Source organism: Onychostruthus taczanowskii, unplaced genomic scaffold (assembly GCF_017590055.1).
Source record: "Onychostruthus taczanowskii isolate IOZ18803 unplaced genomic scaffold, ASM1759005v1 scaffold210, whole genome shotgun sequence".
In the NCBI taxonomy this organism is placed as follows: Eukaryota; Metazoa; Chordata; class Aves; order Passeriformes; family Passeridae; genus Onychostruthus; species Onychostruthus taczanowskii.
Window position 1 is genome coordinate 217,612 of NW_024499352.1, and position 126,643 is coordinate 344,254.

General features: G+C 44.5%; 3 protein-coding genes and 1 long non-coding RNA gene across 8 annotated transcripts; all 4 read right to left on the bottom strand.

Moving 5' to 3' along the window:
* Positions 1-9,875: 9,875 nt before the first annotated feature.
* Positions 9,876-17,909, bottom strand: LOC121335930. Of its 2 annotated transcripts, XR_005952672.1 has the most exons (4): positions 17,804-17,909; positions 17,240-17,303; positions 13,905-14,060; positions 9,876-13,128 (listed from the first exon to the last, which is right to left on the bottom strand). It is a non-coding gene; the product is annotated as an uncharacterized LOC121335930 (long non-coding RNA). The 2 variants fall into 2 exon arrangements; XR_005952671.1 differs by having other exon boundaries at positions 17,240-17,903.
* Positions 17,910-18,454: 545 nt separating this feature from the next.
* MAP1LC3A (microtubule associated protein 1 light chain 3 alpha) lies at positions 18,455-35,941 on the bottom strand. Its single transcript, XM_041404500.1, has 4 exons — positions 35,808-35,941; positions 25,943-25,998; positions 20,185-20,291; positions 18,455-19,660 (listed from the first exon to the last, which is right to left on the bottom strand). Exons 1-4 carry the CDS (start codon positions 35,923-35,925, stop codon positions 19,498-19,500), a joined length of 444 nt encoding a protein of 147 aa, XP_041260434.1. The 5' UTR covers positions 35,926-35,941; the 3' UTR covers positions 18,455-19,497.
* Positions 35,942-41,267: 5,326 nt separating this feature from the next.
* Positions 41,268-47,121, bottom strand: DYNLRB1 (dynein light chain roadblock-type 1). The gene is made up of 4 exons (XM_041404511.1): positions 47,011-47,121; positions 44,305-44,380; positions 42,834-43,001; positions 41,268-41,771 (listed from the first exon to the last, which is right to left on the bottom strand). Exons 1-4 carry the CDS (start codon positions 47,011-47,013, stop codon positions 41,728-41,730), a joined length of 291 nt encoding a protein of 96 aa, XP_041260445.1. The 5' UTR covers positions 47,014-47,121; the 3' UTR covers positions 41,268-41,727.
* A 2,788-nt stretch (positions 47,122-49,909) lies between these two features.
* Positions 49,910-109,500, bottom strand: ITCH (itchy E3 ubiquitin protein ligase). Of its 4 annotated transcripts, none has more exons than XM_041404505.1 (25): positions 109,403-109,500; positions 83,883-83,973; positions 81,347-81,485; positions 79,374-79,498; positions 78,053-78,190; positions 75,920-75,962; positions 73,722-73,891; positions 72,389-72,623; positions 71,118-71,213; positions 69,674-69,848; positions 68,760-68,826; positions 67,192-67,276; positions 65,539-65,667; positions 64,496-64,568; positions 62,228-62,299; positions 61,525-61,613; positions 60,723-60,882; positions 60,307-60,440; positions 57,993-58,133; positions 56,171-56,291; positions 54,714-54,818; positions 54,392-54,488; positions 53,955-54,027; positions 53,161-53,299; positions 49,910-52,321 (listed from the first exon to the last, which is right to left on the bottom strand). In XM_041404505.1, exons 2-24 carry the CDS (start codon positions 83,950-83,952, stop codon positions 53,200-53,202), a joined length of 2,637 nt encoding a protein of 878 aa, XP_041260439.1. In that variant the 5' UTR covers positions 83,953-83,973; positions 109,403-109,500; the 3' UTR covers positions 49,910-52,321; positions 53,161-53,199. The 4 variants fall into 4 exon arrangements, with proteins under 4 accessions (XP_041260439.1, XP_041260440.1, XP_041260437.1 ...); XM_041404506.1 differs by having other exon boundaries at positions 49,910-52,379; XM_041404503.1 differs by having other exon boundaries at positions 49,910-53,299.
* Between the last annotated feature and the right edge of the window lie 17,143 nt (positions 109,501-126,643).

The following is a 126,643-nucleotide window of genomic DNA, read 5'->3' on the forward strand; positions in this document are numbered from 1 at the left end:
AAATGCAGCAAATATTAAACAATATTTCATCTAAATATGTATTTCTAATCAATACCCCTCTAATTCCTAACCCCATGTCTCAAGTGCATTTCCCAGCATGGATATCCACACACTCACAAAATCACAGTTTATTCCAGCTGACATAGAGATGTCAGATCCATCTTGGAATCCTTACTGCAACCCCAACACACTACAAGGATAAGCTAGTGGGGAAGAGAGCTGAAGGAGGACTTTCGGTAACAGTGTGCAGGTCTTTCTCTGGCTCCAATGAAATATTTTCATTGAAAGCCTTGAAGGACTGACACTTAACAGCTCTAGAGAGTTCCCTTAAATGAAGCTCCAGGCCAAAAGCTGGGCTTGGGGAGCTGCTTCTCCTGTGCCAAGGCAAAGGGAGGCAACATGGGCTGGTTGGGATTTGTTGTGCAAAGGAATGGTGCAGGTGAGCAGAGTGATGAACTGAACTGAACAGAGTTTTGTATCAAGGGCTGAATAGCAGCTGCACTGCTGGTGCTCTGAGGATGCTTCTCAAGATGGAGATTTCTGAAGGACAGCTTTTGTGGTGTTTGAAATAAAGGAATCATCTCCTCTCTCAATACCCAGCAGGCTGTTGGAGCAGAAGAGGGGCAGTTGTCAACTGGCTCAGAGACCATCCTGGAATTTCAGCAACTGTTTGGCAGACCAGAACATGAGAAAACACAGAGGCCCAAAGTCAATGCTAAGCCCAGACCAACTCATGAGCAGGTTAAGTGGTGTTATTAATAAGATGTACTGATTGGCTCATGCAAATGAGGAGGAGTTATTAAATATGGTCGGAAGAAGTTCTGTTGAGTTTTACAATTCTTTTGAAATGTACTTTTGTTGTTTCAGTTTCATTTTGAACCCCTTTTCTGTTCTTCCTCCAATCCTCCCCTCCCCCTTTGTGGTTGCAGCCTGGTAACTCTGTCACACAGAGCTGTCAGAACATGTGGGGCAGGGTGTATGCTGGCCCCAGGCAAGAGGCAGCAGGGAGTGGGGAACACTTGCTGCAGGGAGGTTTGGCAGGGCAACACCTCACCAACAGTCAAGATCCCCGAGGGGCTGCACCAACGAAAAAGCACAGAGGACTGGCTGACAGACCTCGGGAGGAGCCAAATCTACTTATAAGGATGAAGCCACAGACCCTAGGAGGAGCCAAGTATACATATAGGGGAAAAGCCACAGATTATGGGAGGTGCCAGGAGGACATCTAAGGACTGCTTATGAATATTAATGTAGCTGATGCAACCTTTGACTGTTTATAAAAGAGGAAGATACCATTTTGTGAGGTGAGGCTCTGGTGAGCAGAGAGTGTTTAACTGTGTTCCCAGTGCTGTGCCCCTTTGTTTTGTAACTTTAATGGGTTCTAATTAAATTTTATTTACACATTCCTACTCAGGGTCTGAGTTGTCTGTAACACCATCTCAGGGCTCCCAATCAGCAGCTCCAGACACAGCTGGATGAAAGTCAGGCAGGTACAGCTTCTCCTCTCCCCCCCACTGACCCATCCTGTCTCTCCAGTGGGGTTCTTTGATGCCACTCAAGAGAAAAAAGGCAGTGCCCAGAGATGGCAGAGGGGAAAAACAACCAGTGGGAGATTTATCCATCCAAGTGCCAGTGAAAGCTTTCTCTTGAGAAAGATGCTGTGGCTGGCAGTGCCATCTGGCTGTGCTGGGGCTGATCCTGTGCACAGCTGGTGCCTTTCAGGTGCTGTGTCTGTGCTAAGGAGCTGTAGCTGGATGCCTCAGCTCGATAGCCCCAAACTCCAGGCCCTGCCAGAGCCTCCAGGCTATTGGCCTCCCTGGAGCAGGGCTGCCTCAGCAGCTGCTCCCGTTCTGTAAATACTGCCAATATGTAAATACTGTAAATATATATCAATAATACCATACATGCAGGAATTTTAATTGTTGGGGCTGGTTCAGCAGAAGAAGAAGAAGAAAAAAAACCCTCAGCTTAAATCCATTGGAAAACCCTTTGTAATTATGGTGAGCAAAAGGCTCACTGCCAAGATCCCCCTGTTCACTTATGTAAATTGTTGCTAGAAAGTTCTGGCTTCTCCTTGTTACTATTGGTTACTTTTTGCTGCAGAAATTATAATATTCCTAATCATCTTCTCCCATTGGATTCTTCCCTCAGATCCCATCTTAACTCCTCCCATACTCAAGTGTATAAATATTTCTGCTTTACTTTGAACCCTGCTTTTTTTCTGGTTTGTTCCTAATAGAGGGCACACTACCGTGTTTGTTGTTTTCACCTGATTAAAGTTCTGTTTCAAAACAGTCAGATCAGAGTAGTCTCTCTCCATAAATTCACCAGAGCCAATTTTTGAGGAAGCCACCGGTCAGACTGTCCAGAAAAGGGCCAGGGGGTTTCATCTGTCACCCAAAGAGGGACCCCTGCTATCCAGGGGACCTGACGGGACTCAGCTCTGTCCTTCAAGAGCTAAGCATAGGCCACAGCCCTTCTCATCGGAGTGCCAGCAGTGAGTCGAAGAAAGAACTTCAACACCCAAGGAGCCAGAAGTAGGCTACCCTGGCAACGACCTTTGGAGGAAGGTAGGAAGAGGGCAACATCTGCCTCTTTTGTTATTTTCCCCTCAGTTACTATTCTAAAATTTGCTTTAAAATGGGAGCACGGATGTCTGTAGTTGAGAGAGACACCTACAAAGCCTTTAAGTTAAAACTGGCAAACCGAGGAAACAAATTTGATAAAAAAGAGCGCCGAGTTTTCATCTGGTGGGTCTTTAAAGATACCCCAAATACCACTGAATCCAAGTTATATTCAGTTGACTATTGGGACTCAATAGGAAGAAAGCTTTATCATTCAGCTTCCAATTGGAATCACTCCGTACAGAAGTTCATTCCTATATTTCAGAAGGTATATGACATGGTAAAATTAGAAGAAAAGGAGAAAAATATGAATTTAAAATTGTTCGGATAGAAGCAAAAATCAAATTAATTCAGACAAGCCTGGGAATGCCAACCCTGCTTTTTTCTTCAAAGTCTATCCACTGACCATCCCAGAGGACAGACATGGGGCTGAGATGGCAAACGCCTGTGCCCGTGGCTGGCCCGGGGAGAAATGATGCTTAGCCAGTGACCCCACTGCCCTGCGTCCATCATCATCAAACCCTCCACCTGAGATCCACAGTGGAAGTGTGCAGGCCATTTTGGACTCTCCCAGCAGTTCCCTCACGTTCCATCCCAGCAGTTCCCTCATGTTCTCCTTGTCCCTCCAGCTGAACTAACATCAAGCGGTCCAACTCTGTCATAATCACCAATGGCCATAACATCACTGACCATCCTTTTAAGCATGTCAGCCATTTTGAAGAGCCAACATGGTGTGTTGGGAGTCTCCACCTTCACCCCCACGCATGCAGACCACCTTACCATGCCTATACAAACCACCCTCCCAAACTTTTTTGATCAAGCCTGTTTAAGTCACTCCTTTTTTCATCAAAATGCCCCATCCCTAATGAGATCATTCAGTTTGACTAAAGATCAAGCACAAATGATTATTAGTTCCTGTCCCGATTGCCAGCTTGAACCAATCCTTCAGTAGAAAGTGGAATTAATCCCAGAGGACTAAACAGTTTACAGATCTGGCAATCTGATGTATCGCATTATCCGTCTTTTGGTCAACTTAAATATATACATGTTTCCATCGACACTTTTTCAGGGGCCATATTTACTACTGTGGACACTGGGGAAAAGGCCCGAGACATTATTAAACACTTTCTACAAGATCTTCATCCCTAGGCATTCCCCAAAGAGTGAAAACAGATAATGGGCACAGGTATATTTCACAGAAAATACAACAGTTTATTAATTTGTGGGGAGTAAAACACACTACAAGTATTCTCCATTCCTCCACAGGTGTATCAGTAATTGAAAGAACACACAGATCTTTAAAAGACCTTTTAGAAAAACAAAAAGGGGGAATGGAGACCCTGTCAATGGTAGAAAGGTTATCTAAGGCCATGTATGTTTTTAACTTTCTCAATAATTTATTTATGGCGCCTTTACCACCTATTTTCAGGCATTTCAGTAATACTACTCAAACTAAATTAAAGGAGAGACCACCAGTATTAATAAAAGATCCAGAGACCTCACAAATCTCTGGTCCCTTTCCACTAATCACATGGGGCAGGGGATACGCTTGTGTGTTCACAGGTGCAGGACCCAGGTGGATCCCCACCAGGAACATCAAACCACACCCACAACCTCTGCTGGAATCTGTAAGAGCATTAGAAGACCAGACTAAAGAAGAGGAGAAAAAACAAGAAAAGGAGGAGTTGTTGACAGAAGATTCTACAAAAACACGATGACCTGGATCTCCTTGCTCATTTGTTGCAACTTCCTCCTTGGTAACACCTGGATGCTCCCACAGCCAAAGAAAAATATATTATATTAGTAAATATTACCAAACAAAGAACAATGTGCCTCTCAGTTGCCAGCCCTAGTAACCCCTTTTCCAGCTGTTTAGTGGGGTTAACTATGGATGTGTGACTGATACCCATGGATATCATTTCTACTCTGCAAATTTTGGGACAAAATACTAAAATTTTAAAACCTAACCCCGTAGATGATTGGGACCACTGAATCAGGAACTACCTCATGCACCAACTGAGCCCCAAGAATAGAACTGTTTGGGTCAGTAAAAATGGATTATTGTATTAAATTTTGGCTTCTAGAATCATGGAAAGATGTTTTGTCAAACAATAAATTATACCAAAACCAAATTTTATGGTGCAATTACAGTGCTTCACCTGTCTGGTCCATATTGTATCCAGCCCAATTCCCACCAGGTATATTTTTTATTTGCAGACATAAGGCTTGGCCAGCAATACCATCAGAGGTTGGGGGTGGTCCATGTATTTTGAGGCACCTTATATGCTAGCACCCAACATCACCATGGCACACAGATTGGCACAAATGGAAAGATCAACTCACTATTTTGAAAAAGACTGTAATGATAAAATCATATGTTGGACTAGAACTACTAAAATTATAATGTCTTCCCTGTTGCTATGGGTGGCCGCTGCAAAAGCCCTAAAACAACTTGATGGAATTGGGTGCTGGCTTAGTAGGCAAACCAATGCTACATCAATCGCCTTCAATGATTATTTACAGACGTCAATGCCATAAGACATGCTACCTTACAAAACAGAGCTGCAATTGATTTTCTTCTTCTGGCATATGGTCATGGCTGTGAGGACTGTGAAGGCTTATGCTGCATGAATTTATCAGATCATAGTGAATCCATCCACCACAGACTAAGTCTTCTAAGGGAGGGAGTTAGAAAATTTCAAATTGAGCAAGTGACTAGATCAGCAACTTATTCAAAGGCTAGAATCTATCATTATGCAATTTCAGTAGTTAAAACTGGACTATTAATTTTATTAATACTTATATTAACAGTAATTATTTCCTCTTGTATATTCAAGTTCATGTTCAAAACTTTAGAAAAAACAGTTTATCTTTCTCTTTTAGGAAAACAAAAAAAAGGGGGATACGTTTGGGTTGGTTCAGCAGCAGAAGAAGAAAACCTCAGCTCAAAGCTTTGGGAAAACCCTTTGTAATCATTGTGAGCAAAAGGCTCACTCCCAAAATCTCCCTGTTCACTTATGTAAATTGTTGCTAGAAAGTTCTGGCTTCTCCTTGTTACTATTGGTTACTTTTTGCTGCAGAAATTGTAATATTCCTAATTGTCCTCTCCCATTGGATTCTTCCCTCAGATCCCATCTTAACTCCTCCCATACTCAAGTGTATAAATATTTCTGCTTTACTTTGAACCCTGCTTTTTTCTGGTTTGTTCCTAATACAGTGCACACTGTCATGGTTGTTGTTTTCACCTGATTAAAGTTCTGTTTCAAACAATTGGATCAGAGTAGTTTCTCTCCATAAAGTCACCAGAGCTGATTCCCGAGGAAGCCACCAGTCAGACCATCCAGGCAAGGGCTGGGGAGTTTCATTTAATAATACTATAAATGCAGTACTTTGCAAATTTTTTTTAGCTGTAAATATATCAATACTTGGTAATAAATTTTCTTTTCTTGGAAAGATAAGACTCGCTTTTCACTGGGCCAATGAAGCTCTTGCCAGGTCTTTTGCCATTTCCTCTCCAGAGGCCAGAGCTGTTCCCTGTAAGAAATGGGAAATTGGGGGTGTATTTAACCAAGGGATACAGAGAGCAGGGATGGTAGATGGCTGAGAGACTGAGCATTTCTTCCTTTGCCTTTTGTGTTTTTTCTCCCCTCTTCCCTTTCCTTTTTCTTTTTCCCTCCAAGGCCCTGGCACTCTGCTGGGATGGCTGCCTTGCCACGCTGCTGCTGCCACAGCTGGCCCCAGGGACAGCTCAGCTGCTCTCCACAGGCTGTCAGTGCCTGGCTCCAGCCCTGCCACAGCCCAAGGCCACGGACATCTGGGGAGGGTGTCCTGGGCAGGGGGAGCTACTCTCCACCCACCCGGCTGCACCGGGGCCGGGCCCATGATCTCTGCCACCTACAAGTCTGTAGCATTGAGAGTCTTGACTGGGCTAAACAGATCCTGAAAATAAAGTAGCTCCAGACTGTTGAGGGCCTGGATTTTTTGTTCCTTCTTTGGGCTGGCATTGCATTTTTCCTTTCTTTCTCTTTTTTTGTTTGAAAATCCCCCTTGAATCAGTAAAGGCCGTGAGCAGTGTGCTGATTTTTCTTGTCTTTTCTTGTCTTGTCTCTTTTTTCTCATCTTTCCTTTTGTTTTCTTTTCTTCAGTCTCTATTTTCTCTTTTATTCTCTTTTTTCCCTTTCCCTTTTTTCCTCTACTTGTGCATACTGGTACGTAGTGGCAGCAGGCTGGTTTTAGGGCTGGAAAGGGGCATGGTTGCTGGGCCATCTTGGTGTGTATGGGTTTATACTGGGCCATACTTGTAGGTATTCCAGCTTTTGAGCTGGAAGGGAGATGGTTACTGATCTATTCTAGTCAATATAGGTTTATATGGGTCCATACTGGTAGATGCAGGGGGATGTTAGGGCTGGAAGGGAGGTGGTTCCCGGTTTATACTGGTGCCTACTGGTGGCTGCAGGGCCAGTATCAAAGGGCCGTTGGCAGGAGCAGTGTCCAAATGCCAACATCCATTGGCCCCCTGGATATAAGGGCTTGGACAGCCAGGATCAACAGCATGAATTTCTGCTGACTTGTTCAGCTAGCCTAGGTTGTGAGGTGCTTTTTCTGATGCCCTTAGTGAGACACTTGAGACTGAAACAAGTTGTCCATATCCTTTGTGAATCTGCTGCTCTCAGGACAGGGAGAAATGGAAAGTTGTCCTTTCCCTTTGCTCACACCCTGTGCTGTGGCTGACAGTGACAAGCTGTGGCTGTAGCCTCTGACTGCTTTGTTCTGTTTGACTGGAGGTGGGAGAGTTGGCATCTCAGCTGGCAGCCTCCCGAGAGTGCCAGGAAAAGACTGTGCAGAGAGCCCAGCAAGATGTGAGGGAGGCCCAGGAAGAGTCCAGGCAGAAGCTCTCGGAGGCTGAGCATGTCCAGAAGATGCTGGAGGAGGCAGAACATCGGAACAAGGAAGTGCAATTGGACAGGAAAGAGACCCAACAGGAAGAAGTGGCACAGCAAAATTCAGAATTGCAGGCTTCCTTGAAGGACCTAGAGTGGAAAAATGCCCTGCAGAGGTTTGATTAAACCTTCTTGGGGGTTTAACTTACTCCTTTTCCTTTCCTGCCTGCCTGGGGCACTCTCCTGCACCTTGCCTGGTCTCTTATGGGCAGAGCCCAGCAGGTGCACAGCCTGGGCTCTGCTCCAGCTCTCAGGCAGCCCTGTTGTTAAGGAAACTTGCCTGTCTGAGCATCCCCGAGGCACTCTGGCTGTCACACTCCACCACCAGACTGTTCCTGATGGGACCAAATCCCCTTTGCAGTGGATGGCTCAGGTGAGCTGAAGAGTGCCCCCATTGACTCCCCACACTCCCCCCACTCTCACACAGTCAGACCGGGTTTCCCACAGCAGAGTCTCACGTGTCTTGTTCCACAAAACAATTTATTTCCAGCGCAGGAACACAGATACAGCTTAAGCCGGTGCCTCCAGGGAGGGACCTTGAACCCCTGGGCTGTTACACCTTCACAGTCCGAGCACAGCAAAGTCTCAGCTCTTCCTCCCCAGGCCTGGCATCTGCCCTGTCTCTGAGTGGCCACTGACCTGGCTGTGCCACAGGTCTTCAGGCTCTTTGTCCTGCCCAGAGTCAGCAGGTCATGGGCTTTTTCCTCGGGCTCCGGCCAGCCAGGCCTCAGCCTGGAGCCCCTGGAGCTGGCAGTGCAGCTGCACCCTGAGCTGCCTGCACCAGGTGTATTCCTCAGCACCTGTGCTTTGCAGCTGCAGAGGAGTTGCACGCAGGGTCTCCTACTCGGCCTCCGGGACTGCACGCTGGAGCTGCCGGCGCTGCCCAAGCGCTGCCCCAGGTGCGGGTGCGTGTGGACGCGCCGTGGGGCTCACGGCCCTCGTGGCTGAGCAGGACATGTGGCACAGGGAAGCTGGGGCACAGCCGATGCTGCTCCTCCCCTGGCCGAGACGGAGAAGAGCTGCAGCTGGAGCGTGTGCCAGAAACGGCTTTGGGAGCAGAGGAACACCGTCCCTGGGCTGCGCCTCTCGCTGTTCCCCAGAGCCCCGTGGTGATCAATCACTGCACCTGCAACAGATTGCTCTGCCTGTCTCTTGCCTTTGTGCAAAAAGCGAGGCTGCCAGGGCTCTGCAGTGTAAAAGCTGCCCCAAGGAACCAGACAGGCTGGAGGAACGGGCACCAGAGACCTCACCAAATCCAGCCAAGAAGGGCTAGGAAGTGAGAGTAGATGAGAATACAAAAATCAGGACAGGGTTTACTGGGAAGGCAGCAGAGAGGTGTGAAGCCGCATCTATCTGCTTGTCCCTTCAGAACAGCCCTGGCCAGCTCCAGCATGGGCTTCAGTGGAGGGGCATTCTCTCCACTCCACGTTAGCAGAGAGGGTGCCTGAACACTCTGAGCCTTCCTTGATGCAGAGATGCTGGACAGCAAGTGGCAGAAGGAGAGAGCTGGACTCCAACTGTGGGTGCAAACCAGGTTTGTTGGACAGCAATAAGTTCAGAGGAACCAGACCGTCAAAGACCCTGGGGCAGAGCTTACAAGGGTTTTTGAAAGGAAGTTGAAATAAAGATGCAGCCTGTCTCCAGCCAATTGAGGCACAGGTGGGAGTGGGGAAAGGGAGAATGACACCACTGGACTGCCAATAGGGGACACTTAGGGAAGGGCTCCGCCACTGAACCAATCACTCGATGCCCTGGAGAGAAGATTCTAGAGGGAAGGGACGGATTGCCAAGTGATGGACAGGGCACTGGGGAGGGACATAAAAGGGGATACAAAGGTTGCTAGGGCAACTGGGGAGGAGGTAAGGTAACAGACAGAAGCTGGGGAGGAGGAGACAACCCAGTCAGAACCATTACACAGAAAGGAGAGGAGAACAGAACATTCCAAACACAGAGTACAACTTAGCGTAACTAAAATGTACAGAAACACAACACAACATTGGTGTCTGGGCTGAAGAGGATCCTGAGGAAAGGGGAGGAGAGGGCTTTCTGGGCTTTCCCTCAGCCCGTGCTTCTCTTCTGTTTCTCAAAACCTGACCAAGGAATCTCATGTTGCCAGGGATGGGCCAAATATCCAGTTCGCTGCAATTTCCCCAGTTGTGGCTGCTTCGCCATGACAGGGAAGAAGGTCTAAAAAGGGAAATGGGGAAAAGCAGCCCCCAGACTGGGCATCTTTGGAGTGGCAATTCCTCCTGTTCCTTCCTGTTGGTGAGGAAGCTTTGCCTGACAGAATGACATGACAGGGAGGGGGGAAGGGGCCTGTGGACAGGAGCTCTTGTTATGGACAAACGAGGCCAGACACTCTTCAGAGGAAAAGGATCTCGTTTATTTAAAAAGAGCTACAGGAGACAGAAGGCCCGGGATAGGCTCAGACCCCCACATGACAAGCCAAAAAAATAACAGTGTGTCTACCCAACAAACACACTGGACTCTCCAGGAAGCAAATTCCTCAAAAGAGCCCCGAAATCAACTGAACTTCCATTTTTATAACTCCCCTTTGGGTCCAGGATTGGTGGGTTTTGGATCCATGTGGTGATTGGCTTGTTTCTGGTGTTCCTATTGGTCTTTACCATCATTCATTTCTGAGCAATCATTTCCGTGGGGCGTCAAATGATTGGTTAGGTCTTTCATCCAATCTCCTTCTGCAGCGCTGGTTTTATTGCGCTGACTCTGTTTCTGGATGTTATTCTGCCCCTTTGGACCATCCCCCGCTGTATCCTGGACCCTTTAGAACTTGGAAAGAACAGTGACTAACCCCCTTAAAACAGTAACTCCCCTTCCCAAGGTTACAATAATCAACTCAACCTTCATTCAATACAAACTGACTCTCACTTACAACACTCTCACAGCTGGGTCACACGGATGGGGTGGCCCACAGGGCTGTCCAAAGAGGCCTCCAGGTGGGCCCCCCTCCCCCAGGTGTGGTGGGCAGTTTCTGTGTGACACAATGTCAGTGCGGTGATGTAACAATGCGGTGATGTGACATCACCATGATGTAACAATGCCCCATCACTGGGAAACCTCTGGAGCTCACGTGGGATCGCAGCACCACGAGAGCACTTGGAAGGAGCTGTGGAGCACTGCTCAGCATCACAGCACCACGAGAGCCCTTGGAAGGAGCTGTGGAGCTCCATCTCACTGCTGGTGTCCTGCCAAAAAGCAGAGGCACTGCTGAGTGCACTGGGAATTACAGGGAGGAGAGCAGTGGGCTGATAGAAACAGCTTAGCCGGTGAGCCTGGGGCTTGGGGGTCTGCTCTAGCGCCTCAGGACCTGTGTTCTCTTGCACCCGCTGTGAAGGATATTGAGCTACTGCCCAAGTGTCTGTGTCGTCAAAGATTGGCCACAGAAGACCACACCTGGGAGAACGAGATGCAGGTGAAATGGATTCTGACCTGCTCCACCTCCCACTCAGAGTCAAGATCCCTGTAAAACCCAGATCCAAGCCTGTCTTCTGCAGGGGAATCCTGGGGGAAAAGGTAGGGGAAAAAGAGAAAGGTAGAAAAGCTCTCCTCTTTTATGTGGTCCGCATCATGCAGAGTTCTTTAGGCCACCTACAGCAGGAACTGTAGCCCTTCAATCAGAAAGGGCTGGGCAGCAGGGGGAAGCTCCAGGCTCCCTGGAACACACAGAAGAACCACTTGCTTGATCTCTTCATTGGTTGCTCGCAGCTTTTCACAAGTACTATGTGGCACCACTTTGCTGCTCTCTCCTGTCTCCTTCATACTCTGGGAAATGTCTTTTGCAGCTCTACCAGCCATTTCCTTATTTCACCTGAACCTGCAATACAACTGCCTGCATGACCCCCACCTTCGGGACTACCACAAGCGCAAGGACATCCTGCAGATGCTGAAGAAACAGGGCTGCATCACCAGTGAAAATAAGGTAGGTTTGGACATCAGGCTAATCAAGAACAGCCCTCTTCAAGCGGGGCTCCCACAGCCCTTGCTGCAGCCGCCTGCTGCTGCCAGAGGACAGGGCCGTGCGCTGGTGTCCCTGGGAGCAGAAGCAGTGCCAACATCCCCCTGGCAAGCCCCAGTCCTGCCCTTCTCAGCCTGCCCCACACTGCCTGTTCAGCCCCAGCTGGGGGGACAGCAGTGGCCCCAACACCAGGGTATGGGGGGAGGGCTTGGAGGCAGCTCCTCTCCCGCTGGGGTCAGGCTGATTTAGGGAAGGCTGACTCATAGCCTGACAGTTTTTGGGGGATTTTGCCCTTGTCTCTCCATAGGTGATTTGCACTGTGAAGGAGTTCAACGAGTACAGGCAGTACCTGACCAGGATCAAGCTGGAGTTAGAGCAGATCTTGAGGCAAGAGGTAGGCAAAGCGTTGTGTTCAGAGGCATGGGACTGTGCAGGGCTGTGCTGCTGGGCCAGGCACTGTGGCAGGGAAAGGACTCCAGGCTGGGAGCTGAGCCAGCGCAGGGCACTGAGCTGGGCACGGGCAGCAGGGCCATGTGCAGGCACACACCGCACTGAGGGAAGCCCTTCTCTCCTGCCCTCGTGGCCTGGCTGAAGCCTGGGCCCACGGGAATCTTCAGCATGCAGGGGCTGAGTGCTTGTCCAGGCACCATGACACACAACCTGGTGTCACCTTTCAGGAAGGGCTTCTGCCGTTTCTGGCCAAATTAAAGGCTGGTCCCAAACTGCTGAGAGCCACTGACACTTCCTGCCAGGCAGAGCGGCAGCTGCAGCCTCAGAAACCTTCTTGCCCACCTCCACAGAAGAGCAAAGAGACCTCCCTGAAATCAGGGAGATTTAGAAGAGGGAAAGTAGCTTTAGACAAGAGCCAAACCTACTCCACAACTGAGCTGGGTCAGGAAGATGCCAGCAGAGCCACTGACTCCCAGAGGAAGCCGGACAACACTGCTGATGGCCTCTTTAAAGCTGTCTTTGAGCAGCTGACCGCAGCAGAAGCCCAGAAGGTCCAAGACATGGTTGAGACTGTTATGTACAAAGTGTTTGCGAGGCTGAAGGTTCCTGAGGACCAGCGTGTCAGCTTTTTAAGGAAAACTGCTCAGAGGATCAGAGGAAGTGTTTTCAGCAGCTCTGTGAGAACAGAGCCTGCAGAGACACCTCTAGACCACCAACAAGAAATAGAACTGGTGGCCAAGGAGCTTCTAGCAATGGTGTTGGAGATCTTGGGGGACCATCTGGAGTCCAAAGCTTCTAAGCCAGGGAGGGCAGCCAGGAGGAAGGAGAAGCCTGTTGACGGAGAAACCACCCAAGCCGACAAATCCAAGGAAGCCAAAGCAGACAGAGCACGTTTACACGCTTGCCTTGACAATCTCACCATCCAAGTTGTTAAGAATGTTCACTGCCTCTTGAAATCCATGAATCAGGTTGGAGGAGACTCCAGCTGTGAGTACACCGAAATCCTGAAGCTTCCCAAGGGTAAGGTCTCCAACAGACAGATGCAGCCAGGATTCCCTGGAGCATCCAGGAAGCAAGTGTGAGACTAAAGTTACCTCAGAAGGGACTGGCTATTCCAAAGGTGTGATGCCTGGGCATCCTGCAATGGTGAAGGGGAGCTTGGTGAGAGAAAGGAATCCAGCAAGCTCAGGCAACACTTTGGTTACAAGGACCACAGCAGAACAGATCATTCAGTCTGCATTAGGGTGGATTTGTAAATGTCTGCCTGTATCTCCCCCTGAAGAGAATTTCCATTGGCTTGTCCCAAACCCAGCCACATCCAAAGGCATAGAGGAGAGCTGTGCTGCTGAGGACACTCTCAACTCCATGGACCCACAGTTTTCCTGACAGCCCATCTCTCTGGAGGGTCCGAAGCCCCCTGCCCAGGCCAGAGCATGGTGCAGATCAGTGCACCTAAAGTTCATCTGAATAGAGCAAAGTGTGTGGCAGGAGAGCTAAAGACCTCCTCAGATGGCAAACCTCACACCCTTGTTCTATTAATAAAGTGTTTACTCCTAAGGCCTTGCTTGTGCTTCCTCCAAACCAGGCCAAACTGCATCTGCTTATCTTCCATGCTGTAACCTGTCCCATCCTCTTCCTTTCTGCATCTTCAGCCACCACTGCAAGCCAATTTTAAATGTGTCTTATGTTGGAAATGAAAGATGTGGCTGGGGGTGTATATTTTATTGCCATGTGTTAGAGTGGGGCAGTTATCTTCTGTTAATTGGGCAGTTTTCTTTATCTCTTCCACAACCAATCCTTCCTCCAGAAAATATCTTCTGTTAATGGGCCATTGAGTCTCACTGCATGACTGATAAAATTACATCATCCCCTTTTGAGATGCTCTGCCCAGAGGGAGGACCCAAGCATTCCTACCTGGATATAATCTGAGGGTTTGGAACACCACAGCCAGCCGTTTCCCACTGGATTCCAGAGGAGCAGCTTTCTTTTCTGTTGGATTCCCAGAAAAAGCAGGCCCATCTGCACCACCACTGGACCTTCAGAGCAAAACTCCATCTTTGTCCAGGATCCCTGTTCCAACAGAACCACACCTGTCACTGCAGGAGGACTGCAGCCACCATTTAATCAGACTACTGCCAACAGGGTGTCAGGATGTATTCTGACTGTCAGGGTGAAAAACACGTTTCACTCTCCTGTGTAAATTTGAAAAGTTTAATAAAGGACAATAGGAGACAAAGACAATAAAGCAAAGAATATGGCCCAGTGTGTCTTGGCACTCAACCAAGAGTACACCTATTTTGGAAACACCTTTTATATATCATTTGTATTGCATCAGCCAGTTACATATTCATAAACAATTGTGCATAGTAAACTTTTCCCAAAATGAGTTTACATATTCCAAGAACTGTTTAGCATGGCTTCTCCTCAGGTCTGCCTTTTTAGTGTGGTAATCACATATCCTCTGAACAGAGAGAGACATAGTTCTCCCCAGGATTTTTCTGGGGAGCTGTGAGAAGCTGTGAGAAAGTTCAGAGAAGAGAATGAGAAACAATTTTTATCTCCATTTGCTACACGTGTTGTTGTGTACATGTGGAATGTGTTATGGAGATTGTTTACCAAAGAGTGGTTTCTTAATTGGACATTGCATGGTGTTTGGATTGATTGACCAATTAGGTTAAAGCTGTATCAGATAGTCTGTAAAGGTTACAAGTTTCTTAATAGTATAGTATAATACAGTATAGCTTAATAAAGCAATTGATCAGCCTTCTGCAGTCATGGAGTCAATGCTAATTATTCCCCGTTCAGGGGACTGTTGCCATGGTATTTTAGAGCATGCGTATTCCTTGGTTGTGGTTTTAGTCCATTCTTATTGTAACCTTCAGTTTTTGGGCCTTAGACCACAGTCTTCAGACAGTGAGCACTGATAGTTGGCACATCTGTAGCACATGTCCTCATCATATGTTCATTGGATGTTATCCCATTCAAGCAGGCATTTTAACACAAGCATACTTATATCAGCTATTTCACTACTATGTCTAAGCTTAATTAACAACAGAAATAAAAACTGTATTTTTTCTGTGAGAAACAACTGCTCACTTTAAAAATTTTAAAGGGTTTATTAAACCTTAACAAAAAATACAACAGAAGGACTAAATAAGGAAAAACAGGCCTGGGAGCCCTGCCCCATGACTGCCTACCTAGTGGCTCATTAATAAAATGGCTGCTCTACTTTTTATAGCTTTGGTGTTGCATCAGGTAACCCTAGCCCCTCCCAAAGTCTGTTGGTTAACTCTTCATCACCATCCATTGGTGGGGAATGTGGGAGCTGGGCTTACCCATCCCGGAGACAAGGGGGCTCAGGTGGCCGTGGCAGCAGGATTGCGTGGGCGGCTGTCACACCAGTCACAGCCTGTGTTAGCAGTCACCAGGTGACATGTTACAGTGTCATGGCTCTGGTTGCAGTGTAACTGTAGGCACACAGTTTGTGGTAATTGGGAACTGCCGAGCTTCATCCCTAATGGACTACAGCTGTGCAGGACGGGTGACCAGTATTGAAGGTAATGGGACATGGAGTGCCGAGGTGCACTGACCAGTCACAAAAGGGTAGAGAGAGCACACAGGTGCAATGTGTGTGAGATGAAGGGTAGAAAAGGTTGTAGTGAGGAATAAAAAAGGGCTGATGCTTGAAGCCTTCTTTGGTATCGGTTGTACCCTCTACAGCAACATGTAGCATAATGTCCTAGGGTGACTTTATGATGCTGAATTGTATCCTCTTTTGTCTGTTTAGCCCAGCAATAAGTTTTGCACCTTTAAAATTAGATCTGAGAGTGAAGGGGGGAGAAGGATAAGCAGTGGAGAATGTCTGAGGTGGCTGTATTCAGGAACATAGAGACAAGAGCTTCAGCTTTTCTTCTCACAGACTGTGTTGTCTGCAGCACGGACAGCAGGAGAGAGCTCTCCTTTGCTTTTTAGTTAGATTTTCTTAGCTGTTTTAGGTATTTAGTTTATTTATTTTAGTTATTTTAATTATTTTTTCTTAGCTGAGGCAGAGAAGTTCCTCAGACTGTGGCTTTTCTTTTTCTTGGAACTGACTGTACCTGTTCTGGACTGAAAACCCAGGAAAAATACCTGGAGCTTACACCTGTGGCCCACCAGGGCCCAGGATGTGGCATTTTCTAGTGCAGGAGGGACTGATAAGAGACTGAGCAAGCCAAGCTATACCCTGTGAAAAGGACTTTCTGAATTTGCCATCTCTTCAGAACAGCAAGAGGTTTTATTAAATTTATTAATTTGTTATGCTTGTGAATACTTTGCTTGTTATATAAACAGTTTTTTCCCAGTTTCTCCAAGGAAATCTTTTACTGAACCAGTAGGGAGAGGGGCCGCTTGAATCTGCTTTCTAGAGGGACCCCTTTGGACGTTTCCTCCCAAATTTACCCTAAACCAGGACACATGCAGAGGCTTGGCTGAGGTAACTGAGTGATGCTGCGAGGCACAGCCCCAGTGCAGTGCAGCTTCACCCCAGGCTCTTGCACAGCATCACTGTGGGTGGCCTCAAGATGAACAGACCAGCATCAGGATGTGCAGCTCTGTGCTGAGACAGATAAGGGACTGAAAGTGCCCTCTGAAACTGTCACGCTCATCCTCAGGTCTTCACCCTCTTCTCTGTCATGAGGCAAATGATCAGCATTGCATTTGTATCTTTCCTTGCTAGTGCTCTGCCCTACCTACCCTTGTCCCAGGCTCTCCTGCATTCCACTGTTCCCAGAGGAAGCTCGGCTTCCTCCTACCCTCGTGGTTCCATCGTTTGGCATCAGTCATACACCTGTCCCACAAAAGCTGCATGGCTCAGCTCTGGGTCAGGCTGGCTGGCTCCATCAGCTTTGGTCAGTCCTTGGAGCCAGTCTGGCACGTGTAACATCCACTGGTCAAGCAATGCCTAGAGCAGCGCCCAGGGGCATTACCCTACAGAAAGCCCAAGCAGTTGGTTGTGTTAAAACACACAGCACTTCCTGAAGGTTGCACATGAAAGGACAGCAGAGTGGGGGAGGATAAGGAAAGGGCCTGCTTTCATCTCCCACATGGAGAGGAGCACACAAGACAGCAGCATCCCCCTTCAGAGACCTTGGAGAACCTGCAGGCGTGAGAAGCCAGGCCATGCAGATCCCGGTTGAATGGATAAACACAGCTGTGTAAGAATGAGCAGGGCTGTTGGGTGCCCCTGAGGAGAGACTCCAGGTCTTACTCACCTTTATTTACAACTCACTGGGAGCTAAGGGCAGAGTGGACCAACAGAGAACAGCAAAGAACTGCCTGGAAAAGAGTAAGAGGAGAGATCCTGGAAGTGGTCAAACCTCAAAGACAATATCACATGGGAAGCAGCCCGGTGCAGCTGAGTGAAGGACTTGGGGCTGCTGGTGGATGAGAAGGTGGACATGTCCTGGCCATGTGTGCTGGCATCCAGAGTCCTCTCCGTGTCCTGGGCTGATCCCCCAGTGTGGGCAGCAGGAGTGGGGGGCGGATTCTGCCCCTCTACCCACCTCAGGGGAGACCCCACCTGCAGAGTGGCCTCCAGCCCTGGGGCCCAGCACAGGACAGATGTGGGGCTGTTGGAGCACATCTGCATCTCCTTTAGCACCTCCCCCTGGGGCCGCTGCTGTTCAGCCCCGTCAGTTGCAGCACCCATCCCGCAGGGAGGTGGATGGGAGAGGACCCTCCCTCAGGGACTGGAGTTTAAATATCATGAGGCTGGTGCAAGGGGCAACATCCACAGCTGCTCCAGCTGCCAGGACCAGCAGGGCAGCTGTTCTCACCTACACTCTGCTGGGAGCTGTGCTCCAGCTGGCTTCCAACATCTTCCTCCAGCGCTCTGTTGGATCTGTCTCTCACACCAGCTCCTTTCCTGGACAGAGGATTCCCTGCAGGTGTAGGACAAGAACAACACAGTGAGCTGCCCTAAGTCAGGCAAGCCCTAAGTTTTTTCAGTGCCTTAACCCTTTTCTGCTGTGCAGTGCAAAGGAAGTAAAGTGAGCTGAGGAGCAAGAAGACACCAGCCAAAGGACCATCAGCTCCTGCCTTTGCCTGGAGAATAAGTCTGATGGAATGCTCATGGTAAGGCACAATTTCCTGCACTGCTCAAAGCTTCCCTTAAAAACAAACTTTACAAATGCCTCCACCTCAAGTTTTTCTTCCCAGATGAGGAAGTTTAATCAAAGAACAAGAGATTCTACACAGGTAGGGCAAGGACAACCATGTTTCCTGTGTCACTAGCCAGTGCTCTGTTCTCTAAACCAATCTTCCCCCTTTGTCCAGCCCCTCAGTCCCAACCAGCTGGTCTTCCACAGCTTGGATTAACCAGCTCAGAAGCCTGGGCAGGTACAAACACACCAGTAAACATGGGGAACACACATCACATTTGATACACCAGAGACATTAACATGGACAAATGAGATGGGAACAGAACATTCCTACAAGACACAACTTGAATTTATGTTTATTTTATATATATATTTATATATATATATATATATATATATACCTTTGTATAGATTAAACTGGGGGGGATTTTATCATATACATTTTTTTGGTATAATACATGAGAAACAGGGACAGGAACATAGCAAATATAAATCAGTACATTCCTTGAGTGAACTCCTTGACACACTGAGACTGAAAAATTGCATGCAATGGGGAGACAGAGAGAAAGAAAATCAATTTTATTAGGAAAAAAAAAAAGCCAAGATAATCTAGGTACAATCGTCAACAGAGGAGCAGCACTATAGATGGCAAACCTGTATAAATTAAAAGAAAATTCCACTCTGACATCTACTATGCTTTAAAGTGCAATGAAGCCTGATTTATTTACCTACAGAATACAGGAAAGTTTCCCCCTCTCCCCATTCCAATCTATCCCTAAAAAAAACACAACCAACCAAACCCAAACAAACAAACCAATAAAACAAATCTAAAGGATATACATTATCCACAGTCCTACAGAGACGCCTACATCTACTCAGTAGCACCAAGAATCTGATATGGGTGTAATTAAAATCAATTAAAACTCGGGAGCAATGGTAACATCTGTTAGCTGCTTCTGCAGACCTCCTGCCCTTTATGAGTGCCTGGGGGAGAGGTGGCTCTCCCTGTGCTGGGGTGACCGTGGCCCAGCGGGTCTGGCAGCAGCAGAGCACACACAGCACAGCAAGAGCAGCGCGGGGACACGGGGACAGGGGGCCAGGCCCCACGTGGGGTCTGCACGGCTGGCTGGGGTTGTCACACACCTGGGCTGGCGCCTGGGGGCAGCGGGACTGACCTACACAGAGGGGAAGGGTTGTGCGAGTCCAACACGCGCCACGAGCCTCTTTGGTGACAGGGTGATGGGGAGGGAGGGAGAGGAAGGGGGTCAGCACAGCCCCCATCTTGTGAGCCTCTGGCTGTGTTGTCTTCCGAGGCCAGGGGCCTCTGTGCCACAGTTCATCTGTCTCCACATGCCAACTCTCAGCAGCCCTCAGAAGCCAAAGGTCTCCTGGGAAGCATAGACCATGTAGAGGAAGCCATCCTCATCCTTCTCCTGCTCATAGATCTCTGAGATGGGGGTGGACACGCTGACCATGCTGTGCTGGTTCACCAGCAGGAAGAACGCCTGGGTGGGATTCAGCTGCAAGCGGCGCCTGTGGGGGAAAGGGCAGGAGAGGCAGGGTCAGCCCAGCTGGGCTGGGTGCCCTGACAGCCAGTTCCTCCTCCCCAGCAATGCTATTCCCTCGGGTCAGGCCTGCACAGCCAGGGCCTCCTCCCACCACTCCGGACATGGTATCCATGAGTCCAGCTGAGCGCCTCCAGGGCCTCCTGAGCCAGGATTCTGCAAAGCCCTCTTTTTCCAAGTGCTACTGGCAAGGGCAAAGCAGAGGGGCCTCTTCCCTCTGAGCAGGAGAATAAAAAGAGGGGATGGGACCCCTTCACTGCTCATGAGTGTCCCCTTGAGGGAGAGACCCCAGCCCTTCACAAGGTGCTAAGAACCTGCCCTCCCCTGCCCCCCACAATAGTTTGTACCACACACAAGGATGCTGCTGCTGCCACATCCCCATCCCTGCCCTCAGCAGCTGCCTCTGCCTCACCCTCACCCCACCACCCTGCAGTGAGTGGCCTGTGGGTGAGCACAGGCTCTCAACATGCCAGCTGAGACCACCCCACTCACCGGATTATTTTGACCAATTCACTCATGTTGACATGGTCTGGTACAAGGAACTTGGTCTTATCCAGCACTGGCAGCTGTTTCTCCCCTTTGTAGCGTTCAATGATGACCTGGGGGGAAAGCCAAGGGTAAGGTTAGTCACGTTCATAGCGCCCCACACACTGGTCCCAAGGTCAGGTACAAATCCAACTAGCATCAGTAGAAAAGCTGAGGTACAGCCTCACTTTGCTTCACCCCCACAGGAAACAAAACAAAAAAAGGACAGGAGCAGTGACCACCAGGCTGGCTGCAGGTGGCTCTTCATCAGTCATCTGTGCTTGAGCCAGGCAATGAACAGTGTCCAAAACAATGAACTAAAGCACCAAGTGCTCTGGCTGGCAGAGAAACAATGGGCACCCCTGGACTGATATAGATTCTTGTCCTCCGGCGTGCAGGACATCTGAACAGGAGTGAAGTATTTTAACAACACTTTCTGACTGACCAAACCCACAGGTTTTGCTGGCTTGAGCTACAGACAGCTCATGATGGAGTTTCCTTCCTGTTCCCTTTCCTTCCTGCTGCCATTCAGCATCCCTCTGCCTGCTCAGGAACAGCTGTGGATATTCCCAAGCAAGCAGTTTTCAGAAGTCCCAGTGAAGCCACCCAGGCATTCCTTCAGAAAGGGGGCGTTTGGATTTCACCAGTCCCACTCCTTATGTTAAGAGGCAGACACACTGACTCTGAGAAGGATCAGAAACCCAGGGCCACTCCAGCTGTCACTGAGCTTCCCAGGCACTCCTGCATGGTGTCACCACACGGATAACCCAGCCCGTCCTCCTCTGCCAGACATCTTGCTTGGAAAAGTTCTTACCATCCCTACATTCTGAAATGGCTGAATGATGATTTCTGATCCATTTTCCTGCTATTACAGTTAATGATTTTCTTCCGTGAAGCTGTTTGCTGACAGCTACAATTGCTGTTCTAAACCAGCCTGGAAATGCACCTTTTGTATTCTGAGAAACAAAGTGGCAGGAAGTTAAAGTATGGAATGTACTTTTAAGAAAAATGAAAATAAGTGAAAAATATACAGCTTAGTATGTTCCCATTGCAGTGATGCTCTCTCACATCTCTCCAGCAACCTGCTGATTTCCCCACAGAGAGACTCCTGGATACTCAACAGCCCATTATCCTCTCCCACCTGAGACTGAACACTATTTTTCACTGTAAGGGAAGGAATTGCCATAATTTTTATTTTCCCAAGTCCTTTCCAAAAACACTCGAGACTGCAAGTGGCTTTTGGCAGCAGAGCGATGGAGCAGCGTGCAGAGAGCAGGATCCCCAGGAGATGGCTCTGTGGAGCCAGAAGGACCAGGGAACCTCTGGGAACTCGGATTTCCCTTCCCTTTGATCCTTCCTTGACACATCAGGCCTCTGGCAGCAGCAACAGTGGAACTCCTGCCAGCCTCCCCCAGACGTGGATCAGACACACGGCTGGAACACTGTGGAGTCACCAGTGAGCTGGGAATGTCTGAGGAGCACCCCAGGCCGTGGGGCTGATCTGACAGGCACTTCCCAGAGGAGCAGGGGGTGAGGTGCCTTGCTGGGGGCTCTGCACCAAAATGGCCTCTGCAGAGCCCACCCTGGAAAAATCACACCCAAGGGGAGCCCAACACCTGGGCAAGCAGCATGCGAACACTAGGTAGCTCTCTTTGGCAAAGGAGAACCTGATTAAAGAACCACTTTCTGCAACAGACTAAATAATGCATTGGGACATCCCCCACCAACATGTTAATGGCCCTTCATCCCTCCAAGGAGGGCACAGGGAGGACAAGATGAGCAGAACCATCCTACTGCTTTTAACTTGAATCTTACAAGGAGATGTGAGTATTTTGGCTCTGGGGAGAGGAGTAGTCTTGAGGGGCTGAGCACTCACAGCAGCCCCATACAAGGATGCTGCTGGGAAACACACAGGCAACAGTGGCCCTTCAGCTTTTTGGTTTGCACGGAGAAGCAGCAACACAGCTGGTGTTTGTACCTTTACCTGCAGAGAGGGCCCTGCACACCTGGATGATGCCTCAGTTTTCACAAGAGCAGGACCAGAGGCCGGCGTCTCTCATTACCAGCCAGGTCCATCCCAAGAAGAACCACTTTTAGATTAATCCAAGAATGGGATACAATGGCTGTGCTGGCTCTTGGAGCAGCAGCTGCCTTGTGCCCTGAGCAGACACAGAGCCTCTCATGTAGAACAACTCCAAGAGTTTCTGTTCCCAGAACATGAGCTGCTATTTGGGTAACCCAGCTATGAGAACAGGTGGCCAGTGGACAAAACGTTCTTGTGTAGCTCTGGAGGGAAAAGCATGATCAAATGCTAAAGTTACATCCCTGCAGCCACAGGGCGGGTGTACACAGCCACCTCCCACTCCATATCCTCTTCCAAGCTGCTGCCTTGAGCCAGGGGCTCCTCAGCATGGGACACCTGCTCTTGCAGAGAGAACCCACCACAGATCTCCGCAGAAATCATGAGTGGGCACAGGTGGGGAGGGGAAACACTCAGGGCGGAGCCTGAAATCCCAGTCCCGCTGCAAAGGGGGCTTGGACAGCGCTTATGAATACAGCCTTTGTTCTGGGGCCAGTCTGGAGAGATGGAAAGGGAGTTTGGTAGGGAATATGGCCAGATGTGGTGGTCAACAGAGGCAAGGAGTGAGGTTGGGAACCAGGAGTGAGGTTGGGAATGTATTCCTAGCAGGCACAGAGGCTCAAATGTGTGTATGTAACACCTCCCTGACATCCATGGCCAGGCACAGAGACACAGACCTCACACGAGCACAGACTGCACCAGCCTCACCCTGTCCCCCTCTGGCAGAGCAGGGTGCAGGTGCTTTGGTCGCAGCAGACACAGGAGCCCCCAGTCAAAAAGGTGCTCTGGGGTTGACCCATCCAGAGTCATGTCAGTGCTGGACACTGGATCTGCAACTCCCCAGAAGAGCCCTCCCAGGAGCCCAGAGATGGCTGTCCCTTCCTCTGAATCCGTAATTTGGGTTTCCATCCACGCCTGTGCCAGGGCTGGGCATTATGTGGGATCTCCCACCTGCCACTGTCTCTCCATGCTCCTCTGGGGGTGCTCAGATGAACCCAGCAGAGCCCTCTCTGCATAGCCCAAATAGCCCCTCAGCCCTCCCTGCCAGCACCAGGGGTGGCCCTGCCTTCAGCCCCCTCTACAGCCCACAGCTCACCACGCCTGCCTGAATTTAGCACTGCAGGGCTTTGGGAAGTGGTTTGCTTTCATTGCTGCCCAGCACAAGCTGCTCCCCAGCAATTTCAGACTCGAGGGTTCAGTCATCTCCAGAAAGGTCCCTGGGGCTGAGAGCAGGCAGGGACAGTGCAGGGGGGACAGCTCCCTGTCCTCTAACAGGACAGAAGATGATTTTGAAAACATGTATTGAGGGTGTGGATGGGGGTCCCAGTGAAAAGGCTGGAAGTTCTCTGCTTGCTCTGACTGCCCAAAGAGGAACTGCCCGGCGAGGAGCAGCTGGGGATTTCTTCCCAACACAGCTGAGCATGAGCAGCCCCTGCTACCAGCACAACCATCTCACCTTCTCAGCAGGTGTGCCTGTGGTCAGCATCTTCTGCCAGAGCAGGCAGCTCAGGGAAATGCAGAGACAGCAAAGGAGCCCCTGGCATGAAGTGGACAGGGGACCTGGCTCCTGCCTGTGTCCTTATTACATGTGCCACGGGGGCAACCTGGGATGTGACATCCCATGAAACAGAAGCCAAGAACTCCACATCAGTCCCTTCCTCAGCTTTCCCTGCAAGTACACTCATGGAAACAGGAGAGACGTGCTCTTCCCTGGGCACACAGCCAGGCCATGCCCTCTGCAAATCCTCCTGGCCCCCTCTCAAGGCAAAAGGGACTCGCCCAAGGACTCTGGCTGGAAACTGGAGATGCAGGAGGGCAGCAGGTGCTGCACAGCTTTGCCGTGGTTTCCGTCAGCAGTAAGGGTGTGACCTTGGATCTCCCTAACTCCCCTGGGCTGGCCACTCAAACCCCTCTTCTGATTCCAAGTGCCTCTCCAGGGAAGCCAGTCACTTGGAAAACACAGCTCCTGTCTTTCACAGATGACCAGGACCTTCCTGCAGCCGATGAGCCTATAGTGCTTGGACCCATGACAGTGCCCACACCACACTCCTGCACGAGGCTCTGGTCGCTGCCCAGCACTGAAACCTGCCCTGGGAGAGAAGAGGGACAGCACCAAGCTGCTCTTGGGGTCTAATAGGAGCCAGGCCTTTAGAGACAGCAGTGACACAAACACAGCTGGACCCCACAAGCCTTCATGACCCTTCTCACCTCCTGATTATTTTTACCCCTCCAGCAAAACTTGCAAAACTTGTGGTGTTGACTCCAACACAAAGAGCACTCCAGCCATGGGAGCTCTCCCACCATGTCTCAGTAATGCCATAGAACTCTGCCTGTGGATGCACAGCTCTGGCTCCTTCTGTCCATTCCCCAAGCAGCACACATTTGTATGCAGGCACCTGATACATGCACATGTGAGCATTTTATGTACAACTTACTCTGAGCCTGGCCTTACTGCCAGAGCCTGAATGCACTGCAATTAGCTCTGCCACAGCTCTGGAGAAATGCAGAGCTAGTCTAAGCCATTAATACCACATTAAAAGCAGAGGTCTATCAAGGTGTTGACGAGCTGGAGGACTGGTACCCAGAGTGCTGTGAGGGGCAGGCCCTGCTCTGCTGAGCTGGAAACACGTGAACATCACATGAACACCACAGTGGTGGTGGGAGGAGAGGAGAAGAAAGAATTCTTCTGGCTAGAAGACACTGTGCTAAAAACTAAACAAGAGTGAGGCAGAAGTGGAGTAAGATGGGCCAACAGCAGTTTGAGACATTCAGTCTTGAAGGCCAAATGCTGATAGCCTACAATTTTAAGACAAGGTTGATGTTCATCCAACACTGAGAGGGAGCTGAACTAGGAATCCTTTTTGGTCACAGATTCTGTGATACAGCAAATAGTAAGAGGAGCAAGCCCCAAGTACATAATTTCATAGAATCATGGAATGGTTTGGGTTGGAAGGGACCTTAAAGGTGAGCAGGGACACCTTCCACTAGACAAGGCTGCTCCAAGCCCTGTCCAACCTGGTCTTGAACACTTCCAGAGATGGGATGTTCCTCCAAGTTCTCCAACTTCTCAGGAAGAGCAGCAAATACTAAGGTAGGAACTCAAAAGCACACTCATAAGCAAAGAGCAACTCAGCATATTAGGTGTGACAGGGCAGGAAGAACTGCAAGTTCATGGTGTCTTACCTGTGCCTGTCAACTACAGATGCTGGGACAGCACAGAATGGGTATGAATGATCCTGAAAGAGACTCCGTGCTTTCAGTGCAGCAAAGATCAGCCCACACATCTTTCTCTGGGCACAGAAATCCTTACCAGGCTATCCAAGAAAAATTAGGTAGCTACTACAGCCAAAACAAAGCCATTTCAGAGTTTTCTGCTACTGCACTCACTTGGAAATACATTTGAGATTAAATCAGTCCCCTCCCTCCAGGGCAGCATGGAGCTTTAGAGCCAGACTGTCCTTTGCACTGCAGAGAACACGTCTGCTATTGAGCAGCTGGCACACACAAGGCACTGGAGGCTCATGGGGACCATCCTGTGTTGATTCCAGGTAGCAAAGTTTTGCAAACTCTATGGAGGCCACCCCGGAGCACAGAGGGGTCCTGAGAACAAAGCCTGACACAGAAGAGTGAGAACAATTCACTTACTGGGATTTTGTTTGGATGCTGCTCTCGGATCTGCTGCACTTCTTTACAACGATCCGCTGCAGAGAAAGAAGTAAAGAAATCAAGTTAGAAACACCTGTGTGTGGTAGGGCAGGCAGAACTGGGGTACCCATCCTTCAAGCCACAGCCTGACCCAGAGAGAGGGACATTTCCCAAGGAATGCACATTGTGCTCACCATGCCTTTTCTGAGCATGGTCTGCCAGATGTCACCTCCAGTGACCAGCCCTTCACGGCTTCCTACTGCCCCAGCCACCCCCCAGGATGGGACACGCCACTCTGCCTGGTGAAACTGGGCAGCACACCTGGAAATCAGGACAGCGAAGGAGACCATAAAGCTAACAAAATTAACTTTATTCCACCCTAAGCACATGCAGCTCCTGGCAATGGGTGCAGGGCAGCAGCACAGCTTTGGGGGCTGTGCTCTGCAAGTTCAGGCTCAATGTGTCTCCTGGATGCTTCCCTCAGGGAGACAATTCTCCAGCTGGGGTGGGTTTTAGCCTTTTCCTCCTGCCTGTTGCGCACTTCCAGGCACACTCTGGCACAGTGCCTGGTTCCACAAGAGCTGCATCTCGCCAAGGAGGACTCCTTTCCTAGCACAGAGCTATGGAGCAGCTACAACAGCTCTTGGCCTGACAGAAAGCATTTCTAGGCCTGCAGGCAGGAAGGAAACCTTAAGCAAGGAGATGACCCACATACAGATGGACTTTTCCTGCAGTTGTTCTCACACTTTCTACTTCTATTCCATTTTCCTCCAGAGTTTACTGACACACACAACAGGCAGCACAAAGCTTGTGCACTCTTCCAGTTTACAGGAGAATTCCTATAGCCCTCACTGCTTTACTAGAGGGCTCTCCTCTTTCTGCCACCCAAAGAAGCAGAAAGCAGAGGCAGAAGCAGCGCCAGGGAGGGCTCTGTGTTTGCTCTTCCAGGGACATACAGACCTGCCCTCCTCCTGGAACTGCCACTACTCTGGGAAGTGCTTCTCACAGCCTACAGCTGAAATGCCCAAAAACTACCCCGGGGGGTGAAGGTTAGTGACTACGCACTGCCTAGAAAAGAGAACTGGGTGTTGAAGGATCTTCACGGGATCATCACAGCAATAGCTCCAGCCCGACTCCCCTCATCCAGCTGACACAGCCCCAGCTCCCCATGGCCCACTGGGATAATGGAGGGCAGGATAAATGCATGTGGCTGAGTGTTTTCTCCTCAGAAACACTGATAATTTCTCCTCTGAGCACTCAATAAAACCCTATTGCTTATACGCTAGATATGACTTCGGGAGGAAACTGGAGTTTCTTTAAAAGCCACAAGACTACAAAATCACCAGATCACAGAAAGTTTTGAGCACCATTTCTGCTTCCTCTGAGAGGAAAATATCGCTCTGCTAGGAACTGTTGGATCTTTTATTCTGTAGGACTCCATAGGCGAGCAACACAGAGCAAGATTATTTGGATTTCATGAAAAATTCAGGCATGTTTGTTTTGGGTTTTGTGACTGAAGATGCAGCTTCTCATGTTTCCTTTTTATCCAGTCCAGTGCTCCAGGGATCCAGAGTCATTCTTGTGATACAAACTATTTTCCCCTGAGGTACCTACCACTCAGCCAGGGAGCCACACAGACATCAGCAGCACGCGTGACGCTGGTACAGAGACACCTCCCTGGTAATGCTGAAGGACATGGCTCCAGCAGCACCCAGCCCACATCACCCAGCTGGAGCAGAAGCAGCTGCCCCCTCCCACAGAGCCCCATTCCCACTGGTGTCCAGGACGGAGTATCCAAAAGACTGGAGATCCAGAGCTCAACTGGACAACACTGATCACCATGGAAATTCCAGCAGCTTGCTCAGACTTCTGGGTGTTAACAGAGCCTGCAGAGCTGTGTCCTCATGTTCGGCCACTCATCCTGGCTTCAGTGTCCACCCTAGCCTGCTTCTCTCTCCATGTAACAGATGGCCATGTGGGTGAGCTTCCCAAACACCATGTGCTGCCCTGCAAGGTCACAGGACTCTTTGTACAGGAAGCCCCAACAATGCAGGTAATTGTGAGAAGGGTCAGAGAAGGAATTTGCTGAAGGCATGTTATGAAGGCTAGTAAATGAAGATAATCTTGGAGCATCCAGCTAGGCCAGGCTGCGTGTGCCAAAGGGCAGCCACATGCCAGACATCCCTTCCTGCTCCCTGGAAGCATCACCAGCTACAGCACAAGATGACACAAGCCATCACCACCTCCATTTACACAGTGGGAACAGAGGTGCCTCCTGCTCATTACACTGAAAAAGGTGCCACACAGAGAGGAAAGAGGTCCATCATGACTCCAGGTGCACATCAGTGCCTCAGGATCCCACCCCTGGGACCACAGTCCTCTGTCCTCCACAGGGAACAGATGGGTGCCTTGGACAGAGGTGGCTGCTGCAGAAAGATCCTTCCAGGTCTTGCTGTCTCCATGCTCAGGAGGAATCAAGGGCACAAGACACCAGTGACAGAGCTCCCAGCAACTCTCAAGTCTGGTGGGCCACAGTGGAAGCTCCCCTGTCCCACCCTTTAAAACCTGCCACATGCCCAGGACCTGTTCCCTCTGGCCAGCCGGATCCAGGGCATTCGCAGCCTTCCTGACCTCAGGGGACCCTGTGGCAGGAGGCTGATCTGCAGGTGACCACAGGGGAATGGCAGCAGGTGCTGCTTTACTCCAGGGGCTGCTGGATCTCTCCAGAACATCCATGGATTGCAACTACAAACACCTCAAGCACTGCACTTCTTCCTCTGGCCTGGAATCACTCACTTCAGAAACTCCATTCAGGAAGGCAGTTGGCAGCAATCCCACCGAAGGTGCTCAGGCTCCTGAACCTACAGGCAGAAGTCTCCAGGACACCTGAAGCACTGCTAAAGAGCACACTCTGTCCCATCCTAGCCTTGGAGAGCCAAGGAAGCAGGCTTGGCAATCAGGAAAAGCTGCATCAATCCCTGGGCGATTTCTGTGCACACAGGAGTTCAGGCACAAGAGATCTCCAGCACGAGATAGTGATGGTCCCCCACACCCTCCTCAGCCTGGGGTGGGAGCCAGAGGCTGAGCCTGTGACTCATGAAAGCATCAACATCACACAGCAGGAACAGGTATAAATACCAGCCTTAATTCAGTGTCTATACAGTCTAATCTAAGTCACAGGAAAACAGAAAAAGGGGTTAAAGGGCACTGCAGAGAAACCTGGCTGGAGGTGCCAGCCCAGCACCCGAGCCCCCACGGTGCTGACGACAGGCAGGTTGCCCCCACCTCAGCAGTGTTTGCACACTCACATTCATACACCACAGGCCTGATCTTACAAGCTTTGTTCTCCTCCCGCAGCTCTCCCAAACTGTGCTGAAGTTGAGACTTCCCCCATCCCTGCAGCACCTGGCCACAGTCAATGCTTAGCCAATGTGCAGAGCAAACCAGAACTGTTCACACAGTCCTGTCCCCATCCAGGTTCTCCTCCTCTGCTCCCTCCTCGCTGCCAGGGCAGCAGAACAGCACACCTGACTGTAGCAGCTCAGAGGGGCTAGAGGGGCTCCAGCCTCCTGCTGCTCCAAGGAGCTGAGCAAAGAGTGATGACCTGCATGAGAGGGAAGAGCCCCACCCATGCTCCAGCTGTGGGCACCACATCTCTGCCTTGAGGGAAGCCAGACTTCTCCCTAGTGCCAAGATGTCAGGCCTCAAGATGGCAGCAAGACAAAAAACACACAATTTTATTGGTTATTCCCAGGGAAACTTCTCTGCTAGGGCCTACTGAAAGACAGGAGTATTTTTGTAACATTGCATATGCCGGGAAATTGCCTATTTCTCCTCCAACTGCTGTTTCAACTGTTAAGTACCAACAGCAAGGCTTGCAATTGCCCAAAACATCAGAATCTTGGCCCTTCCCAAGCTGTGCTCCAAAAGATGCGAGCACACAGTGTATCCCATGGCAATGCAGGATGAGATCATTATGGCAGTTGAGAAGAGTGGAAAATTTTAAGCCACACTTTGCAAACATTAACCTTTTTTATCAGCTGTGCCCAGGAGCTCTGGCCATGGGAGCCAGGTCCCTGCTGTGCTGGGCGCTGTGCAGACACAGGATGAAAGGACAGTCCTGGATGCAAAAGAGCCTCAGCAGACAAAAGATACAGATGGTGGGACAGAAGGAAAACACATGGCAAGTCCTCCAACAGTGCTGTTGCATAAGGGGCACCATTTTTCAGGAGATTCTAGACAAGCACTGCTCAGGCACTGGTGCTGCCCCAAGGCAGCAGATGGGCGATAGGGAGAGGCCCTGCTGCCTGTGACCAGCAGGAATGCTGCTAGGAAAACACCAGTAAGAACAAATACCACCTGGAAACCTCATCAGCTACCAGATCAACAGCTCCTGAGCTGGGCAAGGGCTGTGTGCGGAGAGCAGAGACCAGAAATGCAGCTGTGAGCTACTGCCTCTCCTGTGTCCCACAGCTCCGGAGTGTACAGACGTCCCTGGCACCTCCAGCAGGCTGCTGGCCCTGTGGCTTCTCTCTGCCATCCACACAACACCCTGCCAGCCAGCCCGGAGAGGGATCTGCCTAAGATTTGAAGCAGATGCAAAAATGAACGTGTTTCTTCAAGAAGCTGCTGTGGTCAGTCCCAGGGCAGAGTGCTGCTAAAGCATGGACTTCTCTCCAAGAGATTTTCTGCCAGGAGAGGAGGAATTGGATGGTTTGAAATCAGGATGTATGTGGGATGAGCTGGCAAGTGCTGGAGACACAGGCCAGTTATGCAGGTCATTCCACATGAACATCAATGACTATTTCTGTAATATCACACCATGCTAAGGCCAGACACCTCTAACCACCAGGAAACACCCAAATTTGTGTGTGTGTCATGGCTCACCCAGCGCCTGACCCGACCTGTCTTTGCCCAGTACTCCTTCTCGGGCCAGTGGTGCTGCAGGAGGAGTGTCTGCCACATGCAGGAAGGAAGGAGGTTGTGCCCAGGCCAGGTGTCCTCAGCACCCCAGAGGGTGCTTGTCCCAGGCTCCACAGGACAGCAGCACTGCAGAGACCTGACAGTGCTTCTGATTGTCAGGTTTATTTTATTTGACTGTCTGCGAAGCTGGGTGCTCCGGACGGGACAAATTACTCAGGACCAAACCCACACTGCCCTGAACCTAAAAACTTTGAACTGATAAAAACATATCTCTGCATCATGGAATAGGTGGAGCCTAAAGCTCCACTGTCCCTGGAAGTTATAACCAGCATAAGCAAGGAGCAGTGGATGCTCTGTCTTCATGACTCTCCATCCCACCACTACAGCTGCAATACCAGATGTGCAGTGTCTGGGAGGAGTTTGGAATGCCAGGTTCATGGAGCCCTGTCACTGCAGAAGGATCTTAGCAGCTTTATTCATTTGCAAAAATTCCCAATCTTCCTGACTCCAGAACAGAGCTTGAAAATGGATTGTAAAACACAAACAGGAAATACCTTCATTTTTCTTAGCAGTTTAAAAATGTAGCAGGAGTATGATTTTGAGCCTGGCTCCAGGAATGAGCATTTGCATATGGCAAATCATGATAAGGGCTCAGCTTGTGATCAAGCAGAGCCACACCACAACTGTGAACTCTAAATACATGTCAGGACACTTGTCCTCTGGTTGTACAGTATCACTGGAGTGACAGGACAAGGCAGAATGGCATTAAACTGCCAGAGGGCAGGGATGGATGGATACTGGGAAGGAATTCTTCCCTATGAGGGTGGGCAGGCCCTGGCACAGGGTGCCCAGAGCAGCTGTGGCTGCCCCTGGATCCCTGGCAGTGTCCAAGGCCAGGTTGGATGGGGCTTGGAGGAGCCTGGGAAAGTAAAAGGGGTCCCTGCCATAGCAGGGGGTGGGATGGGATGGACTTTAAGGCCCCTTCGAAACAAAACCATTCTGGGATTCTGTGATCCACCCCTGCCATGGGCTGTGTAGGATGAGCACTGGACCTCCAATCATACAAACAACTTAAAACTCACTGCACCCTCTGGGCATGAGAGGGAAACAGGCGACACCTTCTGTGTCATGTCAGGATGGCAAAGGGAGTATTTACATCACAGTTTCAGATAAGGAACTGTTTTTTTGCTCAATATTCAATCACAGTTTCACTATCCTTGGTAAAGGAACAGCAAGTTCCCTCTGTATCCTTGGGAGGCTGCCATGCCAGGGTTTCCCTCTGCCTGCTGCGTGACCTTCGACCTGGACAACCTTCCCATCCATCTCCATCCATCTCCAAGACAGCACATTTCTCAGAACTACTCAGGACACTTCAAACTGCTCAAAGAAAGACCTGGCACTGCTGGCAGGACTATATTTTGGTGCAGCCCACCGTGCATCTGCATGCACCAAGAGCCTTTGCCCAGCACAGTTCACGGCTATTTGTGCACCAACAGGCCTGGACATGCACAGATGCTTTGAGGACACATGCCAGACACCAGTCTTGAATTCATTCCTGCATTTTCTCTCACAGCCTTAAACCACCTTCTGAGGACAAAAGGCAGCAAACAAGAGCATGACAGAGCTGGTAGTGTTTACACACTGCCAGTCAACCACAGAATGTCACCCGAGCAGGTGACACACTGTGAGACCTCCCAAGTGACTCTCCTGGCTGTGATCCCTGCTGGGACTGACCACAGAAGGAACACCAAAGCCAAGGAACATGACTTATCCAGGGCTCATGGCTACTCAATGACAGAGGTGGCAAGGGCCTAGCACGCTGACAGCCCCTGGATTCACCAGTCTTCACCCTTCTGGCTCAAAGGAAGATCTGAAGTTTTCATAGTGGAAAAAGAAAAAATTAAGTCATGAACAAAACACACAAGTTTTATTATCCCTGGCTGCCAGTCAGGACCTTGTGTTATATAAAAGAATAATGATAAAAAAAAAAAATCAAAATTTGTGGTCTACATGTCAGTCTGGCTTTTGTTCTGGAAGCCTGTTCAGTTCTTCAACGCTGATAATTACCCCCCCCATCCAGTCAAGTCACAGAATGTCCTCAGTAATTAATCCAAGACACAGACAGCTAAGCAGCAGCTTGGAGCAGCATCCTCCTCTCAAGGAATCCCAGCTCTCAAAGCACAACTGCCAGAACAGACACCCAAGGACCAGCCAAGGGCCAGCAAGGGCTCATGGAGAGACCTCACATCAATATCCAGATGTTTTTCCAAGCCACCAATGAGCAGAACTGTTGTGATAAGCACAGGATGGTGTGTGAGGCAGACAATTCAGCCACTGCTGGTCTCTCAGTGGGTACAGGCAGGCTGGCTCGCACTGGATGAGTCCCCAGGGATGTCGTTCCCCAGAGCCAGCAGGGGTTTGCTCCACACCCACTACTGCCTTTCCTCTGAAGAGGAGTGGCTTCCCACAACCAAAGGCAGATCTCCCAGATGATGGAACCTGGGATAGGAACACTCTGTCCACAGAGGCTGAGGTCAAACCTCTGTGTTTGTCACCAAGCCAGGGGCTCCAGCTGAGCCACCAGACACATGCAGGTGTGTTCCTGCCTCTGTTCCTGCCGGACACGGGAGCACGGGACCGAGGTGCTCTGGGTCATCCAGGCCGTGTCCATCACCACGCTGGTTTTGTGCTGCACTGAAAACACAGCTGGCAGCTGCTGCCAGCCCAATGCAAACCCCGCTTCAGGAGCAGTGGGACAATGCTCCCAAGGACTCGTGTTCCTTTCAGGAAGTGCAACGGTGTCGTCAGGCTGCTGCACGCTCTCACTACTGCCAGGACAGCCTGTTCCTCTGACACAGACCACAGCTTTGTTCTGGGAATTGTTTTGGACTCCTGCAACAGATCTGAACATGCCTCAGCCTCTGGGTTCAGTAGATGGATGCAGAGGGTGGTGCCACATTTTGCCCCCTGCACCCACAGCAAGGACATCCTGCTGCCAAGGACCTGCTCTCAGAGCTCAGCTGCCAGCAGGGACAGCACCTGAGCTCACGGGACAAGTCACTGCTCCGTGCCCTCCACGCAGCTCGGATCAAAGCCCTGGTGTTTCCCAGCAGTCCCCTTCTCAAGTCCTCAACAATGATGAAGAGAAATCAGGAAATTTTACTCAGGAGAGACACAAGACCAAGCAGATGAACAAACATAAGGAATTCACAGAAAAATTCCAAAAATACAAGAAGGGGGAACACAAGCATTGAGGAAAGCAGAATCTTCGCAGAGGAGCAGCAGTCCAAGACCTAAGGCAGCCACTTGCCATGAAACTGGAGCCTGGGTGCCTTTTGTAAACAGCCATAGCACTGACTCTGTCTTTTCACTGCTTTTTTGGAACTGTTCCATTTCTGTAAAGTTTTGAAGCCTTAAAAATTAAGCCATTCTGAGGGTACAGAATCGCTGGAGATGTTTTCCACCAGCCCTCTCCAACTGCATTGTAAACAATCGCTTCCTGCTCCTGTTGTGTAATGATTCAAAGACAAAAACAAGCCGTATTTACTTTCTCCAACAGAGTAATTCCAGCCCTGACCCAAAGCAACTGCGGGGGCTGCCAGGCCTCCTCCTCCTCCTGGCTCAGCTCTGCAGCCCAGTCAGCTGAGAGAGCAAAAGGGCAGAGGAAAGTACAGAGAAACAAGGAGCACTTGCAGTTGCCGGCACCAAACTCCCTCACCCCCTCTGTCCCTCCTGGGCTATTTTAATCCTGCTTTCTTTCAACTGCTCTGAGCCTCAGATTTTGTTTTCCTTCTGGCTCAAAGAAAGTCTGAGCAATCCACAAAGGCAAACCAGCTTCCTCTTAACCATAATAAGCTGATTCTCACCAGTGTAACACTAGGTAGTTACTAAGGGGCTGATTTAGGACTTTACTGGTTTTAAGACATAGCTTAGGAGAACACAGCAGGGTCCCAGCAAGGATCCCAAGCTCCCTGGCTTCGGCTGGTTCTTGTTTGTGCGTGTTCCCTTGGCTCGGTCCTGTGGCAGGTGAGGGCTGGGTAAGCATTCAAGGCCAGAAAGGTTGTGCCAATGAAATACCAAATATTTACAGTTTCCAAGAGAGCAGCAAGGGGCTGGATCAGCAGTTTTCAGCAGGCAAAAGCTCCAATTTTAAAACTCACGTAGGAAACGCCCTCACCTGCGTTTGGACAGTCTCTGGCACAATATGAGGGTTTTTTTATGCCACGAAAACACTGCTTTCAGCATTACACAGCGAGTAAAGCTCAAATGCTATCCCCTCCCCAGGAATTTAACCTGCCAGAAACACACACCTCTCTGCGCCAGCTAGCAAAGGTCAAGGGAAACAGAAGCTGGTGTTTCCTCGGATTCCGCTGTCGGGTCTGGAGATAAAAATATGGGACTTTCTACAGTCACCTCCTCACCTTTTGAGCGTCCCCACCAAGCACCTCGGACAAAGGGGTGGGGAGGATGTGAGCACTGACTGCTCTGTCTCCACAATCGTCACTCAGGGCGTGCGACACCCTGGGACAACAACCGCCCCAACGCCGCCGAGAAGGGGAGCGCGGAAGGCGATTTTTGGGGAGGTCTTTGTGTTCTGACAGTGAAAAGGGACAGCCGGCCACCGCCCTCGTCCCGGGCATTCCACGGCCCCTTGCGGCCGCCACCGCGCCCCAGCGACCCCGGTGCCCGGGCGAAGCGGCGACAGAGCGGGGATGGCCCGGGGACACCGCCGCGCTCGGGCCGGGCGCGGTGCCGCCCCCCCGGTGCGGGGCCGGCCGGGATGACATCACCGCGCGGCGGCTGCGGCACCGGCCGAGCCCCGGCCCGGGCGGGGCCGCCCCGCAGGGCAGCACGGCGGGGGCGGCGCAGGGCAGATCCCCACGTCCGTCCCTCCCTCCTTCCCTCCCTCCCGCGCGGCCACTCCCGGCCGGTCCCGCCTCACCGAAGGTGCGGCGCTGCTTGAAGGGCCGGTCCGAGGGCATCGCGGCGGGACCGGGACGGCACCGGGACCGGGCGGCTCCGTCTGCGCTGGGGCTGCGGCGGAGCGGCGGTGACGTCATCGGGCACCGCCCATAGGGGGCGGGGATTGGCCCGGCCGGGGCCCCTCCCACCCCCGCGGCCCCGGAGCTGCGCCCCGGCGGGCCCTGCAATGGCCCGGGGGCTGCGGAGAGCGCGGAGCCACCCCCGGGTTTGGGCTGGAAGGGGCAGTACGGCTCAGCCCGTGCCACCCCCTGCCGTGGCAGGGACACCTTCCGCTATCCCAGAGTGCTCCAAACCGTGTCCCAGCCGGCCTGGGATACTTAAAGGATGGGCCAGCCACAGCTTCTCTTGGCACCCTGTGCCAAGCCTCACCACCCTCGCAGGGAAGAATGCCTTCCCAACATCCAATCGAAATCTCACCTCTTTTAGTTTAATTCCCTCTTGTCCTATTACTATCTGCCCCTCTCTTTTTTATAAGCCCCAACACGGGAGAGAGCAGCTGCTGACACGAGGATGGCTGTGCCATACGAACACTGTGGCAGAGCATCCCCATTTCCCGATGGGACATAACGGTTTATTCAGAGGTGACCCCAAACACGAGCATTTTTTCCAGTTCTGATGGAGCAGAGTACCTGAGGGCCTTACTTAAGGCAGCAGAAGTACACCACTGTGGCAGAGCATCCCCATTTCCCGATGGGACATAACGGTTTATTCAGAGGTGACCCCAAACACGAGCATTTTTTCCAGTTCCGATGGAGCAGAGAGTACGTGAGGGCCTTGCTTAAGGCAGCAGAAGTACACTTGGGCTGGGATTTCCAGAGGTGCTCAAAGCACAGAGGTGTCCATGACTCTGGCCTGCAGTGGCGTCTTCTGGACATCTTGACTCAAACGTCTTCCAAGTGTCACTGCCAGCTTTGGGCAGCAAACGTGGCTGTTGTGAGCAGGGTGGAGAAGGAAGGATTGTGGGGATGAAGCCACAACAGCTCAGACCACAGATTCCAGCCAACAAACCTGGGCATAAACTACTCTCTCACAGATGCTCCGACATTTGCAATTCGCACATCTACCCCAATCATCTCCCCGCTAATGGGCCCGTTGTTTTCCCTGCTGCATTCACAGCCATGGCTATGCTGAATATATTAAAGCCTGCAGCACGACTACAAATAGGGCAGCTATTTCTGGAGCTGGTAAATGAATCAAAAACAACTGCAAACAGAGCATCAGTGTTTCACCAGGTCTAATCTCCCTCCTCACTGCACGCCACAACAGGAGCTGTATCGTGCAGAGCAGTGTCTCATTGTTACAGTGAATTGGCACAAAACAGGAATGAACACAAAATGTTAAAGGATTAAGTACAACCTTGGTAAAAAAAAAAATACATTAGAGATGCAGTTTTGAAAGAACTGCTCCAATTATTATGTCACCAATTTAAACAAATAGATATTTAATGAGAATTGAAGAATTTCTTGTTTCCTTGTTGAGTTTACCCAAGAAAGAAAACATTTTCATGGCCAATATAATGGATTTTCCTTGACCAAGCAGTAGATAAACAAGCACATACTGGTAAGGAAGTATAAACTCTTCAGATTCACTTTCATAATTAAGATACAAGTAGAGATATTAATCTCTGATATAGGTCCTGTTTGTCAGAGAATACTGAAGGGAAAGCAGTAATGTTGAATCAGACATGGCAAGTGATGACCCTTACAGACTTCATCTTCATCAATGGGACTTGCTACTATTGCTATAAAGCATGAACCTTTTTTCAATGAGAGGAATGTGAAAGTCTTTCCAATTTAGTGATGTGACCCCTGGTTTTATCCATGCAGACCTCCTTGCAGGACTGGGGCCATAATTCCACAGAATATTATTCAGACACCTGGAAAGGGAGAAAAAACTCCATTTCATAGGAGTCCTGAAGCTTCTCAGCATGTTAGTGTACTTCCAGAAATGGGATGTGGATCAAATAAGTTTATTCTTTCTTCAACCCTCAGCTTCCTGAACAATTCTGCACACATAAATGCCTCTCTTGCCTGGTCTTACTGATGCCACTGGCAAAACTAACTCCTCATTGAAGGAGGTGCATTTCAGATCCAGCCCCCCTCTCCCCTGATCAGTCAAAGGCTTAAGGCACCAGCAAGCTGTCCTAACATGACCTGGAATCAGCAAGGAGCTTCCCTTGCTGATTCATGTCAGCATTCCACAGTGTAGCACCACTGATAATGAGCTCTCCTGGGTCTCGTGAAACCACGGCAGTGAGGGAGATCTCTCTGAAGGAATTCTGTAATCCTGGTAAAGGAAGTGTATTTTTGCCAACAGAACTGCATTGATGCTCAGGCTCCTGCTGACTAGGGCAATGTCCGAGCTCCTGCCCCTGCAGTCCCAGCTGCTTCGGCTTCTCCTGCAGCTGGTGGGTCCCAGGAGCTGCTGCAGCCTCTGCTCACTTCAGCCCAGCCTCTCTTGGTGTGAGATCTTTGCCTTTGTCCCCTAGAGAAGTAGCCAAAACAAGATCAAACATAAATCACAGACTGGTTTGTCTTGGAAGGGACCTTAAATCAGTTTGGGAAGGGTGTTGAGACACTTGAGTGCGTCCAGAGGAGGCAACGAGGCTGGAGAGGGGCTGGGAACACCAACCCTGAGAGGAACCCCTGAGGGAGCTGGGGGTGCTCACCTGGAGAAAAGGAGACTCAGGGTGCCCTCATCACTCTGCACAGCTCCTGAAAGGTGCCTGTGCTCAGCTGGGGCTGGGCTCTGTCTCCAGCAGCACTGACAGAACCAGAGGACACAGTCTCAAGCTGCACCAAGGGAAATTCAGGTTGGATATTAAGAAAAAGTTTTTCACAGAGTCATGAAGTTCTGGAATGGCTGCCCTGGGAAGTGGTGGAGTCACCATCCCTGGATGTCTTTAAAAAAAGACTGGATATGGCACTGGGTGCCATGGTTTAGGTGAGGTGTTAGGGCATGAGTTGGACTTGATGATCTTGAAGGTCTCTTCCAACCTGGTCATTCTGTGAATTCTGTAAATCTCATCCAGTCCCACCCCTGACCACACTTTCCACCATCCCAGGTTGCTCCAAGCCCTGTCCAGCCTGGCCTTAGACACTTCCAGGGATGGGGCAGCCACAGCTTCTCTGCATCCTGTATGTGAAGGACACTGTCATCAGCCACCTTAGGCAGGGGAGGAGTTACCTGGAAGGGCTCTGGAGCCAACACAAATCCACAGAGGGTGTCTATGAGCTCAGCTTTTACAGTGTTACCTCCACTCCTCTGTCAGAGCCTTGTCTCAGCAGAGGCCCACATCCTTGGGTCTCAAGTGCTGCCCTTCCCAGCCCACAGCCATGCCTCAAACTCCCTTTCATTACCTTGTTAATCCATCAGGATTTGTTTTCCCAGCAGCAAATGTTTCCTCAGCCTTTGACAGGGATCCACCAAAACCAACTTTTCCAAGACAGCAAACCAGGCTAGTCTCCAGCTTCAGCACAGAGCAGCTCCAAGGTGCAGGTGGCACAGGCTGCTCAGGCCTCCTGTGATCCTGGCTACAAAAAAGGACTGGAACCATAATGCTAATTTTTCTACTCTTCCTCACTTTGGCAGTAGCTTTACCATACAAATAACTAGGCTCAGACTCCCAAAGCACAGGACCAGAAACTGAGCTCCATCCATTCTTTTTTTTGAGCCAGTTTATGATAAAGTAGGAAAGTGAAACCCTCCCCTTTCATACACGGAAATTGCTGCCAGCTCTGTGACCCTCTACTGCTCCTGATCCAATAAACTTTAGTTTAGTTTATTAGTTTAGTTACTATTTGATTTAGTTACTTTGTTCCGTAGTAACTAAATGGAAGTTGTTGTTCTTCAGCTTCCTTCACCTCTTGCCAGTTTAAAAAATAAATCTGAATTAATTTTGGGTGCTGGTGTAAAGGTAGCAGTACATGGCCTAAGTAAGGCCTTGCCAAGATAGATCTGACAAACTCCTTGACTCCAAACCCAGCTTAAGAGCTGGGTTTCATTCAAATTCCCAAGTATAGTCAATGCCAGGCTGCTCTCAATCCTTGAGAAAAAACACCCCAAACCAATCCCCAACCCCCCAACCAACCAGCACACAGCAGGAGCTCAGTCATTTCACTGCAAGTTTATGATCTCAAAACAACAGAAAATGGCCATAACCTTTTGTTTTACAATAGGTTATTTATTACAGCTTGTTTTAAGTAAAACTAACACTCAACACTCCCTGTCCCAAGCTACTGTGACATAAAGCTACTGGTAGGACAGCTATCCTTAAGGAAGTGTCCAAAAGAATGCAGGACACTGCAGATTTTCCAGATGTTCAGAGAAGTAGCACTGCCACCTACTTGGGAAAGCCAAAATCCGTAAGCAGGTCACCACCTCCAAGGAAATGTTTCTCTGGGTTACAAACAATAGAGATCACTGAGGTCACTTTTTTTTTCTTCCTTGCCTCACTGTTCAGTTATTGCCCAGACTTCAGCTTGCTGGAGGTAATTTTTTTGGGAGGCAGCATTCAGCTACTGCAGATCACAAGCATTATGTAAACTGCTGTGTATCAGGAGCTGCTCCAAAGGCCAGGCAGGATTCCAGGCCCTATTCCCTGTTTTGATGGAATGGCTTAAACCAGACCTAGTGTAAAGGGAGAAGCAGCTCATGAACAGCAACAACCAAACTGAGTCACAGGGGCAGCTGGGACACCCAAAGCACTGATGACACAGGGCTAGAGACCCCACCAGGCATTTCTGACCTTCAGGGTCATGGCCACCACCTAGAAGATTAGACACAGTCCGAAAATGCATGTCCAGGTCTGAAAATGCACAGAGAAAACCTGAACATGCAGGTTACCCTGCCTGAGTCCTCACACAACCCACCCATCCTGGGGCTCTGAAAGCCATAAGTGCTCAAGTCAACACCAACATTTTTACCAAAATCTCCAACACAGCTGCACTTACTGCAGCATTCCCCAGCCCTGCTTTTTTTTTTTTTTTTTTTTTTTGCTCTTTTTCTTTTCTTCTGAAGAAAAAGTCCACCAAAATAACCCCTTGAGCATTTTGGAGTAATCATGTAGGTTTTTTTTTTTTTTGTCTTTAATGGTATCAATTAAAAAGTACTAAAGGAAAACAGCAGATCAAACTGGCTGCTGAGCTGTGACAGTGTGAGATCTCCCATGGGTGGGCTCAATGGCCTTTCCTTAGCCAAGAAAATTCTGTCTGGAGCAGAGAGAAAGTGGCAGGAAAACACTACAACACAAGAGCCAATTGTGAGTGCACTCCACATGCCCTTGGGCCAAATCCTTGTTGAGAGAAAGAAACAGACAAACAAAAACAGTCCTAGGAAGGTTCTGTTTTTTGAAGAAAAACTCAATCAATCATGAGAAAACTTAAAATCCTCAGAAGAAAAACACATAAGACAAATCCAGTTACTGGTGACACTTTTTAATTTCTTATGGTCAGACTTTTTTGAAGTAAAACCAACAGAGTAAGACAGAACTAGAGGACAGGCAGTCATATTTACAGCCATTCAAAACTAATTGTGTAAAAGCAGAGCTCAGTGGTGAAAGAAGCACAGAAGCATACAAAGAATAGTATTTTTGCATTATTGTTAGAATTTTCTTATATTATCTTAGCCATTAAAAGAATCTGTTGCATTTTATACTGCCCAATTCCAACTCACCAGCTCCCACTCAAAACGACTTGTGATACAAAAAGCGACATTTTTTCTGTTTGTAGACAACAAAACCACCTGCTTTAATTTTCCCCAACCTTACTGAAGAGTCACAGCACAGTTAACACTAATGCTCTATCCTTTACCATTAAATAAAAAATAAAACAGGGAAAATAAAACAGGCAAAGGGAAAAAACCAGACTGAGTCAGTGTAATCATTCAGTTGGATTCTGGATGACAATCAGGAAATAGTCTTTATCTGGAGAGGAAAAAAAAAAGAAAATTATTCTTTCACTGCTGGTATTTGTTCACAGAAACAGTAAGTTCCAACATTTTTCACATCTCTCTGATGCACTGTGGGAACTCCAGAGCCTGCCATTCATTCTCAATGAGCAAAACATGCTTCCAAGTGTCAGGTCATTTGTTTTATGGGTTTTACTGCGAAAAAATCTCAGCTTTAGAAACTGCACATTCCCAAGGCAGCTGCATTTAACCCAGTTTGTGCCTGGAAACTACAGTAACTGGCATGTGCCACACTGGTGCAAGGTGGCCACTGCCCTTCTCTCACAGGCACACTGGGGGCTGCAGCTATTTTTTCTGGAGCAATGCTTATTCCTCTTTCCATCCTTCCTGTGGAATCTGAGGCTGCCTCAGCATGACCCAGAGCCTGTGTTAAGATCTGCCCTAACCATGCCTGCCATGGGGAACTGCCATCCTCTGCTTGGCCTCTCCACCAGCCCCATCCCAGCAGGAAGCATGCAGGGACAAGGCTGAATTCCTGCCACATGAGCGACCTGCACTCATCTCGCTGCTTCCCAGTTTGGAATTCAACAAAATACTGAGAATGTTTCCTGAAAAGAAAGTTGCTGCTGCTGTATACCATGGCTCATGATTACAGCTACAGTGTGCTCTAATACATTTACCAGAACTGGAAAGTCAGGACTGTCTTGTTTTATCATTCAGTCCGCACTTCTGAATGGAAATTGTTCCCAGAATGTGTTTCTTTCCAAATCCTAGGGTTTTATACTGAAAAACAAAGCATGAGAGGGTGCAGCACCCTCTCAAGCATTATCTAATACTTTGTACTTTGATCTACACAAAATGAGGCAAGGGATCTGCCACATTCAAACATGACAAAGCAAACTTAGGTCAATGATAAAGCTTTCAACTCTCCAGAAAGTAGAACAGCTTCTTGGAGAGAAGGAATAATCCAATGTGAACACAAATAGCAGCCAGACTCCTTCCAGGCTGACAGCATCAGTCTCAAGTCAAAACAATCCTACTGGATTCCCAGATTCCTGTTCGCCCTGCTCTCTCCTACCTGGAGCAACCATGATTTCGTTTTTCTTGGAGCGGATCCGCAGGAACGTGAGGTCGTTCTGGGGATCAATGTCCCGCACGGTGCTCCTGGCCTTCATGATGAAGCTGTGCATGAGGCCGGCGTACTGAATGGTGGTGGAGTTGTCGATGGTACTCTTGATGGGAATACCTGCAGGAGAGGGACAGCAAGGCTCAGTGCCAAACCTCCAGAACCAACCCTGCACTGGGCATCAGCAGGTCCAACCTTGGTTGCCACTGCTCCAGGGGTCAGGAGTGTTCTCTTTGAAGGCAAGAGGAAAATATGATGAAAAACAAGGTATGAAAAAGCTGAGATGTGGGACCACAGGTGTGGGTGAGAACTGTTTACCTCTAGTAGCACCAGTGCTTTACTTTTTCATTTTGAGAGTTAGAAATAGATTAAACAAAAATAATCATCTATAAAGAAGAAATACCAGTGTTGGCAGTTTTTTCTCCTGACTGGGGACACTTTTTTTACTACAGAAAGGATCCCCAACACCAGTTAAATGATATTGAGCTACACCAGGCTGGGATCAGTGATTATGGAGGACATCAGCTGCTGCATCACACAGCTCCAAGGCTGAAGCTCCAACATTCAGCCCTAAGAGGAGGTGCAGTCCTAGGAGGTCCCTGGTTCAGTGATAACCAGCCTGGAGGGCAGACACACTGTTCAGACACAGCTTTACAGAGCTCCCTTACACTTTAGCCACCCATTAGATGTGTTTCCCCACCAAAAGCCAGTCAAAGTCCAGCTCCTGGGTCAGAACACAGGACCCAAGTACCAAATTCTGCAGGGCAGAACCAGGTGTCTGTTCCAGTAACTGCAGCTGCAGCACAGAGAGCACAAACCACTCAACCATCACAGAAAAGCAGTGAGCAGGAGCCAAGCTGCATGATCTGATCCTCAGTATACTCCCATGTAGCTGCTGTCATCTTTTCTAAGGATTACTTCTAGGAAATATTCAATTTTTGGGCTGCTCACAGTGTATTGAGAGTGTGCTGAAGAAGCTGGCCTGTTGAATTCTTCAGACTCCACAAAGAGATAACTTGCTGATGAGTTCCATGAGACCAAAAGCACCAGACAGTGCTAAAGAACTGGAGTCTGCCAGGCCAGCAGTGTTCTGGACAGGCCCAGCAGCAAGATTTCCATCTTGTGAGAGCCTCAGTGCTACTGATGAAAGTTTTCACACACCCAGTTTCAAACACTGCCATAACTCAAATATTTCAATGCTTTTGCAAATTATTTTAATTTATTTCCTACAATAATAACGTGAGTTTCCAGAAATTGGAAGGCAATTTTCTTTTCTAGCCTGACTGCTGTCTGTCTCCTTGGGCTGCAGGAAAACCTCTCCCAAACCCCAAGTGTAAGCTAAGTGCAAGTGGTACAAGCAGCAGCCCTCAAAGTGGGTGGCTGGAGTAAGTGATAGGTCAGATAAGTGAGGCTGACACAGCACCTTCCGAATTAACCACGATGATTCCCTGCACTCCCTTCTGGCTCTGGATTCGCTTCAGTGTTTCCTCCACCTCAGCCTGCAAGACAAAGCACAAATCAATACAGGGGTACAGCTGCTCTTTGCCTCCCACCAAAGCTTTGGGACAGCATGGCTGAACACAAAGCTGCACAGGAATGATTAAAAAGCCACTGCCTGTACTGGTTTATACAGCCAAGTGTCTGTACTTTGGTGCCACCTTTTCTGCATGGCCTTTCCAGTTATTTTCCATCTGCCTGTTTTCTTCACTCATTTGTGATTATCATCCTGGAACTCCCCCCTCTCCTCCTCCCCAAGCCTCCTGCTCAAGGCTTGCAGCTGGAAGCTGCAGTCAGACTGCTACAATTTAGGTGTCAAACAAAAATCATCTTTGAAAATGGACATGAAATTTGTGAAAAAAGTAGGAAAAAGATACATGGTGGGTGCAAGATGACCTTCCCTTTTAGCAAATGAATGCCAAAAGCAATTACAAATAAGAGAAGTGAGAGGGGAAAAACAATGAATGAACACTCCCTGTTTGTAATTCTGATTAGTGCTAGGATGGCTGCAAGGCTGTAACCACTGCCAATAATTTACAGCTTAAAAAGGGACAAATGTAAACACAGGCCAAGGCAATAGTCTGCTCTACAAAAAACCATTAAAGGAGGTTTCAGTACCTTCTGCACAACTTTCCTGCTACAAGACACCCATCTAAATAGAACTATGGCACCTGCAGTAGGGTGAGAAACCCTTGCACCTGAGATGATTTCCACAGCTGGATGAGTATTTGGCATTTTTTATTCCCATTAAGGAAACAAAAACAAGTAGCATCTTTCAGAGCCTGCAAGGCAGAGTCCCCCAGAGATGGTTTAGGAGGGGAGACCGGAATCACCTGAACCAGAACAGGTGAGATCTACAAGGGGCATTTGGCCAAGGCTGTGTTCCCTGGGCACCCTGAGCAACCCTCTCCACTTCCTCCCACAGCAAACGGGCACAAAGATGTCGCACGCCCTGTTCCCTGGGAAGAGACCTTGTCCAACAACAAACACAACACAGCACAGCACCAGCTCAGCCCCAGCACCACCAGCACTTTCCTCAGAGTGCTGTTGGTAACACAGCACTCATAAGACATGGGAGCCTCCAAGCTGGTCTTTATGAAGCAGAAGTTTTTCTATGTGATCCAGCACAGCAAAATTCAAGTATTTTCAACAAAACTCTTGGTTATTTCTGAATGCTGGACTGTTCTCAAGTGGAAGACAAGGGAAATTAAACAAAGAACAAATGAAAGGGTGTACAAGTGCTGGGAAAATAGTGGCAAAAGGTTAAATCTGTTAAGAAATTCAGATCTGATTTCCTGCCTTCTTACTAGCACTGTTTAAGTCCTGATTAAATATTTTCCTTCCCAGGACCTTAACAAACCTTTTCAGATGCAAAGCAGCATCCATAAAGAAGGATACCAGTTCTTAATTTCCTCTTAACACCTTCAGCTGGTCTAACTCACAGGTGGGTGATCTGCTCTGACACAGATGCTGCTGTGGGAAGGTCCTGCTCCTCCAATTCCTACCCTGGGGCTTGTCCAGCCCCTCCACAAGCCAGTGCAGCTCACCAGACCAACAAAAATAGTACTGAGAATAAAATTACATATTTAATTCATGAAACACACAGTGCCCATTTTAATGAAGGGCTGAATAACTACAAGAGATAGCACATGGAGGAGGAGACATGCACTCTAGAAAAGGAGAATAAACACTCCCTCAACACCATTTTGCTGCTAAATACCCTTTGTTATATGTACAACAGCAGCCTTTATCTTCCTGTTTTCATCTGGAATAACTGAACTCCTGGGTTTGCCTAAAAAATACATCTTATTAGAGAATTTCAATTTTCCCTCTGCAACTTTGGTCAGCATTTATTTCTTTACAATTTGACATACATTTGATCCTCAGTTTCATCGACATGCAATAGCTAGCACCACATCTGAGCAGTGAGAAGCCTCCAATAGAATCACAACAGAACAAATACAGCCCCGGTTATTAAACATCCAAAACCAGTCTCTTTTTCCTGACTGCTTCCAGCTTTACAGATGTGCCCTGGCAGCCGTAGGAAATGCAGATTTCGCTGCCCCAGCACGGGGCTGGGCTGGATCGGGTGAAGGTTCGGCCTCTCCCCGCGGTGACCCGGGGCCGGGCCGAGCCAGGGAAGCCCCTGGGAGGCAGCGCCGGGACCCGCAGCGCTCCCGGCCCGCTGCTGGGGGAGACGGGTGGGACCGCCGGGCCCGCCCCGCACAAACACGACCCCGCCCGGGGGCCTGACACAGAACTCGACACACAACCCAACACGAACCGAACCGAACCGGGCCGGGCGCTCCCAGCCCCCCGCCCCGCACAAACACGACCCCGCCCGGGGGCCTGACACAGAACTCGACACACAACCCAACACGAACCGAACCGAACCGAACCGAACCGGGTCGGGCCGGGCCGGGCGCTCCCAGCCCCTGCGGCCCCCAGCGGGGTCTCGCCTTCAGCCGGGCCCCGCCCGCGGGGCAGCACCCGTGCCTGAGGGGAGCCAGCAGCGGCACCGGGACCGCCCCGCCCTGCGCCGGCCGCTGGAGCCCCCGAGGGCCGGGGACGCACAGAGACCCCCGAGGGCGGCACAGGCGCCCCGCCCGGACTCCGGACCGGCCTCACCCACCATGATCAAGCCGCCGCCGCCCCGTCTCGGCCCCGGCGCTGCCCCGGAAGCGCTTGGAGCGCGGGGCGGGACCGCTCCGGAGACACCGCCCCGAAGCCTCAAACCCTTCGGAACCACGCAAGTTGCCCCCAAGCTCCCGAGGACGCTCTCGGGGGCGCGTGGCGCTTTAGGGACATCAGCGTGAAATCCCATCCTTCCAGTACCTGAAAGGGACTTACGGGAAAGGTGGGACGAGTCTGTGTACAAGAGCCTGGAGTGACCGGACAAGTCGGGACTGGTTCACATTGAAAGAGAGGAGGTTTAGATTCGAGATTAAGAAGAAATCCTTCCCTGTGAGGGTGGGGAGGCCCTGGCACAGAGTGCCCAGAGAAAGCTTTGGAAGCTTCTCTGGAAGTGTCCAGGGCCGGGTTGGATGGGGCTTGGAGCGACCTGGGCTGGTGGAAGGTGTCCCTGCCATGGCAGGGGCTGAAATGAGATGGCCTTTAAAAGTCCCTTCTCACCCGAACCATGCTGTGATTCCACGATAAAGGGTGTGGGGAGTTCCTTTCCCCCCAAATGGCCACAACCCCTCAGCTGCTGCCGGAGCCCCCGGGACAGGGGCAGAGCCACTCCAAGGCATGGTGCACCCTAAAGCCCTGGGACCTCCCTGCCACAGCCCCGGGGATCCGTCTCCTGAGGGTAAAGGTGTGTGCTGCCCCTGCCAGTGGGAAAGGGAGAGCTCTCAGCATCCCTGGGGGAAGGACTGGGAATGACCTACAGTCCGATGGCAAAACAAAATAACTTGCATCCAAGAACTGCATCCCCATAACCCCAGCTCTGTTCTACGTACACACAACAGCAGCAGTTGGACTTTCCCTCTGACCTCAGGCTCTGCTAGAAGTGAAACAGAGTCCCAGAATTGTTTAGGACCTTTAAAGGCCATCTCATGCCACCCCCCTGCCACGGACAGGGACACCTACTATTCCAGGGTGCTCCAAGCCCCATCCAAGCTGGCCTTGGACACTTCCAGGGATCCAGGGGCAGCCATAGGTGGGCAATTTGTGCCAGAGCCTCATGACCCTTACAGGGAAGAATTTCTTCCTAATATCCAATCTAAGCCTACTCCTTATCAGTTTGAATGCTCCTTCTTTTGGGACCACAACCCTTGAATCAGCAAACACACACTGGGCTCACACTGAGCTCCCACAGCAGTCACAGAGAGCTGGTATTGGGTGAAATGTAAAACATGTCCTCATAGTGCTTTTAGATTTTTGTTCCCCTCTGAAAGTCAGGATTTGACATAGCAGGTAAGCTCACTGGCCACTCCAATTTGTCTGTCTGCATTTTCCTTGGAGAAAACAAGATTTCTCCAATGAGCCCTGTCATTTGTGCACTGTTGGGCTGACAGGCTGAGAATCGAAATTGGATCAGGCATTGCCAGAGATCAGGAAAAAATCCTTCTTTAGGATCCAAGAGATAAGGCAATTTCCTCTTCTAGGGGCTGTTTACAACTTTGCAACCTAATTCAGTTGAATTCCAGTCTCTCTTAGCAGTCCAGCAGTGTTTTACAGCTTGGCTACAAGAAGTCATTTTGCCGTGGATTGATTTCATTTTTGGTCTGTGCAATGGTAAGATGTGGGCAACAGTAAGGTTGTGGTGGATAATATGGGCAATAATAAGCAGTGCACAGCTGCCATCAGACACCCAAACACACATGGGTTTGTTTAAACAATCATTCCCATCCTGCCATGAACAAAACCTTCAACACTCCGACCCAGGGCTGCTGCTGACATCAGCACCCTCATCATTAAGGCAAATAGAAAAAAAACTGGCACAACTGAGATGTACATTTATCATACACTGCATTGTGATTAATTTTTGCCTTTTAAAAATAAACTTCAGATGTATGTGAAATACCCTTGTAGCTGTACTCATATAAAGCTGCTCAAAGCAGTGTCAAATTTTGGGTTTACACAACTTACTAGGATGCTTTTAAGTGGTTCCATTCAAAGCTTGGAGGAAGTGTCTCTACACAAACCTCCCTGCTGCAGAAAAAGGCAGTTGTCATTGCATGTATTTGCCTGGCACAGAAAATCATCCTTGGGATTTGCTGCCCCTGACAAAATTGAGTTAATTCAGCCTGTGGGAGCACCTGGGAAAGTCAGCGGAGAGAGAACCCAGTGGGAAGGTCTGCAGCAGGGAATATCATCCTCAGGGAAGGATGACCACTTTAGGGACCATTTGGCCAAACTGGACAGAATTAAGTCCCTGAGATAGGTTAGTTTTGGTTGGAAGAGACCTTTGAGATCACCAGTATTCTATGACCCTAAGACCTGACAGGACATCCCTGTGAGCACCGAGGGAACTGGAACCTCACTGCAAAGCCCATCTCCATTATTTGGGAATGCTTGTGGCCATGAGGAGAGGTTCTCATGACAGGAAGAATTTAAATGCCACCTCCCCCTTCAAGGAGGATCAGGGACACTAAAAGGCTGGTTGGTCTCACTGGAGCTTTCCCCCGCTCCTTCATGGCATTTTGCCAATCCAAGCCACTTGCAGGGTCATTCCTCACTGTCGGTATCCCTGCACCAGTGCTGCAATGGGATGTTACAGCTGCGGCTCCTGCAGAACCTCCCTCCGCCCCCTCTCCCTCAGGCCTCAGCAGCCTCACAAGCCCTCACTGGCTCCTCAGGGCAGCATCCACAAGCAATAAAAATCCACGAATTGTGTGCAAAATCTCCTCTTCAATATCCAATACAATCAACAAGGGTGGATGAGGTCTTGGGAAAGAACTATTCCTGAAGAATCCCAGTGGAAGGACAAGTTCAGGCAGCCTGACCCTCACCCCAGGAGCACACAGACAATTAATTTCCACCTGGATATTCTGTCACACATAAGGAATAAGGACCAGACCACCAGCTCTTTAAGTAGTTTTATAAAAGTATTTGACTTACTGAGATACTGTTACAGTTACCTGAGTATTTGAAATTACAATGCAAGGAAATATCGACAATGAATTTCAGTACAGTATTTTACAATCCAGTGCTGCTGATCCCAGTTTCTACACGAGTTCACTAGAGCACATATACACAAACAGTGATTCTTGGAGAAAATTAAAAGACACCACAAAAAAGGGGGCTGGAGATACCAATATAACAGAGTTGAGATTACAAATCCAGTGCAGCATGTAGTAAAATAAAATTTTTTAAAAACCCCCCCAAAAAAAACCAAAACCCCTAACCCCCCCCCAAACAATTTATTTTTCTCAAAATAATACAAAAGGTTGTTTTTTTTAAACACAAGCAACTGGATTTAAAAACCCCCAAACTTCCATACTAGATCAGATAAAGAATGTATTTACTGTGCATGTCATTAGTAAATGAACAGTTCCTGAGCTACTTGTAACAATAAGGCTTTGTTAATTCTCAGTATTTAATTTTCTCATGTCATTCTCACGAAGGAAAATTCTAAATAAAATTTCTTTTAATACTTGGTAATTAGGATCAACTGACAGTTGCACATGAATGTACATTTGTGACATACTATGAATTTATGCAGCTCAGGTTGCTAAAACAGTTGAAGCAAATTAATTAATCTCTGCTGCAAGTCTCACTTGTAAATCCAATCCACAAAAACCTGTTATCTGGGATAGCAGCTGCTCTGGGCTCATCCCTGTATTGCTTCACCAGATCCCCAGAAAGAACTGAAAAGTGCACCAGTGGCTTGTATAATTCCTTTGAACTTATACACAATATGCTGTAAAAAATTAACAGATTTGTTAGTATTCACAAATCAAATGCCTAAGGAATCTTAACTTGTGCCTTCAGAAATATTTTCAATGTGATGCTGTGAAGTTGCTTTGAACTTTTTCTATTTGGCCAAATTTGATGTTTCACTGATTATTTTCCCCCTCAATGAATTCTTTATTTGCAATATTTTTAAATAATATCTGGTGCTTGGAATATCCAGCCCCCTTTCTCCCATCCTGGTACAGCAGAAAAGACATATAAACATGCCATTTAAATTAAAGAAACAATGGAATAAGTGGAATCCTGGACATCAAAAATATATACAAGTAGGTATGTTTTTCCTGAACTAAACATTTCAACCATAAAAATATTCAACAGCCAAACCCTATAGAACTAGGGCTAAGGCTATTTCAATTATAACTACTCTTTATTTTAAAAATATAGGGCTGACAGCCTTTTGGGTGATATTTATACATGAACAATAGTTCTAGGTTCCCTACACGAATTGTAAAGCAATATGCAGAACATAGACTATTTTTCATAGCTTAACCTTGCATTATCTTGCTTAATTTAATCTCTCTTGTAAATATGTTAGATAACTACATTTCACTGTAAGAATTAATATAAACAGAAAATATATATAAGGCTTTTTTTTTTTCTCATGAGCTGTATACTGTCATAGATCCAAATATTGTGGAAGTTGGCAATTCTCCTCCCAGTCACACTTGAAAGTGAATTCTCATCATCAATGAAACTTGAAATGAGGGGCATTTCTGTATCATCAGTACCTCTCCCCAGGCCTTCCTTCAATTAAGCCTGACAAGTCCCACCCTCCTGCCTTCCTGAAGCATTTATCACTGAGCCCTGACACACTTGTGAAGTCAGTTAAAACCTGTAGTGTCTTGGTTCTTCTTAGACCTGAATCAGTTTTTTCCTCTTGCAGTTTAGATGGATACAACAGCAGGAAAGAAATACTCTTTTCCAGACTGAATGTTCAGTTTTATACTTTCTCACTGTCCTGTTTCAGCTCTGTCATCTGAGAGAGTCTTAAATGCAGCTCCTGCCCCAGTGCTCTGAGTTGCAGGTTTGCTTTAGTATGTGCTACATGTTATTTCAAGTGTCACGTCTCTCACTGTGGCTACAGCTCATTTCACTGGTGTCTGACTTCTTCCCTTCGGGGGAAGGGAAAGGGCTGACCAGACCCAAAAAGTGCATTCAGTCTAAAGGAGCAGTAAAATGCAAAATGTTATTGTAAACCAGAAAAGAATTAACAGATTCTAAAAGGAAATAACAGATGTTAATTCAACAGGAACTCGCTACAAAAGTTACTAGCTGTAAGCAGCTTAGGGTGAATTAGCTTAGAAACCTCCCCAAAAACTTTAGTTTCAAACTTTGTAGAACTATTTACTGATGCTCCAGTTTCCCAAAAACCTGTAATCCGTGTCTGAACTTTCTAATCCTCTTGGCCTCAGCCAGTCTCACACATCAGTTCATCCACAGAAATGATGAGTAGGATCATTTTTTGAATCCAGTTGTTTTGTGCTTCTTCCTGACAGCCAAACGAACTCTTCAGAGCAAACTGACTGCAACATGTAGGAAAAACACTGAGGGTAATGTCCATTAACACTGCTGACAAACAGCCTGCAAACAGGAACCTCAATGGAATCAGTGCAATCCCAGCTGGGCTTGTCTTTTGCAAAACAAGTGAAGTACCACAGTGTTAATATTGATTTCAAAGTTAAAACGTGTTACACAGCAAAAGCTCAGAACCCTTCAGAGGGCACAGAGCAGTGCTCCAACAACTTTGGGCAGGTGTCTCTTTTGCTGACAGGAACAGGATTGGGATAAACCAAAGCGAAGCTATGCCTTGGATTTGTGCCACAGTTTGACATCCCCTTAACAGCAACTTCAGTCCAGCTGGCACGTGAGCAGACTCCAGGCAAGGAAAAACAGTCTGGCCACACTTGAGTTAGAAAAAGGAGCTTAAGGATTGGAGCTGCTCATGGCACAGAGGTGGATCCAGGCTGGCTCTGATGCAGCTGTTAGGAGGCTTAGGATGCTGCTGCAGCATTGCAGCTACCAATGAACTTCCCAGTGCATCAGTAGCAAAAATGCTACTAAAAAAGGAAAGACAAAACTATTGTTAAAAATCTGTCAGTCATTAAGGACACATTCTAATTAATGAATGGTAAAACAAAGCAGAGCCCAAAGCTGTATTAAACCTCTACTTCAGTCATTAGTTGCTTGTAGCCATATCGGATTGCGGATTTGATTTCTGAAAGTGCTCAGTAGAAATCCAGAGTTAAGGTGGGTAACCTCAGGATAACAACCATTTATTTACACATTAGTACTGTTAAATAAATCCAAGTCATGTCTATTTTACAATGAAGTGTGCAACAAGCAGAAGAAGTGAAGCACATACATTGTGTTGGGTTCACATTCTTCAAGGTGCAAATTTCAGCTACTCTTGCCCAAATCCTTCTGTTTCTTCAATTGCAAATAACAGCTTTTCCTTCAACTGCTCATAATTTTTATATGGTGGAAGGTCTAAGCGATTGAAACTGCAAAATAAAATTAAGTACTGATGAAGAATTCAACAGGAACAAAAAATCCATTATGAATATGGGTATTTGGAATTTTTGCTGTGAAGATGGATACAGGGATTTATACTGCGAGAAAAGCTGACTACTGATATAAATGTATTTCTGAGGGCAAAGGTTAGTATTCAAGTGCTCATATAGTGATAGTTTTCATTAACTTTTCCTAGCTGGAGGAAAACCAATCTCTAAGTGGTTAATTAGAATCATCATTCAGATACAAAATTTTCAATTTGTGTGGTATTGCCTACCTGAAGAAAAGAGCAGAAGTGACCTTTTCTCTGGAAGTGTGTGAATGTGGCTATTTTACTAAGGAGTGCAGTGATAACAAAAGATAGTCCCAACCTTGTTAGACACTACTGGTAATGCCTTTATTTGTTCAGTAATATGTTACACAAATCCATGGAATTCCCAATGAAATCTATTCCATGCCAGAAAAGCTTTTCAGAAGTTCAGCTATCATTCAACAGCATAGTTCATTGGTGTAATTTGTGTTTGCTTTCACAGAGTCTCAACCATTTCAGCATATAACCCATTTACTAAAATATCACAGCAGACTATGGTCACCAAAACCAGAGCAACAGCAATATTCTGATTTGTTATCAGGTATGATACTCACCAGGTATGACTTCTGGGTAACCAGTTTTCCTTTCCAACTTTTTCAATACAGAATTTTTGGGGTCCATTGCTCCCTGTAACAAATTCCAATAGACAAGGCATAGTCCAGCTACCTTTCTATCACTGTAACACACCTGAAGCACGCAAGGCTTAAATAAAGACAGGATTACCATTATTTGCACAGAGAAGGGACATTAGTCTCACTCTACAGCTCTGCCTGGATCAAAGTATGCATGTGGAGTAATGCATCAATCTGAAGTGATTTTAAAGCTCAATAAATAGGTGTAAACATTCCTTCCATCTTTTTCCATCATAGCTCAAGTATATGCATGGCTTACAAAACAACATTTAATATAAAACTCATTAAAAATGCCATAAATATATAATTAGGTTATTTTTAGAAGCATCTCCTGCATTAGAAGTATTAATAATACATACCCATCAGGTCAGCAAATCCTCCCACTGGCAATCTGCATGTTCCAGTCACAAACTGCAAGAGTCTCATCCTCTTCTCATTATCTATTTCTTTCACAAACTGAAAAACAGTAATTGAAATAAACATTTAGGGATAGATTAAATCTTTAGATTTTTACGTCATCACTATCCACAGATGAACAGTAATGTGGCTGTTGGGCACAGCTGGATTATCAGTAACAGTTTCTATCTGCACTCTGCAGGTGTGCTCAGTGTTCTGACCACTGTTCAATGAGCTGTGCTCTGTAACTTCTGCTGGTCTGAGAATAAAGCAAAATCTGCAAACCTGCCAGAACCACACAATCTGCCTGCTGGTCCTGGTGTAGTGCCTGTAGATGGTGTGTCTCTGCCAGTCATTCAGGTCAATTTCTTGCATCCCACAGAGAAGCACCTTTGGGGAAGAAAAAGGGAAATAAGCAGAGTACAAATTTCCACTTTCCTTCTGTGACCTCGCACACAGCAAAAGAGAACAACTGGACCCCCACTTAGCAGCACCTGCAATAATAGTGCACTTGGTTTTAATTTTAAACTTAATCCAAAACTTCTATAAACAAAGACTGATTATGGAGTGGTTCAAAGACTGGTTCATGAAGCGTATTTGGAGAGGCCTCAAATTAGAGAGCATCTCTGTTGTGAAAAATGGAGTAATCATCTGCAATTTTAGGAATAAATTCTCCCCTGTGAGGGTGGGCAGGCCCTGGCACAGGGTGCCCAGAGAAGCTGTGGCTGCCCCTGGATCCCTGGAAGTGTCCAAGGTCAGGTTGGACAGGGCTTGGAGCAACCTGGGCTAGTGGAAGGTGTCTCTGCATATGGAAGGGGGCTGGAACAAGATTATTTAAGATTCTTGTTGGTAACTCTCCATGTGTGGAGACACAAGGCTTGACTCCATTTTCTCAGAAGGCTGATTTATTATCTTATGATATGTATTATATTAAAATACTACATTAAAACTATACTAAAAGAACAGAGAGAAAAGAGTGATTAGAAGGTTAGAAAGAACAGGAATAGAATAGAATGCATAACAAAATCTTGTGACTGCTCACAGCCTCAACACAGGTGGCTGTGATTGGTCATCAATTGAAAACAATCCACATGGACCAAGGGAAGATGCACCTGTTGCATTCCACAGCAGCAGATAGTTATTGTTTACATTTCTTTCCTGGGGCCCTCAGCTCCTCAGGAGGGGAAAAATCCTAGCAAAGGATTTTTCAAAAAATATCATAGCTACAGATCCCAATCCAAACCATTCTGGGATTCTATGTAGACATTCAAGACAGTTTATCCTTGCCCAGCCATACAATTCTTCACTAGGGATGGGATGTTTTGTTTTGATGGTTTTACTCTTCAAATTGAACAGATGATTCAGAAAACGTAATTTAGAGAGATCAAACCCAAACCAAGAACTTGGCCCAATCTATATGCAACCATCCATTGCATATCTGGCTTTATCTCTCATTCTGTCACGTTACTCATTCTTTGAACAGTGGCAAACCAAAGAATTGCAAAAACAAAGTAAGAAATTTCTGCTGACAGAATCTTGGCATTTAGAAACATCTAAGCTGGTTGCAAAGAAGAAAGTTAAGGAAAACACATTAATCTAACACTATTCCATAAAGTTTCCCCCATATTTCCCATAAAACAGAGCTGTCAGCCTCAGTGAGTTCCACTCTTCAGATGTACTGACTGGAGTTTATTTTATGTGTAATGACCTGGAATATCAGCAACAGCCAAGCAATCCTTTACCTCCAGTTCCTTTGCATCAAAATACTGCAAATACTGTTGTGGCAGTATTTCATTGAAGCCTTCAAAGAAAGCCTGTGTCTGCTCCTCAACACCTCGGGACAGTCTCCATTCTGCCACTAGCCTGGAAAAGAAGACACATCAAGATCATTTAAATGGCTCATGCTAACCCAAGTCCACATCTTTACCTATTTTGAGATGAACTGTAAGCTAAGTTAAAAAAAAGCATGGAAAGTCTGGAAAGTTCTGGGGATAGAGCACCACATAATTTTATCAGCAGCCTTTACTCTGTGCAAATGATTGCGTTTTTTATCTAAATTACCCTAAGTGTTCAACCATTCTGCTACAGAAGTATTTTGGACTCAAAGAGGAGGCAGCATCTCTGATCACTGATTACATTAATGAGAGCACAGCAGTCCTGAGGTGTTTGAAGATTTTGTCTGATATTCTCCCCAGAAATCTCAGTTGTTATCCATGACAAGGTAAAAAACAAGTCAAGTTGTACTGGTGAAGAGCAGCAGGACTGCCAGCTTACCAAGCAGTGACTATGTCCATTTGGAAAGTTCCATATTTGTTTCTGTTAATCATGAAACTTTGCTCTGTGGCAGAAACTCCACTCTCCATTAATAAAAGGGTGAAAAGCAGGCAGGAGACCCGGAGAACCTGAACCCAGGGAGAAGCAGATATTATGCTGAATTCAAACCTAACCTGTCAGGAGCACTGGAGTCTAAAGAAGAGGTGGCTATTTCTCATTTTAGTCCTAGAAACTTGGAGGACTTAAAGCAGGACTTGGAGTAAGGCAAAAAAATCTAAATGAAACCGTAATCCAAGCTCTCCCTGGGTTCCTAGAACTAAGGAATGCTTTTCTGCAGATCCTCCCTCCTGCCAAATGCCAGTATGTTTCTGGTGCAAACACCACCTCTTTTGTGAATCACGGAAAGGTCGGCAAATTTCTCATGCAATGAAAACAGAGGCCACTCCCAACTCCCTCTCCCCTGCCCATGGAAAAAGCCTTCACAGAACACATTGTAACAAAGAGAAAAATTCTCTGTGATTCAGTTTAGTTTGTGCCTGCAATGTGTGATGACTTTTTTGCAAGCACATCCTCCAAACTTTTATGCTGAAGTTCACACCTTAAATCAGAGCTGCTGTACTGCTGCACACTGAGGAAGGAGGGGATATTTCAGGACAAAGCAGGTCACTGTTCACATGTTTATTCCTAATCACTCTGAGGCCCCTTCGGTCTTAATCTATTGCTTTAAAACATTTGAGTGCTGCAAATATGATCCTTACTTAATGACAATACAACCTATGACATCATTCAAAACACTATCACAGCTACAAGACAGTGCAGATAAAACTAATAGCAATTCCAAGTATCTTTGAAAAATAAGAATCTTCACAAAAACATCCAAAAATGTTCTCAAAAAAACCCCAACAAAAAACAATCTCTCAAAACCCCACATGAACCAGAAATGGCTGGCTAGAACATCAGCAGGCTATAAAGCAATATAACTACAGTAATAAACAGATGTAACATTTCATTAAATATATGACAATCACAATTCTTATGGTATTCTGCTACACTGAGAAAACTCTAGGAAAAAAGTGGACTTTCTTCCAGCCATGATCTTTAGGAAAACTGGATTTTAGAAACGTATTTCTATCAATATTCCTCTTTCAAAGATGAAATCCAAACACTTGCCACTTGTTGCCATCATCAGCAATTGCTCAGCAATGCTTTAGATGACACAGACAGTCTTCTGTTGCTAGAACTCAAAGAAAGAAAATGACAGAGTATTTTAAAGTCTTCACTTATTCTTACCTGATGTAGTCTTCTTTATTTTCTTCTGTGACCAGAATGTTGCTACCATTTGGCTTCAAATCATGGCTTTTGATTTCACCTAGTATTTCTTTATCAACAGAAAAAAACATTTCCAAGCCACATTCTTCAATATCATTCTCTCTGGAAGGAAAAAAATACAGTTTTAAATAACTGTTGAGAACTTGCACACAGCAAAGGAGATGAGTATGAAGAACCTTAAGGTAGAAGGTTTGGAGTTAAATAGTCAAGATAAAGATATGTTCCTTACACAGTAATTATGGCCTTGCCAGAAGTCCTGGAGTTTATATGTTGATTTATGCTTTTGGAAAGTGAAGAACTGCCCTGTTTACACAGAGGTTTTGATGCTGGTTTTCCTCCAAAATCCAGTGCAAAATCCAGATATTTATCCTGACCCAACACAGCAATGCCAGTCTTGAAAACATGGCTGTGGTTTATTGATGCGACTGCACTTCTGAACTTCATGTTTCCAAAACATATGGTACTGCATGAAACTCTGGGTGAGGAGGGAAGGCTTCAGATGAAAGCCTGATTTTATTTCATCACCCATCCCTTTTAAAATGAAAGCTACATGCTCCAGCTCAGTTTGGGCACCGAGGTTTGGCAGATGACCTCTCTAAATCCCCTTCCAAACTCAGTCAATCTGTGAAATCCTCAAACTTGTGGGAACAAGAAAAACAGCCCCCTGATACAAGTGGCAAGGAATGCTTCCTGCAAAGTTATAAAATTTGCTTTTTTGTGAGGAACAAAATTATGTCTGTCCTGACAGACATGGCTCTTCTCCCGTGTAAATGGGCAGTCCTTTCCTCAGGGGTACCTCCAGCAGCACTACAGAAAAGCAGGCCCAGCTACACTGAATTTGGGTCTGGACTGAGAGGACTCTGCAGCCCTTGGAGGTCTGAAGACTTTTCTCCAATTTTCACATCCTTAAGTGATTTTTCAAAGGGGCAAAGCCTTTTCTGCACTCCAGCCTAGAAGATTTCTATCACTACAGAAATTGCTTTGAATTAAAATGAAGGCACAAGAGCAGCACATCCATGGAGTGCAGAACATACTACTGTGAAAACCAAACAAAATTCCTATCTCAATTCTCAAACATCTCATGCTGCTTTCTCTGCTCCTCAGTATTTAATATGGACCTTCCAAGAATCACTACTACAGATGAAAATCTTGGCTTTTATATTTAGTTTTGCATTTCAAAACCCAATCTGTTCTCATACCTTCTATGAATTTTTTCAAACCATGTTTAAAACTATTCTTAGTGTGATTCGTAAGTGAAATGTTTTGTCTTGAGTCACAAGAAAGACTAATTTTTCTGCAAAATTGTTTTTATTATAGCTGAAGAAAAGAAATTTACTCGGTTTGTCTTTCTTTTTCTTCTAATATATTTGTTAACATTTTTAACTGAAAGAAAAAAAAAATCTGTGTTACTGAAATAAATGGTGCACATCAACCACAGATTAAAACATGTGGCATCCTCCTATGACAAAATCAGTACAAAATTACAATGCTTTAGATCGAAAGGGGTTTTGAAAAAATTATTTCTTAAAATATCTGTAATACACAATTCCAAAATAACTGTGGTCTAGAAACGCCACATCTTTTTTACTTGCTAGTCTCTGGAGAGGAATTTGCAAAAAAGTGTAAGAGGAGGACTCCACAAGAGCATGGAGAGAGAGGTGCCTGACCATGCAGACATGGCAGGCTGCAGGTAGGAATGGTCTGAAATCATTAAGCTTGGGTCAAAAATACCAGGACAGCTAGAACTTCTTTAAAGCATTAAATCTTCAATACCAACCTTGAAGTCAAATTGCAAGTGTGACTAACAGAAGAATTGTGTGGTAGTAAATAATAAACTACATTTGTTAACTTCATGTTCTTGTAGCACCAAACATTTTGTTTTCTAACTAAACCAGTACTAGAGAAACATTAAATGGGTTTTTGCTGATTTCTTTTAATCAGTTACCTGAGAAGTCTCAGTCAAATTTACTCAAGCCATTTTATTTGTAACCATGTTCAACACTGTCACATCTGTATGTCTAACTAGAATTAATAACAGCCAATAAAAACACAACACGAGATGCTGCACGGAATATTCGATTAATCAGAAAGGCTCTGCATGAACAAATCATTCTTTTTGTATCTAAAGTCCCAGTAAAAATTCCATACTGCTCTGCAATGTTAGATTATATTTTTCTGTGGGGTTGTTAGTAATAGATTTACACCTACTTCCTGGCAGAAGTGAAAACCAAAAAGATTATATTGCTATTTCAAGAACAAATTAAGTCAAACTCACTTTACCCAGATGAGAGAGTTGTAAAACTCTGGGTCAACAGATTCTAAATCCTTGAGTCCTACTGCCTTGTTTAGGATACGTTTATAGAATGGCAGAGAGAAACCAGTGTCAATGAACTTCCCATGGAACAAAGCCTGAGGAACACAAAAACAGACAAAATAATGCAAAGGATGCTTCAGTACTTAATATGACAACATTTCGTTCTCTGTGCCCATGAAATCTGACAGCCAAAGAATTAAACCATCCTGAGTACCATCACTGCCAATATGCTGAAGTAGCTTATACCAACAGGAGTTATAGACAAAACACCTGATATTGTCAGCTCAAAAATGGATTTTTTCATTATCCATCTGATGGCACGGTATTTACTTATAGGAAAATTACAGGACAGACCTGCTTCCTGCTTTAGGACTCACCATGGCAATGAACCTCCCGATGAATCTGAAGTATTTCAGGTGGTCTGGGTTGATGTAAGAGGCTGGATTTATCTGTAAGCAGTAGTTATCTTTCCCTGCATATTCAAACAGGCAATACATGGGGTTCAAGACTTCGTGTGACAACAGAAAGAACCACTCCCTGAAATCATACAAACAATAAAAACACATTTCAAAATAAATCACAGCAGAAATTACTGTAGCTAACTCATGTTGACTCAGGCCCTTGTTGGCCCTCCTTCCCCAGAGAGCAGCTGGCCCACACTGACACCAAAGGGAAACTACAGCAAATTACAAACTAAAATGCAAAGTTGCAATGATACACAACTGATAGACAAGCTTGGATAAAGCCCACTCTTATCTAAATGAGCACATTACAAGTCTACCACTGATCTAAACATCCAGGGCTAGGCAATGCCAATTAACATATGCACTTCTCAGTTACATTCCAGTCAAGACTTTGGATTTAAATGTAGATTTCTCTTCAGTTTTTCAATAAACTCTACTTTGACATTAACAGTTGGTTCAAAGGCTCACTTTAGTTCAGTAAACTGCATCTCTTTAATCATAGAGATGATTAAAGTAACTCCTAATGCAAACTGAAAATCATTTTACACAGTTTTAAGACATGCAAACATGTTACAGAACTGCCTTCCTCAGATGTTCCCAGCTAACGAATAAACTTCACTCCTATTGTGAAAGCACTGCAGTTAAGCACTTTGGGGAAGCCTTCACATCACCACTAGCAGAACAAGTTATTATCTGCCATTTCAGTGTAGTTTACCTTGCCACACCTCCATAATCTAAACCTTCTTCACCAGGGAAAATAACCCATAAACGTCTCCGGAGATCCTGAGGGCTGAAGCTCATTATCTTAGTGAAAGAAAAACAATCAATTATTTTTAAGGAAACAGCTATAGAATTATTACTATTTTCTAACAAGCACTAGAGCATTTAATAACTTGGAAAAAATTTAATCAGGGTCTACAGACCTTAAGAAAACCTTAACATTTTAACCTCAGGTGTACAGAGATTAATAAGAAACTTCACTCCTAATAATGCAAATAGATTTAATAATTTTTGTTTTTTAAAAAAAACTTACTCATTTTAAGACAACCAGACTCAATTTATTATATGTTTTTCCTCACACATTGTGAAGAAAAATGCACAAACCTAAGCCCAACACAAAAACATCCTGAGAATGGAGTGCTGCTCTGCCCCAGCAGTCTCCTCAAAATCAACTCAGATTTTAAATCATTCTGAGGGGGAAAAAAAATCACCTTTGTCAGATAAATCAGTGCCAGAACTACATATTTTAGCATGATCTTGTAAGTGTGAATGCAGCCTAACTATTAAATTAGTATTTTTTTTGTTACTCTGACTTAAAGTAACATTAGCAAGATATCAAAGGTTCAAAAATGACATGTGAGAATAAATTTAGTAACACTACTTTTCATGCCCATTACTCCCATGTTTTGACACAATACCTGCTGAAATGAGTCTTCAAATAATGTTTTCCTGCTCACTGTGATCTTTATGTGCTGTGGCATTGCCAGTTGCTGAAAGGAAATTTTTTAGATGTGAAGGGTACAATCACTTAAAGTTTCCATACTCAGTTTGGACTGCTATTTGTTGCATATATTAAAGGGTACAGTTGAATTTCACCAACAGATATAAAACAAACCCAGCAATCAAGGTATCTAAATTGTAATTTAATCCAAGAACAAATTGGTTCCAATACTGCTATCTACAGTGACATGAACACACCTCCAGTTGCTGCTCAGAACAGATTAAATATTGCACTCCCACAAGATACTGGAAAACATGAAGATCAATAACATATTTCAGCTGAGGAAGGCTTTCTAGCCCAGAATTGATGAGACACATGAAGAACCTCTCCTATGAGATATGTGCTGTGGCATTGCCAGTTGCTGAAAGGAAATTTTTTAGATGTGAAGGGTACAATCACTTAAAGTTTCCATACTCAGATTGGACTGCTATTTGTTGCATATATTAAAGGGTACAGTTGAATTTCACCAACAGATATAAAACAAACCCAGCAATCAAGGTATCTAAATTGTAATTTAATCCAAGAACAAATTGGTTCCAATACTGCTATCTACAGTGACATGAACACACCTCCAGTTGCTGCTCAGAACAGATTAAATATTGCACTCCCACAAGATACTGGAAAACATGAAGATCAATAACATATTTCAGCTGAGGAAGGCTTTCTAGCCCAGAACTGATGAGACACATGAAGAACCTCGTCCTGTGAGAAAAGGCTGAAAGAAGTGGGATTGTTCAGCCTGGAGAAAGTTCCGGGTGACCTAACTGTGGCCTTCCAGTACCTGGACCAGTTGCTGAAAGGAAATTTTTTAGATGTGAAGGGTACAATCACTTAAAGTTTCCATACTCAGTTTGGACTGCTATTTGTTGCATATATTAAAGGGTACAGTTGAATTTCACCAACAGATATAAAACAAACCCAGCAATCAAGGTATCTAAATTGTAATTTAATCCAAGAACAAATTGGTTCCAATACTGCTATCTACAGTGACATGAACACACCTCCAGTTGCTGCTCAGAACAGATTAAATATTGCACTCCCACAAGATACTGGAAAACATGAAGATCAATAACATATTTCAGCTGAGGAAGGCTTTCTAGCCCAGAACTGATGAGACACATGAAGAACCTCGTCCTGTGAGAAAAGGCTGAAAGAAGTGGGATTGTTCAGCCTGGAGAAAGTTCAGGGTGACCTAACTGTGGCCTTCCAGTACCTGGAAGGGACCAACAAGAAAGATGGAGAGAGACTATTGACAAAGGCCTGGACAGGACACAGGGAACAGCTTCCCACTGCCAGAGGCAGGATTAGGAGGGATATTGAGAAAGAATTCCCAGCACCTGTGAGGGTGGGCAGGCCCTGGCACAGGGTGTCCAGAGAAGCTGTGGCTGTCCCAGATCCCTGGAAGTGTCCAAGGCCAGTCTGGACAGGGCTTGGAGCAACCTGGGGTAGTGGAAGGTGTCGTGCCCACGGCAGAGGGTTGGAATGAAATGATCTTTAAGGCCCTTTACAACTCAAACCATTCTGTGATTCTACAAATTTAATAAAAAATTAGAATATTCAGGCTATACTGCACAAAATTCTAAGTGAAAAACAAGGCTAGTCTCTCCACTATTTTCAAAGGATAATTCAGTGACTCCTGAAAACTGGAACATTTAAACCAAAGACTTTTTCCTAAACATCAAGTTACTTCATCTCTTGATATAAGGAGCTTAGAGGACCAAGACTGACACACTGGAATTTGATATTATGTTAGAGTACCCTATGTGCACCACAGTATATGCCTCAGTGCCTAGATACGTCTGTTGTGTTGCAAATGCCCTGCATTTTCTGCCTGAAGTGGGTATACATATAGAAAGTAAACCTTGTATTAACTCTAAAAAAACTGTGCCTCCATATATTTCTGTATTAACAGCAGCAAGAAAACACTATTCAGAAATCCACCACTTCAAAAAAAGTAGGGAAAGTGATGTTTTCCTTTATTCTAAAACATTTAAAGCCAAAAGTTACATCACTTTAAAGTGTACATGAGATTATACATTTCCTGCATTTACTCCCTCCTAATTTAACTCACCTTTAACCTTAGAGTAGTTTGACTCCCTTTATTGGAAGGCACTGAAGAAGGCATTGAAAGCATGTAAGCAAAACCAAAAATGCAAGCAAATATTGCCAAAAAATTATTCCATACCTGACACCAGAATCTGAAATAATGGACCTTGGCCTTGAAATCACGCACATAAGCTATCTGGGGTCCATTGTCTCTGCAACCAAAAGCAGGAAAAGAATGAATTTCCAAGTGTTTTTGTAACTGAAGTAAAAGCCTGCAAATGTATTAGTTATACAGCTGTATGGTTTAGCTGGCTATCTAGTCACATTTTTTGATTTTGGGGTGTAATTTCTTGTTTTTAAACTAAGAAAAATCTTCCTTTGTGAACTGTGGAATGCTTAACAGTACATCTGAAACACTTCCTGAACACTGACTGTAAAAAAAGATTCTAACAATAAAGAAGGGGTGACATTCAATTAACTTGGGAGGTAAATTCTGGTTTCAACCTCATTCTAGTTCCTAAAAAACAAATCAGAAAAAGAAAGGGTTAGGTCTCTTTCAAAGAGAGAGACTAGTAACTCTAAGGGATCTGGTCATCAACAAGACAGATGCAGCTCCTCCATTACTCTCAAATCTCATACACTATGTAGCAAGAAGGATTCTGCAGTATTCAGAACTCTGCCTTCTTCAGGGACTTTCAGTGAATGAAAAATCCCAGGTAATTAAGAAGCACTGCTCCATGTAAACCTTCCTGCCTAATACTGACTGTAAAAAAAGATTCTAACAATAAAGAAGGGGTGACATTCAATTAACTTGGGAGGTAAATTCTGGTTTCAACCTCATTCTAGTTCCTAAAAAACAAATCAGAAAAAGAAAGGGTTAGGTCTCTTTCAAAGAGAGAGACTAGTAACTCTAAGGGATCTGGTCATCAACAAGACAGATGCAGCTCCTCCATTACTCTCAAATCTCATACACTATGTAGCAAGAAGGATTCTGCAGTATTCAGAACTCTGCCTTCTTCAGGGACTTTCAGTGAATGAAAAATCCCAGGTAATTAAGAAGCACTGCTCCATGTAAACCTTCCTAGCTAATAATGTAGTAAGAGGAAAAAAATAAATATTTAAAAACTGATGTGTGCTAAACTTCACCTTTGGAAACCTTAGTAAAATGTTAAGAACACTTACAGAGCAGACTTGCCCGTGCGGGGATCTATGTATGTAGTGGTTCTTCTATTGTGATCCACAAAATAGGGAATTCCATCCACTGTAAACCGCATTTCCCAGCCCTCTGGCAAGGGCTTCTCATTTAACTGACTACGGATACAAGAAAATACATGGTAATAGATCAACTGAATCCATTATGTCAATTGAGTAATACCTGAGACAGTAAGTATCTTAGAAAATCTAGAAACTCTACAGATTGAGAAACTTTCCGCTTGGATTTATTTTAGCTTCCCCCGCCACCCCTCCTAAATTTGCAGTCAGCTCCCAATTAGCCCAAAATGACTGGTGAAGTACACATTAGCTCATTTGCTTGCAAAACCTTAAATAAAGGCAAAGAAAACACCTTAAGGGAAAAGTGTAAGCAAGGTTTATTGTTTCCTTCACAAATAACAGAATTTTATCTTCTAACTATGAGGCTTTTACTCACAAACTGATAAAATTTTAATAAGCAGCTTTTGGTACCTCATGCATAATCCCAGCAGCTTTTGGTACCTCATGCGTAATCCCAGCCAAAAATGTTTCAGAATGACAAAAAATAAAAGAAAATGCAAATATTGATCATGTGGGGGTTTTTTTGCCAATTTCCAACTTAGTTTTGTTATACACAAAAGTAAATCTCGATACATCTGGAAGACCTGAGTAGTATCACTGTGAAGTGCTCCCCAGTGGCTTCTCTCCATAAATACCATGTCCTGACTGTGCAGCCCAAACATTCTGTTGCTAGGCTGCTCCAAGAGTAAGTGCTCTCCACAGCTGGCTGCTGCAGAGGTGAGTGGCTGCAGCTGTGACCCCTCACACAGCCTTGGCTGTCGCACTTCCCCTCCTCCATGGAGGACAGGTGAAGCTGCTTCACCAAACAGACATTTTCAGCTCAAACAGCAGTTAGGATGAACACACTTCACCCTCAACTTCGTGCCTCCATTGCTTACCTCAAAGACTTTGCATTTACAGAGCCCAAAACAAACAGAACTCTAGTGTTTCTAGTAGTGCCTCAAGTTCTCTGTCTCCTTTATTCCTCCTTTTTTAAAGAAGTGTGAGGAAAGGTGCTACAGTTTTTTAGGTCTGTCTTTTTTCGGTCTCCTACCCATCCCTGGATGTGTCCAAGGCCAGGTTGGACAGGGCTTGCAGTAACCTGGGATAGGGAAAGGTGTCCCTGCCCATGGCAGGACAGTGGAACGAGATGCTTTAAAGTCCCTTCCAACCCAAACCATTCTGTCATTCTATGCCTCTGTGGGAAACAACCAAAGTCTTACTCAAGACTCTGCACCATCCTATCATCCTACAAAGGAAAACTCTTCTTCCTCCAATGACACAAATGTTTAGACAAATGTAACTGATTACTTATGAAAAGTAGAAGCTGTCCTGGGGAATGAGTTTATTGCTTACTGTTGACCTAGGCTTTCTTGGTAATTGTAGGATGACACAGTAATATTGTGACAGTTTCCATTTTGGCCAATATCTCAACTTTTTATTGAGCTTTCTGATGTTTGTATAGCACAATCCATGCCACACCTGTGGGCAGCAATTCCTGGCTCACTCCACTCTCACTTACTTTGTTACATTTTAATTTCATTTACATTTTCATCATACAAGCAGCTTCAACTGATGTCTTACCCCTGACTCCTGGGGTCTTCCCACTGAGTGATTCGTGTGTTGTGATTGACAAAATACACTCTGCCATTGCTGTCAGTTCTCTTTTCTGAAAAGACGTAAAAGGAGAAGAAATTCAATTCCCTCTTTAATACATTGCTGAGACTACATCAAATATACAGTATCAACCACCAGACCCAGCCTTTCCTGCTCTCAGGTTTCTCTGTACCTCCTCTAGCCCAACATATTTTCACTTTCATTGACACTACTCCTTACTATGTAATTTATTTTTCAATTGTAGGAGGAATTATTTGGAAACAGGAAAAAGCGTGAGCTGTTTTGTCCACAGGAAACTTCAGCTGTATCAAATACTGTGATGTGCCTGACAAGCAACACAGAAAGCAAACACAGAGGAGGGAACAGAGGTACACAGAAGTATAAAGAAGATACAAGGGGGCTTCAAGTTCAAATTATAGCAGGGAATAAAACACAGTCAATGCAGTTTCCAAGAAAATCCATTTATATTTTCTCTTAGATGAACCATGGGCATACACTGACCTAACACTGCCTATGAGAAATGCCCTGACTTGCTCCTCTGTACCATTCTGCAGCTCTTCATACCATTTTTACTTAGTGTTGCAAGACAAACAAATTACAAAAATGGATCAAAATCTGACTACCACAGCTCAAAAGCTTCAGTTTCCAAAAGAAGTCTGTAATTAGGCATTTGCCTATGAGCCTGACAGCAGAAATCCTGGAGATTCAGTCTGCCATTTCCTGGACACGGCCAGCCTAAAGATCTTTCTGTGAAATGTTATATGTAATCTACCTAAGCACAAGTCTGGGGAACAACAATTTCATGGCATGAAGTTGCAGCAATACCAGGACTAAAAATCCAAATAGTTTTGTCTGAAAAGCAGATGAACCCAAAAACTCAGGTCTAACTCTGTCAAGTAATTACTTGCTCCAAATGCCACAACAGCATTCTGAGAGCTTTGCCTAAGTATCATAAAACTTGAATTTTTATATCTGCTTGATAGTCATACCAGAAAGCAGTTCTCAACTTCTATTTTTTTTATTATACCCTGCCAAAATTTGTATTAATTGTTAATTCTCAACCCTGTAAAGTACAAGAAACAAATTTATTCCATGGAGAGGGCTCAATCAAGAAGCAGTTAGTTGTCACTATAAAAAAACATTTTCAGGCCAACAAAACTCTTTAAGAGTTGTCTTGGAGAGAGAATTTAGCAGTTTGACTGATTTAGAGAGGATTTGGAGCCTGATTTAGCAGGAACAGGATGGTGGGGGGAAATAAAAAAGTCTCAAAAGCATGACAGTGTTAAAGCAGCTATTACACTTGTTACCAGGGGAGTAAACCAGAACACTTTATAGTTTCTATCCACTTTGAAATGGCATAGCCTAGTCAGGATTCTGTTTCAACAGCACATTTGATTACATCTGATTTTTAAACATTTAAAATGTAGATTTTAATTTTTAAAAACTAGCTTAGAACAGCTGACAAATAATTTGGCAGAAGTATGCTTTAATGTTTAATTACATTGCATTATGAAACACATTCAAGTTAGTCTTACCCCATCCATGTGGCAGAGGGCCAAGAGGATCAAACTCTTTGTTCTGTGTGGATGAAAAATCCTGGTTCTGCAAGTCACATGAACAAATGAGGCATTAATGACTAGTCATGTGCTTTCCAGATGTTCTACCATAGCCATCCTGAATTATTGAAGTAAATGCATTTTTGTTAATGTTACACATAAGAAAAGATGCCACTATTTCTTTTCCTCCACAGAGAAGCTCCATTTTACTGACCTTGGCATGCTTAATTAACTACAGTGCTAAGAAATAATTATTCTTTGTTTAGTACCCCTGCCTACATAGGAGGAAATTAGTACAGCAGCACCCAGAGCAATCAGAAACTTCATTCCTGCACTCAGTACAGTTCTCCCTACCACCACAGGCTCCATTTTATTCTCACACGTACAGCAAATCAGAACCTATATCATTTTTGATGAGCCTGAGTAGCATGAGTTGGAGTGATCTAATGTCTGCTATTCATCAGAGACAAACAATGGAGTAAAAGTGCAGGAAGGATTATTTTCAATTTCCCTGCTCTCCTAACATTCATTGTGCATAATTCATTTTACCCAGAGCAGAAATGCATTGCTTACCTCCCATGTGTTTGGCCAGGGTAACACAAGATACAATACAAATAACCCAGCTTATTACTAAGCTGCAGATTGTTTTGAGCCAAAGGCTTTATCAATACTGTACACAAATTTAATCCAAGAAGCCCAATATTGAGGTGACAACTAAACCCCATGTGCTGACTGGAAGGAGATGAAATAACATTTTAATGAGCCCTCCCTGCCACACAGAGATACATTATCATAAACCATAAGAGAGTGCTGCCTTTATGGAGGAAGGTCACCCACAGGCATGCCCCAACCCCAAAACCACCCTAAGCCTCAGTCACCCAGGTATTCCTTACCCCATAGATGAACCTCTGGTTGAACTGCTGCATGGCTCCCTGGAGCTGGCTGCGCTGGAGCTGCCACTGCTCGTAATTCCGGACAGACTCCAGCGTCGGCCTCTGCCACGTCGTAGTTCTGGTGAAGTGGTCGACGTAATAAATCCTCCCCATGTTGTCAACTCGGCGCTCCCAGCTTTGGGGGAAAAGACAAGCCACAGTTGTCAATAGCTGGCAATTTAAGGGCTCAGAGGCACTTGGAGGCCAATGTGGTGGAGGGGAACAGAAAGCATGGGCTCATCAGCAGCTTTCTTCTCCTTGCACCCTCTGCTAAAATTATGCAAGAGCTAGACTTTTTTTATGAGAATCACTTCTATTTGTTGTATACTATATAAAGTCAGACCCATTCAATTTATTGTATTTTCAGGGTTTTTTGAAATAGTTGTCAAGGGCTGTCTAGACCACTGTCCATAATGTGCTGGCATCACTGCAGTTATCTCACCCAGCCCGTAACACAAGCCTGCTGGTTTTGCCTAAAACACAGCAAACCCATTGACATTTTAAGCTATTCAACACAAGACTTCCTCACACTCTGATCCGGCAGAAAAGAAAGGTTTGGGCATGGGTTTGGGCATAGCGTTTTGTTTTGATTTTCTTTGGTTCGTTTTTTTTTCCCCCTAATTTTCAGTTCATATGAGATCAGTACTACTTATAAAACTTGGAAGAAAACATTCCTATTCTAAGTAAGCTTAAGCAACATACAAGTTCATCTGCTCAAAAAGTTCAAAATAACTTGAAACATGACAGGTGGGCTCCATTTATGAGACTGCCAGTTTTTGTTCTTTAATAACAAGCTCTCTTTACCATCCCATGTTTTCACTTTGTAATTCTTTATAGTCTGTGAACCATTTGATGATGAAAGAGTGCAACACAACAACTCTTGTGTTTTCTTATATTGTTACAAAATAAGAAACAGCAACTGTGAACTAGCATCACTGGCTGTTCTGATGCCAAGACCTGGAGAAGTTTAATAACGAACGTTAGTTTCTATGTGCATAATAAATTGGCAGCTGGGAGCCCTGAGACAAGATCAAAGGCCAGCAAACAGTACCTCGAGATAAGAGGTAACCAAGAGCATTCCTGCTCAAGCTGATAGCTACCTCAATGCTAAAATACTTTTCTTTGTTTTTTGATCTCTTTTACTCTTGGGGGTGTCTACTGTCTTTAAGTGAAATCTGTTTCTCGATCAGTAAAGATGCACTTGCCTAGTCTTTGACAGGAAATTCAGATTTGGCTCTTTTTGACATTCAACTCTTTTCCATATGCATTCCTTGGAGACAGTCCGGAGCAACTGGGTTCACATTTCTGTTTTCAAATATTTGTTCCAGCTTTAGCAAACTGTCAGGCAATTAATTCCTGAAAAACCCAGACATCTGAGATGATTGTATGGCTGATGCCGGCTCACCTTGGAGGAAGAGGCTCTGGCCGATCCCACGTTGTTCTTTTTTCAACATGATCCACGTAGTACACTCGACCATGCTGGTCTACTCTTTGCTCCCAACTGAAAATAGATAAAAAAGTTTAATCTTCCTCCACATCAAACTATTCCAGCCATTCATCTACAGCATAAAGATGAGAAACATCTGTTTTCATAAAATGCTTAAAAGTAACCCTTGGCTCATGAGATGCACCAGAACAGTGTGCAGCACACAGTGGTACCATTCAGATTAACAGTGATTCTATGCCAACTAAAATTAAAAAAGCATTGTACATGAATGTACAGAAACAGAAACTCAAATTCATGCCTAGACGTAAAATTTTAGCAAAATTTTGTATTCAGTATCAAGTGTATCAATAACCTGTTGAACAGAAGCAACTACAGATCATAATCCCCTTTTTTAGAGTAGCATTAATCCAACATAGGCATATTTTTCAGTCATCAAATATATGCAGAGATCACCATAAGGACATTGGTCACATTTTCTGCATATGCAGTATTTGGGATAATGACTTACCCCTGTATTTGCATCAGATATAACATCACAGGGGAAATAAAAAGCTATTTACCATTTCTGTTGAAATCAAAATGATAAAGCAACAACTGCTGTTTTCAAGACCACTTCTTTATTTCTGTTATCCTGTGAGGTAATTCAGACCACTCCTACCTTTTGCTTCCACTACCTGCAAATCAAGAAAGGTAATTCACCAGTTTCACCATTCACATTGGGAAGCTTTTTTTTTCCCCTCACACAGAGTGTCCACAAATGTTTTTGCTGCTGCTTTTATAAAGTTGAGAGCTTTGAGGCAAGTGGTCAACCATCTGACAAGTTCCACGTGCACCCGAAGTAAAGCAGCAGGTCCACACTACTCTCAAGAGCTGCAGTATGAAACCCAAACCTTCAGGAGTGCAATAGCAGCTTTTCTTCTACTTACCTGTACCAATATTTTCCTACCTGACTTTATTTTAATTTGAAGACAACGAGCTGTCACACTATTTTATACCTACGTTTCACTGACATGGGAACGTATGATAAGTATCAGAAGTAATTCTTTCCTTGAATGCTTGAAGACCGACCATACAAAACAATTATAAACCCTCCAAATTCATATTGGGGGATTTTGTCAGGCAGCAGAAGGCAGATGTTATCTATGGTTTCTTACACCTACTGTAAGTAAAATAAAGCAAAACCAGAAAAGTCAGCACACACAGGGAGAAAGAAGTTATTAAACCCATACCCAGGTGGAAGAGGCCCTTGGCTGACTGTAGTAAGAGCCTGAGGTGAAGGATTTACTGGCTGGACTTGTCTTGACACCGGGGGAGTGGTGAGTGCAGGAGTGGCAGGAGCTGTGGTTGCAGCTGTTGCCCCCTCAGGGCTCTGCTCTGAAGGTGTATTTGAGGCTGTACCTGCCAGTGATCCTGCACTGGCCCCATCGCTTTCTGTGGATGTGGATGAAGGACCATTTGCACTTGCTATGATGTCAGAGAGAGAAGAGAAAAAGCCTTTAACTGACTTTTATCACCAATCCATTGTATAAGTTACACATTACAAAAGCAAACCTGCCAGAACTGCTGTTTCCACAGCTACATTTTGTAGCTTAAACAAAAACTGAACAGCAATTCTGTCTCACTGTAAAAATGCTTTAATCCAGGAACTGCCATCAACAGCATTTTGGTATTTCTGATAAATATTTACCTTGTCTGCATTCTGTAAACATTAAATTAGGATAAAAAACTACTTCTTTGTACTAATGAATTAATTATTTTCCATTCATTATTTGGAACAATAATAGAAGTGATGATAAGCATAAAATTTTCAAGAAGAGATTTGATATTGCATGGCAAGTAACAATCACAACAGGAGGGGAACACAGACATTCTTTAAATGTTTTCAGTTTTATCTTAATGCCATTTGGTGGGTGGGGTTAGAAGTTGAACACAGGTCACGTCTCATTAACTAACTGCACTGCATTAATCTTTTAAAGTAATTACTGTATTGCAGGGTATATCCAGACCCAGCATTTATCAGTTGTAATAATGAGACTACAGAAACGCTGCATTGTGTGGGAGTAAAGGAATTACCCCTAAAAGATCAAGTAACTTCTCAGAATTAGTGGCCTTCAGGTAGTTTTAAATAACTAGATTTAAAAAAATCTATCCATTTCAGCAGAGAAGAACAATGAATGTTTTAAGTGCTGCAGCTTCACAGAATCCAACTGCAGTTGTAGAAACCAATAACTCATATCTCAGAACACAGTATTATCAACTTGAGGCAATTCTGTGAGCCTTCATGTGGATGCCTTAGTGCTGCAGCAGCACTCACTTATGTTCTCCTGGTCCCAGCTCCACTCTCTGAAGCAGCATCACTGACTGCCACCACCCCTGAGCAGACGTGGAAACAAGAAATTTCCAGTAACAGGAACAATGACTAAACAATTTGTACCGAATGCAAGCTAAAAAATACCCCTTCAGAAATGACCTGCCAAAGAATTTACTATCCAAAGTGCAGTTAAACATCAGGAGCAGAACCAGTTATGTTCACTCAAGGAGTGCCCAGCCCCATGGACGTACCGGCGACCGACGGGGGTCTACGGGGAGTGGGGGGCGGGGGCCTGGCAGGCCTGGGAGGTCTGGCAGGTTTGCAGTTTCCATTTGTGAGCAACGGAGAGTCACTGCCATTAACAGTCTTGTTTTCACTGGAAGCAGCATCCTCACAGTTTTCAAGGCCATTTGAGTTAGTCCTTTTGCAGGAAAAGACACAGAGAACTGTTCTAGTAGTGCACAGGTGAAACTTTGCAAATCACAGAATCATGGAGGAGTTTGGGTTGGGACAGGCCTTAAAGATCATCTCGTTCCAGCCCCCTTCCACTAGACCAGGTTGTTCCAAGCCCCATCCAGCCTGGCCTGGGACACTTTCAGGGGGGTTGAAAAGACACATGAAAGACCCTAGAATGCAATAGTTACAACTAGGTGAGATTTATAACACTCATAATAATTCCAAGTATCTATACATCTGTATAAACACACTCAGAGTTTATCTCCTGAGGTACTTGAAACCTCAGTTGATGGAAAGGTGGTGAAATAGATGTAGATAACATCTGTCATCAAAATCTCCTCTTTCCTTTCCCAATTTGATACAGCTGCCCTTAGGTCCAGGCTCTGGATTTTGCTGCTCAGCTATTTCTGCCCATGAGTTCCTAATGAGATGAGAAGCCAACACCTGAGAACAGCCTGTACACCTTTACTCCACAGGGCTGGCATATGCTCAGAACACACAAAATGCTACAAGTTTTTAGAAATCTTACTTATGCATACATTTTTTTCCTCTAAACTAAATTTTGGAACAGGCTGGAGAATTTAGGATTAAGGTTTTAACCAGCAGCTATGAATATAAATTGCACAACCTTACAAGAATTAAGAAGCTACATAGCAGTACTGACCCATGCTGTGCTGTTCACTTACACCTAGCAGAGTATTATTCTGATATATTTGTAGCTCCTTAAGCAGAGTTAGAGGTATCTACATCTTTAGTCTAAAGCATTTTATTTTCAGAACATGTTGGGCAAAACAAAAAGGTTGTTAACAAAAATTCTAGTGGATTTACAGCTCAAGCACATAAGCCATCACAAATGAAGGAAGAGGTTACAGTTTCAACCCAGTACCTTGAAAATTACATTCCTTCAAATGTACACAAACTAAAACCCAGTAGATAAGGCTAAGTAAACCCCAAGTCATAAAGGACCAAGTAAAATCATGTTGATTTACCCTCATGTCATGGTCAAACACTTTTGCTCTATACCAGGTGTGGTGCATGTAATTCATACTACACCAACCGCAAAATAAATGGGTCCAAATCATTAGTGACCTCAAATCTGTAGGAGGTTTAACCCCAATTTTTCAGCCATTCCCCCTCCCCTTGTTCTTTCATGTCATGCCCTTGTAGAAAGTCACTTTTCTGACCATTTACATGATCCTCACAATGACTACCAGAAGCCCCCTGGTTGATACCAAAACTGAATCATTGTAATTATTATTGTTATTATTCTATAATGTTCAGGTATTCTGAATATCAAGGCATCTAAAAATTCATTCAAATACAAAAAGAAAACAGAAAAAACCCAAACTTTCAAGGGAAGACTTCAGACAACACAGCCAAGAATACAAACTACTGGAAAAAAGTGAAATTTAGCTTGGTTACTCCAGATGTCACCCAGAGTACTGTGCCTTGTACAGATCCTTAAAATACTTGTAGTACTGGGAACTAATTAAAGTAACACAGTGCTGGGCACACTCTTATCCTACTAGCAGCAAGATTCATAATCCGATATCAGTGCACGGTAAGTGCCAGACAGATTTTGGGATCTTAAAGCTAAATATAATTCTGATACCTTCATACTATAAAACAAACCAGTGTAAAAGCAACCAGTGCCATTTTTTTTTGGGGGGGGGGGGGGGGGGGGTGGGGTGTGTGAGGTGTTTAAATATATATTTTACTTTGGGTATTCACTGGGAGAAGGATGAGGAACACAAAGGGAAAACACAAAAAGATCAGTCAGGTATGGAGGCAAAACTGTGGCCAGACAATGGAGCTGAGCAACAGTTCAGTATTTTTGTTTAGGGCATGCTCAGATCTTAACAGATACTGCTGCCAGGCATATTCATAAATTTTTAATTGTCTACTTTACAAAACACACAATTCCTCTCTTTCAAAACTGCGAATACTAGAAGACAGAATTAAAAAAAAAAAAAAAAAAGGAAAAAGGTCTTACCGTGTATCACTCCTTACTCTGGAGTTTTCACTCTGTGTAGGACCTTAAATACCAGGAAGAAAAATAAAACAGAAGCATAAGCAATACTCTGAATCATTTCCAAGGAAAGCAGCAGCCTTTAATGCTCACACTTCTTTCAAGTGTAGAGGTGAGACACTATGTGCTGCTTTTCTACAGGGTTTCAAAGCTGTACATATTTTGCATGTCTCTATTTGTGTGTGTGAATACAATTTTTTTAAACCACTGCCACTGTAATACTTCCACCTTACGGAAGATGTAACAGGACATCATTTGACTGTGTGAATATTCCCAAACACACACACTGTTTTTCTAGCAGTATAAAGCCCTGTTCATTCTTTTAAGTGGAGATGGCTTTTCATACTCTCTCAGTGATGGCAGGCAGAGCAGAAAGGGCAAAAACTTGATTGAAATCTCTCTGGTTGGCTGGGGGCTTCATTTTCTGGGGCTCTCTAGCCTAGACCCTTCCCCTTCTCAGTAAATTATTTAACATAAAGGCATTGAAGCAGGTACAAAATATGGCTGCACTCCAAAAGCACTACAGCAGTTCAACCTAGATTTGCAAATGTTTTGCAACTGCTTATTCAGCCAGCTTGGAAATATCTGCCTTTTGTGCCAGCATTTGCAAACCTTGAATATGCAGCACACAAATGCTCATTCATGTAGGTAGCACCAATACTTTATTTCCATAGAGTAAAACAAATGTCGTTAAATAAAGAAATCAGTTTTCAGTTCTGATGGGAACTGTAGACAGATCTAGGCCAAAGACAAGGATGTAGTCACAGAAAGGTTAAGGATAATGAGTTGTCAGTGGACTGTGCATGGAAGGAATTAAATCCCAGCAAGAGAAATCTTAACTTAAAAGAAACTCCATAAACAATGTATTTGCCTGAAGTGCCTTTAGCTTGTACAATGTGCTAGGCTACTTTAACATTTAACTCCTTCCTTTAACATTAACTTCCTTCCAGTCCCCTGCTTGTCCCTGCTTCTGCTGAGCTTGGGGCTTGCTGTTTTGAACCCAACCCTGTAAACAGAACTCAATTCCACTACCTGCATGACTTTTCCCACCTTTTTCTCAGCAGGTGAACTTTGGGAAATTCAAGAAAGCAAAGATGAAAACTGAGTACTGTATAAAAGGAAAATTTGGTACTTGTACTAGATATTTCCATCCCTGTACCTCAGCCGTGCTCTGTCAGTCCCACAAAATCCCAGCATCTAGCTTTTACTTACAAACAAAATTCCACACAATCAGTCTGTGCGACTGATCCTTTTAACAAAATGCAAAGAAAATGGAGTAAAAGCTCTAAGAAATAATGGTTACAGAATTTGTGTATTAATTCCATTTTTGTACGATATTCAGATGAAATTTCAAAGCCTCTAGGACTTTAACAGCCTCCTCCCCACGCCCTCCCCCAGCCCAGACACCTAGAGCTGGCCAATTAAATGTCTAGCTGGTCACTATGGCAGACACTGTCTCTTGTTGCTTTCTAGGAAAATAACTCTTACCTAGTTCTACTTCTCAATGTACAGTATTTCAGAAATGCTCCACTGTCCTGCTCCAAAGGAATTAAAATTACCTTTTTATTTTACTGTAATTAGATATTTTACATGCATTCAAGTTTTCAGTTTAAAAAACTGTACACACCAACTAAACAGAAAGTGGATCCCCCTCTGCAGTTCTCCACAGGGAAATAAATCTATGAATACATTTAAATGAGCTATTTTAAGATAAATTAATATAAACCCACATCTCCTAGTAAGCAGAATACTTATTGCTAGGACGGTGATGAGATCAAACCAACTTTGCATTTCTTCAGTTTATGATGCTGTTAAAATTCAGGGAAGCAAGAGGCTTTCATTAACATTTGGGATCTCTAGATAACAGTTTGCAAAGTCCAGAAAATAAAGATGTGATCAGGTTTTTGTTGCAATAAGGCTGAAGGTCTGCCCTGTGAACTATGACTCCACCTCAAAAATGCATGAGATTTCTGATCTCTATAGACAGAAAGTTACAGAAATTGCTGTTATTGTGCTTATTTAAAGACTGTGTTAAAGCTTCTCCAAAAACGGCTTTGCATAGCAGATATATGTAGATTTGGACTTAAAATTACTCACTTCTTGTACTTGAGGCTTCCCCATTGGTCAGGAGCTCGGGGTCGACCTGCATCCCATCCAGACAGACTGACAGATCTCCCACCACTTCTGCTGGCTCCCTGTCACCAACGAGGTGCAACGTCACCACTACCTGCTCCACTGGAAAAGAACAAAGGGAGCTTATCTTACTGCATGAGGAAAAAGGGCCTTTTATTCAAGAAGCCAATTGCAAACCTCAGTGATCAAAGGGGGAAAAAACCCCAAACACTCCCCAGACCTACAGCTCTAGCTCTCCATTATTTTTTTTTTGTGTGGTAAAACTGAGCATTTTCATACATCATTGAAAGTTATTGTTTCTACAAAAAGAGCAAAACTGGAGCATAATCTTGTTGCTGCCTAGAAAAGATTATCATGACAGCAGAGATTGACTCTCACATTTCTATAGCAATTAATGCACCTGCCCTCAATATAGAGTTAGGAAGTAATTCACTTTATCCTTGATTAAGAGCAGATACAATTTCTGTCTTCTGACTAAAAAGGTTCACATTTACCAAATGACATCCAGATTCACATTCAGTAGTGAACATTTTCCATCATCTCCCCAGACCAATGGTATATTCAGAGTTTTCAGTGAAACGGAACTGTAAATAAACATTCTTGCCTAAAGGGTTTGAAACAAACCCTAGTGAGCACCAACAGGTGCCTGGTGTCAGACAGCAAGAACACTGACCCATGGGGATTTTCACCCAGATTCAGCAGGACAGCACTGCCAGGAGAGCAGCTCTCACTGCTGTCAGCGTTCTCCATCTGCAACACCCATGTGACAGTTGGGAAGCCAACACTTCCTTAAAGGACAGAACAAAAGCAGGACAGCACAGAGCTCTGTGCTGCAGCCCCGAGTGCTGGCATGGGTCTGTACAATTCTGTACTGCTCCTTCAAGTTGCTCAGTATGCACATACTGCCCAAAGCCTAACTAGATCCTAGATTAATGAAATAATACAACATACCCCATAGCACTATTTAGAACAAAAATAACTTTACACATTTCCAGTCTAGCACCAGAATTCAAACCATAGCTTGAATTTTTAAGCTTATAAAAGAAACTCTTCTCTTTCACTCAATCTTGCACACACTAGCAAAGCAAGAAACATCTTGTTTCCAGGGACACCATGGCAGGCTGTGTATAACCAAAAAAGACAAAAGTAACTGAAAAAGTAGTAGGAAGCTCATAAAAGCAACTAGTCACACTAAAAGGAACCCTTAAGGGCCATTTCCAGAGGTGCACGCAGCATTCATGTTCACTAACAGACAACCCAGAGGCACTCTCCAGCTCAGACTTACATTTCATACTGTTGGATTTCAATGTCTCATGAATATCCAGAGCTGCACTTCCCAGAAGGACATCAGACTTTAATGTTTGATGGCTCCAGACTCGAAAGTTTAATTTACTTACAGGAGTGACAATTCTGAAAAGAAAAAGTTGAGCACTGTAAGGGCACTTGTTGGTAGGGAGGGGGGTGAACTGAGCCATTTACTACCAATGTCACTAGAAGTAATTTAAAAACAAAGAAATAATGGTGGTAACATAAACAATTTCCAATTATCACATGCTCATGTCACCTGGATATGTCATGTCAATCAAGATTGTTGCAGACTGTTCATCGACCAAATACATATTTTATTATTACTATTTTAAGGGAAATATAGAAAAACTACCAGCATATACAACACAGTAATACACAGTAAGTTCCATGACAACAACTTCAAAGTAATTTTTAATGCTGATATTCTTTTTCTATAAGGAATATTCTAACATTTATATAGCTTTAAATTATTTTCATTGTGAGAAATGGGTACAAATGACTGCTTATCTTCTCAGTGGATAATTTCAGCTGTATACGATTGATAAGTCCAGACTTTCACAGTCAGCCAATCCCTTCAGAAGATCCACCTAACAAACTCCATGGAGAGAACCCCAATACAGCCAACCCTTCATTTGCAAAAGCCGCCACACTTTTCCTTTTTATCCTGAATCTGAATATAGGCATCTTTGCCAATATATTTCCTAAAAACCAATTTACTTCACTAAGCTCCATGCAGCTTCAGTGTAATTTCCAATTAAGTTGATATACAGGGGGTGTCTGTGCTCAGCTCTTACTCAACAAGAGTAAAAATGGCACATGTATTATTGTGTGGATTTGCACAGCACAAACCACACACATTCCCATTAAAAAATGAAAGAGAAAAAGGAAAGCTTTAGAAGGTAACAGAAAATTCTGCTAATCTACACTTATATGCATATAAAGTGCAAGATTTTCTTTTTCTTAATATATCTCAGTGCAAAGTAATGTAGTAAATAGTAGTAACTACAACTTCACAATAATCTAAAGTACAATAAAGGTACAGATACAAAAACAGTTTTCCTCAGGCAACGTTCCAAATGCTTCAAGAAGAATAATGTACAATTTAAGCACAAGCAAACCAAAGAATCACTGAATGGTTTGCACTGAAGGGACATTACAGCCCATCTCATTCCACCCCACTTTCTGCTATCCCAGGTTGCTCCAAGCCACATCCAGCCTGGACCTGAACACTCCCAGGGATGGGGTAGCCACAGCTTCTCTGGGCAACCTGTGCCAGGGCCTCAGCACCCTCTCAGGGAAGAATTTCTTCCTAATATCCCACCCAGCATGCCCTTGTGAAAAGTGCCTGCCCAGTGTGCAAGCACAGACTGATCTTTAACCCAGAGTTCCATGTGACATTAAGAGAAAACTAAATTTTATAGAACTCGTGTATCTTCTTTATTCACAACACAAATACTGGGCCAAGAATCATCTTGATTCTGATGTTAGTTTTGTATTAACTATTTGCATAAATTAATTTGCAATTTTAGATTTGTGCTTGAATCCAGAGGTGTACAAGAGAGAGCCAATTACCTGTGTTATGGCATGGTACACCACAGTGAGACACAAAGAACAGCTACACTTTTAGCAACAGAACTTCTGAAAGCTGTAACTTTAAACATGACCACAAAAATGTGCATAGGACCATCAATTTTAATATCAAGTTACTGTCCTTATTACTCACAGAATTAGAGCTCCTTTAATATGCCACACATAGCAATACAAAATACAAGGAGTGTAACAGTTCGTAAATATCTGTTTCAGACTGTACTATATTTACTCTAAAAATTATACATGCCACCATCTCATGCAACATTTGACTCCTTGCTTAAAATAAAAACACAATCTTCAAGCCCACTGTCAATTGCTTTAATTTAGCGCAAATAAACAGGAAAATAAAACCAAACCTACACTGTAAGATGCTGTTTCCACTTTGGACTATTTGTATTGTTGCATTTTTCTGTCTTCTTTGACTGTCCATCTACTGAGACTTCCACATAAGGGCTAGGTCCAAACCATTTATTCTTTTCTTTTAGTTTTGCTGAAATAACTGTTAAGAAAGAGAAAAACCAGTAATTGACTCAGGAAGATTTCAATTACAAATAGTATTGTTTCAGTTGAGAGCTTCCAAGTGTCAGATCACTGATGCTTGACAGTAACACTCAAGTGAAAAAACACATTAGATGGATAAAAACCCTCTTGCATTTCAGCTCATTTATACAATGCCACAGCTCACACAAACGCCTAAAACATGCAACAATACTTTTGCAACATCAAATACTCTTATTAATTATAACTAGTACAAGATCCACAGAGAAAATATCCTCTACAAGCGTCTCCTGTCTATCACCAGCCAAGAGAACTCCTGGAGTTTATTACACTGCTTGTTAAAAAGCTCAAAACATGATCTGCCTCTCACCAAGGCACTTTGGAAAATTGCCACAGCTTCTCATGGACAGAACATCACTAAGAAAACGAATTTTTTGTAAAGTTTTCTGTAGCTAAACAAACTTACTGAAAAGCTGAATCCAAACTCTGGGTTCCAGTAGCTACCTCCTGTTCTAGCAACAACAAATCTGGACAAGACTTGTAGCTCTAGAGCTTTAATTTTGGTGGGGAGGGGGTGTGGTGGGTGGGGTGTTTTTTGGTGTTTGGATTTTTTTTAAGCATTCAGTATTACTGACTGCAGCATTCCCATCTTTCCAAACAAAACTGCTATGCTGCCTCCTTTACGATGTGTGTCTACCCTGATATTTGAGTCCCGGGTGTTCTTGGATTCACTGGCAACACTGAACTCACAAAACAGTACTGAAGAAAAAGATATTATCATTTCCAGTTGGCCCCTGAATTCACTGTTCTGCAAAAAAACAACTTGCTCTTCTGTGTGTTTGTCACCCACCACAGCCTCAGTACATCCTTAAAAAGAAATGACTAATTCAGGCCCATCTGGCTAATCTCCCCAGATTCCCTTTATAGCCTATGCTCCTTTAGAGATTTAGAGAAGTAGCTTAGTATAAACTGCTCTGAACTGCTCCCAAGGAAAACTCTTTCTCTGTGTATTACAAAGATCTCACAGAATTCAACTCATTAATTTTCACAAACAGCTCCCCATCCTTTCCCTCCTGTCTCCAGTACTTCTATGCTGTAGCACCTCATACCTGAACATCTCCAATTATCTCAAAGACCTGCCTGGGAGCAGCAGAAATCAGCAGATTTGTACCTACTTTCTAAGTTTGTTCTTACCTAGACACCCTGGAACTTCATTTAAAACTAACGAGGGAAGCAGAATGGAGTTCTGAGGGTAGGGCAGGTGGGAGGTAACACCAGCAACAGTTTGCTTAAGGTGATGGCTGAACATCTACAGAAATTCAGACCTGAAATTCAAATACCTCAGTAATCTCAATTCTAAACACTGAGGCATTTATTCACTGTCTTTGTGTGAGTCTCAGGCCTTTAGTGGGGAAAGCCTTGGACAGCAGTCACCACTTCAATCCTTGGCTCTGCTCTCCATCCATGTGTGGAGGAGGTACCTCTGTAAAAACCTCTTCCAATTTCTCCCCAATATCAACTTGTAGGGACAAGATTTCTCCACAGACTACTGACGAAACACTAGCTTGTGACCTCAGAGGGACAGCTACAGCCTGTGTAATAGTGAGATCCAACCTCCTTCCTAGTCTAAAGCTTTCTATCTATTTTTGACCATTCTTTTCATCCCCACAATATCCCTTTTCTGAAACTACTGCATATACCCACAGGTCTTCACACTGAGGGTGCAAAATTTACTCTTGATGCTTCTAAACTGAGACCTGCATACACCCACGGACCTCCCATTCAGTTTTGATGCCTCAGTTAAATTTCCAGTAAACAAAAGTGAGGAAACCTTGATAATTAAGTTTCAATTGCTGCTCTGTTGGTAAGGCACTACAAAAAGTAAAGGCTGTAATGTAAATCCATCTCCAAACAATCCAGAGGTGTTCAATTACAGTGATATTCTCACCAACACTTTCATTAAATTCATCCCCTTTTTAATCCACTTCAATAGTAGTCATAAAAACATGTAACAAGGGAGAAGCCATAAGTCAACTTCAATGAACAGCAGTATCAAGAAAGTGTCAGATTTGATATTATGCCAAGTTTCACTAAGTGCAAGCAGTATCATAATGCACTATTACATTTCCAGGACTGCCTGTACAATTAACAGCAACCAAAAATAATTATTCCTTTCTTTTTTCTTTTATACCAATATGCATCATTTCAAAATGCATTTTAGATAAAACCCAGAATAACGTAGTTGCTAAGTAATGATGGCCTAACACCAATCCTGACTTCTCTTGGGTGTTTCACAATGCAAAACTTCCTGAAATGCAACACAGTAAACTCTGTTTAATTGTGGAAAAACACTGCCACATTTCTAAGCAGAAAAGACAGATAATTTCAGAAGGCTCACCAGTGATCTGAAGCTGTGATTTCATGGACAACCCACTGGCTGGTCCTGATCTGGACCCACTGCCAGCCATAATATGGGCTGGATCTTGAATCTGCATGAAGAGAGAATGCAAACATTTCAATACTCAGAAGCTCAAAAATTCATCTGGCTTTTGACATGTGGATACATTATAGTGCAAACAAACCCACCATACTTGGTTTTTGTCTAGTTCCTTTCCATTTCCCAAAGTACAGAAAATCATTTACAAAGGGCTCGGTCTCTTATTACATGACCTGTAACTATTTAGGTCCTAAGCAAAAGAGGTCTTTTGATTTTGTCACTTCAATCTGTGAATAAATGAGTAAATAATGTTCTAATTCCAAAGTTTGCTGTGCCTCTTATGCTTAAAACATCTGCTTGTCTTGATGTCATAAATCCTGGGTAGGTTTATCTTTCCGTGTCAAGTACTACTTGGTTTTAAAAATAAACAAACACCACAAGCATAAACAATCCACAAGCATAGCAAAAAGACTGAAAATAAATTATTAAATTAAAAAGGGAAGTTGAAATTTATAGAAACCTGCTTTTGTATCTTTTTTGTTTCACTTGGTCAGAGCAAGTCTACAGACAGGGGCTGTAACACTACAAAGGACTTAAATAAAAAAGGAAATACATCACTTTTGAAAGAGAACAAGACAGTTTTCAGTTACTGCACAACTTTTCTTCTTGACGCACCCCAACCCTCACACCAAGGCTGGTCTGATCCTCCCAGCCCAAGGCAGCACATGCTCCTCCTTGCAGTATTTAGTTTTGGAGGGGCAGACAAAGTGGACAACATGCATCACAGAGCTTCCAAAGAAATTAAATAGTGTACTATTAAATTAAACACAGTCATCACTCTGGAAATACCCTGATACCCCTGTCACCTATTCATTTTTAAAACACATTTCACCTCAGCATCTCTTACCAACTGAACTCCATTGCAAAATGAACAACCTGCTGGATACAACTTCCAGAGCACTTGCTGCATCCCTGTCATGCCCTGTTCCCTCCTTCCACACCGTCTCCCTGCTCAGAACCTACTGCAAACCATGTGTGCACCTCTCTGGGTGACCCCCGCTCATGGGGCTCAGCTGCTGTGGCCAGGGAGCTCCTCTTCAGCCCTGAGCCCCCACTGATGCTCTGCTTTGGGCAACCACCAGATCCCAATGCAGAGCAAACATCCCATGCCAGCTCTCAAGCATTTTTCTGCACATATTACTTCCAGCAAGGAAAGTGTTAGCTTAGACTGCTGCTGTCTGTATCGTGAGTCACAAGACTCCATTTACAAACCCACAGTTGATAACACCACAAGCAGTTTATCTAACCCCAGACATGTTCAGCCACACCGAGTGTGAAAAACACCATTCACTTGTGTTAACATTTTAGAAGTTTAATAGTAATAAAATAGTAATAAAAATTAGGACAATAAGAATTTGGACAATCAAAGTTAGGAAAATAAAAGACAACAAAAAGACAAAGAATTATGGACTCCGGGATCTTTTGCTTTCTGCCACAAAAGCACACCTTGCTAACAAAGGATTAACCCTTAAAAGCCTGTTACATATTCATATATCTCATATATGATTCAAACATTCCTTTCAAACTACAGGTATTTCTGCTTAACTTCAACTCCCTCCCCCCCATCTTGTAAATCAATCGCTGAGGTTCTGCGAAGTCTGGGTTTTCCTGATAAGGAGGTAATAATTCTTCTCTTGGGATTTTGGGGTCTTGCTGCTGTTATCTCTATGTGAAGAATTTCTTGATTATCTTACCCATTCCTTGAGCTAGTTACAAAAAGTAGCTTACATCACATAATTTCTATTTTAATATTATGCTATAGCCAAAAAAACTGTATTTACCACACTACTTTAAAAGACATCAATACAGCACTACTTAAAAGAGATTAATACAGCATAACTTTCCAACATAACACATATAGTATTCATTTTAATATTTGCAAAGAGCCAATCATATAATATGCATTTTTTACACCAAGGAAACCAGAATTTGTACAAGGAGATCAGGTCTCGATATGGCAATTTTCTTTTTGGAGGCTGTGATTTGAAGCAGATGTCTGTGACAGTGACTGTGGAAACTGTAATCCCACAGGTGTTTGAAAGTTGTGAAATGGGTAATTTTTGTATCCTGCAGCTTGCTGATGCCAGTGTTTCCTACTGCAAAATGTGACACCACCAAAAAAGGTGCTAATGACTTACTCAAACAGTATTTGGTGTTATTAGTATAGTTCAATGCTGTTACTAAATTTCAGATGTGACTCACACAAATTTAAATCGTGTTAGGGTGAAAAAATTTTAATGTACGTTTTTAAAAAGTAGCCTAAATTTAAATGATTTAGAGGGCAATTCTTAATTCTGCTCCTGTGACTGGTTGTACCAACCTCCCTGGGTATCCTTTATGCTGTATGAAAGCAACCAGATTACATCTAGATCAGCACACACACTGAATAGTCTGAAGGAGTTTGGATTTACAAAAGAGCTGCCAGTTCCCACCTGGAGAAATAACACTGCACAGAATACACCTGGGATCGCTGAAGGGGATCACTCTCTACTGAACTCCCACACTAAGCATTTACACCTTACAACACTCATTCAGAAGCACGTGTTAAAGCCAACTTTGATTTCTAACGCAGCAAATACACTCAATAAAATTATTCTAGTAACATTTGATAATTTCCATTGAGAAGATGCAAAGAAAATCTAGCAGCTTAACCACATCTGAAATGAGTGTCCTGCAAACACCCGCTGAGTTAACACTTGTGGAAGTATAAATGACGAGACACACGACCTTCACCAACAACCAGCTTAAGGAAAATTCCAGGAATACACTGCCAGCCAAAACTTCTAAAAAAAGACACTGTACTACATATTGTTTAGTTCTCTCAGCTGCTAGAAAGTTTCTAATTATTTTTGAACAATAAAACTCAAGAGACTTATTTTATTGTACTCTTGCTCAAATCTAGAGGCTGTACAGGTAAGCTCCATTAATTAACCAGGAAAAGCAGAGTTCCAGAGGAAGAAGAAGGAAGCAACAATTTACCTCTGCCCTGCACTTCAACATCCCTGCCTCTCTTTCCATGTTTTCCAATACCTTGACTCCAGTGTCTCTTCTACTCCCGCTAAGTGCCCACTGGGAAAGACTCCAGGATACTGGTTCCATGCCAAGCTTCCAGCAAAGAATAATCACAGAAAACACACTGCAGCTTTTCTCTCAGCTGGGCACTAATTTAAGTCCCTTCCCTACCATGCATGTATATACTTGATCTGGACTTTTCACAACTCATAGAAATTTCATCAACTTCTCCACCTCCATCTCCGTCAGTTTTTAGCTGGAATGGATTAGTAATTTACAAAGTCTGTAGTGCAACACACAGGAAAACGAGAAGAGAGAAGGTGGAATTATGTACACCTAATTCTGTTAGGAAACTAAGCTAAAATATACTGATTAGCCAAACAAGAATCTGTGGTGATTAATGAAGTAGACTCAGAAGGAAGCAAAAGAGAGTGCAAAAGGCAGTGACACTGTCAGTCACACATATTCAGCTACTGTCTATTTACACTTAATGTTAAACATTTTACTCCTCTTTACTTATGTAACAAATACACCAAACAGATTTTGCTTATGTGTAAAAAGCTACTCTATTAAAAGCTGCAGATGATTTCAACTCAGAATCGGCCCAGGGCTACTTGTAAGCCTAATCACAAAATTCAAAAACCGCTCCTCAATCATTATTAAAATACTTCCATCTAGTTTTATTATAATAGAAATGGTACTTAGGAAAGTGAAAAGCAAATGTCTTTATAAATTCAACTTAATGCTGCAGGCACTTTCTCAAGTTGAAACTGTCATTCCAAAGGTTAGAATGCATGTTCAGGTTTTTTTCTGCAGTAGAAAATCAAACACATCTTCATGGATATTTAGGGATTTTGTGTAGTTTGGGCTGGGTTTTGAGGCTTTGGTTTTTTTTTTTTTTTTGTTGGTTGGTGTTTTGTTGTTCTGGTTTTGTTTTGTTTTAAATTAAGCAAACTCCTATTGCCATTTTTCTCCCAGATGCTGCAACTCACTTCCAAGAAACTGTCAGAATCTGAAATTTAGGAACATCAGCTGGAAGGTTTGAGAGCTGTGACAGAATGACTGGGTGTTCAGAGAATGATCAGGTAAGTATGATTTTCTCATAAATGAGCAAGACAAATTTTTGGCATATAAAAAGATAGAATAGAGACAGAGTATCTTCTTGCAATTAAAAATAAACCACTGAAATAGTTGTATGAACTTCCTCAGTGGCTGCATACCTGCTCCAAGGGAGGTTTGGTTCTATAACATCCTACCATAATATTTAAATTATTATATAAATTATACTCAGCTTCATAACTGCACGCACCATTGTTGGTACTCAGGCAGGTTTGAACAAACACTGCTTAAAATAACTCTGCTTCACAGCAGGAAACTCTGACCACGCGTTCTTTTGGTCCTGTTCTCTGAATTCCACCTGTGCTGCTTTCCAGCAGCTTCCCCCTTGGCCTGACCCAGTGCTGCTGGGGTATTTTCACCCAAGACAACAAATGTCCACCACAATTTACTGTGCGAGGGGTAAAAGAAGGAGGAGAGTGCAACCCAAATGCTACACCGGGAAAAAGGAAGGCAGCAAAGGAGGATCTGTTATTTTTCTAAGAAATCACAAGAAAGTTGCTTTTATCCCCACCCTTTTTAGTGCTTTGTGGTTAAACCAAAGAAAGGGAGGAGCTGGGCAGGAGCTCCTCAACCCACAAAAATCAGGGAGTATCAACAAAAAAAGAATGCTATGAGTGGATTGAGAGACTTTCAGCATAACACCAATTTACCTTGGATGACTATATTCAGCACTGAAATTTATCTGGTAAGGAACCAGCTTACTGAAGAAGGTAATTTTGTTTTGTATTTATTTGAAAGGAGGCACCAAGGTGAGAATGAAACCCTGAGACTGTATTACACACGCACAGCTTTGGAAATACGTTGGCAGATGCTCTTTGTAATTTAAAAAAATACTGAAATAATTGCACATTGTTGGCTGCTTTAAGTCTTATGTTTAGTAATTAATTTTAAGAATAGGTTAAGCTGCTCTTTGCAGGTGTTCCTATTCAAAGTACTTTTGCAATTTCAACAATGGAGAAAAAAACCTGCATAATGAAAAAAATTATTTTAACATACCCAGTAATTTTAAAAATGGTTTTGAGAATCTCAGGTTCAGGAATGTAACAGGAATACCGAGTTTTGGAAAAAAACCATAAAATATACAGAATTTTGTTCAAAAAACTGCATGTAAAATGTAATATGTCCCTTTTATCAACAGGTATGTGATAAATACATGCACTTTTTTGTGTGAGAAATGTAGAAATACTACTTCTCCTTCCACCCAAACATTGAACCCTCTCTTTAACTGAAGGCATGCATACTGTGGAAAAGGTTTTTCTGTTTAATGTTAGCTATAACTACACAGTGAGCCCAGACACAGACAGGGAGTTTGGCAACTTACTTGCTTAGCAAATTTGCAGTTACTTTAACTGTTCAAGCTTCATCTTAAAGTAAAATGTGGTTTGACAAAGCCGGTTTTAGTGGTTTACACATTTTTTTCCCCCTAAAATAAGTTTTAAGGACGTGGTCAAGTTTGCTCAAACAAGTCAAAAGACAGAAAGAAACTGCTGAGTAATCAACCAGGGAGAAAAGAATAGACACAGATTATAAGAGTGTTGAGTACACGTTGGAAAGGGAAGCAATTATGAGGTTTGCATCATGGGATATTTATATAAGGAATGGATCAGAGAGGTTTAACACACAGTGCAGCTTGGCTCTCTTTGGCCATTACTTTTTGAGCAGTAGTACATCCATTCACCAAGAAGTCTGGAAAATCCACGCAGTCTGTGCCAGAACACAACTGCTGGAATTTAAAATGCCCAAATTGGTTTTTGCACAAATGTCAGATACATGATGGGTCTGAAAACAGGCTGGATTACTGAGCTGTGTGGTCCTGTCTCCCCTGCCATCAGAGCCAGCACAGGCACAGCTCCCTGCAGCCTCCATGCTCAGGTTATCCAGGTACAAGCCAACGTCCACACAGCTGCTCTGAGAGAAACAAGAGTGATCCTGGCTGAAAGATAAGACTGGAGCCAATTCAATACACAGGCTAAAAATATGTTTGTGGGGAACACAATTTAATCGGTTTGGTAAGCAAAGCAAGTGACATGACCTTCAGAGGCTGCAAGGAGCGACAAGCAAGATATATAAACCACAAAACAAATGAAAAAGAGGTGCCCAACTCCTGTCCTGGCCCTACAGTAGACTTACTAATGAGAAATTCTTAATGCTGAAGTAGAAGCTTCATCTACTATCCTGCCTTAAAACGGTATAATTTTTTTTCGTATCTGAACCATATATACGATATATATGATCTATTGCACTCCTGGCTCAACACAGGAATCACTTTCTTTTTACAGCTCCTTACAGATGATCATTTCTGCACCCTTTCCAAGGACAGTGGTATACCAAGAGTTTGAAGTTACGTCTCCTCTAAATCAACAGATCTAATTCTACAAGTGGGATTATCTGAATCTGTTCTCTAGAGCCATCATTCTGAACTTTTTTATTGAATCTTTTACTGCTATGAGGAAACATACCTTATAGAGAATGTAATGAAGATGCTAAATTGAGATAACAAAGTAGGGATGAAAATGTGCATAAATCAGCTAAACAAGAGCTAAAATGGCTTTGATTGATAACAAAGGGCACTCCTTGCAAGAATAAAACAGGAGTGTTTGTGTCAAGGCCAGGATGCCTTCACTCTGATAAGACTCCAGCACAGATGCCTGACCAGCAAAACAGCCTGTGCTTCAAAGAGGAGAGTGCCAACAGGGTTATGTCACATCACATATGTCATTCCACTTCCTGTCAGCCCAACAGGAAAACAGACTGTAGCTTTAAAGAGATGGATATTCCAAATAAGGAAAAAACCAAGCAGCATTAGCTTCCACTGAAGATTTATGGAAGCTGAAGTAAGCCAGATTCTGAAGCAAAGTACTAGCAAAAAACAACTCTTGACTCCCAGAGGATATAAAACATCCATATGTGAAGTAGTTTGTTATCACCAACAGGAACCTGAAGCACAATAAACAGTGACAGACACCATTAGTTCCATCCTCTGCAAAGCACGAAAGAGACACTGGCTATCCCACCTCAACACAGAAATGTTCTGGTGGCTGAGAGTACACAAGTGAGAGGGCGAGTTAATGAAATGTGTGAGAGGGTACAAGTAACGCGAGAGTTTAAAGGTAAATATCCCATTCTCTGTGGTAAAGAGAGTGAGACTCTTTACCCTGTAAACTCATACTGATTTTTGTTTAACTAACTTCCTGTGACCTCAATGCAGCATGAATGATGAGCGTGGCACTATACTGATATACAACAATGGCATCAAAAAATGATTGTCCCAAACAGACCTTCAAATACAGCAGCAAACACTAAGCAATGACATACTATCAATCTTAAACACCTTTTCTAGAAAAAATTATTTATGCAACAGTAATCCTCAGTGCTGATTCCTTGTTCCTAAATACCTACCACCTCAAGAGAGAACTGAGCATGGGAAACTCTTCTGAATCGGAAGTTTTTCAGTTGGAAATGTTGAAAAACATTCATACTGCCTACCAAAGCAAGACATTGCCCAAGGAAAGGCAGAATAGCTCTGGAAACATTGTAGGCAGACACCCAGTGATATTCTTTAACTTTAACTTTTCCCTGAATACCTGGGATCAGCAGGTAGTGCTCCTTGTGCAAATGGCACAGGTTAGAAAAACTGATCTATCAGCTTCAGCCTGAGGAGAAAAACACTTCTAACACTGCTCGCAGTTCAAATTAAACTGTCTTCAGGCCTCCCAAACTGGAGACTTACAGCAAAATGATAGCGAATTCAGTCATTGGCATTGCTCTGGAACAAGAAGCCTGCTTGCAAAACCGGCACCTCAGCAGAAATCGGTCACGTCACTTTTCCCTACACACATGTAGCACTTGATTCTGAATAAAAGAATGGGAAAATGACACGTAAAGAAACAGAACTGCAATATAGAAAATTCCAAGAAAGACAAGCATCATTTGACAGTTTTTCACACTTTCAGTAGTACATCAGAAATTCCCCTACCACAAGCTGTTTTTAGACTAAAACTGTGGCAGGCAGGACAAAGGAATAAAACTGGCATTGCCACCAACTCAGACAACTTCCCAATGGATTTCCTTCCTCATTAGGAGGATGTTAGCTTTTACTAACTTTTAAGAAATGTGCAAAGAATGTACATGAACATCATATGCCTTTTGCTTCATTTCCAAAAGCCTGGCAAGAGCAAGCACTGCAGAGAGCTGCACAGGGTAATTAAAACCATTTGTAAAAACAAAGAGATGGTCTATTTTTGTTTCAGCCATTTCCTTCTCATGGTACTATCCATTTCAAAGAGGACAACAATTCATATATGCAAACCACTAAGCTAAAACTGGTTCACTGCAGTAATCTCTGAAACACAGCAATACTTAAAATGGCTGGTTCTTAAACGCTGCCACTGAAAAACATCCATGAAACTTGGCATGCATGGTCACCCCAGTACAGAGAACTAAACTAGTATCAGGATGACAGAGGAGAAGGCAGTGAAACTGGAATAGTTGCAAGTCACAAACACATACTCAAAAAGATTTTTGAATTACTGGATTTACCCGTATTCACTGGACATTAACTGGATTAATTCCTGTGTTTTACAAACCCCTGCTTTCAGAAATTAATTTTGGCCTTTAAAATTCTTCACAAAAAATCTTGGTAATCACATAATTTCAACACAATACTGCACTGACTAAAACTGCTTCATTCTAATACTTCCGTGATGAGGTTTCAGGAAAATTTCCCAGTGGGAGTTCATGACCAGAACAAAGTTACAATCTGTGAAGTGGAAAGGTAAGTATTTACTTTGCTACCTGCACAACAGGACAAATTGCTTTTCATTCAAGAAACCAGATATTCAAGCCTGTTGCTTTATAGATGAGAGTTCCCAGGTGTTATCATGGGCTGGCAACACACAAAGTAAAAGCTCATTTATAGGGGTATGTACTCTTTTATCTAGTTCATGATGGGCAAAACTCTTTCCTAGGCCCCCTTTTCTGGAAGGTCAAGAGTTTTAACTCACTGCTGGCTGCCTTTTCTCAATGGACACCCCTAAAGGTGTGAGCACACAACAGTTTTACTTATCAAACACACCTGAACATATTTGGTTGAGGAGGCAGAGTGAACACCTAGCAGCCAGCCGTGACTAACCTATTCCACTGCTCTGCTGTGACCATCACATTTCTTAGAGAATGGTTTAAATGAAATTCAGCTTGCAAAACAAATCCACAATCTGAAACCGACCAGGTGATAGTATTGTGAGCAGAGAGTTTATGTCCTTAAAGGTGAAAGTCCTAGAATTGGGAATGATTTGACTATACAGTGAACCAACTTCTCAGAATGAGCAATACTCTTCTTCCATAGGGAAATACCCTTTTAGCATCTCCAAAATCCCTCTGACCTTGAATATTCCTGTTACTAGGACTGTTAGATTGTTATTCTATATCTCTAACAAAAAAAGGCATCAAGTTCTAGCAACCAGAGCTCTCGTATCTTGTAGAAATAAATTACAGCTTCCCCTCTTAATTCTTCTACTTCCTTGCACTGTGAACCATATCCTACATGGACTTTTGAGGAAACAGAGGTTAAAGAAATATTCTGTGCTGTAACTTTAGGGATATCCTTCCCCAGAAATAAGTCAGACTGAAGCAATGTAATCAACAGCATGTATTTCCCTAACAGGCAATAAAACATTTTATATTTCACTTTTAAAAAAACCACAACTGTTACATTTTGAGAATAAAAAAAAAATAGAAAAAAAGAATATAAATAAAGTACCTAGAAAGTATAAACAGTATTTTTTCAGTGGTAACCTTGGAAGAGAATTTTCTCCAGGGAAAAGCACGCAGTGTGGCCAGACACTTCCAAGCAGTCAGTGTTGAACTGCTCTGACATTAACCTGACCAGGTATCGGAGAACATTTAGTGCTTTCTAGAAACTGCAGCTGCTTGATAAACACAATACCCAACAGCACACAGCCTCAGTTATGGCCCACCAAAGTAACATCCCACCCTGGCTGTAGAAATACATGTATCTGTTTTGTAATTCAGAGATCAGGTTTCCCAATTCACATTTCATCAGAAAGGATGACTTTGAGTCCAAAGAAGCACTGAAGAGAAGTACCACGAGGTAGTTAACAAAACAGTTACCCAAAACAATAATGTTTTGTTTCATCTGCCCTGTCAAAGCTTATTCAGCCCAACAGCCATGTTTAGCTTCAGTTGGCTCAGAGGCAGAGAGGCTCCCACAAAGCAAAAATCCCAATCTTGAGCATCTGAGTCAAATATTCATGGTGCTGTTCCCAACAGGTTATTTCAGACCTTACCATGACAGCATGCAAAGGAATCTTCTGAAGAACTTTATCCAAACTCCCTTCCTGCCTGTTGCTACGGGAAGGGGAATGAAAGAATTTATCTGGAGGCCTCTGCTTATCACTGCTTCAGCTGCATGACACAGCAGTGAGAAGAGACAGTCACATAAATCCACAAGCTATAAGCTACTTATTAATGTTATTTAATTAATTTTTGATTAGGGCAATGAAATAATCTTAATGTGATCACTCAGAGGAAAAACTCAAGTCAAAATTTTACATTATTTCCCCTCCTTTAGGCAACTTTCTTATAATCTATTAACTGATGACTGCCTGGAAGAAGTATTTCAACAGTTTCCCTGCAATCCAAAAAGTTAATGGAAGCAGTGCGGAAAAACACAAATTAACACTTACGTATTTAAAACAAAGGCATTCATGGATTAAAACCATGAAACATGTAACATATGAAGAAAACTTGAAAAAATGAAAAGACAACAGAAAAAAAAAAAATTTGCCCGTTATGAAGCGTCCAGAAAATTAAGGACAAGGAGACAAAATGCACAGAATAGTCACTGACTTTGAAGTCAGGGTACCTAATCTTGTGAAAATTTTCACTGAGGATGAGAAAAGCATGCTTGGTTTAACTCTTTCTGAAATTTCTGAGATTTCTGAAAACAGTCTTAGCAAGTGCCAAACTACGCTTATATATTTACCTCTTAGACCCTTTCCATGTATTTCTGCTCTTCCCTATGTTTTGCACTTAAGCAAAACACAATCTAAGAATGATCTGAAAATAACATAAACTAAAACGCGTTAGTAAAAGAGCATACAAGGATATCTTAAAACAAGAACACATTTCCAGAAATTGCTTTTAATTTGTTCCTTTTTTTTTTTTTTAAATATAGAAACAAAGAATAATTTGGGCTGGAAATGGTTTCTGGGGGTCATCTCTCCAACAGGGAGAGATCAACCCTCCAAAACAAGGAACATCAGTGTTAACCCAAGCTGTTCAATTGACTTGTAGAAATGTTCACTACACTCAACTATGAGCAAAATACAAATTACAGTAAAGGCATCTTAACGATATCCATGCTTGCAGATACAATGACAACAAAGTGAGTGGCTCTGAGGCTTTACACAAACACATGCCATTTTACTAGGGCATGTAGTGCACAAATGTGCATAATGCCTTCCATCCTTAACATGCCAGCCTTTCACAACTCCCTGCCACACTGCTGCTGAAACCTACCAAGGAAACTAAAACATATTAAAAATACAATTACAAAAAGATGCATTCATTGGAAATTTTATTCCTCTTGATATTGGCAATAATATGGTAAGAGATTACTCACAGTCAAGATTGCTTATTTCTATCAAAACTTCGTACCACAAACCAAACAGCTTCACTAAAACCACAGGAAAGACCTAACAGTTAAAACAAATAACCCAAACATTGTAGATGACAAGATTTATTTTGTTACATGACTTATTTATTAGAAGTGCAATAATTTTTTCAGTGTATGCTCGTACATTCATTTCAGGTGGCTTTCAACTGAAAGACTGAGAAGAGTTTCCAAGATAACTCCTTTGAAAGGATTCTCCTGCTCAGTTTTTCAGCTACTCCTTTAACACCTTAGGATGTGTATTTCCCTGCACCTTTTATTAATAACAGTCTATATAAATGCTTCACTTGTTCTCAATTTAGGTGGAGTTTTTTTGTTTGTTTCTTCTTGAAGACTTTCACTGCTGCTTCATTTCCAAAACTTGTTCATATAGTACACATTCAGAGAAAATTAAAAGAATAATAAAACCTGTATTTAAGACTAAGACTACTTCAGCTTATACCAGCTAATTGCATTGTCTTCTATATGGCTTCTAAGCTTCACTGTGGGAATTACTTGCCAAAACAGATTCCCATTTTCTTACAGACCCATTTTCACCTCCTGTACTGTAATCTTGCTAAAAACTCTGTCCGCCCACACCTTTCAGAATTACTGTAGTCAACCTGTATCTGTTCTGCTGCAGCCCCTTTCACAAGGGCACAGCCTTTTCCAGGGATGGTCTCTGAACTCCCCATGAGGATTTGCTGTGCCCACACCCACAAGCAGTGCAGTACAACAGGAATGGGACCAGGCAGGAAGGTCTGCAGACCTGAAACCCACACGGGATATGTTCTTGGAAATTTAGTTTGGAATAGCTCCACTGGGATCCCACAGTCCAACATGAGCAGGACCACAGCTTCCAGTTTAGTTCCATCCAAAAGCAACTCAGCTTCCTTGATCCAAGCTGATTTCACAAGTCAAATCAAGGGCAGTCTGTGAGAACATTCAGTGGATTAATTTCCAAAGTGCACTGCTTGTCCAAATTAAAACAATTAAACGACTAATGAAGATTGCTTCTTTTCCTGTTCTCTCTGCTGTGCGTTCTGGCCATGAGGAAAACCTCCACAGGTCTCTCACATTCAGTGACTCAAGTTCACTCTTTTTGCCTTACTTCTGTTCTCCTTTAATTCCCTGCACACAGACAAGAGTATTTTCATGTGTGACCTTGCTGGGCCACTTTGTTTCTAAAATGCCACCTTTCGTTCCATTCTGACAGTTTCAGAGGAGATTCTTTTTCAGAATATTTTCCTTTATAAAATTATAAAAATGAAAACCCAAAGTTTCTCACTCTCCATCAAGTGGGACAGGTATGCTTTTTCTTTTCTTCTGTGCAAAATCAAGGCTAGAAAATTGCTTCTACAAAACTACTAGGAAGTTTTAACTGCTGTGCTCTGGTTTAAGAAAAAAGAGTATTTTTAGTCAAATAGATTAAGATTACATTTAGACTATATGTCTATTTAATATGAATGATGAATGCTGTAGGTAAAAAAAAAAGTCTGTCATAAAGCACAACATATTTGTGTCATCAAACAGGGTAACAGATTGTGTCCCTGAGGCCTAAGTGATGAACCAGACCACAGAACTGCTTGTCTCATGTGGAAGGAGGAGCAACCACTGAGTACCACTATCTGTGTAAGCACAAATGTTCTTTATCACAAGGAGTATAAATTTCCAGAAGTATTAGGCATCTACAAACATGGTGAAAAACTGGAGTTTATTTTCCTGTTCATTTTATACATTAATCAGTGAAGCCCACTCTGTGCCACATTGAAAAGTCCAACTCCTGTGAGTGACTCTCCACATTCCTGGTACTGAAAAAAAAAAAAATGACACTCCTTTCTTCGAAAGAACAAGAAGGATGATCCAAGAAGCTACAGACTGTGCACTGTCATCCCAACCTGAGGGAGGTCAGGGAGCAAATTCTCATAGGAGCCATTTCCAAACATAATGTGGACAAAAAGTGATTTGTATTAGTCAGCATGGGTATATAAAAAGGAAATAATGATGTCTGACAGACCTGACAGCATTCTTTGAGAAGATGACTTGGTAGCTGGGACAACACCATGACCTACAACATCCTCACACAAGGGGATGAAGCAGGGGCCAGGCACAACAAGGGGGCAGACTGCAAGCCTGGATGAAGGGCAAGGTTCCTGGGGCTGGGATCAGAGGTGCACTGCCCAATTAGAACCCAGGCATCTGTGCTGTAAGCCCAGAGGTACAGACTTGACCAGCACTGTTTAAGTTCCCCATTTATGATCTGGACCCAGCTCATCCTCAGCAAATATGCTGATGGAACAAAAATTGCACAAGGGGAAGTGCAAAGTTCTGTACATGGGGAGGAATAAACCCATGGAGCAGTAAAGGCTGGGGGGCAGCTGGACAGAAAACAACTCTGCAGAAGACACTGGTGCTGTTGTGCATGAACTAGCAATGCTTCCTCACAATAACAACAAATAAAAGGGTTGGCAGCATCCTGGATTAGGAAAAAGCATCACTTGCAGCATGAGAAAGGTGATCCTTCTCTTTCATTCTAATTCTAGAATTAGAATTTGGCTCCCCAAATGACGAGTGACACAGATGGACTATGTGACACCAGCAAAGGGCTATAGAGACAATAAAGTGACTGGGAAGAGGATGAGAAAGCTGGGATTGTTAAGTCTGGAAAGGAGAATGATCAGGAGGATCTTATCAGTGTGTATAAATACTCACAGGGTTAAAAAGCTTAAGGCAGACTCTCCCTAGCAGTACTGAGGGATGGGACAATAGCCAGCAGGCACAAATTAAAATACAGGAAATTCAACTTAAAAAACCAGGGGATGGAGTTATTTATTTTTCTGTGGGGTGGTTGAAGAGCAGAGAACTTGTCAAGAGAGGTTAAATCACCATTCTCAGAACCATTCCAAACCCGACTGAACACATTACTGATCACTGTAACTAGCCTTGCTCTAAGAAGATGAATTTGGATCAGGCCATGTCCAAAAGTCTCCTCCAACTTCAGGTATTCTGTGTATTCTGGGATTCTTTGAGTTTCCTAAGACAACCTCAGTAATTCCTGTTGTACCTGTCCTGTTTTTCTTTTTGAGTCTCTGTCCTGTAGCAGATTCCTCCTCTGAAGAGACATCTATCAAGCTGGTTATAGAGGCTATTTTTTTTTCCAAACTGAGGATCCCTTTCAGTGTTCAGTTATTAATATAGCTTAAGTTTTACTAGTTTGAACAGAAAGGCACAGATCACATAAGTCAGTATTGCACTTTCTTCAGGTTCAGTAATGTTCATCTTGAACATCAAGATTTTCATTTCTACAGTTTTTCCTATGTCCTACACTAAAATTCAACGCACAAGTCTGCACCAGATATTTCTTCTCACTTTTAACAACTACTTCCATTTTCCTTATTGCTGCTGTGTATTATAATAAACAGAGCAATATAGCTTGAGTGAATTTCCTACAGTCCAGCACTACACAGACCCAAGTGTTAGCTAGCTCCAATTAATGACAATCAGGTTACATGAAACTGAAAAACGTGCAAAACAGCTTCAACTGTCCCAACATAAAGCTGTTACTGGACACTTCATATGCACACTGGTTTCCTGGCTTATTTTCATTTTCTTTTGCCCTAATAAGAAACCTCACCAAAAATTCACATAGCACTGCCTTGGAACCTGTGGTATCCCATTGTTATAAAAACATAAGAGGTGAGAAAGTCATTAAATATCATGGGTGATACTCTGTTTATTTAAAAAGGTATCAATTTGTTGATGTTTTCACATATTTCCTTCCTATTAACTGCCATGGTTATTATTTACCCAAGCAAATCTGGACAGTTACCTGTATGTTGTTCCATATCTCTCTCATGCTTCTTTAAAGCCGCTGTCTGTACTTTCAATCAAACTAATTAGTCTCTTTTACCTAAAAAAATATCCCATCTGTGACAAATTTAGGCTAGAGAGTTGCTTAAAGGATCCTCTAACAGTTTCTAAAAGCTTCTCCTAAATGTCTATATAAATTAGTCCAAACCTCAGCGGGAAAAATTGGCACTGAAGTTTCACTTATGATACCAAAGCTAAACAAACATGATGCTGTCAAAAATCCCCACAATGTCTACACAGGTAACTTGATTTTGGAGGTAGAATATAGCTGCACAGCATAACACAGCTGCCTTTCTAATCCATGTGTTCTTCTACCACTTTAGCCTGATGATTTTCACATACCCACTGACTTTCTCTCATTTCCCAGTGCCTACATTTATCTTCCCTATCTCATTAGTACAGACATACCCACACAGCATCACAGCTCACACTACTGCTTTAAGTTATTTTCCAATTAAAAAGGTGGAAAGAGTCAATCTTCACGAGCAAATTTCAGAAATTGCAGAACTTAATTTGATACTTATGGGAAGAGATAAAAGACTGGTATCACTGGATATGTTAAGAGAACCACTTGAACTAATTCGACACATTATTTTGTGACTTGTCATCAGACAAAAATCCATGGTGTGTGTATTACAGCAATTTTTAAAAGTACTTCAAGGGCATTACTTTTGCAGTGTGTTCTGTGAATTGATGGGGCAATTTAAAGGATAGACACCAGTGGAAAGAATGGTCTTATTTGACTATGAATATTAAGGCAACACAAAAGTAAAATAACACATTCAATAAAACTACATGCTTGGCTTTAGCAAACAAGGTAATGCACCTAATAACTGCTGTATGAGAGACGGGATAATGGTTGAGAAAGATACATCACCAATTGCCTAAATACTCCACCATCATCCAGAGCCCACAGTCACTGGGGAGCCCTGTTTTGCAGGGAGGACCTGGAGAAACCTTCCTGGCAATTGGGAAGATCCCATACGGTGCATCCACCTACAGATGAGGTCTCCAAATTCCCTGAAAATGGGTCCAGCTTTTATAGGCCCAAATGAGCAAGTCAAAGTGACCTAATAATATTTTTAGCACAGAAACTCCTCCATCTGATGGCACACTTCTCAACCAGCAGGGGCCAGGGCTTGGCCAGAGCCCAGGCCTTGGCTGGGAGGGTTTTCCCCTAAAACACACTACAAACAAACCTCTATTCATGTCAGTTGGGAAAGTTTCTTAAAATGATACATTTATTGCAGATAACTACACAAGGTTACACAGAGCTAGCATAAGCATCTGTGTCATTTATTTTTAGCTAAATAATACTGATGGTGTTAGTCACATAATGCCCAGGGTTCATCTTTTAAGACAACTCTGGCTGAGACGTGCTGCTCAGGCCTAAGCACATCAAAGTGTCAATAAGAAACATTTTCTCTGCTGTAAAATAGCAAAGTAAAACAAAATATGAGGCCACCACCTTCTGTTTCACCACCCACCTTGCAGCTTTGGAACAAGTCCTTTCAGAAGCAGTTACACATTCAGTTATTAACAGAGGGCAGCACCTACAGAGGATTTCATAATCTCTGGCCAGTAGTTTTACTTACTTACAGCTCAGTACTTGCTTCACATTATTTCCCCATTCCTTTCTCAGAGCTACATTTCATTATCAATGGTTTGAACACACACCTAAACAAACCTGCAAAAAGCTTTTAACTCTGGGGAATGAAAAACACCAGAAAGCTTGACCATTCAATTACCCAATTACCTGTAGTCATTACTAAGAATGACAACTTCAGCAGCCATTACAGCTGTTGTACATGTTTATACGGTTTTAAAATTGTACAGCTGTAATGTTTTTTAAAGTAGCTTCTGGAATGACTGCTGTCTACCAGCAAAATGTCAGCCCTTATCTCACCTGGAAGGTTCAAACGGAGCAGATACAATTCCAAAAGTGCAGTGCTGGTGTCTACATGAACCTCAACAAGAGTTTTCAGGATGTTCTGTGCAGGACTGTCCAATACACAATGCACCTTGTTTTAAGTGTCCAACAGCACCAACAAAGGTTTAACGAGCACAAAAGTACCTCCCTCTGTGGGTATGGTAATGAAGAGAGCCCCAGACACAATTTCACTCTTTTGCTCCCAAGAACACAGATGAAAAGGCCTGTGGAGCTTTCAGGAGCTATTGCCTATAAAAACTTGCAAAACAGATCGTCACTGTAGGTACCTGAGCAATAACCGAAATCGAAACAGACTGCACAGCTCTGCAATTCAGCCTGGCAAGGCTCATCAAAGAAATGATGAATCATTCTCTACTACCAGCAACAACCACATATCTGAAATGTGCTGATGACTTCAAACCTCTTGAAAAAGAAAGCTCTTTGTTGCTTGCTGCTTGTACCTGCTTCAGCAAATTAGATGGTGTAAGACAGTTCCTGTTGATTGACTCAGCTGTGGGAACAGGAACTGCTGTAGACAACTCACTGAAATTCTGACAGGTAAGGTTTGACTACACATACACCGGCCCCTAAGAAAAATAAGTTGCTTCTCTGAATATTCTTAAGTAGTAGAATCAAAGAAATTAGAAGTGGAAAGACAGTACTTGGAACAAAATGAAGTAATATTGCTGTGTGGAAAATTCAGTGTCAGCTGAAAATAAACGTTGCATTTTTCCAAGCTAAATTATTTATCACTAAAGTAAATCCAAAAGATGAAATCAAAATTACAATTTCAGGGAAGGGAGAAAGCACTGAGACTATTTAAGTCAACCCTGAGGTATCTAAAAGTCTATTGTCTTTTCCAAAACTGAAAACTGCCGCAAGCAAAACCTTCAGTTCCAGAGGAGTCGTCTTCATGTTTTCTAACTTCAACAGAAGTCCATTACCTGCTTCCTAGGAACTTTTTACAAGTGACCAGATGGCAACGTCAAAGTACAGCCATGGGTGGACAACAAAGCCATCCCAACCCTGCAAAATCTGACTTCTTGCTACATTCCAGCTCATGCCTCTCTGTAAAATAAAACAGAAACTATAGGAGAAAGGTGGCCTAGAATTGTACCACTATTCCAATATTCTCAACACTTCCTGGGTTTTCTGAGGCTGCCCTAAAACTCCTTTGACTTTTATAAAAAGATAAAGCAGATGTCAGAAATCTTAATTCTTCCAACTAAGGCAATAAGTAAATTCCTTAAACAAAAGTTTCAGTCTTTACATCCTAGATCTTCTGTGTGAAAAACTGACAACTGCACATTAAATAAAAACAAAAGAATAAGATCATCTTCTAACAACATTGACTGTATCCTTCAATTTCAAGGGACTTGCCTTACTGCTGGGATACAACCGGAAGCCCACAGGTTGGTGAAGAAGCACAGGACTGGCTCCTAAACCAAAACTTGGGAGTGAACCAAAGGTAACTGCACCACCACAAGCATCAGCAGTGCAGCTATAGAGCAGTGCAGTGGGCAATTATCCTCCTGCAGCTGGATACTGCCCAGGGAGTGGGCCCCCTTCACCTTGACACTTCCCTGTCTCACCTAGTCCTTCCCTACCTTCATGTCAATTCTAGTCATAAACTGACATTTGAGGACCTGTTTAATCCAGGAAATCTTCAGGAAAAAAAAAAAGCCCAGGGCCCCTGATAACTGTGAAATTGTGTCTTTTTTAAAAACAAAACATGCACACTTTGCATGCCCTGGCAAAACATTCTATGCAAGGAGAGTAATTTATGAACACTCTATACCATATATCCACCCCTTCATGGCTTCCCTGGCAATACATTATATGGAACACCAAAATGAAGCCCACATACTGGAGCAAAAGAACAGGCCCATATAACACTGTGCAATGACCACCTCAATCAACAAAACATCCTTATAGATACAAACCCTGAGTCAGAACCATGTGAGGCGTTTGGACAATTTTCTTCTAAATTCTGTTCAGACACTTTACCTAGTTTGCATTACTGTGCGTGAGATTAGAAGTCATGAAGGCAGAAATACAGAATATGAAGTATAGAGTTTACTATTTTTAAAACAGGAAGTGTAATTCCAAAAAGCAAAGAAATCCCAGCTGTGACACAGACTCTCTTAGAATAAATCTCATCCCTATTATTACTGTCTGTAAGTTCCCTCCTCTCTCACCTCCCACATCAGCCACCCGTAACTACGAAGCTCACTTCATTGGTGTCTTCTCCACTCAAACACAGAGTGCTCTGGGCAGCTTCCAGCCTTGAAATGAACAGGCATTAGTCTGAAAATATTTTCACCTCTAACATCCCCCTCAGGACAGTATTACTTTGTTCACATCACAGATGTGAAAGCAAAATGTTGCTTACGTGTTATTTTTTTTCTTTAATAATTCAAGCTCTCACTAGCGCCTCAAGTCTTGTAGTTCTGAGAGCCTCATGAGTGGAAAAGAAAGGAAAGCAGAAAAAAGCCATGATATGCCACGCCACACCTCACAGGCTGTTTAAAGTTTAAGACCTTTAAACCATGGAGAATATCAAATAAACTACAAGCAATGTCAACAGCTCTCCACACAGACCAAATCCACCTGCCCAAACCAGATTTCAGAACAGGAGTTAAACAGCCTGATTCAATGGGCGCACAAGGAGAACACCGCTGCCTCACGACAGCTTTTTCATTGACCTGAACTCAATTTGGTTCAGGCAAATGTTTAATAAATGCAGCGTTGCTCTGGAAATTGGCCTTTTAATATTCACAAATGTCTCATTGGTATAAGGCAAAAACAAGATATTCTAAAATCTTACTGGTAAACTCAATTTAACGTGCACAAAGCGGAACTTGCCAATTACAGGCAGGATTACTGCCCATGGATCCTAAGTTTTCCTCTGTACCTTTAGGTAATGAGCAATCAAACAGAATTAGAAATGTTACATGTGGTGAGTATCCACCTGAAAACACAGGTAAGAGCTGTTTAGTTTGGGTAGCTATGGAAAATTCTTTCAGGTAGAGTGAGGTGATCTAAGTGTCTTCCTTCAGCATTTCCCTCCCCTTTCCCATTATTCCCCTTCAAACAGCTGGAACAAGAAACGGCTCTGAAGGCTTCATCATTGAAGACATCCCACACACTGGGTCAATCACAGACATTTAAGAACCAGAGCAGCTTTATGATCTTTGAACTGGCGTCTTTAATGTTCCTTCCAACCCAAACCATGCTGTGATCCTGGTACAAAAAGCAAGTCAGTGCCACAAGCCTCACTTTTTATCTTCTAAGCTCACAAATTCTCTTTTCTCTCATTTCCTTTAAAAAGTGCCCTTCACATGCAGGATCGCCCAGGAAGTTTTAATCTGAATAGACAGGAAAGAGTGTTGAGGTAAAATCTGGTGAAAATATGTAGCTCACCACTTTCACAGAAGTTAGCAAGCCTGGTTAAAGATTAGGCCAAATACATTACCATTTTATGAACATTTTTATATATTGGTTATCCAGTCTCTGAAATGATATACTTACAGCAGTAGGAAACACACATGTATACATACAAGGCACATACACTTGTAGAGACAAGCCTTATTAAGAGGAGTTAATCAGAGTGATCCACAGATCACTTAATTCAGGCTCTGACAAGCCTGAAGTAAAAAAACAACAACAACAAAAAAACCCCAAACAAACAAACAAACAAACCCCAAAAACTTTAAAGATGATGAATCCTTACACAGAACAACCTTGCTCCATCTATCTGCTCTGCAAATAGATGAAAAAAGCAACACTGACAGAACCTCAGGATGTTAGAAAAGTAGGAGTATTCAGAACAACAAGTCTTAATACATTCAAGTGTTTATGAAGCCAGCAATTAATAACATAAAAATCTGGATATCTGAGCATTCTAACTGTTAAGCAAGACTAGTGATTATTAATACATAATTAAAAGTTAGGCAGCACTGGGGACTGGGGAGGCACTAAGGATGGATACTGACCAAAAGCATGTTAAAAATTAACACAACCCACTTTTCTCTGTCTCAGTCCATCTCTTCAGCTTGCTCAGCACTGAGATTTCCTTCACTTTGCCCACTGAATGAGGCAAAGCTGAAAAGGGTAGTAAGTTATGAATAACTTGCTTAGGCAAAAGTTCCATCCCAATCACATGAAACTGAAGGGGATCAAAGAGCCTATTTTATTTTCCTGAAAATTAACATGCTTCCAGTCACAAATTTTATATTCCTAATAGATATTTCATTGCAAATGGCTATTTATTTGACAAATTAATAAATAAATCAGAAGCATATTGCAAACCTGTCTTTTTCTGTTCTTTTTCTGTTTCAAGATCTTCTTAATCTTTCACCTGATCTTTCTTTTCCTTAGTAATAAACTTCACAAAGATTACTAGGTACCCAGTTAATACTTATAAAGAAAAAATTTGTGTAAAGGCTACCACTGAAAGAAAAATAGACCAATAAAGCATAGAAAACAGAGAACATGAAGATTTTATACTGGCTGATAGCAACACAATCCTCCAGAAAGCTCCAGCTTCCGCATCATGGGCTAACAAATCCAGACCCTGAGACCTGCACATTCCAGGTAAAGAAAGGTAAGTCACCTTTCACTTCCTGATTAGAAACAAGTTTCCACACAATCAAATTGGAACAATCCCCCTGAAGAGAACTGGCCTTTTCTTGCTGAGCAACAACACCATTTGAGTCTGAGCTCCAGCTTCAGAACCAATGATGTAGATGTAAACATGACAGGAGTTCTGTGCCTCACTGAAACAACAGGCCTCTCCCAGCAGCAGAGCTGAGAATAGCTTGGGCAGGTGGGTGGAAGGCAGGAATTATTGGTTCCTAAACAGGAGGACTAAAAGAAAACTTAAAAAAAAAAAAAAAAAGAATAACATACTGCCAAGTTTGAAAAACTATTTGAATAACCAGTGCAACAAGATGTGGTATCATGTTTCCTCAGAGAGGAGAAAAAAACCTGCTGTGCTTTGGTATAGTAAAAGCAGAAATTCCAGGCATAACTTGAGAGCTGGTCACACGAAACAGGGCCTTGGCTTCTTCAAAACACTCTTTCCCAGTTTGTTGCAATACTTTCATTTCTATTATGTGCAATTTGCAATTCTTATGAAGAAAAATATCAATCCTTCAGTTCCAGCAACTCTGCACTACAATAAAACCTGAGTGTCAGTCTTTAGAGAAACTGACCAGTCTCTATTGCTTTAGTCTTCTGAGAGAAGGATGAAGAACCTTTTGTCTCACCAAATGTGCACACAGAATTAGCTCAGCTAACAGTCCAGCCAAGACCAAGAAGGACTGCCTACAGTCTTTAAAAACACTCAAGTTATGAGACAGTAAAACCAAATATCTAGAATACTCCCAATCTAGACTATAATCATGGCTTGTTTACTTCCTCTTCTGAGGCAAGCACTCACTTCAAAATGCTTCTGCAGCTGGGCAAAGTGCAGTTCCAGTAAGGAACTGTGGCCAGCACTCTTCTGGGCTATGCATACACCTTCACTTTCCTCCGTTGTAGGGCACAAAGAAGCTCCTGCAATTACATGTAAGTACAGCAGAATGACAAAAACTAGAACATTACATTGACATAACTGGACACCCAAACAGAAAAGCTTAAAAATAAACTCCTAGAAGCATCATCATTACCATGTGCAAGGGGTTTTTCTTCTACTCTCACCCTGCTTTTAAGAAGAAATCAAATTGGTTTTATTGCTTGAAAAGTACTTCACTGTGGCTGAATATATTTATCGCTTTGTTTAAACAGCTTAAACTCACAAAAGATGTTTATTTAGATGCTGTCATTAACTGATACTGATAATGCTGCTGACAAGCATCTTATCTCTTTCACATGTTATAAAATAGAATAAAATCACTTTGTAAAATGAAACATTTTTCAAGCAGTCTTCGACAAGCTCTCTTAAAAAAATTATAAATTTAATCTCCTCAAGACAAACACCGTGATACTTTACTGCCTTTCTTCCTGTTACCTTATTCTGTAGTTTTCCCCAAACAATTTCAAAACTTAAAGAAATAAGATAACTCATGTTTCAAGTCTGTTTCACAACAGAAGAAATAGAACTTTAAGAAGAGAGAGAAAATTGAGGGAAGAAAAAGAGCTGATGCTGCTTAACTAATAAATTCATATAAATAATCTTCTCTCAATCTCTCTTAAGCCCCAAAATAACTTTAATCTGTAAGAAGCTTTCAAAGTTAGCACTCAGAAGTCTCAGTTATTTTCCACTCCACAATTACCTCTCACATCTATTGTTGCTGCTTTAAAGACAAGAAAACTCACTTTGGATCTGAATGCTACATATTATTCCAAAGATCATTTGGAGGTGAATGCATTCAGTGCAGTGACTAAACGTCAGCTAAATCACAACTAAAAATGCACACTAGACACAGTTCACATTTAAACAGCTGTAGCGAACAGCAAGGTAATTGTAATTAAATTACAACTGCTTTGGACTTTCACTTCAAGAAAACAGAAAAGAATTTACTGTTTTCTCAAACAATACATTTTTAAACATTAAAATCCTCAGAACCAAAGATGGCCTGTGATTCATGTCTCACTCTTAAACGCCTGTGCCTTTTCGCAGGTAAATACAAACAATTGTTGGATCTACTGCAACTCCCTCACCACAGAATGCCTTCTTTCAAACACTAGTCCAGATTTCTTTTCACTTCTCTTCGAAAAGGTTGACAGGCAGGGTAGGAGAGACCAAGCAAAACAACGAGAAACTCACAACAATAAGCAGCAATATATTGGGAAAAGACAGTCTAAAATACCCTGGTTTCTGACTTCTTCAATTCTAACTAAGCTATAAAGGTAAGTTTTGCTGGGGATATTTCCTGAAGCATCAAGGGTAAAGGCTGCCACAACACAGGTACACCCGTACCCCAAACGCTACACCTGCCCCTTTCTCTGCATCACGCACAGATCAGAAGGTCTTCTGACAATTTAACATCACAAATTACAGCAATTTAAACAAACTGAATTCTCGAATTAGAGAAACCCATCCTCGAACACCTTTGTCTGCTTTTGTATCGACAGCATTGGCACACAAGGTCAAAGACAACCGGCGAGGGAGCGGAAGAGTTAACAGCCAGAACTTGTCCGTGTTTCCAAAATAGAGCGGTGGCACCAACGTTGCCTTTCTGCCGTGTTTACAAGAGGGAACACAGTTCGGGATAAAGCTCTGGCTGCAGTCACGCTTTATCGCTAGGACACATTCCTTCAGTGTCCGGCTGTACCCGGCCGAGCCCCCGTACACCTGGAAGGAGCCCCGGGACAGGGGGACACACACGGGAGAAGGAGGCTGTGCTGGAAGGGCTGAGGAAAACACAGCCCTGGAGGGAGCGTGCCTCCGAGAGGGCGAAGGTTTAGGGGCAGATCCTGGCGACCAGGAACACGGAGGGGCTGGCGGGGTCGGGCCGGGCAGGGGCGCAACACTGCGGGGACGGCTGAGGAAAGGACTCGGAACTGGATGCACCGGGGTGCGGGCAGGTACCCCCGGCAGCCGCGGAGGGGCGACGGGGCCGGATAGCGCGGGGGTCCCCGGATAGCGCGGCCGCCCGCGCCCCGGGGAGGGAGCGGTGCTGCCCCGCTCCTGGAGCTGCCCCGTGGGGCCCGGGGGTACAGAGCGGCGGGTCCGCCCTTAGCGAGTCCCTCTCGGGGCGAGCGGCCCCTCCGGATCCAGGCCCGACCGCGGGATTCCCGCGCCTCCCGTGTCTCCCCGCCGCCCTCAGGGTCCCATCCCTGGCGCTATCCCCGTGCCCCCGCTCCGCTCACCGGCCGCGGCTCTCCCGTCCCTCAGGTCCAAGATGGCAGCGCGGCCCGCCCGGCCTCCGGCAGCGACTTAGCAAAGTCGGGCGCGACGTGCGCAGGCGCCGTGTCCCACGACTGCCGAGCAAGGACTACAGCTCCCACTGTGCCCCGCGCCAGCGCTGCGCATGCTCGGCGCGGGCCACGGTGTCGGGGGCGGGCCGTGAGGTCCGCGGTGACCGGCAGAATTCCGTATCGTGTGGGGCCAGGCTTGGAGAGTTGGGGGTGTTCATCCGGGAAAGAGAAGGCTCCAAGTACAACTTAGGGCGCCTTCCAGTGCCTAAAGAGGTTCGGAGGGAGCTGGAGAGGGACTTTGAACAAGGACCTGGAATGACAGGACAAGGGGCAATGGCTTCCCACTACCAGAGGGCAGAGTTAGATGGAATATTGACAAGAAATTCTTCCCTGTGAGGGAACTGAGGCCCTGGCACAGGGTGCCCAGAGCAGCTGGGGCTGCTCCTGGATCTCTGGAAGTGTCCAAGGCAAGGTTGGACAGGGCTTGGAACAGCCTGGGGCAGTGGGATGTGTCCCTGCCCATGGCAGGGGGTGGGATGAGATCTTTAAGGTTCCTTCCAGCCCAAATCATTCCATGAATCTGTGATTCTGTAAACAGAGTATATATGCATGTGTGTGTGTATACACACACTACAGTAAAAATCTTGGATAATCAAAGCACCCCTGAGGAAGCCGCAGCCATCCCTGGCCCCACGTTACTGCAGTGACACCAGTAACAGGAAATCTCTGAGAGCACAAAGGGACATCCTGGCTAACATCCGTCTGTACCAGTCAAGCAGCTGGGACATCACTGCTGTCACTGTGGGCTTTGGGACACAAAGCCCTTTGAAAATAAAATAACTTTTGTGATTTTAAAGAATCTGTTGCAGGTGCTTAAGCCATTGATATTATTTAACCCTTACATAAAATCTTTCCTGTTTCAAGTGTATTTTTTCTTAACCTGAACACACTATTGCATAAGTGAATGCATAGAAATTACAATACACTTCCCCTTTTGACAGTGAGGAATGAGAGAGTCTGTGCTCTGAAATTAGAGGAAAGAATACCCAATGTTGAGATCAGAGGAAAGAATACCCAATGTTGAGAGAGTAGGAGAATAGCCTCAGTAATTCTTCAGGAAAATTATACACTTTGCAAGTGCAAAGTTTAGCATTTTTTTACAACTGGTAGGGATGTGAAAATCCTTCTTGTCTTCCATGCATAAACTCCAATAAGATCTCACAGCCACAATTAAGTGACTGTTGATAAGGCCTAAGCAAGAAAACAGCTCCAGCTGTTTCCCGACAGACCAACACACACGTTTCAATGCCAATCAGCCATCTGTGGTTCTGAGTGACCAAGGTACACGTGCACATCACTTCAGGCACAGAAATCACTTTAATTCCAGCACAGAACAATGTGTGCTGCTCAGCTAGAGGCTGAGTATGGAAAAATCAGGAGCATGCAGTTTTGTCAGAGAGGTGGGAATTCATGTGAAGCAAGTTTGGAGCCAAGGTTACAGCCCAGTATAAGGACAAGCAAATTGATCAGCTAAAATAAGGTCTGGAGGGTTTTTTACTTTCTTTAAACCTTTTCTATGCACCTTTAAGTCTTTATGTTCCTGTAGAGCTATTTGACCATGCACACATACATTTAAAGTTCCATAGTTAATGTTGTATTCAAATTAGTAATGATAAAAATGAGTTCTACAAGCCTTGCTTAACAGAGATTTCTGTCTCGTGCATCACCTGCATGAACAGCGGTGTCCCGTCCAGTTCCTGTCCTGGCCAGTGACGCTCCGGCTGACTGCAGCGGGAGTTGCACATCTGCCCAGCTGGGCATCCTTTGCGGTGGGTTTGTTGTCTCCCAGCTGGCACATAACACTGTTTGCTTTTGAGGATTGCCTGTGGTTTGATTCCCAACGCTGGGAACACTGCACTGTACCTTTCTCCCCCGCCGCCTGGGTTAATTTTACCTTTAGCAGAGTTGAATGTTTGCAGGAAGAAGCCGGATGCTGCCCCAAGGACACATCCCTGTAGGCCCTGTGGAATCCAGCAGGTGAGCATACGCCCATCCCTAGGGCAGTGTGGCCATTTGCAGTCTCTTTTTGTTGTACTGGGTTTTGGTACGTAAAGGTTGCTAAAGCAGATGTGACTAACACTCAGTGTCTCTTTTTAAGAACATCACATCAGTCCTCTGAGTTACTGTCTTCCCCCTCCTTTTTCCAACCAAAATTTCTGACAAAGTGCTTTTTCTTCAACATCAGCAGCCCTGATCTCTTTGTTTTCCAGCTTCTGATGCCTCCAGTCAAGTTCCATTTGTTCCATCTGCTCTGTAAAATTCACGATAAAAAGAATGTATTCCAGGTGCAGACTACTTATCAGTTTGTGCTTGCCAGGACAAGAGGAACTCAGAACAGTCCTCACATTCACACTCTTTCAGATATCATTTCCCCTGGTAAAAATCATGGCCTGTCAGTGAATTGGAAGAACAAATGAATAATTAACACAGAATACATTATGAGTGAAGATGAATATAATTGAGTGGCAGAACTATGTATCCCAGATTTTACCTTTGGGGAGAGGAGTGGAATGCTTAATTATTGTCTTTTTTTCCCCTATGCTTTTTGTAACAACAAGATACTCAGGCAGGATGGAATTTTCTTGCTATTCCCTGTCATAGCTTTGTTTTGACGAGTACAAACCCCAACAGATAGGAAACCTTCCCACAACAGTGCAGGATGATCTTGTCAAAGGCTTTTCAGGAAAACTGAATGCTTTAGTAGTTTTCCACATTTGCTGGGTTTGATATGGTGAAGCTGTGCTTCTGGGAGATAATTTCTGAAAAATAATATTTAAAAATTTTCATAATATTTTTGTTTTATTTCACAGTGCAATCCAGACTGGTCAGTGGGATTTGTGCTTGTGACAAAATATGTGTAGCATTTATTCTGGGTTGGGCTATTGTAAGTAATAATATTCCCATCCCTAATGGAAACTCATACTGTTGTAACAGAACTGCCACAATCAGTGAGTGCTGCTGGTGCTGAGAGTTGACTGGGAAGCCACTGAGCATAAGGGTCTGTGTGGCAGAGTGATGTAAATTATTTCCATGTTTGAATCTTTCGTGTGGTAATAAAAATAATCCTCAAAGTTCATTAAAATGTTGGGATTCTCTTTGATTTTTGAGCATAAGTCTGCAAATGGACATTGCTCTCTGATATCTCTGGGCCCTGGGTTCCCTCAGCGAAAGGGCTGGGACAAGACTGTGTGATGGAAGAACTGAACACTTATTATTCTCCTGTCCCTAGAGTATGGGATTCCCTCTCCTGAAATAGACCCTGCCTTCATTCCCTCAGTTTTTCACTCTCAACCAACTCCACAGACCTGACACAAGACAAACCTTTCCAACATTACACAATTTCCTAAAATTGCACAGCAAGTCTCTTGTCAAACCTGGAAACAGGGCTGGGTTTCTTAGCTCCTTGACAAGTGTTTAATGATTTTTTGGTTTAGTGGTGTGGGGGTTTTTATTGTTGTTGTTTTGGCATTTGGTTTGGTTTGTTTTTTGTGTGAGGCACACAAAAATCCTGCTAGAATCACTTAAATACAAAATAATTCAGGTAGGAAGGAACCTCTGGAGACCTCTAGGTCCACCCCATGCTTGAACCAGAACCAACTTAGATAATGTAGCATAGGTAAGAGATAAATACCTTCAAGGCTGGAGATTGCACAGCCCCTTCGTGCCCTAGTCCAGTGTTTGATGCCCCTTAGTCCATTTTATTTCCTTATATTTTTTGTGATTTCACAGCTCTGCAAGGAGTATAGCTTGTCCTCCTTACACCTTCCCAGCAAGCAGTTTTAGGCAGCAGTAAGGTGCCTCTTCGCCTTCTCTTCTCCAGGCTGAACAGATTCAGCTCTCTCAGCAGCTGCTCATGTGTCCTGTGCTCTGTCCCTGATAGCTTGGTGGCCTCCTCTGGACTCTGGTTCATAAGTGCCTAGATAGAAAATGTTATGAATAAAAAGTTATCTATTATTTTTTTAAGGTTGCAGAGTTAAAACCGGTTGAACCACTTGCTATTAAGTTAGCTTCATTGTTAGAGTTCTTCTTCAATTGTCTGTTAATGGTTGGTGATTAGCCATTGTCCCCCTGGTGCTTGCCAGGGAGCGACACTGGGACCCTGCAGTACCAGGAGAATGGGAGTGGCATCAGACCTCGTATGCAGATGAGAAATGCATTGCACCAAATCTTCCAGTTTTCCAGGAAAACCCCTAAAAACAACGAGCCAACAAAGAACTAGGGGACCTAGGTGATGGCGTGTAGGACCTAAGGATGGGCGCGTAGTCCAGTGCCTGCTTGGATCCTTCTTGCTTCTCACCCTAACCTGAAAGGATGTTCACTAGGGAGAGAACCCCAAGTATTGGACCGAAAAGCAGGAATCTGCGAATCTCTCATGAGGACGCAGTCCCCAGCTCTGCCTGCAGACCAGCGGACAAAGCTGCATCACCCTCCTCCTTCGTGCCACCCCTGGGAGCAGTGGCGGCGTGGGCGCGACCTGTCATTTTCTCCCCACCTGAGCTGATTTTCTTTAATAAAGGCATTAAAAAGGAGAAAGATCTCCTGCCCATTAATTTCAGAAGAGGCACCAGGGAGCTTGGGCTGATCCCAGCACTCACAGGTGAGTTCTTATCACTGCAGAGTAAAAGGTGAGGTTCCTCACCCTGCTGGCTGCACTCTTGGCGACACAGTCCTGAATGTCCTTTGTCACAGGATGCTCAGTTGGGGTCCTACTCAACTTATTGGGACCACAGCACCTCTTCCACCAAATTGCTTTCAAGGCAGCACCCCATGTCCTGCTGAATTTGAGTTACTCCCTCCCAGACCCAGAACTATCTTTGACCACCTGCATTTGTCTTCGCTGAGTTTCCTGAGGGCTTTTTCCACCTTCCTGTAGGACCTCAGTCCCTATTGCTGATTATTAACTTGACAACATGAAGCTGCTGCTTGTACTGAGGAGACCACAGTGACCATGTCTCCATGGAGGCAGTTTTGCTAGTGTGGATGTTTACCTGTTTTGGGATAGACACAGCCCCGAGCAAGTATCACACAATGACTGTGGAACAGTCATCAGGTGTCATCAGCACCAATTAGCGCCTAAGCAATTGTCAGTCTTTAACTAAGGCTTAACGCTGCTGTCTGACTTAAGGTTGTGTAAAGTTGGTGATTTATAAATGCAGGAGTACTTTTTTTTCACATCATTTTACTGTACTGGTGTTAAAGCACTTTGTAAGTACTATGATATCAATTTTATTCTTCTGGAGCATTTTGTTACTTGGGTAATTATCCCAGGAATGCTTCATCTTTTAAAATCTGACTTCTTGTCTTGACATTGTCATCCCTAGAAGGAGAAACTTTGTTGAGCTGCCTTGTAAGGAGAGTCTGAATTCATGGCACTCATGAAGATAATGGTGCAGTGTCAGAGTGTATTTATTTCTAATTGACTTTAAAATCAGAATTGATTCATTTGATTTAGAATTTAGAAAAATACCAGTAGGAAAAGATAGATTACTTCCTGTTATCTACAGAGGGAATTAATGAACCCTTCAGGTTAGTGAGAAACTATTATTATTTCCAAGTAATCTAATTAAAGGGTATAAAAAAAGACATGCGGCTAGTTAATTGTTTTATTACTCAATTGCTCTACAGTGCATAATCAGAGAAGTGGGAGGGAGTGATTAGGTGTCTTGAGAACGGAAATGACACAACCAAGATATGTAGATGTTTTAAAGGAAGGAGAAGCTACTGGGAAAATTGAACCTCTCTTACCCACGCAAAAGATTGAAGATTATTTTTCCCTGAGAGTGAAGAAGATGACACTATAAATGTGCTGTGGGGTTTTTAGAAGCAAACATGAGATGTTGGTGCTGGGAAAGGTAAAACACACCAGGCAGTGCTTAACTGGTGGCTGTGTCCAGCTCTTGTCTCCACAGGGGCCTGGCAAGCAGGGTCAGCTGGGCCCGTGGAGGCACCACAGCAGATCTGCAGGGTGTCCACAGGCACCACTTGGATCCCAGTTACAGCTTTGCCCTCTGGATGACGCACTGAGGACCCACAATGGGAGCAGATGCTCAGTGTCAGTGTGAATTGGATGCCTGCTTCTGCTAGGCTCTTTGAGAAGAGTTTTTGACATGCAGATGCTTGTAGAGACAGAACATTTTGTTTAGACCCAGGTTTATTTAGTCCCACCCAGATCACCTCCCTCATTTATACAGTTGTGAATTATCTACATCTGAAAGGCTGACTCATCTCCTGAGTGGTTTGCCTCCGTGCAAATTGCTCTGGTACAAATCAGCTTGTGTTTCAGAGCAGAACAGTTACTGAAAAAAAGCCGTGTAACATCAAAATTAATACAAAGGGAGGAGGTATGACTTAAATACCTGGAGCTTGATCCAAAGCCAAATAAAGCTAATAAACTGGCTTCCATTTATCAGCTTTAGGGGTCTGCACCTTACCTTATGTAGCACCTTGTAATATGATGCCTGAATGTTCTTCGCTAAAAATTAAAACCCACACAAGCTATCAATTCTGATGAGTGAGAGGTGGAGTTATTTCACTACCTCCCTCTGTCCCTTGGAGCTGCAGCATTACACTTGTGAACTCTGAACAAAGCCTCTGGTCTTGGACTGACAGTCCAGGTTTGGGAGATCCCTGGCTGAGCAGAAATCATTCTCATTCACTCGATTTCTTTTATCCAGCCTTTCTTATGCTCAGTGTGCAGTGAGTAACTGGGCACTGAATTGCAATCTGAGGGTGAGTAACAGCAGGGGCAGGAAGGTTGCTGTACCAGTCCCATCACATGCTATTAACATACCAGGTGCAGTGCTCATGATTTCCCAGACTGGATCAGGGGAGAATTCACTTGGTTAAACTTGCTCTGCAAGGCCCAGGGTTTGGTCCTCAGCCGATGTTCTGCGCATGCTTGCTACAACTGGAGAGGGAGGAGAAGATGATGCACTTGACTTACCACCAACCTAGAGCCTGGGGCTCTCAGGGACTGAACCAGCCTCTTGTGTAACAGGCTGGCTCCAGGATTCCCATAAGGAACAAAATGTTCTGGTTTTCCTCTTGTTGAGGGTATAAGAAAAATAAGAGGCAAGAGGTAATAAAATTAGTCAAAGCTTTCCTTCGCATCGGTTCATTTGTTGTCTTCTGGGTCTTGCTTCAGTTTCTGACTGCACTGGTGTACACACAGCATGTTCATGAGTAAATAATTTCTAGTGTTCTTGAAACAAAAACACAGCCACCTTTTAACCCTTGGACTAACTATGCTCCTCCCAAAAGGCATCAGCTCAATCATACCCAGCTTTTGAATGCTGCTCATCCTCATTCCCAGGGAAGCAAAATTAAGGCTCTCTCTGCCCTCTGCTGGGCAGTTCTTGGTGGGAGGGGATGGTACCATGACAGCATTAGGACCTGGCATGGTCTAAAGGCAGAAGCCTTTACTGAGGACAGGGTGGGAGAAAGTCAGATGTAGTAAAACTGGAATGTGTAAAAATTAGTATCATGGGGCAAGTGGTATAATCATAATGATGCAAATACTTGCTACAGTAATAGAAACATTTCTGTTGATGAAGACTGTATTAACTGAACTGGATCCCAGCCATTCTGTACTGCTGGCAGGGGCCCTCACAAGAGTGAGGCTAGAGACTTTGCTTAGAAGACATCACTGGTGTCCTCACTAGGCACCTTGTGACACTTGCCATGGTGTGATCTAACTGGATCATCAAACACTTCATGTGTCCCTCTGCACAGGACAGCTGTGCTGGCTGGAACAGCAGTTAGACACCTCCTCTTTCATCTGCATTAATCATCATGGGGATTCTCCTTCACTCCTCACCAAACCACTATGCAGGGCAGAACAACACTGATTTCCTAACCAGGGTCTCCTGAAGACCACCACCACCACAATATTGTAGTGCCTAAAAGGCAGAACTGAATTTGTGTTTGCAAATGTGCATCTGAGTTTGTGGAAGAGTGAAATCATTGCAGTTTGCATGCAAGGGCAACCTGACGTACAGAATATAACATTAAGTGATTTTTTTCTCTGTGGGTCCCAGTTTGAGACATGCAGGGAGTATTTTTCAGAGTATTTAGCATTGTGCTGCATTTATTAATGTCAGTGATATACTCTGGACTTTGGTTCATGCAGCCTGACAGACATTGATCAGGAAATAGGAAAGAGCAGACGATACTTGTCATGGACACTTAGAAAATGAGTATGAAATTAAGGATCACTGTGAAGCTTGTCCTAGGAGCTGAGGCAGCACCACAAGGGGATGATGTGCTGTAGGGGGATAGAACCCTGTTCTCCATGCTCACACAGCACTGTCTTGTCAGACCATCCTTGCCACTCTTTGGTGTCCATCTTCTACCTGCTGTGACAAATGAAATCCTGTGAACAACAGCCTCATTTTCTGTGTTTCTGATTCACACTCATACAGATCCTCCCAGTGTCCTGTCAAGTGAAAATCCTGTTGGACAAATTATTCTTTTTATAATAAAAAAAATCAGATCGCACAAAATCCTTCTCATAATGTTTATAGCATATAAATCGTCCCAGTCATGCCACTAGGTGGCTTTGCATGGAGCACCTGTGTCAGTATCACCTGCATTACAGAGGCTCAACTGATGTTTTCCTCTTGGTCTTGACATCTACAGCACTTCCTAGCCATACCAGTAAGCCCAGGGTTTTGGGTTTTTTTAATATACTTCTGAAGAAATGTCATATTTTTAATTTTAAAGCAGTAGGACTTTTTCCCCTGAATTCCACAGCATTTCAGTGACTGTGAAATATGTAAATTTACATCCCAGAACTTCCCTGCTTGAACTCCTACAGTAAATGACACAGTCACAGGATATACAACATGAATAACATTCAGTAATTGTGTCATGGATTCTCTTGGGTAATAGGGTTTTGTACTCTTCTTTTTCCTGTCCTTCTTTTTCACTACATCATATTCTCTTCCTTTCATGACTATCTTGTGCCATCTGGTGTCCAAAATTCACCAGTGACAGCAAAAATGAAAGGACCAGGGTGTACAGGAGCAGAAAGTCATGAGATACATGAAAATGTAGTAAAATACTGTGTGCTGTGAGGTATTAATCTCTTAAATTAGAGGGTCAGGATGAACCATGCAGCTAGAGTGGCTTCTCCTTAAGCATTCCTTATGCACCCAGAAACCACTGAGAATGTTTTGCACAGGAGCACCTTCACACCATGTAGAGCTGATCTGTCCTCATTTAATAAAACAAGTGATTGTGAATGTAAGAGAAAGAACGTGTAAATTCCAAAGGAGAGCTTGACCCAACAGCACTGTTGGCAAAAAGATTGTTTGCTGTACTTCTTCCACTGCCTTTCCACTGCCAGTGGGATCTGAGGAGCTGGCAGGGCCCCAGATCCCCTGTTCCCTGTGCACTGTAGAGCACATACCCCACTAGTTACAGGTACCTGTGCAGCACAGAGCTCCAGCAGCCTCCTTAAAACACAGACTACCTTGGCTGTCCAATACCATTGCTGTGGTTTTTAAACATACCCAGAAAATTCTTGCAAACATTTCTCTATTTCAGATACTTCCGTGTTTGTACCAAAGCTGCAAAATTAACAATGCTCTGAGCCACAAAGGAGACAAGGGGAGACTGTGCTGATGAGCAAGAGCAAGGACAAATAACTTCTGCTGTGCTTTTGTCTCTACAACAAACTTTAATACTCTGGAATTACACATTCTACCCACAGAGGTGCCTACAGGTACTTTGGGAAAGCTTCAAAGCAGAAGAGTTGCTATAAATCCCTTTTGTTCTGCTAACTTGACAACACCCCTTTTCCCCCCAAATATTTTTGACCTTTATCTCCTTAGAAAAGGGATTTACACATAACACAGGAGTTACTCAGGGATCCAGGTGTGTGCAAAAGAAGAAGTCATGCAACTTTGATTATTTTTCAGCTGGGGTTTCACCATGTCCTCAAAGAAAATAGTCCAGTGCAGGGTGGTAAGATCTCCCATCAGTCTGTGACAGGACAGACATCATCTCTTGCAGCTCAAAGAACAGTGCTAAAAATGCCCACTTATTTTCAGTGCCTAAATCAAACACTTGGAGAATTGATCTGTTAGAAAGAGTAATAAAAATTAACAGATTTCCTTCCAGCAGCCTTGGAAGAGTGCAAAAGAGTCTAGCATTCATAATTTTTCTAGAATTTATAATTTTTTTCCCAAATCCTCTGCCCTGTATCTACAAATTCCCAAATTCTCCTGACCGTCAGACCTGTGCCTTCAGCCTTCAGCACGAGACATCCTGAGCATCTCACACAGGTGGGAAACAAAAGCCCACCGTCTCATTCATCACTTTCTTCAGGCTTTCTCCAAGCAAAGTCAAGGGCAAACAGGAGCACAAAACACAGAGAAGGACAAGAATTCTGACAGAAAATTGCATCTTTAACTGAGGTATGGGCAAGGCAGGAGGAGTTATCCACTGTGTTCTCATTAGATTCATCCCCATTCATCTGCTGGGTACCACCTGGACAAGTAGAAGCTGTTCAGTGGAAAGAGGCTTTGGGGACCACCAAAGAAAAACCAAAGACAGGCAAAGAAAACCCACAGTTCTGTGGGAATAAACCAGGAGTGTCTCACTGAAGACACAACAGGCTGCTTCCCCTGTAGACAACAATTTGGATTTTATTTTCTCTTTCAGATCCAGAGCTAGGACATGGCAGGAAAAACCCCCACCAGAAGTGGTGCTGAAAACCACACCCCAGGAGAAGACTCTCTCAGGAAGAGCACAGTGAGACAACATCCCACCCATCCTCACACACTGGGGCCAGCTCCATGGGAGGACCCCACGCTGCATTTACCCAGAGTAGTATCCAGCCTGCCAAGGCTTTATCCCTTCTCTGAGCAGCTTCCTTATATTTGGTGAGCAGTGTGGTAGCCCTGAAGAAGCTGTTTTTCGGCTGTTTCCAGTGAGCTCCCTGCTGAACATGTCAGGCTGAGGAGAGAGGGCTGTACTCCAGCTGTGTGGGGACAAGGACAGGCTGCGCCATGCCCCTCTGTGTGGTGGGGGAGGACCAGAACAGGCACCGCACCTGTTTTCATTGTTGGCTGTTGATTATGGGAGGCCTCGATGCTACCATAGTCCCCAAAACCTGCTGTAGGTGCTGGTCTGCAACAGGGAGTGCACCCAGACCCTCGCAGGTTCTGTGTCCTCCTGAACACATCTGTAAGTCACAACACATTAATTCTCAGTTGAAGTCCCTTTTTTGTAGGTACAAACACAGAAAATAAAATGGCAGGTGCTCAAATCGTAACAAATGCCACAAAAATCTCTCCAAAATAAAAATTTCCTGAAGGGATGTATAAGGCTCTGTGCCACACTTGCCACTAACCTTCCACTGTGACTTCTTTCTAACAGAGTATCTCATATCTGAAAGGTAAATCTTGGAAGCAATGCATGCCCTGACACCTGACACCAGGGAAAGGCAGGGAGCAGCCACAGGCAGCAACCCAAGACCCAGCACCGTGTCACAAAGGTCCCTTGCACACCCTGCCACCTGCCCTGGGGCCGCCCCCAGCCCCCACCAAAGTGGCCTAGGTTGGAAGGAAAGCCTTGCCCAAGTGTCTAAAACAGCCCAACAGGATCTTTGGGAATGACTCAAACTATAAGAAAACGCTGCCCTGCTCTGCAGGCTCAGGGCAGCCAAAGGAGCCCCCGTGACTGCCGACGCAGCCGCAGCAGGAAGGGCACGGGGCCTTCCACAGAAGCTGGCACGGCCTCCTCGGGACGTGTCCCGCGTGGTGGCCACGCTAAGCGCGGCCGTGTGACACAGACGAGGAACGTGTGGGCCAGGGCACAAATGCTGCTCTGAGCCCTGGGGCTGGGGGAGCACTGACATCAGCAGGTGTGGCAGAGTCCCCACTGAAGCAGAGTCCCCTCGAGCCCTGGCAGTGCTAGAGCCCATCTCCTGCCCCAGAGACCTGTGCCTCGAGAGGGCTTCTCTGCCAGAGGGCAGCCAAAGCTGATGTGCATTGGGGGCCGTGCTCCATCCTATAGGGGCTCTTGGTAGGAGCACCTGGAGCAACTGGTGGCAACACTTGGTATGTGCCAGATGATGTTGCTCCTTCCTGGAATGATTCTTTTCATGGAAGGGATTAGCAGTAGCACAGAAACACCAACAGCTCCGGAATATCACAGGACAAAGAGACTCCACCAAAACTCTGTCATGTTTCGCTGTGCTTTTGTGTCTTGCACTCTGAAGAGAAAGAATTGGCCCAGCCTCTGCTATTCCATGCTCCACTTGCTATGTGTCTTCCTGTGGCAGCTTGCGTGCAAACACAACGGGCTGCCAGCCGAGCACGGCAATGGATGGCCACAAATTAGGAGGTCCCCAATGAACATCAAGGCGGACACGTGGGGAAGTGCAGAGGATAGGGATAACTCTGGGACGAGAAGCTGTTCTGTGTCTCTGATGATGGGGCCAGCCCCCTGAAGGAGCAGCCACGACAAGTGCTGGAAGCAGCCGTGTGCTGCTCTTTTCTGCTGTCAGATGCACACGGGACAGACTTGTTGCCCACAGGTCCACCAGACTTGATCCAGGAAGAGTGGAAGGCCATGCATTGGCTCCAGCAAGAGCCAAGCAGCATCTTCTACCAGCAAAGCCTGAGCTTGTGAAGCGAGCCGTCTTCAGCAGACATCAAAGTGTTTCCCTCCAACTGTAAATGTTGGTCACAAATGCCTGATTTTCTTCAGTGCGTGCTGCTTCTTCCTTTGCTCCGAGCCAGTCCAGGATTTAGGTTGGAAGCTCATGCACGTGTTTTTAAGGTGCCCGCACAGAGGAGGGGGAGGGCAGCTGCAGCGTAGGGCTCGTGCTGCCTCTAACAATGCAACCAATGCTGCCGCCTGGGAATGCCTGCCAGTGGAAGGCGAGTCTGCCCTCAAGCACGGCCATTGAAGTCAGTCAGAAGTACAGGCTGCAGCTGCAGCTGCCAAGCATTGCTGTGAGGCTGGCAAGTCAGGAGAAAGCCATTGTCGCCAAGTGTGCTTGAAGCCTTTTGCCAAAGCACGTGCAATAGTGGCCACAGTATCCCCCATTTTGGCATGGCGGCTGGTGCAGACGTCTCGTTGAGCAGGTGCCGGCGTTGGGGGTGCTGCTGTTCCCGTGCGTGCTCCGGCACTGTTTCTGTGGCTTCCAGAGCCACTTTGGCAGCAGCGACTCAGCAGCCCTGCTCGAGGAGACATCGCCGCCCCTGCCACGGAGGCAGAAGCTCTGCGGGCCCAGAGCTCTCTGTCGGGAGGGCCTCATCCTCAGCACCATGGCCTGGGCAGCTGCATGGGCCTGGGCTGGCCGCCGGCCCTGCTCTGCCCACTACCCTGGTGGCACCCGGTGACTGTGCCCTGGCAGGGCCCCCTTGCCCTCCTTGTCCCCCGCCAGCACACTCTGGGCACCGCGGGAGTGTCCCCACCCTCCTGCTGAGGCCCAGCCTCCAGGCCTTCTGCCCCAGGCGTGAGAGCCTCTCTAGGGAAGCGCCAGAGCAGCCGGCTGTCAGGAACAAGGCAGCAGCCTGGGGGCTGCTTATGGCCTCTGACACCCCATTCCTCAAGGCCGTCCCGGCAGCCCAGCCCCCCAGGGGCCTCCTGTCCCCTTGGTGTCACCGTTTCAGAGACAGACAAGTGACAAGACACACCGTGTTCATGCAGCAACAGCTCACTTGATTGAGACCTCCCTTCCTTCTCTACCTGAGAAGCCCAGGAGGTCAGTCCTCGTTGGCTGAGCCAGTTACTTCCTGCTCAGCCAGCCAAGAGAAGCCTGAGTCCCCAAGGGCCTGGGCCTGCTCTTACCCGTGGAATTGTATAAGTAAGGTAATTATGGAATTGACCCCATCTTTCCATTTTCAATTTGTCATTATTTCTACTCTGAGGCTTGCAAGCCAGCTGTAGTCCACCACAGTTCCCCCTTTTTGTTTTTAAATACAAAAGCAGTGTCTGTCATCCTCTGCAGGGCCTTGCAGAGAAGATGGCAGCCACAGCTCTGTGTAAAAACCTCGACCTAGGCCTTGAATGAGGCCTTCAACTCAATTCAACAGGCTTAGGGCTCTTTTGAGTCGGTGATATCTGCTATATATTCTTGAATTTGTAGCATTCACTCCAGGGCGCTGTCAGGCGGGACCACTAGCAATACAAGTTATCAAAATAGCATGCTGCAGGCTTATAGCTCAACAAACTTACAACTTAACTCTAACAACAGGAAGCAGCTCAACAGTTACAAATTTACAACTTAACTCAGAAAAATAAGAAACAGCTCAACTAAAAGCAGGAAACATTTCAATTCTCAGAACTGTGGGGAAAATAACCAACAAGAAAAGCAATCGTAGTTCAGGCCTGTTATCTGTAGCCTCAAACAAATAAAATCCTTAGTCTTCATTTCTTTAAATACGTAAAATCCTTCTAATAGCGTCTCCTCTTTTAGGGTATACACAGCACTAGGCATTCCCACTTTTCTGTTTAGAAAGCATATTTTAAAGTGCTATGTAGGGGATACTAGTTGTGTAACACACTCTGTAGCTGTAAGAATTGTATTTAGTGAGGTGTACAACTGCTTCTGAAAGTACTTTTTACAAGACTAATTCAACATTATCTAAGGAGACATCTTGTGTCTTAGCTTTCACAGGCCACATCTTGGCACAGGAGCAAAAATGACACATTTTTGCATTTGTAATGTCTTTAAAATATTTGGTTCTTGAAGTATTTAGTAAAGTTACAAGTGAGTTATCATTCTAAGGGTCCCACTGATGGCCCAAGATGTATTTTTCTCTGAAGGATTATGAATAATCATTACACTGAAGGTGACAAAGTTAAGTCTTATGTTGCCCTTATTTAGAGTTATCGCAAGGTGTGTCCAGTCAGATATAAGGTGATAAAGTCTTGGTAAATATTATCATGAATATTGTCTGAGAGTAATGGATGTAAGGCTTTCTTTTACAAGCATATTGAGTAGTGACACACAGGAGGGGCCCTCCGAGCTCAGGAGACACTTCTGCTCTGGGAGGGTGGCCGAGCACTGGTGCAGGTGCCCGGGGAGGTGGGGGAGTCTCCATCCCTGGAGAGACTCAAAAGCCACCTGGACACATCCTGGGCAGCCGGCTCTGGGTGGCCCTGATGGAGCAGGGGCTGGGCAAGGTGACCTCCAGAGGTGCCTCCAGCCTCCCCCAGCCTGAGATTCTGTGACTCTGAGAAAAAACAGGCTGCACTTTCCTAAGGACAAAGGAAAAAGCTCCACACGTGGCAGGTTTCTCCTGCCCTCACTCACCAAAGTGGTGCATGGCACACGTGTCCCTTCTGCAGATTCCTCCCTGGAGTGAGGATGCTCCTCAAGGTCACGCCTTGAGGCTGAGAGAAAGGTTTGCCCGTGGTCATGGGTTTGGGTGAGTAGCATCAATCTTTATGTAAGAATTGGTTTTTGCTGCCTTGACTGGAATTGCTACAATGTTGCTTCAAAATATAATGCACTGTATGGGAAGTTATAGGTCTCTGTCCTGGGAAGTAAATAAGCCAGATAAAGATCTTGTAGTTTAATTGTGATCAGAATAAACTCTTTATTTTTCTTTAAATATATCCTTCATCCTATGGAACACAGTTATATAAAGCTTCAATTACACCTATACTACCCTCTAAATATAAACTATTGACTAAGTCTAAGACTGCATCCAGCTGCACCCTGGCTCCTCTCAGAGATGTTCAGGAAGCAAGGAGGTCCCTTCTGCACCTTGTGTCTCCTGCCTGCTCCCTGCACAGCTCTCCAGGTGGTGCTGTCGGTCTTGGGCCAGCTGTGACTGCAGCAGGGACACCTGAAAGAGGCACAAGGCCCGGCTCAGACAAGCCCACGCTGGCAGGAGCACCTGCAGCCCCACGGCACCGGCTCTCGGGGCAGACACAGCCTCCAACTCCAGCCCTCACCAACACTCTGCCCTTGGGCAAGGGGAAAGGAACAGGCTCCCAGGCACAACAGAGCTCAGATGAGCAACAAGTCCACTTCAAGGCTGGCAAACCCTTCCCACGCCCACCCCTCATTCACCACAGGTCTATTGGAGAGACTTCCAATGGGATTTAGGAAGCCAGCTCTGCTTTCCAAGGCACACATTTGGGCCACTGACCTCTTTCTCCACAAGCTGTGCATCAGCAGGAGAGCTGCTGCTCCCCTGAGTTCCTGCAGGGCTCTTCTATTTTAAAAGTTGACTGGCAGCAAAAGCCCAGTTTACCTGCTCGCCACTTCTCCTGGCCTCAGTGGTTGATTGATGCTTCTCAGTCTTGTCTTCTGCTGATGTTGCTACCAGATCCCGCACACATTCCATGCCCTTCCTGGAGTCCTCTGACACCTGCTTCCCTTCTGCTCCAACAGCCTGCTGGGTATTCAGAGAGGAGATGTTTCCCATATTTGAAACACCACAAAAGCTGTCCATCAGAAATCTCCATCTCGGGAAGCATCCTCGAAGCATCAGCAGTGCATCTGCTGTTCAGCCCTCAGAACAAAACTCTGCTCACTCTAGTCCATTACTCAGCTCACCTGCTCCATCCCTTGGCATGCGAGAGCCTGACGGGCCCCCCCTTGTCAGTCCCTGAGGGGAGTTGGGCTGAGGCGGGAACTTCTCCCCGCCCTCCCCTCGCCGATCCCTCCCGCCCCTGCCCTGCCTCGCAGCCAGTGGCCCCTTGTGCCTCTCAGCTTTCCTCAGCTGCCCCAGTCTGGACTGGTTTCTACTGCTTTATTCTGCCCCTTCCCCAGGTAGTGCAGCTGCAGCGCCCCCCACCCCCCCCGAGCGTAAAATTCACGTCGCTAGAGGGTCGTGTCCAAAAAGGAGACAAAGGAGTCCTGGGAAGAAGGACTTAAATCTTCTTCAGGGAAGAAGATTAAAGACTTAATCGGATTTTGAATCGTAACTTTGTGAGAAATGATGCTCTACTTTTAAAATTTCAAAGGTTTATTAAACTTTAGCAGAATTACAATAAAAGACTGTGTAAAATGGCTGCATACTATTGGCTGCTGCATTTATGAATTAGCTTTTGTATGTTGTCTGTGATTATTTTTATTTAGAAATAATACCAATTGTAACTCTTTGTAGCTGCTTGTGAATTTAATATATCAATTTAAGTATGCACTGTATTGCTCATAGA

Bases quoted from the DNA above. Each gene is read 5' to 3' on its own strand.
- ITCH (XM_041404505.1), bottom strand. From the start codon at position 83,952: ATGGCTGGCAGTGGGTCCAGATCAGGACCAGCCAGTGGGTTGTCCATG. The intron at 78,191-79,373 runs GTAAGTCTGAGC...GTTCTTTTCCAG, and splicing joins GAAATCCAACAGTATGAAAT to TGGAGCAGGTAGTGGTGACG. The intron at 58,134-60,306 runs GTGAGTTTGACT...TTTTCCTTCCAG, and splicing joins AACTCTCTCATCTGGGTAAA to AGAGAATGATATTGAAGAAT.
- MAP1LC3A (XM_041404500.1), bottom strand. From the start codon at position 35,925: ATGACGTCACCGCCGCTCCGCCGCAGCCCCAGCGCAGACGGAGCCGCC. The intron at 25,999-35,807 runs GTGAGGCGGGAC...CTTTCTCTGCAG, and splicing joins CAAGCAGCGCCGCACCTTCG to CGGATCGTTGTAAAGAAGTG. The intron at 19,661-20,184 runs GTGAGTGGGGTG...TTTCCCCCACAG, and splicing joins GAATTGGTCAAAATAATCCG to GCGCCGCTTGCAGCTGAATC.
- DYNLRB1 (XM_041404511.1), bottom strand. The intron at 43,002-44,304 runs GTGCTGTGTCAG...CCTCTCCTGCAG, and splicing joins CATCGTGGTTAATTCGGAAG to GTATTCCCATCAAGAGTACC. The intron at 41,772-42,833 runs GTAGGAGAGAGC...TTTCCTCTCCAG, and splicing joins CGAAATCATGGTTGCTCCAG to ATAAAGACTATTTCCTGATT.